The following is a 137,638-nucleotide window of genomic DNA, read 5'->3' on the forward strand; positions in this document are numbered from 1 at the left end:
TGTGCAGAAGACTTTGGATACCGACATTTCTAGTCCATTAAATACTCCAGTATTTCCATAAAAATATTCATACCAAACTATCTATGTCCCTCAGCATGAATTTTTAGAGAAAATTCTAGACATAGCCATTAAAATATCTTGGTTTTCTACTGCTAAATTCAAGTTCCTTGAAGTTCTACTTTATACAAAAATTTTAATATATGTAATAGACTAAAACCCAAGAACTTTTAAAAACTCTTTTTAAAAGGATAGAAAGCATAACTAAACAAAATATTCCTGTACTGTTACAGTACAAAATACAGTACTGTTACTGTATTCCTGTACATTTTTCAATGCTAATTTACCTAGTTTGTAGAAGTAAGTATAATGAAATATACGGGTAAGTCATAGATAATTTCCAGTGCAATATTGCTTTAGGTGTGTTTGCTAAAATACAGATGGAGCAAAACAATAGACTTTGAGGTCAGTTTACTCTGTTATCATTCTGCTTAAGAGTTAAAATAACCATCAAAGGAAAGGATAGCAAGCATCAGTGGGAAAGGGTGAAAAATTTAGTCAGTGTGTTTGCTTCTTCACTTTAGTAAAACACCAAAAACTGTGTATTGTTTGTAGCCTTTTATTTTTGCTTTTGTAAAGACTTTGACAAATTGACTCTTTACACCCACACTGGAAATTGACAGCAGCCCACAGCAAGGTAGCACTTTGCTGTCCATGTTATTACCTGTTTTATGCAGTGGTGCTTCAAGAATATTGAACAATATGTAAAATTTTTACATTCTCTGAATCTGAAGGGGATTATTTGAAACTCATAGGAAAACTGTGCATGAAAAGGTAATGCTCCAAGCAATGTGAACTAAGAAAGAATATATAAATACAGCCAGAGACCAATAAAGCTGTAACTGCAAATCTACTGTGGCTGTAAATGGTTTCCCTTTAATAATGAAATACCACACTGGCAAAAATGAATATATAACTCATGCTACCCCAACCCTTATTGGACTACAAAATAATAGTATTTTAAAACAGAGAGTCCTTTCATTCTCTAGAGTGCTCTTTGGTCATGTTTCAAGTTTTCTTCTGCAACTAGGAAGGCTAAAATCTTACTTGAAAAATGTGGAAACTGAGTCATGCAGTCACTTGTTCTGGGGCTTGAAGTGAAACTCCAGATATCCCAACACTGGCAGTAACACCACAGTTGGCACAAGTAATGATGACCAAATTTCTCTGTAAAACAAAGCACTGAAGCCAAGTTTCTCAGTTGGAGAAAAGAAAGAAAAACATTTATTCAATAAAGCAAAACTTATTTGCTGGTGGGAAGGAAAAAAATTAATTCTTTTCAGTAAAGACATAGAAGAATAATCTTTTGCTGCAAAGATCTCTAGAAGCTTTTGAAACCTTAAATTATTTCTTGTTAAAGAAAAAAAACTGTTTCCATTGACAGGAGTTGTGAGAATCTCTTCTACAGCTCAGATAATCCAAGCCAGAAGCTACAACTCAGCTTTAGCCAGAATTTTTCTTTCAGTGAGTTATTTGAGCAGTCCCTTTCCTGTTCCTATTATTTCTTACGTGCATGCTGCTGCTGCTGCCCGAGTTTGATCTAGCAGAAGTTAGCTGCCTTTGAAATTGACGTGAGTATCTGAGAGGACATTGTTCTCTTGATGTGTCGGGGAGCAGAAGGTTGCATTAGGCCTCTCTGACGTAGAACCTGACATATGACATAGTGTAAGGCAAAGACACTTGGCTCTTTCTCTTTCTTTCCCTCCCAACCCCTTTTGTAAGGCTGGTGAGGCTTTTCCACCCACATTGGTACATACTGCAACACTCTGTGCCCTGTTTACCTTCAGTGAGTTGCAGGGAACCACCACAGTCATCATCTTCAGCTGCAGCAACTCCTTAGGGTGCTGCTGTTCAGAAGAACAGCAAGCCACTACCCATTTGGGCATTCGGATAGTTTCTCTGGTCTCAAAACCCAAGGAAAGGATGCTGTCCTCATACCTTCATGCCTCTTAGAACTTGCAGAGATTTCATTTCAGTCAATAGAATAAGATCCCTTTCTGTATCGTTCTGCAGCATTAACATTTCAGGTGGCGATAAAAGGTTAGGGTCCCTCTTACTACATTAAGAACAGTACTAACCTGGGATGAATTCACTCTCTGTGTTCAGATTTGTCATCTTTATTGAAGGCTTTCTGTTGCAGTAGTTATTGCTTTCTAGCCCAGTCTAACTTTAGGTCCTACGTCAGCAGAAAAGGAGCCCAGAAACAGAGCACTGGCTCGACTCCCTGCCATATGCTCCGATGAACTTGGCAAAAGTGTCATCATGTGGCCCACCACCTTCTGAGCCGAGCTTTTATTGCTCTGAGATCCTTCTCAATAATGCTGAGAACACAGTCCAGCTATGGAGAACTTACATGTTTGCACCTCTCATGGGTTCAAATACCCAAGTTTGTCCAAATGAAGTGTCAGAAATTCATTGTCTACCATCAGATTTCTGTTGAGCACCAGCTTCTGTCACCTGCAGAGGATGTGTCGCAGTCTTCAGATGTAACAATGTAATTTCTTTAAACAAAAGAAATGACTGTGTCAGTCTTCTCCCAATTAACAAGCAATAGGACAAAAGAAAGTGGCCTCAAGTTGTATCAGGGGAGGTTCCAGTCAGATATAAGAAAGATTTCTTCACAGAAAGAGTTGTCAAGCATTGGAACAGGCTGCCCAGGGAAGCAGTTGATTCACCATCCCTGGAGATATTTAAAAGATGTGTAGATTTAGCACTTCAGGACAGGGTTTAGTGGTAGACTTGGCAGTGTTGGGTTAGTGGTTGGGTGCAATGATCTTAAAGGTCTATTCCAACCTAAACAATTCTATGGTTCTTTATAATTCTATGATCCCACACATAATGCCAAGCTGCTACTATTTTCCTCATCCCATGGATAAAACAGCACTGTAGCTGGAGGGCTCTGCGGGTTAGCTCTTGGGAGTTCCTGCATGTGAAGCCATTCCAAAATTTCCCATTATACCTGGAACCTGTCATGAAGAAAAAAAAGTTAATTACTGAAATAAGTAGAGTTCACTGATTAATTATTCGGGTTGTTTATGAGGTCAGTATTTCCACAGTTTTTCCTGAGAACTGACCAAGAGGGATAAGAGCAAACATACTGCACTTCATTCTCATTGTGTTTGAAGGTTTGTGATTAATTGCCATCAGCTGCCTCAAATTGTAAAGGTGCAGAGCACAGGACTATTACAGAATCATGTTTTGATAGCCTTTATCTCTAAAGCTCTGCTTAAGGTTCTTCCAAAGAAGTTGGAGAAATTGCTGGGAGAAGGAGGGATACGAAAATTTGGCAGTGTGTCCTGAGGAGAAGAGAGAGAATCTGTGCTGTCTGATTAGACAGCTCAGGTGAGAGCCTTGCTTTGGGGTCTGTACTCCTCTCCCATGGCACAGCAAGTACCTAAAAAGAATAAGAAAACATTTTCTATTACTAATGGAGCAGATACAGTCAAGGCTAGTTGCAGCTTTTCAAAAAAAAAAAAAAAAAAAAAAAAAAAAAAAAAAAAAAAAAGGACCCATGTTCATGTAAAGGAAAAACCCCCACCCCAGCTCTACCTCTGTGCAGCCCAGAGCCTCTCGCTGCTGGAACACCTTGTTGGAGCCACTTCCTCTCCCTGTTCTGATGGCCCTTGCATCCTGTAGGTTGCAGGATGGCAGCTCTCTCAGGGAGAGTCTCTACCTCTAACATGAAGCAGCTGTGACTTTCACCAAGGCCACTTTACAGAGCCAGATGCATGTTTTGCTCCTCTGTTCTTGGCTGTCTTATCCCCCACTACCTGGGCTCACTCGCTGCTCACAAACACGTGTTTTTAAAGTATCTCTATTTCATATTTTCTAGTATGAAAGCTGGTGATGTATAGCATATCCTAAGGAAAGATTTACCTCTGTTCAAAAACCTTCCTGACCTCATGACTGAAGAAGAACAAAATAATGTATTAACAAAAACATGGTTCACTGCCAAAGAAAAGGAGTTCCTGTAAGGACTGAAACAATAAATCTCCTCTGTACTGAACTCCCAGTGGGAGTATGTTGTGTTTCCTCCTGTTCTTTATCATAGTCCCCAAAATAAGCAGGAATGGGCAGTGACCAGGCACAGTCACCACACACCTTTTTCCATGGAGTAATTAAGGCCTGCCTCAGAGTGAGAGAGCACTCCCTGCCCAGCTGCACAAGGGAGAGCTGACAGAACTACAACCACTACCACCAAGCATGAAGCTCCTGGGGACTGTCTTCTTTTTCCTTGCTGTACTCTGTGTTTGCACTGTAGGAGGTAAGTTCTTTGGCTTTTTTGGATAGACTTGTCATATCTCTCAAGTGGTTTGTGAACAAAAGCTCAGCTGTCAGTCGCTTGGTGCTTTTTTTTTCATTTCTACCACAGTGATTGAAAGACTGTGTGTTGGAGGAGAAGGTACTAGCTGGCATTTGAGTTATATGTGTTCTGTGAAAAACTTTCCTGCCATTGTATTTTTGTGACAGCTTTCTTTCTAGATGTCATGAAGCTCCTAAGTCTGAGAGGAGTCAAAAGCAGAGGTATATTTACAAAATTTTTCAGTTCTGTATTTCTTCTACATGTTAAAGCATTTTTTGCAAAGATGGCTTTAAGGGGGCAAATTGAAATTACTGAAAGGTTTTGTAATTTTTGCTCTTGCAAATAAGAGCCATCCTGATAGATTTTCCTGGCACTATGCCAGCAAACAGTTTGGCCAAGAGTGTGTCTCAGAAGTGATCTTAGTTTTGGCCTCAAAGATACAGAAATTTACAGGATTTATCAAGTGTCAGATAATTAGAGGTGCAAGCCTAGGGGTCATATTGGTTACTGGGTAAAATATCTTTTAGATATAGTTCTTAAATGCACAGGTTTAATACAACTTTTGGTGTTCAGGTGGTCACTGAACTGATGTTTTCATTCTTCTTCAGCTTGAAAAATCATGATTTTAAATCTAAATTAACTAGTAAAACCCGAAAGGGTGAAGAAACTGCAACAATGTTCTTGTTCTTTGTCAAGAGATACATTTGAAGTAAAATCTGCCTTTTATCTGTATGTTCATTTCCTGTTTCTCTGGGCTAAAACTTCCAGAATTGCCTGAAAAGGATCTATGGACCAGAATTTAAAAATCTGATAATACTAGATTAACTAATCTAAACAAAGTTAATCAACTTTTGCTCAGGTTATGTGTTGAAATATAATCTTTTGTGGTGTATTCTATGCTATTGCTTGGGCTCATTGCTGTCAGGAAAACAGATCAATAACGGAGATTAAAAATAAGCCTGTGCCACAGAAGGAACTGCTTTTAAAATTATGTTAAGTAAGTATAAGCCCCAAAGTCTGTGTTGAGGTACTATTTATTCTCTGTCTGCTACTCCTAGTAAAAATAGTCTTCCTGTCATTGTCAAAGCTTTAATTTCACAATTTCTGAAAAGCAAACTGGAGTTGCATCAAAAAGAGCATATTTAACACAACAGTCCATAAAGCTTACCAGAAAGGAACACACAAAGGTGGGAGGAATCCTGCTAATTTTCTACAATCCTTTTCTAAAAAAGGATTTTCCCTCCTCTGCACGATATGAACATAGCAGAACCAATGACAGTGAATAAGCAGATTTTATATATGATACATTTGTTCTGAACAATTTTGGTTCTGTAAGAACAGGGAAAAAAATACTTTTTAACACTTAATTGCAAGGTAGATATGGTAGTGAAATTCTGTTGGTAAATTCACATTAGAAAATGAAGAACCTTTATGTGGAAATTTGGAGTATGTCTTTATCTACCTTGTGAAAGTAAAGTTACATGCTCTGGTCAAGCTTGCTTCAAGCGGCCCCATGCATCAACCTGCTAAGACAGAAGTGGTTTTATTGTCTGTTGTGCAAAGCTGAACCAAAGTATTTGGATTTCCACCTTTTATGATCTCTAGAGTGCTCTGGTCATCTGGGCAGTAACAGCAGGATTTTGTAATCTGAAGCTGGGAAGTGGTGGTAAGAGACTCACACCAGTCTCCCTTGTGCTGAATCTCCCTTTTTTGGGTATTGGAGACAGCAACAAGACTTTTCTGCAGCTGTTTTTAGTATTTTAAAATTATGATCAGTAATCTTTAGAGAAGGTCAAAGCACATCCTCCCCCAGGTTTTGGAGTAGTTTGTCTTCAAAGCTCACAAAGACAAATGTGTGGGCTTCCAGCTTTTTCATGTGCTACACACAAGTGCTTGTCTGTGTATCTTTTGGATATCATACAGAGGTGGACATTTCCACTGTGGTCAGTAAAGAACAAACCTGGTCTCCTGTGGGGCTTGCAAATGTCCTGCTTTGTCTTCAGCTGTATGCTCATAGTGCTTTCCAGTGCATTTCCTAACTTGTCTTGGGATCTTTCATCCTCAAAACCCCCTAATGTTTCGGTGGTATCTGCCCTCTGTCAGCACATCAGTAGAGGCTCAGTTATGTACAGATGTGGACCCTGATAGCCCCCTGACAACTTGTTCCTCCTACCTAGACTTTTCTCAGCCCTCTGGGAGTTAAATTACATGCCTAAAACAGGAGTTCCTTTATGCTCACCTCAAGGTGTTCAGTTGTCCTGGCACATTGCCCTTTGTTCTTACCTGTTCTAAAATGTAGATCGAATAACAATGCTTTCTAGGTTAGTTCATAGCATTTTCAGCTTTAAACAGGCAGCACTGGAATGTGTCAAAAATACAATGTCAAATTACAGTAATCAAATATGAATGCTCTTGAGTCTGCCTTAGCATGTAATTACTTTAAAAATGTGTAAAGGTGAACTCCTTTTCTTCTAAAAGATGAGAGGAAAAGCCTTGGCATGTGCTCATAACATAAGTGCTTAGATGCTGCATCCTCTTGTGCCTTGGTCTTGGAATACAGCATGGCCGTGGCTGCACAGCACAGCAAACATCCTCCTCAAAGTGCCGGTAGCACAGCACTGCACCCTTCTCACACAGGCTCCCAGGCTGGTTTCTTGCAGAAATGGTGGCAGAGGAGAGTGAGCTGTGGCATCTGGCTGCATGTGTCCAGGTTGTGCACCTGAGCAGAGGAGCTGGAATGAATCACCTCCCATTGGACACATCCAGGCGTGGGGTATTAACACCCAAATGCTGACCCCTCTTGACAGCCAGATGTAGCTTTATCTGGGTGCTCTGTTAAAGCTGGTGGCATTACAAAGAAACAAGGGTGGTTTTCTTTTTTGAAAGGTAGGAGCAAATCTTGGCATTGAGGGTTTGGTCCAAATGCCCCTGAAGTAATTTGGAACTGTTCCATTTCACTGTGGAGCAGCCCTGAAATAGTAGTTTCCCAGCCCCCTTCCTCATTAAGGGGATCCTGCGTAGCATCCCAAGCCTACAGCACAGCTGATTAATCCCAAATCCCAGGCAGATAGATTGAGAAAAATTCCAGTAACCCAGGGCTCCTGTAGTGATTACACATTTGCAGCTGTCTGAATGCTGCTCTTGTTAATGTAAATTAGAGGAAATGGATAGCCTTTTTCTCTTCCATCTTCTGTGCTCTCCACTCACAGGCCTTCAAATGTTTTAAAAATCAAGATATAAAATGAAATACTAACTAAAATGTTTTGAGCAGTAAAAGCTTTTGAGAATGGTCTTACCTCACTCTGGGTTATTATTCATGTTTGTTCTCTGGACAACCAGCAAGGCACAGACTGTCAAAGATGGGTCATTGCCACATTTCTGAAAATTTGAGAAATGTGAATAGGCTTTAGATATTACTTATCTATACCTTTAACTTGCTTGAGCCAAAACTTTTGATGTCTTGAGAATTTGCCTGTTGTGAAAAATAAATAGTTGTATTTGGTGCTTTCAGTGTTTCTAGAAGTTTGCCAAGACTAGCTTCATCAAAAATCAAATTATAGTGCTGGAAGGTATGATAGCCTTTAGTGGCATATTGAATTTTTTATTCCTGTGCAGATTTTTTTTGTTCTTTTTTTTTTTTTTCCTGCTGCTACATTCCTTTAATTCATTAGATCCTTTGCATACTGGGGCAGTTTTTGCCTAATGAATTTTAAAGGTGTATTTATTACTGGACAGAAGAAAACTGCATGTTGTATCCCCAAAGCTGAAAGCAAGTTTACAACATTTACTGAGGATAGAAGCAGGTGGCTTGATACCTGCTTGGTTGTGATTTACAGCCAAAATAAATGGAAACTGAATATGAAGGGCAAGTTGCCTACAGCATTCAGCTCCAAACCGGCGAATACGTAAGGCTGTATAACATGCCCAAAAATTGGCTGTCTCTTTTGAAAATTTACCAGAATCTTTTCTCTTTTCATTAGCTGACTGTTTTTATCTGTATTCAAACCTAGAGTTCTTAATAATCTTTACTGGTTTATAGATTAGGAAAAAAGATCTACTGAGGTTTGGTTTTCTGAGGTGTTTTTCCTCAATAGGAAAGCACCTTGAATTTGGACTCAGATTGTTTATACATCTAAGCCCTGTGCGGAAAAACCTACTAAAGCACTAGAACTTCTTTCTCTCTCTTTTTTTTTGTTTTTTTGGTTTTTTTTTTTGTTTTTTTTTGGTACTGTAATTTGTACTGCAAAAACACAAATTGAAAATAAGCTTTAAGAAACTCGTAACCTTGGGATGGTAGTGCTTTTTACTGGTACTATCTGATATGCAGACTAAGTTCAACATGTAAAATCACTAAAATCTCATTGAAAACCATAATTTATGACCTTTATGAAGAAGGGAGAGGATAGTGTTACTTGTAATTTTTGCTGCAGCAACTCAAGGAAGACTCCTTAATGGGTTTGTTTTGCAGTTCTGTAAACAGAGAGACAAAGCTGGATTTGTGTGTAGCAAGTGTTATTTCCAAATACAAGTCAAGAATTAAAGGCTCCTTTAGAAGACAAACATCTACTTTTGGTTTCAACTAGCACACTAAAAATGTTTTTCTCATTAAAATCAGTTTCCCTTTAAAACAGAAGGGTCAGAGCCCTGATTTGCACCGCATCCTGCTCCACAAGTAGCTGTGATTGTTCCAGCAGCTGGCATATCAGGTAGCCATACTTTGGCACTCCTGTTGTGAAAATGGATCCTTGGACACCCTGACTGTGGCGTGTAGTATCAGCCAGACCTGCCTGCAACAAGAAAAGGCTTTGACACAATTTAATATGACGTTATCTCCACACTTGCCTTCTGGCCCTACCTCCCCATGTGAGAAGACTGAGCTGATGATCGCTTGCCGATATGATGAATAAAATTGGAATAAAATTCAGTAAGCGTCATCTGGTGAGGTGTTGTAGGAAGCCCTCTGCTGCCATCCACATATATATTAGAGGCTGACCTGGAAGGGTCCAAAATAATTTCAAATACTTTTTTTCTCAGCAGTCATAATAGCCAACGACCATTTTCAGGCCAGACTAACTAGCTGATGCTCCAAAGGTTATGTTTCAAACTAGGAACAGGGCAAAGATTTTCTGACTGCATTTATGTGGAAAGTGGATGCTTGCCTTTGGTACATGTGCAAATTCTATCCTGTTTACCAGTAGTTCAGTAGAGTAGTTTTACAACAATTTTGAATCCCCCCCCTTTTTTTTTTCTCCCACGGCAGTAAGGTGCTGATGGGTGTTAACTGCATGTTGTAGATGGCAATGCCTCTCAGGTTTCTGAAACCACAGAGCAAGTGGCACATAATTTTGCATGACATTTATCTACTTTAACCATTCTGCCTTGTCTTATCACTCTGACAAAATTATGTGTTTTGCTGGGATGGGAGCACTACACTAGCCTTGCTGTATGAAGATTTCTACAAGATAAGTAATCATTCTCGAAAGCACATTCAGTTTGTCTTAATGGTGTGATTTCTCAGTGTAGTACTTGGTTTCAGGAGTGTTAGTGTAACTTTAGGGTTAAATCAATTAACATGATGATATTAATGAGATGTTTATGCTTCCTTAAGATTTCTTCTTTCATAATCCTTAGCAGGAGAAAAATGTTGGTTTAGGGCTTGAGAAATTTAGCTGCTGAAGGAACAACTGATAAGAATGGCAAAAGCTTTGGATTTTTGTTGCTCTGAGGAAAGCAGTGCCAGGAGATTTACTGACCTTCCCGGCCAATTTGCATTATTTTCCTCTGTAAAATACTTGTTTATAGAGATGTCTTTCCATTGGATATTAATTACTTGACATGATCGGAAGGAACCCCATATATTCCTTACTTTTTTGTCACTTTTCCTACTTTTTCTCATGCTCAACATTGAGTCTAAAGTTTTATTTGACATACAGTGTTGATAACTTTTTAAACATTATTATATGGATGCTATCTATCCCATTGTGAGGATAGCTTGAAATCATCATTCGTAGACAGCTGGAAATAAAACTCCTCCTCATCTCAGCATGGGTTATATATCACAACAATATAGATGATGTAAATATAGGTGTTTGCAAGCTCATTTAAAGGTTACAGAAGCAAAAGTATCACCAAATATTTCTAGGCAAAATGGCAAAAATGGGTGATGATTACTCTGCAAAGAAATGTGAAATTCAGATATTTTCCACCCAAACTCCTGGTCTCATGTCCAGTAGAGAAGGGCAGCTTTTGACATGATACATGGCTAATGCTCATTCAAAGTACACAAAAGGAAAAATTTGGGGGTTTTCTTTACCCAGGAATTCTAGACACGCTGAGACTCCTTCCAAGTTGTCAAACCTTATCTACCCCTAACTCCTACAAATGTTCATGAAGTCAGAAATCTGTGGTGTATTGAAGGAAGTGTTTGGCACCAGTGTGCAATTCCATTGTTGTTACTCATTCTTGCACAGGACTGTTAAAATCTCTTTCTGAAAACTTCTGAATCCTTTGAATTATGGAGCTTTCTTGACATCCTATGGAGTCCAGATGGAGTCTGGACATCCTCTGTTTTGACTCACATCACATAACCTTTGGGAGTTGTAGCTGCACCAAAGGCTGGCTGCCCAGAAAGGCTCTTCTAGCAGGGCAATTTCAAGTTCTCATTAGGAAGGTTTTTTCTTATAACAGTAGTTTATAAATATATTTGCTGTTATAAACATATTTCCTATTTGAGAAACTGTTGGGCTTGCAACAACTCACTGGTTTCCACATGCAAAAAAAAAAAAAAAAAAAAAAAAAAGGCCCTACTTGAGATCTATGCCAAATAACCCAGTCCCTGAGATGTGCAAGGGAAGTACACAGCACACATACTAGAGGCAAAAAAATCCTCCCAGTGCACAGTGGTTTTTTTGGTTCTCTGCATATTTTATCCTGTCTGGTTCAAATGGCTCTGGAGGATTCCACTACTTTTGCAAGCCCTGTGCAGACTCCCTGTGCTAATGGAGTCATATGGCTGGCATGTCTTAATGCTCTTGAATTTGGGTGAACTAGTGCACAATTTATCTTACTGGCTTTGAGATGCTTTCTTGTAATGCACTGTCTGCTTCTTCCTTAATTGCTTTCACCTTGCATTTCCAAGAGCTGGCAGAAACTGCTGTTTCCAGACGCAAAATGGAAAGTGGGGATTGATCATTCATGGGAGAAAAGGCTGAAGAAGGGCAGAAAGGTTTGTGTAGGAATGGGACAGCTTGTTCACAACTGTAATTGTAATAGCTGTAATTGTCATGGGGAATAGAATTGTTCTAATTGCTAGTGAAAGTACAAGTGATGTCTACAGCTGTTCACCAGCATAATGGGATCAGCTGCCAGCCCACCATGGCTTTCCAGTGTACTGACTGGAGCTGAGATTTTGACAGGCCTGAGCATCCTGAATGTGGGCCACTCTGCACTAGGATGCTGTTTCTCAGAGTGGTAGCCCACGTGGCTAATGCAGGAGTTCCCAATGCTCTTTGATAGGATAAGTCCTCAGTGCTGACACCCTGTTTCAAGTGCTCTTTGTAGTAATAACCTTGTTTTTTTGATAGGAATACTTTGTTACATAAAGCTTGTAAGATAGGAGTTTAAGTTTTGCATCTGATCCTGGCAGTTATATCAGACTGGAAGAAATTCAGAATAACATGAGTATTCCATCAGCTTGGCAAGGTAGAGACAAGGAGGTCTTCATCGTCTCTATGTGCCAATTAGAGAAATGAGATATTTTCGAATACTACCCTGCATCCTTGCATATAGAGCAACTCCAGTGAGACTGTACTGCACTCAGGGCTTGCAAGGCCCATTTGGGGCCTTTCCTTTGGGATATTCTGTACCTTTTAACCTTTGTTCTAGGCAATGTGGAAAAGATGAAGAGAGCCTCAATGGACCATTGAGCATGGAATTACATTATTTATAGAAGAAATTTACAGTGTTTCCACAGAGTTTTCTGACAGGAACTGCTTTTTGATGTTTCAGAGGCTTTTCAGGGCTTTGTCAGGAACAGAGTGGCATGGGCGTGTGTGGCTAAAAATGGGTGTCTCAGCTGATCCCGGATATTCTAAAAATAAATACATCATAGCAGACACTGCAGTGACCCTTTCCTGAATTATACAATTAGTCACGCTGCTGGAGATGCACTTGGGTCACAAACATAGCACAGAGCTATATGACTTTCCTAACTTCTGCAGCACATTGGAAAGGAGAGCCACTGACTGACCCGGGATCAGCTTCCGCCCTGGCTGTTTTCTATCTGCCCTACCCAAACGTGCTCTTTCATGGGAAACAAAAATAGGCTTGCAAATAGCATGTTAAGGAAAAAGCATTGTAAGCATTACAGTTTTCTGTCTGCCTTCTGAGTGGGGGTGACTTGCACCAACACTCTTATTCCTTCCTGTTGCAAGGAAAGGGGCTCTCCTTCATTTCTTTCTCTTCTACTGCTCAACAATGCACAATATGTATAAAGCTTTCCATATAAAATTACACCCACTAAGGACAATTTTGCATTTATTTAGCTTGACTAACACAAGTCAATTCAGTTGTGGCAGTTCATTTTCTGTACTATAATATAGTCCTTAGAAACTCCAACCTTTTATCTTACACATGGACAAACAAATATATCACAATTGAAGGGTGGCAATCTGGTGGTTTAAATAGTTTTAAAGGGTTTAATTAAAACCTTCTAAATAGTTTTAACAGGTTTAAATAAAGAGAAGTGCAGAGCTTGGAGCCTTCATTCAAGGCAGGCTGGAGTGCTGATGAGCATGCTGAGCATATTTATTGTTCTATGGAGTGCAAACAAGGTACTCATCCCTCTGTGGTACACAGTAATAGAAATATCCACCAAGCTTCATGTGAGCAGAAGGCACACTGAGAAAGCTTATGATTAAAAGCCTTTGATAAGGAGTTTGCGTTTCTTCTAGGGCAAGAAAAATAACCCTTTAAACTGGCTATTTAAATGCCCAGATTTCTATGTCCACACATGCAGAGAGGTAAATCATGCTGTGTTTGGGTTGTTTCAAATGCTCAGAAACACGGGGGCACTCATCCAAGGTTTCTCATTAATGTTTTGAGGAGGGGAGCCATCTACAACCTACAGCCATTTTGGCTGAGGCTGTTCCTTGGCAGCTGCCTTGTCAATATTTCTCTGTGCAGCAGGTCCCTAAACAGGCACAGTTTGCTCGGTGCTGTGAGCAGGCGTTGTGGGAGCCTTTTTCCTGGGGATTGGTAATTCCCAGCAGCTCTCCACTAGTGTTGGGTCCAGGCATGTTAGCCCCATGCCTGGGTGAGCAGGAGGAGCTCTGGGGCAATGCTGGCACCAAAGCTGCATTTCCTGCTCTCTGTTCTCTGCTGGAAAAATTGTGGCAGCTACCTCCCTTTCCTTCCTTCCCTCAGCTCTTGCTGCTGGCTGCCTCCAACCCACCCAGTTTATGTTTCCTCTGCAGAAACCAAATCCCACATTGCCCCAATTTCATCTGCCCGTTCTCATCCCCTGCAGGAGAAGCCCTGTCCCTGTCTCCTTTTCCAGCTACAGGGCTTTACATTTATGCTTTCCCTTCCCTAATGTCGACGTAATGTGCATCTCTTTCACCTGTTTTCAGATGGTTTTGCCTTTTGCAGGGAGAGTGTTATGTGTCTCAGGGCTAGGAGCTTCTTCTCCCTGCCTTTGTGACTTCCCCTATGCTCATGCCTGTAAGTTTTTCCCGCTGTTCTGCAGCAGGCTGTCTCTGTCGTGTGACACCAGCCTGCAAACCAGGACCAGAGCTACACAGAAGAAGTAGAAAGTTGACCTTAAATGTAAGATCTCCACATGTAGGATTTGTATAATATGTTTTTGGTTTGTGGCTGAAGAGACATGTGACTGAAAGGAAGGTAACAGCTTGGCAGACTGGAGGTGGTTTCCCACCTCCCTAGGCAGCAGGAATCACACGCTTCCAGCTGGCTGGCATCAGGCAGCAAAGGATGTGGCCTTTCTCCCTACCTTATGGTTTTAGCATTGTCTGTAGCATCTAAATACACCTCACAGGGGTTCACCTCAAACGTGGCCAATGTAACTTTGTTCAGGGCCTGCACTGTCTTTCCAGCTGCCAATGTAAGAATTTGACAGCAAAGAAAATCCTGAGGTGGAAAATGGCTTATGTTGCAGGATGCTGCGTTAAGAGCTTTTGAAGCAGTGCAAAACCATTGTGAGACCAGGCTGGAAAAACACTTTGCAATTCTGACTTTTGATGATGGTGGGGCTGTTGCTGGGGGCTCTCCTTTCACCAGGGGCTGTCACAGCCTGAGTGGTTGTGTGCGGGTCCTGTTACAGGCACATCTGAAGGTGTGTGTGGAGCATGCCACACTCTGAGTGCATACCAAAGAAATATGAAAACATGAAGGTTGTGGGTTTTTTTCAGTTTAATTCAAATTCATGAAGTTTGCAGATGGCTTTATTTAATTTAATATCCTTCACTACACACTTATCTGCTGTGTCAGCTGTTATCAGCTTCGGCCATTCACAGGAGTACATCAGAATCCTGGCTCCCATTTGAAATCCAGTTTATATGACTACAGAAGGAACTCTTAAGTGAGAGTCCTTACAGATTAAGTGCATTAGAAACAGTATTACGTCTCTAAAACTAACTCTTTCCAAAAAAAAAATACTATGGGGGAGGGTATTTCTTTTTTTTCTAAAAAATTATTTCTGGAGTGTTTCATTAATAGATATTTTTATTTTTGATCTTCGAATAGCAAGAAAGGTATTGATGTTTCCAAACAACGTGGTTAAAATTGCACTTAAATCTCTTCTAACGTTACATCTGTATTTTTGTTCTTTGGATAATGCATGAACTTTTGCACAAAATGCACAACAAAAGAAAAAATAAATTTATCTCAAGGTTTAGGGTAAATGGTCATGCACTGGAAAGAAAGACAAATAAGTAGTGAAAACAGAAACAGGGGAAGTGCAAGGACTGTTCTGGGTCTGGAGAAAGATCAGATGAGAGAATGTAGAGATGAAGCAGCATTAAATGAAAGACAAAACATAATAGACAACAGAGCTCAAGTAGTAAACGAGTTGTGTACATTGTCAGGCTGCAGCTATGTCTTGGGAACTCTGAGTTCCCAGATCAGTACCAGATTTTCTTACAAGGACAGCTATCACTTTATCAAAAAAGGACAATATTTTATTTTTTTTATGAACTATACAGATTTTACATAGGTACAACTGGAACAGGGGTTACAGGAGGCTCTTTCATGGTCATGAGGGCTGGCAGAATTATCACAGGCTAGAAAGAGATCACTATTTATTCCTGATGGTGTGGAAAAACAGAATTTAAAAAATCAACTATGTATTTTCCATGACCTGTGTGTAGTTGCAAAGGGCCAAGGTCACACAAAAACCATAATAGAATATCTTAAAGTGAATAGGTTTAGATTAGATATTAGGAAGAATTTTTTTACTAGAATTAGAGTAGAATTAGTTAGGGTGGTGAGGTACTGGAACAGGTTGCCCAGGGAAGCTATGGATGCTTTTTCCCTGGAAGTGTTCAAGATGACACTGGATGAGCTCTAAGCAAACTGGTCTGGTGGAAGATGTCCCTGCCAACAGCAGGGAGGTTGGGCGTAGATGTTCTTTAAAATCCCTTCCAACCCAAACCATTCCATGATTCTGTGATAATACATAATAGACAAACATACTATAAACACCTACAGCTTCTGCTTTATAACCTTGAAGCAAGGAATTATCATGTGCAGGTTTGCTCAGGACACCTCTTTGGTAATCGTTCCCAGGTACAGCCTATAGAGCATTGGTCAGGTTTTGAGTGGGATTACATCCTCACCAGCAAAATGGTTAAAACACCAGCTTCTGGTTGTTATGCCAACAGTTTGACACAGGTGCTGAAATACCTGCAGAGTTTATAGTCCAGATTTCCCTTGTCCGTTACCTCTCATTCGAACTTCAGTGGACATAAGTGTATTTCTTTGTCTTGGCTGCAGCTCCTCACCTACTAACTGCTGTTGTTGTGCCATCCATTAATCCTTCCCTCTCTAGGCTGAACAAATGCAATTTTTGCAATCCTTCCTGAGAGGTCATTTTTCTCTAGACTTCTGATGACTTTTACGGTTCTGTGCTAACTCCTCACCTTCAGGAATTCACATGCTTCTTAACACACTTCTGAAGCTGGACCAAGTACTTCATCTGAATGAAAGGCTTTTAACCATATGGTTTTTTCTATCTTGTGTGATGTCAAGTGAAAGAAATGTCAAACAGGTCATTCCACTAGTTATCTGTAACAACAGTGACTTTTCCATAAAATAATTTCTTTTCAAGATTAGATATTGATGCCAAACCAGACAGCACTTAAATGCAGTAATTCATGTAATTACTGTAATCAATATTTATGTTGAACAATCTGTTAATCTTTAAAAATACTTTTGCTTTGGTATTCAGTTTTGTATTATCAATTTCATGTGGTGTTTTAAACTTTGTGGTTTGTGACCTGTGGTATCCTGTAGGGTATAAACAGAAGTACTGATTTAATAACATGCAATCATTCCTTTTTTTTTTTTCTATCCTGATTATTGCAATAACAAGAACTTAATTAACACAAGATCAGAACCTGTTTATCTTTCCAGTGTAAAGGTAAAAATAATAATAGAGAGAGAGAGAAATGGTTATGAGAACTCCAAGCTCAGATCTTAGAGACTGAAGCCTACATCAAAAGCTGCACTCTGAGGACAATTGTGGCCATTGGTCAGTCCTGTCTCAATTCAAGGCCTCCTTCTGAATTTAAAAGAAGAAAATAAATTCAGTGTTTCAGTTCATCCATTTCAAAATCTGAAGACCAATGCTTTCATTTTAGAACATATATACTATTTAAATCCAACCTAGAAAAGACAACAAACGGAAATTCTGTTAACCTGAAAAAAAACCCAAACAAGCCACAATAGTTACTCTCTTTTCAGTTTGGTTTTGTGGCCATGTGTCACATGTTCTTGGATCTCTTCTTAAGTCCTTCATATTTTTCCCTGTGACCCTATCTTACTGTCTCTAGTCCTTTCTGCCCTTTTCTTCTTCCTCTCTTATGTTTCTCCCAGTCTGGAGTTTTTCTTGCCTTATTATCTGCTTTAAGACATGTTTGTTTTTTGGTTTTTTTTTCCTTTCTGGATCTTACCACCACCAGCACCTCCCTTTATTCAGCACAGTGTTGTGTCTGAGAGCCTCTCAGCTCCACATGCGTTCTGCAGACGCACGAGTGCTTCATCACGGGTCTCCTGTGCTCTCTTAGCTGGGTGTATTGCAGCAAACATGGCAAATGGCAGCAGTTTCTCTGTGGGAACAATTGCTGAGTAGATTTTGGCTACTCCTACATCAGAGTACATCCATGTACTCTCGTGCAAAAGGGATCACTGCATTCCAGTTTGCTACAAAAACAGGCAATTGTGACAGAACTTGGCTGCAGCCAACATGACATGAACAGAAAAAGAAAGATTTCTGTCCCTCTCTTTGTGTATCAGCAGTCTCTAATGATGAAAATTCTTTTCTCTATTACTTTTTGATCTCTTGCTTTTATCTCCCATAGGATTCTCCTTAGTTTCAATTTAACATTGCAAATAAGAGCATAATAAGCCACTTGTTCTATCATATCTTTTAATCAAACAGTTCCCCCCACAATCCTGTCAAGTTTTAAACATTTTTGCATGATGTTTTCAACTTATTTTTAAAGTATACCTAATTATTCACCATTTTAAGAAAACGATTAATTCATAACACTCTACTGTACTCTGTTAATTGAATTTACTTTGGTGTATCTCTAACCTGTGATAAAATCAACGAAGAGTGAGTCATAATAAAACTGTGACTTATATTCACATTTCTTTGTAGTTTTGAGGAAACCTTGGCCTATCAACATGGTTATTAAATGGAACACCTTTAAAGGATGAATAATCTAAATATTGCAATGAGCTTCCTACAAAGTCATGCTGAGTTAGAGGAAGAGTCTTGGAAGAGTGAATTTGGGAATGAGCTGACTGACCAGCTAGTAGGTTTAGCTGGCATTACAGACATGGTAGCTACTAAGATATGTTAAAACAAAACCATATGAAATGTAGGCACTGTTGAAAAAACATTCTGTTCTAGTGCTGTGGCCTTGTGGTGTGGGGGATTACAGGAGCTTTGTCAGCAACACATAATGAGAATGAAGAGATGGAAAAATACTCACTGTTCAGGGAAATAAGATTGCCTTTAAGTCTCTCTGGATAAAATTTGTTTTCCAAGTATTTCAAGTGTGGGCTATGAAGCATTACTCTGACTGGGTAACCAAATGGCAAGAAAACTTGGATTTTAAATGCAGTGTGCACAAGTCTGTGCATGGCGTGTCTGTGTCCATGTGTTCTGGGGATTAGAGCTGGGGAAGCAGCTGGCCCACAGGGGACTCATTTAATTTTATATAGGATATGCCCATGTCAAACTGGGCCAGCATGTGCTATGACAAGGCATTATGGAGGCAACAGCATACCTAGAAAATATGCCCAAGAAAGTGGGGCTCACTGGGAAGGAGCTGAGACCAATTAGAAAAGTGCAGGTGCCAAGAGGGATGATAACACAATGGAGGGGAATTGTAAGGGCTCATCTGGTTAGACCTTAATACATTTCTGCAGAGTCCCTGTAATTGTATTATGCATTTTTTTTCCCAGGTTAGATCTGTGGCTCTTGCAGGCTTCTGGTAGTGCTCATAAATGTTAATCAGAGTGCAGTACACTCAGCAAAGGGAACAAAACTGACTGTTCTGCCCTGTAGCCAAAAAAAAGAGAAAATGCCAGCAGATATTACCATGAATGGAGTCACACAAGAATACTGACATGCTGTCCTGACTCTGTTTAGTATGTCTGTATTACAGCATGCTAATGCAGCCTGACAGGATGTCATGCTTCAAACCTGACAGCACATGGGGATAGCCTGTGCCATTTTCCTCTCCCATTCAGTTACGGAGTTGATCTATTGCTCCACAAATATATCCATACTTGTCTCACAGCAGTATAAAATGGTTGAAAAATGCCTGTTTCTGATTCAGTGCAGCTTTTTCACCCCCTTCAACACCCACTAATTCTTTCAGTAGAAAAATATGAACACTGCAGCAATAAGACTGAAAATCTTGTTTGAAGCCAAAAACACTTCTTGAGTTATGATGTCACGATCTTGCAACACAGTAAGTAGAGACAGAAATTATTAGCTTTTTGTTTGTTGAAGTTTCTTTTTGGGATGATTTATTTGTTTTGTGATACTGAAGATCCACCTGCTAATGACATTTTAAGATTGGCATCATTTACGGCAGTAAAACCCCAATAGCTGGAGCACTGCGTTGAGGGCAATGGTGAAAGTCAGTATTTTAATGTGGTGCTTCTCGAGCCGTGTTCTGGGGATTCTCCTCTTCCTCTCACATTTTGGGATCAGGGTGACATTGAAAAGCCCTCCTTAAGTGCTTGTACTAGCCAGGGAGGTAGTACAGTTTTGTTACATCAAGGCAGGAGAAGGGCTGCTTACTCCCATGGCCAGTTATTTTAGCTAATCCTCCACCCTGAAGACTCAGAGAAGCTGCAGTTGTATTCAAGGAGAGGAGGAGATAGAAAAAACCACCTAATTTGTCTCCATTTCCCCCCTCCCAGCTAGTCTAGGAGACAGCAGTGGGAAAAGTGCATGCAGTCCAAGGTGGGAGGCAGCAGCAGATGATCCCCATTACCGCAGCCAGGGCAAAATGAAGAGATTTAGCCTATTGCTTGAAAATGTTGGTAGCAGAGTCATATGATTTGGTTGCTTCTGCTAATAAGCTCCAGAACTTGATTTTCCAGGAAGGTCCATGCTGCTCTCTACTATTATGACTATGTAGTGCTAAATAGATCTGGAAGGTGAAGTGATATGATTCTTCCTGTGTTCCTTTCAGAAAATGGCATTCAAACCACTACTGTCAAGCCAGCCACTTCTACAGTAACATCAAAAGCTGGTAAGTCTTCCAATTTGTGTTATCTGGTGTTCTGAAGATCCTGTTATCTTTCTAGCTTTCAGCTTTTCCAGCTTCTGGGAGCAATCAGGTGAATTATTTCATACAGAGTGATCATAGAGCAACGGATTTCCCTGAATCTCTTCTAAAACTCTGTTTCAAAGAAAGGATTGAAGTATCTTAGTATAGAGGCAGTTAATTTGAGCAGGCTACACTTTTTGTTTGGGGTGAAAAAGGTTCTCCGAGTTCCTATGCACTCAAGGAGGTGTTCAAGTGAGATCAGAGATTAATAAATTACCAAAGACTTCCAGTTCAAGAGGACTTAACAGAGAAAACCTGCTTCAGATGTTAAAAGCCTGTAATTCTGGTCTACTGTTTTGACTTTCACATTCAGGTCTCTTTATTGTGCAGCTTTGTTATGAAAATGCATGAAAAATCAATATTGACCATATTTCAATCATGTGAACTCCTTTGTCTGAATACTGAAGAGTGCTGCATCTAATGAGTTATACATGTGAGAGAAAAAAACATGGACACAATATTTTATTTTTTGATAATTAAGGATAATAATGAGTCTGCTGTGGAGCTGAAAACACTGAGATTACGAAGTATACACTTGAAGTACTAGTAATGGAGGTGGATAAAATGCATCCAGGTGAAATATGTGTGTATTATGTTTGTAACAGCAGAAGATTTAGACCTATTCAAATTGTGTTGCAGTTCTTTTATGAAGCTCTCAACAACCGTGATGTTTATGTCTGCTCAAAAGACACTTCATAAATGCCCAACAACTCACAGTGAAATAACTCTTTTACTGTTTCCCTGAATTTTTTCTTGCAGCTTTTTGTCATGGAAGGGAAAGCAGTGTTCATATTTATGCTGCTATGAGAAAAACATTAGAAACCCAGTATGAGATCAAAGCAATTTAAGTGTGGAACAAGGAGGCACATTCCTTGAGGCATTGCTATTCTAGGTGAACAGCCAGAAAACTGAGAGCAGAGAAAGAAAGTATAGGTTACATTTCAAAAGTTCCAGTGTGAACATTGCCTTTAGAAGTACTTAAGTCATATGAGAGAAAACTTCATGGGAGTAATGATTTATTCCAATTCCTTCACATATGCCAACATTAAAAATGCTAGAAGAGGTAGTATGTAGGTAGAGGAAGTAGTCGTCAGGTATGTAGCTGACAGTAGCACTTCCTGTTTGCATTAGATCACAGAACTGAAAGCTGCACTCTTGAATTGATTAATTATGGAGTTTTTTAGTCCAGATTCCCTGGCTGTAATTTGGTAAGTCCATTCTTTTGAGCAAGTGTCAAGGGTACCTGAGACCTGCATTATGCCATCCATGCACAGCAAGACAAGGTGGTTTAAACCTTGTATTGCTTTAGTGACATTTGGACAACTCTGCTCCCATCTCTCCATACCAGCAGTGGCTGGGAAGGGATCCCTGCTGCCTGCAGGAGCCCTTTCCCCTCCCCTTGGCCTCCAAGTCTCACTCCTCTTGAGGACAGAACTAGGAGTCACCTTACGAAGGCAACCGAGTTCACCCCAAGGAATATCATCTATAGAGAATACTATTCATATCATCCACAATGTCCTGAGCTTTATTATACTCCAAAGAGGAGGGCCTGCTGGGTGCTCCTTTTTCCCCAGAAATCTGCAGAGGAGGAAGGTCTGGAAAAGCTGGTCAATGAAGAAGACTCAAATATGTCTCAAGGTGGGCAAGCACGGGGAAAAATCGCCCAAAAACTAGTGGAGTCATTCCCCTCAACTCTTTACCTGTGGTCTATAAGCTGTGTTCCCATGTGCCACTCACACTTCTTTATGGAGATTTTACATTCCTCTCCTTGCCAAACAGGAATGCAGCAAAGTGCTGCTCAGAGAGGTAGTCCAGCAGCACAGGGAACCCATCCATCCACACCAGGCTCTGCTCCACTCACTTCCAATGGCTTCTGGAAGTCAAGCCAAGCACTTCTGTATAACCCCCAGAGATCATGAGCCTCTCCTTTAGGGGCTGACTGGAAGATGCAATTGCTACCTTTCAGTAGGCAATTGCAGGTTGTTCACTGGCCAAATCTCCCCTCTGAAACCAGCCATATGTACTTCGAATCCTCATTCAAAATGTGTGGGTAATAAAGCTCTGTGAGGGCCAGCCTTGAAACAGAAACTCACTGCCTTGGTAAGAAAACATGGCTAGAGGAGTGTGGTGTTTATTTAGGTATGATAAAATAAATCCATAATGATGTGAATGTCTTTTTTGCAGTAGTGGGACCTGTGACTACAACAATTTCACAAACAGCAACATTGGCAACTCCAGTGCTGACAACAACTGCAGTCAAAGCTACAAATGAAACCACCACAAGCAGTAAGTGAAAATCTCTGAGTGAACTGATGCTGTTCTAGTGGTCATTGAGAAAATTAGGCAACAGTACCTCTTGGTTTGGGAATTTGATTTACAGGAAGTGTATTTTTTGGTGAAACCTTACTGGTGTGTGCAGGAGTTTCCTTCTGGTCAGGTTTAAAAGAAGTTCCATGCTACTCCTTCCAACTGCATTATCACAGGCTTGTCTGCAGTGGGATCACCCACCTGTGGGACAGGGAGTGGCTTTCCCTGCAGTCAATGGGGCCGTGCCCCTGTTGATCTTGAATTTAAATTTTGATAATTTAAAATTAGTCTGCAAGGTCAGTGTTTTATATATGTTTACAAAAGTGAAGAAATAAATTTAATGTCTTTCCCGTGTTAGGCCCCACGTCTTCTTCAGCTAGTGCTACATCACAAACAACACAAGATACAACGAAACAACCACCAGCAGTGACTTCAGCAGCAAGTACAAGTCTCAGCACAACAAACAGTAAGCGATAACTTCATTGAGCCATTTCTGAGTCATTCTGTGCTACATTTCTGTAAAATTCTGCAAAACAGTAGAAGGAGGTCAAAAAGAGTAGTTTGGTGGTTTGGAGAAGCAGAGCTATTCATCCTACCCTATTATATATCTTTAATGAAGGTTGCCCTGGAATCCTCTGCAAAGAATATTACACCTTTAGTTTGTAATGGAGGTGACCTGAAGCCATTACACAGGACATTCATCTCCCTGTAACTGAGAGAGATATTTGGAAGGGTTTAACTTTTTTACTTTCTTCATTTGTTTATTTGTTTGTTTGGTTTTTTTGTTTGTTTTTTTGATAATTGAGAAATAAAAAATAAATTATTTCATGTGATAAGAATGGTGTCAGAACAACATCCCTTTGTTTCTTATTTTTATGTGTTACAACACAATTCCTATTATGTTTCATATTATTGTGAGTTGTAGTACTGAAAGAGAGGTGGTACTAATTACTCTGCATCAATCTAAGGAGATAGTTTTATTTCCCATGAATCTTCAGAATAACATATGTGTTGGAACATCAGATTGGATTTTAGAAAAAGAAATGAAAAAACCCCACAAAACCAAACAAATTAAAAAGCCCAAAAACTCCCAAACAAAAAACCCAACCAAATAAAAAATCAAACCCACATACACAGAAAGTAGTTGGGTTAATTTTAGGAAGTCAGTACACTTAGGATGAAATTCAGTCTCCCTTGTCTATGATATGCACTGTAAATGTTTGCTCCAGTCTTCTGATGAATCAGAGCTTTGGAGCAAACTTTTTTTTTTTTTTCTTTTTTTTCTTTTTTTTAATTGATTAAAAAATTAAAATAAGTACTCTGGATATTTACCTCTGCAGTCAGTGGTACACCAATGCACTCACAATTGATGTTTACAGCATACTGAACTGTTAAGAATTATTAGAATGTGACTTCTCTTCCCTTGGCTTACTTGTCTGAAAAAGTACCCCCGTGAAGCAGGCTGCATGCTTTTTTGTGTGCAAATTTTCCTTTAAAGCCACCCCTCATGGACTTAAGCTTGGTAAGTTTCTTGGAGATCTATTCCCCTTTCGCTTCATGGTTTCATTTTCTACTGAAGCAGCTTTCCCGCTGTGTGTTGAGTAAAGAGTGGTCTGATTCTCAGCCCAAAGTCTTCGGGGTTTTGGCTTGGCTTTTAAAAGCCACTGTTGATGAGTCACAGAATACACACAGCCTGCCCAACGCACGCACGAGCTGCTCAAAGGGATACCAAAGGCCCCGAAGGATCTCTTAAAACTTGCAGTTGTGGCACTGCAGGCCTGTCAGAAGCCTGCAGCATGGCACATTGCATTACGGATGTAATTCCTGCTCCTTTCAGTTTGGCAGAGGCTCCTGGCTTGTGGCTACCAGAGCAGCACAGCCACCTGGAACTAAACCTAGGTGACAGATAGAGCTCCCAGCGGGGGAAAGGAAAGCTAATGAGGAAAGGCATGCCTGCCAGTGCAGCTTAGCTCCAGCCACTGCTCTGAGCTGGAAAACTGGTGCTGGAGGTGTGATGGGACTGGGCAAGAAGCTTTCAGCGAAGTGCTTCCTTTCCATTCCTCTTGCATTCTTTTCCCACCAGCTAGAGTTCAGTCCCTAGCTGCTTGTGTTGAGATTTGGGTTTAAAATTCCTCATTTAAGCTAAGCCCTCCTTCTCCCCCAAACCTGTGGTTAAAAAAAGGCTTGCTAAATTAACCTAAGAACAGGTTTTTCTTGCCTCTCAATCCCCTTCATTAGAAGGAAAACTGGGACAGCATGTCCAGGACATTGGAAGTGCCCTGCATTTTAAAAAATTGTATCATCTTTAAATGGAACACAAGTCCTTGGAAATATCTGTATGTGAAAACCAATTCTAGTGAGTTTTTTAAGACAAAATTTTGGTCTACGTTTCAAGAAAATCATAGCCTTGGCTTCAGCAGAAAGGAGTGGGATGGGACAGAAGGTGTCAGTGTTGGGACAAGACATGGCACCGGGGCTCTGTGCGTGTGGTCAGCCCTGCAGAAAACTCTCAGACCCCTTGGCCACCATCCGGCTGCTGGTGAGAGCCATCCCTGCCTTTCCACCACAACACGGGCACAGCAGGATTCCCTGGCTTCATTCACTGCCTGCTTCAGCCCCTGCCGGCACCCTGGCAGCAGAACCGGGCTGCCGGAGCTGCACTCCCTGAAGCAGCACAGGCACAGCAACACTCCTGCCCTCAAAACAGGCAGCAGAGGAAAGCTGGCTGCTGGCTGCTGTCTCTTTCACTAGCACTCTTTTCTCCCCGTTTTTGCACTGGCTGTGTGAAACTGAGGCGGAAATTAGTGGTGCCTTTGTTTCAAAATTTACTTCAAAATATACTTTTGTTGCATCTGATTTTTAATAAAAAACAGGCACCTCTGTTGTTTTGTAATGAAAGTCATCCCCTTCTCTGCTTCAATGCCTGCTAAAATCTGCAGCAAATTATTGCATTCACACAACTGAGATTTGACAGGGCTTCCTGTCTCCACTACAGTTTCTGTGGCTGCTGTCACCTTTTGTTATATATTCAGGAAAAGCCCCCAGTGCTCCATACACTGAATCTCACAAACATCTTTGTCTTTTATTTCTTTTCAAACTTCAATGTTCTTTTTCTCTTCAGCCCACAAATACAATCTCTCCTTGCCTTCCTGCCCTATTTATTGTATTAGAAGCCAACATTAGACTGGTCTCCTTGGCCTTATTTATCAATATAACATGTCACATCCAAGAGCTCACATTAATCGGTGACCTCACTTGTGCAGTTCAGGCTCTTAAAACAAGAATGTGTATGGTGTCACACCACAGAAAATTGCATCTGCAATCAGGATTTCATATCCTGGGACACCTGAAGTTATCAAAGAGAATAAGAAATGAAATGCAACAAAATTTTCTATTTTTCCTCCCTTGGACATGGACCAAGCATCTTATGTAAGATCAGTATTCAAGGTGTTATGTGATAAATAAGAGTGGATTTTTGACTGTTGTGTTTCTGAGTTATCTCATGCCACTTTCCTGGAGGACGATATATTATGGTGCAGTGGTGTATTAAATATTAATAAGTGACAAAGGGAAACAGTAGAGGATTTTTTTTTTAATCAAACTACCGGTAATTATAAAGTAAGTTTTACTTCAGTAACGCTACCAGAAAAACATTCTTGTAACAGGTATTGCTCAGTTTTCCTCTATTAGCACATGTTGTAGGTAAACACTGGGTATAGTTGGCTGCTGAGACATTTTATGCAGAGAGAAGTTTTAAAATATGTATTTTAAAATACTTTGGGGTTTTGCTTACCAGAAAATATTAAACTGCAGACAGCACATGCAATTAACTATGGAAGTAAACATTAAAACTGAGATCTGTTTGGTTACCTCCCTAGCCAATTTTCGTTCCTCTGAATGGACAAAAATATCATTGGATTGCTACAATGGGATTTTTCAAAGCTTTTGTGCATTCATTAATGTAAATGGCTTTTCAGGCTACTGATTATGGGGGCAAGTCCTGTATGTGTGTTAATGCTCAAAATACTAGCTCAAGGGAAAAGCTTTAATATTCCATTTAAGAAAGCTTTTGTGCCGGTATTTTAATGTGGTTTGGGTGGAGTTCGTTTTACCCCTTAAAAGTGTTTCCTTGATTGATTTATTGGTCAAGAAAGGTTCCAACACACAGAGAGATGTTTGTATTCTTTGCAGAGCATAGAGTATATGCAGGGTATTTGTGGATTACTTGAAGCATCTTACAACGTCAAAACCAATTAGGCGGCAGCTTACTGTAAAGAAAATTTAAAGTACTGTCGGGAAATACCAAAATGTATATGGGTTATACATAGGTTAAGTAGAAAGCCACGCTGAGATCAAGTGAGGATATAGGTCGAATTTCAGCTGGTTAAAGAAAAAGAAGGGTTTTCAAAGCACAGAGAGTAAGGAAATTCCTGAAGCTCAGACAGCAGCTTTGCAGGGCAGGTTCAGGTTCCCTGTTGCTGATTCTCCATTTGCCAGATACATGTTAACACCCTGCCATTTATCTTATCAAAATATCAGCAGGGAGAGCTGCATCACCACCAGAGAGCTCTGCTGCTGCAGCAATCATCCCCATTTGGGCAGCTATTTTACGCTCTGTACTGCTTTACCGTTTTTATTCATAATCAGCTGTTGACCCCAAACCCGTGATCCGGCCATGCGAGGGCTTTCGCAGCAGCAGCAGCAGCAGCAGCAGCAGCAGCAGCAGCAGCAGCAGCAGCAGCAGCAGCAGCAGCAGCAGCAGCAGCAGCAGCAGCAGCAGCAGCAGCAGCAGCAGCAGCAGCCGCCCCTCCGCGCTGTGCTGCTTTTCTGCGCGGCCAGGCCTCCCCCTGGCAGCGGGCAGGAATCAGGAATGCGGGCTGCAGCTGGCTGAGGCGAGGCGTGATGAATTACTGCAGCGATGTGTCAGTGGGGATGGCAGGGCTGAGTCACTGAGCCGCGCTGAGGCCCCGCCGGTCCCCGCACGGAGCCGGGGCTGGCGCTGTCTCCTGCCGCCAGGAGAGACCTACCTAGAGCTCGCACAGCTACGAGTTGCGGGATTTACCGAAAAGGCACATCTCCAGCACGCGTTACGTGCTGCTGAGTACATGAGCAGTGGCTGGGTATGGATGCTTCTGCTTCCACAGGCTTTTGGTGCAGAAGCTGTCTCATCTGCTGAATGCGCTGGTGGTGGAGCCTGTGCTGTGCATGAGGCATGAGGCTTGGATGCTGCTTCAAAGCTGCTTCAAAGCCACAAGTCAGCAGAGAATTGGGTTGCTAGGATTTAATCTTGCAGCGGAATTAAGGGAGCCTTACCCTCCAGGTCGCGTTTTCTGTCTTGGAAGCAGTGAAAACTGGCACACGGATTTTTGCCCTGCAGCACATCTACTTTACCCCTTGACGCACGGAGCACTGAGCCTGTTCTGCAGTCTGGCAAAATAAATGCAACAAGCTTTTTTTTTTAAGCCCTAAGTAAAGGTGTAAGTCATACCTGGTGCTAGTTGGGTCCCTGGGAGAATCTCATCCAGGCTAAATTTAAAAAAAAATAAAATGGAAATGCCAGCATCCCTCCCCTCCCGATCCCCTGCCAAGGCATATCCAGAGCACAGCCCGTGTTCCTGAGAACAATCTGTTCTCACAGCTCCCAAACACAAGAGGAGCACCCGAGGCTGGGTTGCTGCCAGGACTGATAGGATGTGTGGAATGAGTGATCCCCATGGGAAAACAGCCCTCTATGGGGTTACAGAGTAACTGGCTGCCTCACTACTCCTCTCTCCCACACACCTGATTGTTTTGTAGTGTTCACAATGCATATTTGTGTTTGAGTGTCTTACTTTTCATTTTCCCATGCAATCCTTTACTAACCTATGACAAGGGGGGCACAAGATAGTTGCTGTTACTGCTACAAGCCTCTGCATCTTAGAGGGAGTGGGAGGCGCCTCCATTTGGGGTTTTTTTCTGTTTTTAAAAATTGGTCTCAGATTAAAATTCAACATGTAAAATTCGAGTCTGAGGCCCCAACAATAAGAATCAAATGTTGAAAAAATTTCTTCTAAAGATTGGTTCAAAGCTTCCATGGAGAGAATGTAGGAATTGTTAACATTCTCAGATCCTTGCACTATACCACAGTAAAAAATGAGGTAGAAGAGTTTTTTACACTCCTCTCTACTGATTAGACTTGTTTATTGAATGGGTACAATGCTGAAGTTTCTGAAGGAAGCTGACATGAAATTCTGCTTCTCATTACTAGAATCCCAGTGAAAATTTAAGGCACTTAAATTGTTTTGTGTAATTTTCATGGCTCAGCCTTGAAAGACACCATCCCTTGCTGCCCAGCTTCTCTCAGTTTCCAAAATAACATGAATCCCTTGACTACAGTGACTTCAGCTCAGTCTTTCTTAGCTTATTGATTTTTGAAACTTGCCTTTCTAAGGTACTGCACTTAATGAACAAGAGGGGAAGGGAAAGGAGTTCCTTGTGGGACCAAACTGGTAATCAGTTTCTAGATAAAGTGAGTGATGAAGAATTCCTCAAGATTTACATGTTGCATGTGTGTGATGTTGCTCGATGACTGAAATGTTTCCTAAAGTTGTTTTCATTCCAGTGTTTAAAATTCATATGAAGAGGAACCGAAAACGGCTCAGTTGCCTCTGATTTATATCAGACAGGAAGTATAAGGTTACTTTATGTTTTATTCAGTAGGCACTCTCTTGCCTGTTACTCTTCTGAGGTTTAAGTACAGACATAGGAAAGATGGGCAGTGCTGGAACATCTTAAATTATTTCTGGTCATTCAGTGATCTTCAGTTCCACAGGCTCAGGTCATGTCCTGCACCACTGTCTTGGCCTCACCTTAGGCTGCAAATCTTCTGACACAATAGCCTTGATCTTCTGTTGACTGAGTGAGAGGAGAAATAAGACAATTTATTTTTCATACATTAATATTCAGGGATACATTTTTTCCTAGGCCTTAATGGCACAGAATGAAATAATTAACCCTTTGCTCAATTGCAATCTTTAAACTTTATACAATATCACATTATGTGACAGTTGTAACTGAAGCTTGATTGATTGATTGATTTTAAAATGAAGGAAAATATAGAGGGCATTAAGTTGAGGGTCTCTTCTGCTCATGTTGCTCTTGGTGCAACACTGTCTAACTATTCTAGGGTCCCAGTTCAGAGGTCTGGGTTCTCTGCTGGCACAGATATGAGGCTGTTTCTCTTGCTACAATATGCTTTGAAGGTGCCTCAGTTATGCCAGTAGTAACAATTCCATAGGGATGGTCGTTTGCCTGAGAGATGGTCCAGGATCTAAGACAATGCCTGTGCAGGTGCCTCTTACCTGAAATCTCTCTCATTTCCAGCTACACAAGCAAGTGGAACACAACTGGCACAAACTGAGATTTTGAGTGCTGCACCTACTACAGGTCTGTCCTCTTCTTCTACGGTCTGTCCAGAAAGAAACACTTCTGCTTCTGGAACCTCAGGTAAGTCTTAAAAACATACACTTTCTCTATACAAGCAGGTGAAAGGATGGAAATAATTTTGAATCTTTTCTTCATTTGCTGTGCATTGTTCTGGAAGGAGTATCAGATCTCCTTATTCATGCAGGGTACACAGTGTCCATGTCATCTAGCCCTGAAGTTATGTTGAGCGATGGGTGAACGCCCAAACATTCAGTTGAGATACATGGTGTCATTACAGGAGAATATAATTTACAAGTGATAACAGTAATCTTCACATATGCTGGTGAGGTCATTGTGTAGCATTGACTGTCAGAGGAGGTCACCAAGATAAATTCCCTGGCTGCAAAGCAGAGAAGACAAAGGAGGAAGCAGCTATAATTTTTGCAGTTATTGAAAAATCTGGAGAGAAATTTAATGCACATTACCAACTAAATGACATTGTTCAAAGTACAACATGGTTGCATGCAAGGTCAAAAATACTTTGATTCTTCCTAACTCCAGTCCAGTTTTATTGTTTTTCTGTGTGTGTTTTGGTGTATGGATTCACTAAGAAACACAGTGATGAATGCAGATGCCAGGTCATATGAATGATCATTTGTTATGCTTCTAGCTGGCTTAACTTTCCTAGGTTTTGAAGAGCCCTTATTCAGGTTTCCTTAAGATCTCTTGGACCTTCACTTCATTTAGTACTAACTCTTAGCTGCATGTGTGCAAATCCAACAAGGACATTGTCTTTGTTTGCATATCCTTTTTATTAATAGTAATGTTTAACATCCCCCAAGGGATACAAGACTCTTTTTGCAATCCCTGGATTGTGTTTGTGGGAGATAAGCATGTGTGTGTACTGTGATTTTTCCTCATAGAGGATAGGATTGGATATAGAACTCGACCAATATTGTATGCTCACTATGCACTGAAATGCTTAGAAGCATGCAAAAATCATTATAAGCACTTTAAGAAAGTTAAAGTCAACTAAAGGCCACTGATTCAGAAAGAAGTCTTTGCAATTATTTCAATAAACCCATTCCCCATAATGCATATACTGTGACCTGTGGTTACATGGCTTTCTTGTTAGGTTTCATGTCTTTTGGCAAATATAGGCATAGCTCAGAAACCTCACCACTGCTATACTGCAATAAAACAGTAAATTACAACATTTTTAATTAAAAGGTCTCTCACTCAGGTAAGTTCTCCAGGTTAATATTCAATTGTAATGCATATCTGACTGTGCATCATGTGTATTGAATTACTTACTATGCTGTGTATACAATTACAATTTACACTTAAAATTTGTCAAGAAAGTTTTACAGACTTCCTGGGGTCTGTTTGCAAAAGTCATCATCTTACTCATCTTACTCTGCTATAAAACTTCTTGAGCTCAGAGACTACCCAAGATGCCAGAACAATAATTGCCTGGCTGAGACAGAAAGAATCCATCTATCCAGGGGCAGTCAGTCTAGATATCATTGGCATAGCCAGTGCTCTGAGTTCCTATAAAACTGCCATTTCAAAATCACTTCAGCCCACACCAAGATCTCCACACCATCACCTTTCCTGTCTCCTCACAGCACCAGGTCCTTGCTTCTTCCTTGAAGCTTGTATATACAAGAAATCCCCTTTCTCACCCTCATGTTTTAGGTAGCCTATCCCAATTGGTTAAACCTTAGACCACCCTTGCTCCCTTATTCTCTGTGTGTATTAAAAAGGAAAAAATGTCTTAGTTCTTTCTAAGCAGATTTCTTCTCCTCTGTGCACCCAGGGGAAGACATATGCTGCACCCTAATAACTTTAGGCAATGCAAGTGTGAAGCCAGTAGTTTCATCCTGTGCTGAGACTAGAGGAAATGCCACCTCTCACACTGCCATTAGATTATTTCTAGGTCTCCATAATTTCACATTCAGGGGCTGGATGCCTTTTGCTCACCAGAGCAGGGGCTGGTGTGTGCCAAGGCTGCAAGCCTTGGGGGATACAATAGCTTGCAAGCTAGAGGTATCTGAGCCACATCTTCTGCATGGGAGCTCAGAGGAAGACAAATTAATGTGAAATAGATCCAAATCAGAACATTTCTATTTGGTATGCCCAACCAAAATAATCCAGCTGGCTAAATATGTTTAGTTTTGAGACCATTTTCCTTTTTTTTTTTTTTTTTTTTTTTAAATGCCATTTTGGTGAAAGTTTCCTTTCTTGATGCAGAAAAAGAAGAAAGCACATTTTGCAGAGAAATTTCCAATCAGCTGTATCAAAAGATCAGGGTGTGGGAGGAGTGCTACAGAGAGCTGGAGAGCGACTGAGATGAGTGGGGGAGCCTGGGAAGGAACATGTAGGAACATCAGAGAACAGTGTGGCTGTATTAAAGGAGATAGAAAGCACCAGCCACAGAGGAGGTGCTGCATAGTGCTCACCCAGGCTAGAGGAGGCAATAAGGACTGTTTTTAGCTAAGAGAGCAACCTGCATGCGTGCCACTGACACATGCATTTCTTTCACTTTGGCTGTCATGTAGAATATACCTCCCACTCCTTCTCCACCTCCACAGAGGATTGCTTGCTAATATTTAATTTTCTCCTTTTGTTTAATTAATGAAAAATTGGAGATCAGAGTCTAAATACATCTGAGAAACTGCAAGTATCATGGCTTTTTATTCTGTGATCTAAACAACAACAAAAAAATCCATAAAGCAGTATGAGCTTAAATTCACCCAGCAGGGTGGTAAGATTAAATGATCTATTATAATAAAGTGTCAGATGAATCAACCTGCTTCATCTATTGATATCTTTATTGCACTCCTCCAATTATAAATCCTACTCACTTGATTCACAGGAGGCATCTCCCTAAGAAAAAAATTTTATGAGTAAGACTAGTAGAGTTTGACTCTTTCTGTACACAAACTGCAGGAACTCTGGATAGTGATATTAGATAAAAATTACTCACTGTATCTTCAGCTCCTTTCCAAAGAGAGAGACACAAAACCAGAAGTTTCTGGGAGATGGAAAATACAGCAAAGCTTCAGTTAACACTGTTACTGGTCTATGGTGTGGTCAAGGCAAGAAAGGCTTTTTCAAGTTTTTAATTTTGCTTTGATTTATATTGTGGTATATCCCCTCTGAGTAATCAGCCAAATTTATTCATTTGTTTTGCCAGTGAACACAGTTGGATGTGGCTGCACTCCAAAAAACAGAAGTAGCAAACTGCAGGGTATCCAGGCTGCTTAGGTAGCGGCTGTTGGAGAACAGAGGGGGGAGAGTTTAGTTATTGGTCTCTTTCTCCATCTGTCGAGCTTCTCACCAGTGCTGAACTGACTCAGGCAGGCAATTTCAAATCAAACCATGGTCACGAGCCAATTTTTTTCCTGTCCTCCTTACTGCACAAGGAGGAACCCAGCACAGCCAGTGTTGCACACCTCACTTTTCATGATGAATATGGAAATATTCCTGGATTATTTATGCAGAGCATCTCGCTTGCTGCCCCAAAGGAGGTAGCAAGCTCTGTATAGGCAGCTAGAGCAGCTAAAATAACTGCTACCAAGTGAAATGCTGCTTTTCCTTCTGCCCTTCTCTTTCTAGAGAGAGCACCAAAAAGGGCACTGGATGGTTATTTAGAAAACACAAACTGAAAGCACCTGCTGAATCACTCCGATAAGCACAGCTTTGTTTGTGTGGCAGGACTGAGGAATCTCTGAACAGAGGGTGAACCAGTGCCTTGCTTGCATGCTGGAGACCATTTAAGAAAGAGAAAGGCATGAGATTTTTGCAATTTAATTTTTCATGTTCTAACAAAACCTGGATGAGATATGTTCTGGAAAGTTGCTGGTACTTTTATTGTGTGTAGGTGTGTGCAGTTGTTAAAAAATAACAGAGGCCCAGAAACAGAGGGCAGGTGGCTGCTGTCATGTTTCCTTCTTGGGATAATTTCTGCTTGTTGAAGAGGCAAGGTCTGGCCAGGACAGCTGCATGGCTTTTGGTTGGGGGTACTGAAGCTCATGTCCCACAGCCCTTCCTATTTGCAGAGACTTATGTCACCTGCATTCAGGTTTGAAAAGCCATTAAGTCTTTGAGGTGAACTTGGGTATCAGTCCTGGGCTTGATATGCTTTTTCACTTTATTTGTTTTAATTTGACCCAAGATGCTTCAACTTGTTTGTAAGAGTGAATGTAAAGGAAACTGTTCCATTATGTTAAAACATTGGAGCTCATTCAAGGGAAAGTTCCACAGACTTGAGAAACAATGTTCAAAGTGACTTCATAGAGAAGTGGCCTATTTGTACGCCTTGACAGTCTTCTGCCTTTCTTCAAGAATATGAACACACAGGGCCTTGCAGTTTGCTAGTTTGGCCACACTCTGTGTGATCACATGGTATTTTTATCATGGCATCCCACACCTTATAGGCTGAAGGAAAGGCAGTACTCTGGTAATAAGCAATCATATCATATTTGGATGTTTCCTTAATGTCAGGTATGTGTCCTCCTGCATTCTAGACTGTATGTTGTTCCTTTGACAAGTGATTTGAAGGCTTGACAAGTGATTCCTCAAGGCTTTTGCTTGGTTTTGTTGGTAATGTTGCCCAGCATGGTATAAACATTGCCTATGATTCATCACAGAGGTCTTCTTAGAGCACAGTGATATTGCTGTTTGCAGATAGATTGATGAGATGACAAAAATCTTAGAAAAAGAGTCTCCTCTGCATTCTAGGAACCCAGGGTGAGGCAACTGTATACATGCAGGAAACTTTGCATAACAAATATTTAATATGTTCAAGAAGAACTCTTACTGTTGACTTTTAAGTACTTAACTTTTCAACCTAAACACACTTTTCATGGATGTTTGTGATTAAAATGGCAGTTTAAGTTTTGTCACATGTACTATTAGCAAAAGCAGTGATTTTCACCCCAGTGGCTGAAGTGATCCATGGTTTTAATTCTGTGGAGAGAGAAGGAAAAACAAGAGCAGCATTCTGGTTTTCAAAGAGTACACTAACAGCAATAGAACAATGTGTGTTACAGCTCTGCTGTCTTTGTGCAAAGCACCAGTCCACAGCACAGAAAGTGTAGTGAGGGTAAAGGACTGGATTTGTGCTCCCTGGGGAAACTGGTTTAGAGGAGCATGGCAACCCAGGCAATCAGGGGACAGGCTTAATGCCTGCCTGGAGTCACAGCTGCCTTCATGATGTTGCCTCTGTGATCCCCCACCCTGGCACAGCTGGGGCACAGAAGACACAGCCACTCTAATTCCCAAGCCTGCCACAGTCTAGACATGCAGGAACAGCATCACGGTAACAAAAAATATATTGTGCACCAAAACTTGTGAAGTAGCTGGGGGAAGCTGACAGTAGAACCAATAAGCATTGTGCCCAGTGCTCTGTAAGGTCAATTTCTCCCTCATTACCAGTGCCTCTTGCTTCTGCTGCTTGGCAGTCTGCTAGCCAAAAGCACCAAGACAATAAACAAAGATTTCTTTTTAAAGGGTTTTGTGACTCTTGAAGATGTGTCTCAATTAGTTTCTTTTGTCGAAACACTTACTTGTCAGTTAAATGTCAGCTATTCACTCCCAGGCACTTTTTCAGTTTTGGGAGGAGTTTTTAAGAAACATATCCATTAATTCAATATTTTCTTCTCTTGAGCAGAATAACAACCTAGCATAGGCTGGGCTTTAGATTCTGCTCCCATCTATAAGGAATGGCTGGAGACTTCTACAGCTCAGATTTTCTGGGCTTGGGAGCAGTGTTAGCATGCCACTTGAGGCAGCATTTGTTGTGGGGGTTACTGAGCAGGTTCCTGGACTCTGCTAGCTTGCATGACATGAAGACTCTGGACATCTAAAACAGATACTAACAAACCTATCTTTTCTGTTTCATTGCAGGCCTTCCCATGAGCTCTCCAACAAGTTCAACAAGTAAGAACAATAGAAGAGGTTGCTCTATGCACATTGATGAAAAAAGCTGATGTGAGGTGGGAGAAGGGCAGCCTGAGGAAAGGAAATATTCAGAGAGCAAGAAGGATCTAGGGAATAATGTACCTGAAACACAGTGCAGAGCAGTGGAAGAGTGATGTTCAGCTTAAAGCACTGAGTAATTTTCCTGTGATTTTGACTAAACACCATGCTGGACTAGCAGAGACTGGAAAGAAAACAGGGTGGGGCCACAGAAAAAATCAGGCCTGGCATATTAAATGCAATGGGAAGCTGTTATAATTAGAATGATTACCAAGGGTCTTGTTCTTGTCAGTGGCCCTTGTTCCTCATCCTGTAGAGAGAAGCAGTAAGTCCCAGAGTAAGGCAGGTTTCCTGTGCTAATGAACCTGTATTGTCCTATTTTCCTTTCTCTGGGCTTATCAGGAAGCAGTCTCTTCTGTACTGGTCCCTGCAGTTCTTGCTGCTGCTGCCTGCAAAATCTTGGCCCTCCTGTTACCATGGTAGATGTATTTCTCCAGTTGGTTTTTATTCTGATCCCAGATTATTCCATAACTGGAAAATACCTTCCAGATCCAGACAAACTAGGCAGGAGGGGTTGACATGTGAAAAACCTTAATGAAAGAAGTGGAGAAATGAGCTTAAAGTTTCAGTTCCTTACTCTGTTTTATTCAGTAATGTTTCTTTTCAGCTGCCATATTTCTTATTGATGGTCACAAGCAGTTAAAATGCTAACATATGGATTTTTCTCTCTTTCATTACTCACATCTTGCTCAATTGCCAGATAACCAGAAAAAAAAAATAAACCAGTGGATTTCAGTCCTCAGTTTTTCTCCTGAGGAGAGACACACATCTCCTGCACAAATGCAGGGACACGCGTTCCTGTTTTTCAGTGCAGTTTGTTTCTGTTGACATTTCCAGTCAGTATCCAGGGTAACTCATTGCTGTGATAATTGCCTGCTTGCCCTGTATATCATGTAGTATACCAGATAAGGCAGCAAAAAACCAGTAGTATTTCCTTGGGAAATCTGAAGCAATCACATGGAATTAAGGATACGTAGGAATTATTTTAGTCACTTGATGATGGCTCAGTTTCCAACCTTACATTATCACCCCTCAGCAGGGGTGATAATGCAGGCAGCAAGGGAAAGAGAACTTGTGCTTTAAAGAAACAGTGACTTTTCAGGGATAAAGTCTTGGACAACTATTGTTTCCTGCACTATAGCATCAGAATGTCTGAGCTATGACTGTATTGTTTAGGTACCATGCATGCACACAGTAAGTGATCATTTTTCTCCAAAAGGCTTCTGTCTGTGTCCAGACAAATGAGGGTAGAAGAGTGGGGAAAGGGGAAAGAATACAACCACATTTTTTAATAGTGAGCATGAGTTTAAAATTGGTTTTGCAAGGAAGAGGAATTCCTACGTGGTTGGGACAAAGAGACATTATTTGTTACAGTAACTCCATGATTATAGTTATAAGTACTCCCTACATAAAAGTTTCTGTAAAAATAGGAACATGTCTTTCAGAGACTTAGAACAAAATTGTATTCTAGGCCTCAAAATGGCCATAGGACATTGGTTTCAGCGACTTAATTAATTTCATAGCTTCCACCCTACAATTTGAGGAACACCCTCTTCTGTTCTTGGGAAGAAGAACCATGCAATCCTACAGGTGGGGATTGTGAGTAGGTACCTGACCAACAAAACCTCAGTGGCTGCCACCATGTCTCACTACTTATATATGGACCTATAACCTTTGCTAGGACCCTTTTTTAACAGTTCACCTTTCCCTCAGGAAGACAAAAGACACCTTTGCTTGAGAGCCAATTCTGATGTTTAGCCAGGCAATGGAAAGGCTTGACCTTGCATCATGTCTGTCCAGCCAGTTGACTCCTCCAGTGGCAGTGAGCACTTGTCTACTTAAGCCTCCATCCAATATGGAATGCAATTCCACATCCTATATAATGTACCTAGGGAAATGACAATGCTTGCATTTTCTGTTTCCTCTCTGGAAGTTCAGTGATTATTTTTTCATAGGCTGTATGCAACAAGGTAATAAATATTTTGGGTTGTTGATACCTGACTCAAATTCAGATTAGCACCTGAAGGCAGAAATGCATTCCTTTAAATGGCTGGCCCTAAAAAATGTCCCAGAGGCTCACAACATTGCTCTCTCCAAATGGGGCAGAGAGCAGGCACATTCTATAACAACACTCAAGAAATTTGCTATCTACTAATATTGCACCTCTTCAGACTTCCTCATCTACTATTAGGATTTTTTTTTTAATTAGCAGTGAAATAAATTGGTCTTTCTTCTCTTGGGGGCAGGTCTATTTTTCACCCTTTTTCTTGTTTATTTACTTGTTAAAAAAATCTCTTGTAATGTTGACGAGTGCCATAACCTCCTAAAAGTGAAAAAGTTTGTAGCTCATAACCTGTAAGTGGACAAGCAGAGGATCCTTGGGCAGTCTGCACCCACACAAAGTGTGTGTCTCTTTAGGCCACACTAGATAAACTTTTCCACCCCTCTTGCCAAGTCATCTAAGTATTATTGAGAAGAAATATAGATGTGAAGCACCAATTGAAGCTCCAGAACTGGGGACACAGAAGTTGTTTTGGGAGGGTAATTTTTGAGAGGGAGTTGTTTGGGGAATTCTGGCAATACATGCCTGAAAGGTATGATTTCTTTTGCAGAGCCAACTTCTGAAAGTCCTAAAAGCAGTTCTGGAAACCAGACTCAGACAGGAAGTGATATCAGCTATTCTAGTGAGTATTTGTACTTTGTTGCCCTGCTTTTGAGTTTTCAGTTGATCAGTTTTGCTTTTGATGAGTGATTGGAGTAGCAGACAAATGAAACTGGCAGTTTTATTTCTATCCTTATCAGACTTAGGCTCTATTAAAAACCAAATTTAAATGGTGGTTGTTAAACTCCTCTCAAAGAGAGACAGAACTTAATAAGTTGACACCACTCTCACTGTAGAGAAGCACAATGAATAATTTTTATTATTCAAGGACTGATTCAAAGTGATAAAATTGGAAAAAAAACCCAAAAAAAAGAGTCGTCCTCCTTTAGAGAAGACAGAAGGGAGCATACAAAAAGTTGCTCATATATATGTTGTACATATTATATGAATGTGTTGTTGTGAATGAGTGATATGAATATATTATTCATGTTGCCATGGGAGGGAAGGTCTAGGAGGCAGTCTTCTGCAGACTCTTTAAGCACTTGGTATTTGTGTGACGCACGCTATTTAATCTTTCATTTTAATATTATGCATCTCTGGGGCAAGAGTGTTGCTGCAGCTTTGTTGTTTCCTACCCAGAGTACTGACTAAGCAAAATATGTTTCATGTTTTCCCACTGTAAACTGTCTCCCTCTAGTTCCACAGATGCACAGACACATCTACATGAATATTAAACATTAATTGCATCAAGAGCTATTGCATGCACCCTCCCCCTGACACGGGGCTTAGGCCAGCAGGTGGGAGAGTGCCTGCTGAAATTGAATGTGCCCTACTGCTGCCAGAGAAATGATAAAAAAGAAGAAACTGGGCTTCTATATTTCCCAGGGAAAGCTTCTCTTCATTACATAATTCTTTCTCCTTTTTTGCTTCTTGGCTGGGAAACACCTGTCAGGAAATGGCAGATGGTAGGAAATAATAAAAGGAAAGAAATGTCCTCGTTTTAAAAGGAGATCTTGCATTTTCTATCCCTGGTTGTAAGTGCTGTGGAGAATGTTACTGAATTATGTAATTCGTTGGTGTCCTTCTGGGTGCACAATGTTAAAAGCACAATAATCACTTCAGTTGCTGAATTTCAGACAGGGTTGGGTTTTTTTGGGGGGGTTGGGTTTTTATACCCAAAAAAATGGAAAAATAAACTGCATGTTTAAAAAAATATTTCTAGACCACGACTTTCTCACAAAAACTTTGAAGGCCATCAACACTGGGGTTGAATGATGTTTTCATCAAAATTGTTGATGTGTTTTCATCAAAATTATGGTAGGCCCAGTGGAGCAGGTGCTGAAACCTTGTTTTTCTTACTGAAAAAAGGGTGAAACCAGTTCCACAGGGCAGCATCAGTGTCAGGGATGGAGTAAGGGTGGGAGAAGGGAGAAAACTAAGACTTCCCTCCATAAAGCATCCAATCCTGAGGCTCAGTGGTTGCAGGAAGAATAACAAGAGCAGTAGGTTACCCTCTCCAGAGAAATGGGTAGTGTTCGCTGAAGTGGAGCTGGAGGTGCCTCTCAACTTAGTGTGTGCAAGTACCGATACACAGAGGCAATGTAAATCAGAGGCAGCAGCCAGAATTTTGTTCTCCCCTTTTGCAGATGTTATCTTGCCAGTTATCATCACCCTGATAGTCATTACCCTCTCTGTCTTCTCACTGGTGGCTTTGTACAAAATGTGCCAGAAGAAAACTCCAGGTATTTGGTTTGCTTTCTCTGGGGCGGGGGGGAGGGGGTGTGGATCAATGTGCTTTTTATTAATAAAAGATCTCTTTTGGACTACCTTATCCATCACTGTTGTAATGTGATGGGAAAGCTTTTTGTGTTTTGCCTAAAGTGGGAAACTAACACTTCATTTTCAAAATCAGTAGGAAGACCAGTGTGAGCAAAAAGTATTTTTGGAGAATATATAATGCTGTAAAGCTTTTTGTTCATGCTTTTGCAGCTACAAAGAGCTAACAAACACCTGTTCTAGCACAGTCAGATAGAAATAGAGATTGAAAACTAAATTTGAAGATATTCAACAAAATCACTTTATTTATTTTATCTTTTTTCTAGATACAGACAAAGAAATATCAGTGTTTTCTTCTGTGATATACCTGATACACACATACACATACACACACTTGCACATGATGCATGAGTAAAATTTTCCAGTTACAGTATAATGTGCATGGAGCAAAATCCTTGAGCAAACAATATTTTCAGAAATAGTAATTTTGACAGAGCAGCTGAAGTCAGTATCTGTTTCTCTGTTGTCCTTTAAATACTTAAGGTAATGGATTATAGTTCCATCAAAGTTTATTTTCCAAAGATTTCAGGGTTGCCTAAGTAGGCCACAGGTAAGTGTAAATTTCCATTAAGTGAAAACCCAGATCTGAATCCAAACTGTGGTTTTTCTGTCCCTGTAAGCTGGCATGATTTAGGAGACCTGTGCAGAACTGTGAAATAACAAGGTCTTGGAAATACAAAATCACAACAGGGTGTTGAAGCTGTAAACCAAGATAAACAGCATGTCACAACAAATTTAGCCAATGACATGGAAAAACAGACCCAGATAAACAGAGGAAAGTGTGATCCTTACTTAGGAAATTACCAAATATTTAGAGCTGAGATAAAGATATGAGATGAGGAACATTTCCTTACCAGCCTCCTTATGCACAAATGTCATCAGGCACAGTATTAGCCAATTCATTTGGAAGATAGTGTAGATATCTGTAGTGCTTCCTGTAGGATTTGCCCAGATCTAGCCAGTGCACTTCCCCTGTACTTGGTGCCATGGAGTTGGCTGATGTAACCCCCTGGCCTCTTCCATCTGCCCACAATTGCACATAAGCATAAAATACATTCAGCATATGATTCATTTTGGGGACAAACATGTTCCTATCGATGAGGGTAACAAACTCTGTTCTCAGACGTCATGCCAGGCTGTACTCCCTGGGGGTACTGCTTCAGGAACACCCTTGTTCCCTCAACCCCCTTACCCTGTATCTTTTAGCTCAGCTGTTGTGTACTCAAGAGCCATTGCATGCTCGCATCCTCTGTGCCAGCTACACAGGGATTTGGGAGCTGCAGTGAAAAATGTGCTTCTGTTGTGCTCTTGGACCAGTCAAATGTCATTCTCCTTGGTTTCCAGAAGCGTCTGTACAAGCAACATCAGTTCACTTCCACAGATGACCAGAAAAATAACAATTATTATTCAAACTGGTTGATTGTGTTTATGAACTTAATGCAATACTGCAAAATTGCAACGAGCCTTCTGCCAGCTGCAATAGCCATGTCTAAATGTTTGGGGTTTGAATTTCAGCAATCAAAATGATTTCAACTTTTTTCTTCTTCCAGAGAGACAAGAGAATGGTGCTGAACAGTAGGTTGAATCCTTTTCATTGCTTTGAGATCTCTCACGGGGCACTTGTAAATGTAGCAGATTTTGGATAGGATCTACTTTGATCTTTCTCTATTTAAACATAGTAATCAATTGCCACCCCAAAGAGAAATATCCTGTTGAAAGTGCTGCACTTGCAGTTACTGCAGGCCTGTATGTTGACCAGCTGTTTCAGCATGGATAGAAATGTGGTGACTCTCAACTGTTCTGCCATTGATCCTTTTGAAGTGGATAAATAGCTTATGCTGTGCCACAGGACTCATTGGCCCAGTATTTTTTCTTTCTGTTTCACTTTTTGCCCCATTGATCCCTCTCCTCTATCCCCCATCTTTTCCCATCCCCCTTCTTTTGTTCCTATTTTCAGTCTTTTTAATGTGTTTCCTTTTTATTATGGATTATTTATATATATATTTTGCTTGTTCCCCCTTATATCATGTTCCTCTGTCCCATCTTGTTTCCACTGCACCATTAGCATAGCCTCGGTTGAAATAGTAGTGGCATAAGGAGTGTGAGGTGAGGGAAACTGAGAAAGATCCATTGGAAGATACAAACTAAAGACCACTGAGCTTGACAGTGACCACTTTTATGATCAAAAGCAATGTTCAGGCTGCTGATTTACTTGGTAGCCCTGACTCCCTGGACATCTGAAGTGGTTATTCTTTGCAATTCAACATGGCTAAAAGGCTTGGATTGATGGAAAAGATATTACTCCTTTTCCTCCAGATGTACCTCTTCTGTGAAGTCCTAGATTAAATCTGGAGTCGTGAAACTTCATTTATTACATATTATAAAAGAAAGGTATTTTCAGAGATGTTAGTATAAGGTATTTTCTACCACATGACCCCACACAAAGCCCATTTTAAGCCTACCAGTTTAGACTGGAGTAGATGCTGCCTCCTCAGGACCATAATCTTAGAGTTTTGTTTGGACGACCAACATGTGTGCTGACTGCTTAAATGTTTTCTGACTTCAACAGAGCCCAGTCAGATAAAGAAGGAGTTAAACTTCTTTCTGTGAAGACAACTTCTCCTGAGACTGGTGAGTATTTCCTTTGTATGTATGTCTGTTTCCCTCTCTGAGCTCAGAGAAGAGCAGCTTTTAGGATGTCATTTCCAATAGCAAACCCATCTTCAGTTCCTGACAGGTTAAAGTCATTGCAAACAATTCCTCTACAGAGCAAATCCCCAGATTGTGATCCTGTAGAGCTGTACTGTAGATACTGCAGTTCAGGTGTACTGTGTGTGCTGTCAGTATTGGGGGGTGAGAAGTATGACTGGTTTAGGAAAATATTTTATAATATTGATATTACATCAAATCATTGATGGTAAGTGATCGAGCTAGGGATGTTCAGGAATAACAGTGATTGTGTTGTTTATCAGCTAGATCTGGCTGTATAAGGAGGTTTGAAGACTGGTAATATCAGAATCACAGAATGCTGAGAGTTGAAGGGACCCTCAGGTGAACTTAAGTGAATGACCCACATGAAGATCAAAGCCACAACCTTGGTGTTATTATAACTATGCTCCAACCAACTGAGCTAATATCCCAGGGATCAAAAGGTTTGGGAGTCAGTGCTGTATGTAATCAGGATTCTGCTGGAGTTGGTGTCAGCAGTGTTCAGTCAGCCCTGTACTCAGTCACCCTTTGCGTTCAAAATCCTACTCTCATTGCAAATCCCTCTGTCCTGTGCTTCAGGTCTTTACAAAATCTGTTGTAATAAAGCCTAAAGGAAAAAAGGTTACTGATAACACGCACAAAAGAAAGAAAAATCTCAAAGCAACGAGATGGATACAGTTGTAAGTTCTGGAAAAAAAAAAAAGAAAAAAAAAAAAAGGAGTGGCACAAAATAAGAGTAAGGCAGAAAAGAATTCTGACTAATCAATCAAAACCCCTAAATCTTTCACGGTAGAGCTAGTAATGGTGGAACTCCACACCTTCACCCAGTGCTTTCTCTGTCATGTAGGTCCCACCTTCATCTGCAAAAGTCCTTCCATGAAAACAGTCTCTTACTTTCTACTTTTTAGGTACAATACTCTTTTTGTTTTTAAGCTTTTTGGCCATCTGTTTCTTCCACTGACATTTCTGAGGCTGACCAATAACTGCTCTCTCCTTTTGTCCAAATCCTTGGGAAGTCCTCTGAAATAGATCACCTGATCTGAGCTATCCTGTCCTTGCTGGAGAGGCACAGTTTCATGTCTCCAGCCTTCTCTGCAAGTCTCACAAGCTTTTGTGCAATCCAGAAGACTCATAGGGCATCTCTGGGAGCCCTCTCAGCAAACCAGAGTCATGCAAGGTCCCCAAGGCCTCTTGACACAGAGCTAGGGGCTAGAGGGGGACAGGAAGGGCCTACTCCATCACAGGACACAGGGTAAAGGCAAACTATAATTTGGCACTTAGGAGCTTCATGATTTGGGAAGGAGGTTTTTTGTGGGGTTTGTTTGTTTGTTTGTTTGTTTTGGGTTTGTTTTTTTTTTTAATTTATTTTGGTTTGGGTTTTTTTTTGTTGTTGTTGTGTTATTTTGTTTTTGTTTTTTAAGAGTATGTCTTTTGGGAATGGACTTTTGGCTTTATTTTGAGTATGGAGTTGCGTGTATGTTTTCTTAAAATTGTACTCTTTTTTTGAAAGCTGAATGAAGTTAAAAATTAATTAATGGATGTTTTTTGATTGATTCTGCCCCCATCATGCCATTTTCAAAGATAAGAGGATTTCACTGACAGTAGCAGAATTGTTTGTCATTTACAGCAGGTTAAATGCTATAATTTATGCAGGGAAAAGACATAGGCTCACTTTTTTTTTTCCTTTTTCCACAAGAGAGCTCTGTTGCCTGTTAATCAGCTACTGGTTCACCAAATAGCTGAGCATTTTCCATCTAGAGGATGCTTGATATTCTTTTTTACTGAACTATGATGTGTGCATGCTATAATTAGAAGGATTGAGTCATAACCACTTAGAAGACAAGATTCTTGCCCTCTTCTCATTAATACAATTCATATTTAAACTAGCTGCCATTTTCGCTTGAGTTCTTACATCGTTATGTTTCAAAATTAAACATGCTTTCACAGAAATTGAAGTACTGCTTTTGCCTAGGTTTTTAGATTAACTGTATTTCTTAAATTAAAAGCACTCTGGCAGAGGAGTCTGTTTCTTCCAGAAATATTTGCCACTCATACAGCTATTTTAATCAGATTTACTTGTTTATTAAAAGCTCAGGCATAAAGGCAAATATTTCTCAGGGTATAGACACAAGAACTGCTGACTCATGGGCTTTCTCGCAACTCCTGACAATAATTGCCCGGCATAAAACTTTTTTACAAATGTTCCTCTTATTCCTTGGTCCAGCTGTTCAGAAAGTGTATGTTGTGGCTGTCTCTGTACATACCAACAAAACTGCAAAAAAGTTGTGAATAGAAAGACTGGAATTAGAAAGATCTAAAGAGCAACCTTAACTTTACAGGCAGGGCTACATCATCCTCTCACTATCAATAGGCAGCTACTCCCTAAGGTCAAACATGTCTACAATGTTTCTGCTTTGAAGTTCTGCTTTGATATGTATTCAAATTAAGCTTTATTAGAAGTATACATTCTATTTTTTTTTTTTCATTTTTTCTTTTCATTCCAAAGAGAAGATTTTGAGATTGTATAATTTTGTAAAATATATTCAGGACAAACAAAGCCCTACAAACTCTTCAAGCAAGCAACCTAGAAAGACCCTGTCTCAATGTGTTGTGCATAGATCTTGATCAAAGGTTATGGTGAGTTTAATCTTGCCTTCATTTATCTCTCTAAAAACCATGCCAGCTGCACATAGTTGAATAAGATGTATGTGTCCAGAGGGCTGTTTATCCCATCTGCCTTGGACATCTATCTTGAGCTGGAATGGGCTGACCTGTGGTGGTCCATTGATTCCTGAAGGATCCTATTTTAGGACTCCTAAAATTAGATTGTGAATATGAAATGAAAGAAAAAGGAAAGACTCCTTTTTCAGAGACACAGCTGAATTAATTTTAATCAAGAATATTATTTCTAATACCTACAATTAATGTGAAAGAATACAGGAGAAGAATAGATTTCAATTAAGCCTGGACTAAAGTAATGTGTTTTAAAGGAGTAGTATACTATAGGAACATCAGGAACACTAGGTAAAATGGAGCTTTAATATTGTCATTTTTTATAATTCTTCTTAGAAAGATGGAATTGCTAATGGCTTTGAGCTCTACGGCACAACTAGTGTAGAATGGATGTAAAGTATAAAACCATAGAAAACTAAATTAGACTAGACTAGAAAAATTTTTCATACATGTTTGTCCGTGAACTGCAGCACCTGATGCAAGATAGGTGCCTGTTCTTGCATCTTACTTGAAAACTCAGCTTGCATGAAAATCACCTCGAAAGTTTTGCACTAAAGTACAAATGCAGGACCTATGGCAGCCATTTCATGTTGACAGTACAGGCAAATTTAGGGTGGCTCTCCCTAGGGAGAATAAATGTTCTTTTACAATACAGTGGTCTAGAAAATCTAGCAGCAAAAATATTTATTTGAGATTCAATATAGCCCACAGAACTGTGCACTTATCTTGTCAGTGATAATTATATTTCCTGAGAATATAAGATGAAGGGTTTTAATTGATGACTAAGAGATCAATACCATCAGCCCTGAGATTAAAGTATTGCCTGTCTTGAAAACAGACCTAACATTGTCTCTAAAGGGTCTTGTGTATTAACTGAAAACAGCAAAGGTATCCATCACCTTTTTAGGACTCAAGAAAAATGTTGAGGGGTGAAAAATTCTCAGTTACAGAAAGGCTGCTGAATAGAAATTTGGGTAAGGCTATTCCATACAGGTGTATGACATGTAGTAGAAGCATTGATACCTGAGTAATGACTTCAGAATTTTCTTTTATGGCCCTTGCCTGGCATAACTATTCTGGAGCAGGTAAAATAGATGAAAGGCTTTTTTAGTTGAAGCACACCAGTTCAATATTCAATGAAAAGTCTCATAGGTATGTGCAGGTGACATAATATTTCAGACATGTTAGGTATAATCCTGGTGCCTGAGCATAAGCTGATCCAATAAAGGATGATTTACAACCAGACTGAGCTGCTTTCAGGTGAAAGGGTAGAATATTACTTACTTGGCTTGTAGAGATATTGCCCATTCTGCACTAAATTTGCCTAAAGGGTGTTATATGTGTCAGAGCTGAGGTAGCTCAGATTTTGGTGAGGCTCCTGAAATGGAAGGTGGCTAGAGAAGGATTTGTGGCACATATCTGCATTAGGGCTTCCTGAGGAAGCTGTGGACAAAAATGGAAACTCAAGTGTTGCTACTGAACAGAGATGGGAAAATGTATCAGGCAACGATGGATATTTAGGAGACACCTAACCTGTTCCATTTGAAACACCTTGAACTTATTGCAATCACACTGGAGAAAGAGATCAGTTAATACCTAGAGGTGCTCTCTGATGGCAGTGCACTGCAAAGATTGCATGAGCGGAAGAAGCAGGAAAATTTGCCCTCTCCATATGCTCCACATCTCTTCCAAAAGCTGCTGCTCTTCAACAGTAGTGATGGCTTCACTGCTGTTACCTGCTGCTTCAGCTGAACCTTACCTAAAGAAAACCCACTGCAGTGCTGGGGCTTGGGCATGGAAAATCCTGTGGTGTTCTGAAACAGCGCAGTCGGATGACAGTGTCTTCATCACTGCTTTCCATAACCCTCCAAATGCTGAGACTAATTGTTCTGCCTCACTCATCAAACCATAGATGTGGTTTTGGTACAGTGGGACAAATCAGGAGCCGTGCAGACCTTGTTTCTTGTTATGCTGAGTACATCTGAGCATGGCCCATGGCATTTAAGAAGGTAAGAAATCTTTGGGGTTTACCTCATTAGGAACCAACCCAGGGAAATTACCCTTGAGGGGGGCTATGACTTTGTAGTGGGCCATGAGGTTTCTTAAAAACGGTTGGGACTTTGACCTCTTTCCCATTGTGTCTAGGATCAATATGGATGTCTCTAAGAGCAGGTGAAGAATCTGAGTCACTAGATGATTCACTCTGTCTATGGAAATTCCCTTCCCTCTTCCACTTACTTGCAAGATAAGCAGTGTAGGTCAGTGAAGAGCAGTCTGCTGGCACACTGCGTGCTTAGGAGTGGTAAGAGTGGGTGCTGCTGCTAATGTAGGATGTGATTATTTTTGTTTCCTATTCTGAGATGTAGTTTCAGGGTCTTAAGTTTTTTCCCCTGAATGTAGAACATCTAGAAGCTGTTCTATAGAAAAGGGTCCCCTTGCAACAGAGAAAGGTATCGAGTACCTCCTTCCCTCTCCTTTTGTTTCTCATTTGCTGATACTCTATTCTTTTTAACCTTGTATCATAAAACAGCCTGAAGTTGTGTTTCCTTCTTCACAGAAACTGGAAAATAGACTTTATTAACTTAAGGTTTGACTCTGTTTATGTTTACTCACACCACAATGTTCTGACTGCACACACTTCCAGCTGAAGCTTCTGGACAAAACTGTTGTCAAAAACATAGTTAAACTGTAGTCAAAATAGCATATGTTTCCTTCTGTACTTCTAATTTGGTTTGTGAGCCGTGCATATTTTCCAGGGGTTTTAAAGCAGTCGCTTACGTTCAGCCTGCTGAGGGTCAGGTGATGTTTTCTCCTGTGAAGCATTTGCTGACTTTCCAGCCTGCAGCTTTCTGAGATGCTCCTGACGAGGGAGCCATCTCCCGCCCTTTGCTGCCTGTTCAGCAGCAATTGCCTCCCTGTCTTTCACCTGAAGGCTTCCACACACCCTCTCTGCCACGGCGGGTTGTTCAGATCCTTCTGTCGTGCTGGCAGTGGTGAGGAGCAGTTTGCAGGAAAATGGTGAAGTGTGTGGCAGGGGAGCTGCAGCACGTTGCAGGTGCTGGAGCCACTGGCCCGCACCAAACCCAGCCACTGTTTCCTGCTTAATGCTGTTCTCCAGCATCTTTCTTTTAGTTCAGCATGGTAAAAATAGACATTTTGATTCCTATGTGTCTGCAGAGGTAGTTTTATACTTTTATAAAAGATAGGCTTCAGCAATCAGATTTTAAGAAAAGCTTGCTTTATTTCTTTGCTCCAAATCTGATTGCCACTCACAAACAATTTCTCAGCAGCAGATAAATAACAGCACAACTAATTTCTTCTTATAGACAATGTTATCTGAGATGCAGTACAACCTATTTTTTATGTGAAAGACTGTTTCTTCTTTCCTTTTTCTTCCAGCCTTCCCAATAATGTCAGAAGGCTTCACCCAGGTCAAAGACTTTCTGTACTCATAGTACTCAGTCTGTACTCTCTTTTATGTCATGATGTTCTACAGTGTATGTGTATTCTGAATAATATATTCAGAATGTGGAGGGGTGGGAGGAGAGGGAAAATTTGAGTGAGGTTAATACAAGATCCTTCCACAACAGTGAGACAAAGAAATGTTTGTTTCAGAGCTTCAAAACTGACCTTATTGCAATCTGTAATTTCAGCTGATTTTACCCATTACTTATTCACATACATTGGCATCAGAATGCAACACTAATGGTTGGAAATTACTATATTTGTGAGTGAAAAAACAAAACAAATATTGCACAAGTGAAATTTTAATTAGGAAGAAAACACTGCATTTTCACTGCAGTACTATTTCTTTTTTGGTTACCTTTCAGTTTGGAAGAGCCCTCAGTAGCTGTGTACTAAGTTTACTTTCCATGCACTTCAAACAAATAGGTAGAAAGGTGAGGATTTATGAGTACCTTTTTTTTTTTTTTTTTCTTGTACATCCTCTTTGTCTTTATCCTTTAGAACCATGACCATGTTTTAGAGGAGGAAGCGTGCAGGGTGTATTGGATCAGGCCCAGCGCCTACACTGCCAACTTCTTTGGGTGGATCAGTGACAGAGGCTCCTGCAGAAGTGTTCAAAGGGTGCCACGTGGAGGCTGTGTGTATGAAAGACCAGTGCTGTACTGTGCAAGCTGCTAGAGCACTGTCTCCTTTAGTATTGAGGCTAAGGAGCTATCTGTACCTGCTAGGATGCTGGATCTCTCAAATCCCAGCACAGAGGATTTGTTAGAGGGTGGATCACATGAGATGAAAGGAGGTGTGACAAACAGGAAAGGAGTCCAATAATGTGTCCTACACCACAGTCTTCCAGCAGCCTGTGGCTTGGAGACATCCTTAATCTGGCTTGTTATCACTTGGTGTTTCATAGTTTTCAGTGGCTTTTAATTCCACAAATTTCTCTTGTTTGCTGTGGTACCTGCAGAAATAAACCTGACAGTTTAATCACAGATCTGTCTGTTTTATGATAGTAATAGTTAGAGACTTCATGATGCCTATGTCTTTGTTTTTGCGATCCAGTCTCAGACAAAAAATCAAAAAACAGCTGCAACACTGGAAGATGAGAGAGAGAATAAAGGGTGTAATGGCAGGCTTTGCATGTCAGCTAAGACTTCCATGTCAGTATCTGATTTCTTTTTCCAAATATTCTGAGGCCTCTTTTTCAAACTGTGTATCATTTCTTCAGTTTTTGTAGAAGTGAGTGATACATATGAGGTTGGCTTCTCACTGCCCTCTGCCAATCTATCTGAGCTCACAACTCCTCCTCCATCAGGAGAGGTGTCACATGGCAGGACCACAGGTAAAGGGAATCATGTTGCACTTGCAGCTGTGCGGTTGGCAGCACTTTAACTGCACCAAGTACTTTCTTCCATTTCCCTTCATCTCCCATTTTTCTGAGGTCACTCACTTACTTTTCTAGGTAGAAAAACGTACAGTGAATTTCAACCCATTATCATTATCATAGTTGCCATCAAATTGGATCAACTAATACCTTATGCAAGATACTTATTACCTATATAATGAGAAGCTGATGGTTCAAGTTTCTCCTGATACCTTCCATCTCCTGGTACATAACACTAGAGTTTGTGTGTCATTCTTCTCTAAATGCATAATCCAGAGTAAATAAAATCCCACTTTTTCACTGATGATGTTGTGCAGTAATTTTGCTCTTGTTGGTATATTTTGTGGAACTATACCCTTTCTCTTTCAATGATGGCCTCAGGTTGTGTCAACAGTGTTTAGATTGGATATTACAGAAAAATTCTTCACAAAAAGAGTTGTTAAACATTGAAACAGCCTGTCTAGGGCAGTGGTTGAAGTTACATTACTGGAAGTGTTCAAAAAATGTGTGGATGTGGCACTTGAGGACATGGTTTAGTGATGAATATGGAGATGCTGCTGGGCTTACTGTTGGACTCAATGATATTAAAGGTCTTTTCAAACTCAAGAGTTCTATGATCCTGTAACAATCTTCAAAGGATCCACATAATGTATGTGGACTGGTTGAGCACCTCCACTGTATCCTGTATTTTCTCAATCAGCAAAAAATTCAGTGTGAAATAATTTCTTCAGTCTATTAAAATGCCATCTGTTTTAACAAACTGCAAAACACAAGTATTTGTTTTTCATTTCCCTTATGAGAAGCAAGGTTTAGTCCATTTGTTTTGGTGGGTGATGATCTGGGGACAAGTTTGGAGTTTTTCAGTCTTGGAATCTATTTGTGTCAGTTAAGGCTGTTTTGAGATCAATATAAATGTCTGCTTACTTGCGGCTAATCTGAATGTTCTTGATTTGCCCTTTGAATTGCAACAGGATATTTAGCAGAACATCAAACTGCTGAGTCATTGAACTCCAAAATCGACCTGGACACTTCTCTGTGCAGTCTCCATGTGTACTGCAGCCCTGTATCTAAATCCATCCACTACCCTTTTATCAGTTTAACAGACAGCATCTGTGACTACTTCTTCTCCAGTGTATAATCATTGTCTCTTCATCACTGAATTGTTGACTGACACTAATGATTACAGACCCTACAAATCAAATATCTTCAGGCACAGTTGGAACCATGGAATATCGATAAGTTGCTTCACAAGGCTTGCAGGCTGCTGCCCTCTTGGAAGTGCAGAGGCAAAGCAACGTAGAACATCCCTGCCTGCATCCATCCCTTTACCAGACACCGATATTGTGGGGGGATGCTGCCCCAGGCAGTGGCTGGGGGCAGTTCACTGTTCCAGGGATAAGGTGTATAGCACCAGGAGATCTATGTAGGGCATGTGAGTGTCTGTGTGCTGCTGTCTCAGGGTCTGCAGAGAGGCAGAGTCACCCCTCTGGAGCAGCCACCACTGCCAGCAGGTGCCTCTCAGGCACTCTGCCTTCTGCAGCCAGTGCTGCTCCCCCATTCCATATTCTGATCCACGGTCTATTGGCATGAATCCGATGTTATCCAGGGAGCTATCTTACTCTGGAGTCTGCCCTTAGACATGTTATTTACCTGGGGTGCTTCTATTTCTATATATTTAACAAGGAATGTTGAAAAGTGCAGAAGGAAAAATAAAAATGAATGAGAGTTCTTGAAAATCTTGTTCCTTTGCTAGTATAAAACTGTGCAATATTTGAACTGGTTTGCTTTATTTTAGCTTTTTCTACAGGATTTCTATCTGACAAAACCATTTCACCTACCAAAAATATGTCAAGATGTTCCAGTTTTTTCCTTGCAGAAACTTGTGCTTTCCTTTGCTCTACCTGAAATTTGACATAAGAGCTTCTGAAACTCCATCTTAGCAACACTAATATTTTTTTTTTTCAAAATTGAGCACTTGGGAAGTGAACACCATTCCAGCACACTATTGTTGAACAGTTTTCAGCAGATACCAAGTCTCCTACTCATCTCCAAAAAGCTGCACTAAATTAAAGAGCCTTTTTTGCTGTGAAGAAAAACTGTCTGAAAACTACTGATAAGTCTTTTCCATTCTCTTCAGGAGTGCAACTATTTAATTTGACTGCTAATTATTTAAATGCCTAATCAGTTATTTTTTTATAATCCTAATTTGTATTAGAAATTGCAACCGAAGGCCATTGATCATTTGTAGGTTTTTAAGACATATTCACTTCTCCTGCAATGTAATACATCACCTCCTTGCCTCTCATGTGGGCATGAGGAATTGTCTCCTGTAGGTGAACAAGGAAGCAGAAGAAAATATTTGGGGTTTCCTGTCCTCGTGGCTGTTTTCATGTGTCACTGGCTTCTTCAGGGAAGGAATATTGAGAACAGTGTGAGGTTCTTAAATATTCATCCTTCCTCTTTAGAGGAACTGAGTTGACATCAATGTTACTGGCAAAAAATAATTTTATAGTTCTATCTTCTTATTTTTATAATTCAATGTTCTAGTCACAGCTATAAGTTAATTAAAGGCTTATTCCTCTTCAACCCTCTTGAGAACTGCCTGGGAAAATATGTTGTGACAGTAACCCACCATTTATCAGCAAATCACAGGGGAAGAGTGGTAAAAATCTATTTTGTGGACAGTTTTTGCTGTTAAGTAAATCTGAAAAGGAGATTGGCTAGTTTGTACACTGGTCAATGATGTATTCCTGCTACTCATTTCCATGTTTATCTGTCTTTCCATGTTTATCTGATGCAAATGCATTTTCTGTTTCTTAGGAGAGCACTCATCTCACGGGAAGAATAAAACTAGGCAGCTCTTCACATCTCAGCAATAAATATGTAAGTTTATAGCCTTTGCTTTCCTTCATGCAACATTAGTGTTTGTTAGTCCCTTTAATACTTTTTAGTATCAGTATTATGCCATGTAATTTAAAAAAGGGTTAAAAATTCAAGCCAAAAAGAGAAATTCCTTTATTTGGCAGCAGCCTCAAGGAAAATGGCTTAGACAAAGCTCAGCTGGAGCACCCCATCATGACCAGATTCACAGGCAAACTGGGGGGCTGAAGGAGCTGCCAGCTCACAGAGGCAGACCTTTATAGGCAAGAGCATATGACTTTAACTTTTCAGCATTTCCTGGATGTAAAGCCCTGGGTGAATTTTCTTTCTGTTTGTGTGAGAAATAACAGATTTTTAAGAGCAGATACCTATATAAACACAGAAATTTGGTGCCCAGAATTCTTTTACTCCTTTTTTTTCTTCCATGAAAAGTTTGAATCTTTTTCATTTCATGCAAAAGCCAGCACTTTAATTGAGGTGGTTTATTATGGCTTGAAATCCTCAGTGATTAACATACATAGCAAATGTTGGATGGTATTTTTATGTGTGAGAGGGCAGAGACCATCAGAACACCTCTGAAAACCAGTTGTTAGGTGCTGCATTTTACTTCATGTATGAAGCTTTCTCAGTCACCACAATATCCACTTCCCATGGAGTGCTTCTCTCATTTGTGGAGAACTGTGGAGACTTACGGTTCTTTGCTGAGGGAGAGAGAAGGAAGCAGCTGTGGAATCAGCTGCTCTATCCTGGTCACACAGGAGGTAGGGGACAAGGATGGCCCGAGGAACTGGGTGTCACAGCAGGCATGGGATAGACCAACAGAGGCTCTGGCAAAGCCCAGACTCCCATCAGCAGTGTGGAATGAAGCCCCTCTAGAATGGGTCCCATCACCCTCCACTGAGAAATACCTGTTTGACCAGAAATGTGAAGAATATCTTTGATGGTTTTGACCTATACTCAATTCCCCTAGATAGAGACTGAGCTTTCTTGATGCCAATAATAAGGACAAAATGTCCTCCTTTGTTCCTTGAATTAGAGCAGCAGAATAGAGTCCTACCTACAATTCTAAAAACCCAGAGATGATTCAATTTGTGTGGATCCAGGACAAGTCCTGCACAATGAATTTAATCCTTATTGTCTATCCCATATTGGATTTATTCTGTGTCTTCCATTTTAGCTTACTCTTATGTTCCTGAACAACCTTATCTGGAATAATAATCTTGAGACACTCTTATCATTTCAGATGTGAGGCAGCCTGTTTTAACACAATATGCAGGAACATCTCATCAAAGTTGTGTTTCAATGGGAAATGTGGAGAAGCTGAAGCTATTTACCATCAGGACACTTGTGGTTACGACCAGATTTTGATTCCTAAATCTCAAGCATCTCCTTTCCCTTCTGGAATGACATGTAACTTTTTTGATGGCTTAATAACTGGTATAGCATGTATATTTATTTTTTTCACATACAGTAAAAGCAGGGAAACAAGAGAATGTAAAAACAAAATGGGTGAAGATAATGTAAAGATTTGATGACGTTTGCATTGTAGCTACTAAAAATGTTTTCTGCACACACAGGAAGGAATATGTCAGCATACTTTGTTGAATTTATGGTAACTGGGGATATTTTAAATGTATGTAGCAGAATACAAACAGGCCCGACCCTTGAAACAGGACTGGGCAAACAGCCACTATGAAAATTAATTCAGTGATTTGCATGAGACTCCTCACTGTAGCACATGCTTTGCTTGTCATAAATGTTTACAGGGTGGGATGCCTGCCATACTGAAGTGTGTGCTTCTTTTCTGTAAAGGGAGTAATGCACCTTGCACTGAGGCTCTTTGAAATTCTGTAAATTACTGAGTATAATCCTTGCAATGTAGCAGGCAATAGTTGGTTTTCACCTGTTCCGTGGCTAATTGCATTATGTGTGCTACAAATATGACTCCCATATAGCCTGGGGCACACAGTGGAAATCAGCAAGGTAAGCAGTTTCACAGATGAACCTTCTTCCCTGTGTTCTGAGTAATGCATGGAATTCCTGTGGGTTATTGAATAACTCTGGAAGCTCAAAGAGTGTTTCAAGTGCTAATTACAGACACTGTTAATTTGTACAGAGCTGGCAGTTCCAAAATATCAAGTAGTGCTTCTACCTGCATGTACCCTACCTTTCTAGAACTATAAGTGTTTGAAAGTTATATTAATGTGAGCACATACTCAGTCTCAATCCACTGTCTATAGCATTCCAAGAATTACCTTTTTTTAAAACTGGGAAATACAAGAAGACAACTGGTGGTCTAAGTGCAGGACCAAGATCCAGGTCAATCATCTGAGTTTTGATACCTATTGATACAATGCTTTTGAGGAGCTTTTCTCTCTAATTTCCTTCTCTGAAATATTAAAACTTGCCTAGCACTATGGTAAGAGATCGAGCAGATTTGTAAATTCATGTCCATAGAGAAAGCTGAAAATGTGTGAAAGCTGAAAATTATTTCCCTGTGCTTGGCCGTTGCTCTTACATCTGCTTTGGTGGGTCTGAAAATCTTCTGTCTCAGTGGCACCATGAGAGACTTTTGGTGAAGCTCGATAAAAGATGGGGAACAAACAAGTGTCCATGCTGCAGCTGAACTTATGTGGTTCATTCAGGTATTCCTGGATCACTTGTGTTCCTCAGGAGCAGAGAAGTCTTGGATGCCTACTTTGCAAAGGTCAGGCCATATAAAATATGCTAGCTGGCATCTTAAACTATTCTGATTCCTGATTGATGAGGTTTCCTTCAAAAAAAAAAGCTGTCACTGTGGATTTTCATGTTGATTAAAAACCCAAGGTGTTTTGTAGTGTGTTGTATCATAGTGAAAGACAGTATAGAAAAGCAGAGAAGTATTGTGAAATATCCATTTGTATTTTTGTGCAAAATCTGTTCTACCATGAAACTACCATGTTGTGTCAAGAAAAAAAAATACTGCCTATTAAAATTTATTATCTTTATTAAGTAGCTATCCTTTTCTGTTTGCAGAAATGCAATCCATTGCCCATGTCTAGCACAACAGTTGTCCATTACTCCACGTTCCTGTTTCACAGAATGAGGTGGACCCTTTATGACAAGCCTGGAGATCAGACATTAGATGTTCTGGGCTTGGTGGTGGCAGGGGCTCCTCGAAACCTTGCAGAAGGCATGCTGGAGGTGGCAAGTGGAAACTCCTCCTCATTACAATCAGTGATGGGGAGAGGACAGGCCTCTGCAAATCCTGATAATGGAAAAGTGAAAAACAACAAAACAGGGAAGGTGTTTGGGCTCTTCATGATAAGGGGCATTGCAAACAACCAAGCACTCATTGGAAGGCTGGGGAACATCTCTCAAAGAGACTGGCTTGTGCTGAGTGTGTATGAAATAAAAGAGGTGAGTTTAGTGGACAGCAGAAATAAGAGCCTGAGATCCTCTTAACCCCTGAAATGACAAAATTTGTAGTAAAGGGAGACATACAAACTTCCATTCTTGTTAAGAATCACAAGGGAATTGATGTTTGTATGTAGGAGAGAAGACAGATTTGCTTGAAGGATATCTGTAAAGCACAGGATGGATTTGGAAGAATATTTGGGGTGGTTTTCTTCTGAAAAGTTGGAGGTGCTGTAATTGCCTTTAATGGAAGGTGATGAACTGTCTGCAGAGAGAACTCAGTATTTAAAGAAGCTACATGCAATGGCTCAGGTAGATGAAAAAGAAATAAAAAATCAATTTAGGTGTCTGGCTCAACAGCTCCACTGTAATACATCTCTGAAAGAGCCACTGGAATTTTTCTAGTCACTAGTATGTAAAAAAACCCCCACAAACGTTAAAGTTGGTCCTACACTGTGAGGTTTGTCTATATGAGAATACTAGGAAAATGGATCTACATTTGTAAAAGCCTTTTCACCAAAGTTTGACTAAATCTTCTGTGGACAGTCCCATCTAAATTTAATGTTCTTCAGTTTCTGTATCCTAATTTGCTAAAGAAGTGAATGACATCCACTCACTGTGGAATGAACATGCCCACAGAAATGTAATTAAACTTGATCTGCTTACAAATTAGTTCAGCTCATGAGTTACTTGTTAAACAAGGTTGTAAGTTGAGTATATGATTCTGATCTACATGTTACAATCCAAGACTACAGAACATATTTGGCTGGCAAAGACTTTGGGCTATCATTAATCACTGCCAGCAAAATGTCAGCAATGTCAGCAGGGCTCAGCTTTGCCAAGAGAAAGTGTTTTCAGCACTTCTTATCTCACGCTTAACTTTGGAAGGTGAGTCACTGTCTCCAAGAACAGAAAATTTCCCTGAGCTCTTCCCAGCGTCTAACCCTGCTCAGTAAAAAGATTTACAATATTTTGGGAGTGACCATTTCCAGCATGCTGGGATTTTGGATGCAGTCCCAAACAAGACAAGTGAGCACTGAAGAAAAAGAGCCAACCAAGCACAAAAAAAGGTGTGGCACAGTCTATTGCCAATTGGCTTTCTACTCAAGATGCTGTATCAAGTAAGTTATTTGACTCACAGAAAGAAAAGTACTTTCATCATTATTTATAGGGAAAAGGTCTAGAAAAGAGAAAAGCAACATAGAAAATTTGAAAATAATTTTTTTCTAAGAGGTAGATGTTTAAACAGTAGGCATTAAGTGCTTTTCAAGCACAAGCAGCTTATTAGTCTTCTAATTACTTACATATTTATTCTCACACATTTGGCTGAGGGCCTCATGATGGCTGCTCATGAATAGGCCAGTCTTTTGGGGTTTATTCTGCTTATTGAATCAGAGGAATCATTCTGGCCCTTGACACTCCATTGTCTGTGGACAGAATGATTTTACAGGCACTGATCAGAAAGCCATTGAAATGAAAAATATTCCTTGGCTTGGCCTGTTTGTTGTAGGAAAGCTGTACAGCCTGCCAGCAAGGCTGTTGCAAGGGAGAGCAGTAGCGCTGTCAGGATATTTCACCTTTCAAAACCCTCAAAGGCATCTGTGGTTTTGGAATGACTCCACCCCACTGAAGAGGGGCCAACCATACCAATGCACAGAAGACTTAGAGAAAGGCATTAAGAATATCAGTCTCTCTGGCTTGAGACAGGGAGGCCACTGGCAGCATCTGTGAGACTCCTTGGTTGTCAGCAGCCCAGGATTTGGTTTTTCTGCTGTGCCCTGTGGTGACAGCACTGCCTTCACAACCTTCCCTTCAATTTTTGGGAAGAGTGCTGGCTATCGATTTGCTGTTGGATTTCTGCAGTAATCCTGGAAGCTCACTCATCACAGCATTCCCCAGCGTCAGTGGTGTGTTGTGGCATGTTGGGCACCTACAGCACCCTGCCTGCAGTAAAGCCCTCTCCTCAGGAAGCTTTAAACATGCATCTCAGGACCTCTCTGGCACCATTAATTATGGATCCTCAATTTCTTCAAATTAGAACCCTATATCTAATAAAATAAAAGAGCTTAAAGATTACTCTATTGATTTCCAATTGAGTCAGCTTTTCCGCTTATGGCCAAGGGCAATCCATAAAACACAGGCTTTAATTAACCCTGGTGAATGCAGCTGACGTGAAATGTCAATACCCTAAAAATTTTCAGCATAGACAGCTGAAGGATCTTGTCAGCTCCCTCACATCCACCTTGCACATTCCCTGTATAGAGCCACCGCAGAGGCACTTCCCTATCAGGCTGCACTGGACAGGGACAGAACTGCTGCTGCCACAACCATCTTTATTGTTGGCAGTGCTGGCTGTGCCTCTTGACATCCCTCTGTCTTTGATTCATCTTGAGGGTTGGACTAGAACTTAAAGGTCACTTCCAACCCAAATTATTCTGTGATCTTCTCCTCCCATGGCTTTGCAGTTAGGCAGGACCCACACGCAGCCTGCTGGTGGCCTACAAGGGATACCCAGCAGGTTCTGCTGGGTCCTGTGGACCCTGTGCCATGGTGGGCAGCTCTAGGGTTGTTCTTCAGGCTTCCACAGGTAACTTTTCATTCCATAGCTCTATCATTGTGGCCTCTGCATTGTGTTGGGCCTGTTCCCTGGAATGTTCCCTGTTCCCTTTGATTTCAGGGTGTTAAGCTGCACAGAGTTTTGTCAGTTTTTTTAAGGTCAAAGCTACTGGAGGTGCCTCAGCAATGCAGTCCCATCAAGGGCTCTGTTACATTACAGGACCTTCACAGGTGTCAAAATTCCAAAGAGAGGAGCAGGAATCGGGACCTCTGCCTGGCCAAGGGTGAAACACAAACCTGCATGTGGGACAGTGCCTCACTGCCTCACATGGCGGGGTTTCTGTAGCAGCAACGCCAGCTTTTGGGGCCACATCACAGCACGCAAGGGAGCAGCACCAAACAGTGCAGCTACAGAACTCAATACCACAAAAAGCCCACTAAATAAAACTGGGAAGAAAGAAAGGGCTATGTGGGCAAGAAGCATTTCATTGGTTTTCATCTCTGCTTTCCACAGAGCATTTATTTTCTTCAGATTTGGTGCTTTCTGATAGAAAAGCAACTGTGTTACTGTGTTCTTTATTATTATTAACAACTTTAACCTTTCTCATTACATCAGTAGGACGCTTCCCTGGTCAGGGCTGCTGTTTTTCTAATGAATATGCCTCATTTGTCTGTTTCCCTCCCTCCCCACTCTGCTTTTTGTATGCTTGCTCTTTGGGTAGTAATTTGATGTATTGAGCTCTCACCACCTCCGCTGCCCCTGGGGCTGAAGTTCTGATGATGCTAAACAGTTAAAATGCAATGCAATTACAGGCAGTACAGAACAGCAAAGAATAAGCCAGCAAAAATTCAGTTGTGCATAAAGCTGTGGAGACTGTGTGGCTGTCAGTCTCCAACTCCAGGAGATAATTTGGGCTTTTTAAGAAGCAATAATTGAGCCTTTTGCATACGCTGCAGTTATGAACTAGTCAAAAGCCTGTTTGCTCTGCACCCTGGAGCACCAGATGGATTAGATAGTCCCTGCAGGTCTTCAGGGGCTGCCAGCTTTACACGTCAAAACTTTTCTAGCTCCTGTACTTGTAAGTTATTCTTTTGACAGTTCTTATGCATACAGGCACCTTGTCTGCATTTAGCCAGCAAAGTGAGGAAGGAAGGGTGAAGAAGAGCATACCAAATGAAATCCATGTATCTTGGGGAGTTCAGAACCAGAGCTGAACTCTGCTGCTCACATCAACCCAAGAAAAAACCATTTGAGGGAAAAGACCATACTACACCTTCAGGCCTCAGAGTATGGTAAGTGCTGTGTGCTGCAGGTCAGGCTGTGGCCACAGGTGTCCCATGTCAGCCAGTCTGATCATACTCACTTTCAATCCTATCTTCATGAATCCCATGTGCACGTCTCCATAGAAGACGCAGTACTAGGAAGCTCAACAAAGACCTACTACTAGAAAAAAAATTAATTAGAGGGAGACTTTTCCCTGGAGGTGGCAGCTGAGTGCATTGGAGCACACACCTGATGGAAAGGGCAGGGAGGAGGTGATTGCAGGTACCTGCAGCTGCTCTGCTGACCATCAGCTCTTTGCATTGGACTTGCAGGTCAGATTTCAAAGGTGAGCTACAGAAATGTCTAAATGCTCCCCCCATCACAGTCAGAGTCCCTGCTGATGGAAGGGGGAGCAAGAGGCAGGATGGGAAGGAAAGCACCTCATCTTGGGTACAAACCCCTCATCTGCCCAAGGTTTGTTGGGCTTGCTTACCACACTCTCCCTAGGTCCTTCCCTCACATCCACAATCTGTAGGCATTCGTTGCAGGTAGGGAGTCTTAAAGAAGACTTAATCTTACTGCACTACAGTTTAAGATCTGCTAAATGCTCTTCATGAAGGGCCTGGTCTGCACCTCTGGGAGATAAATGGGGCCAGGATATGAACCAGACTGCACTTTAATGCTGCTTACACCAGTGCCTTAGGAGCCATGGCAAGCTGTCACACACCTGTGCCAGACTGTGCACAGCTGAGGGGCTGGGAGAGACTAGCTGCCCACCCCACAGGGAAGATGGCCCTGAGGCATTTGAATTCCCCATCACCCCAATAATTTCTTTCAGGTGCCACCACTGTGTAATCACCTGGGAGATTTTGCCTCATGTACTGCCCTCCCTCTCTCCCAGATAGGTTTCTTATTGTTGGGGCTGCTTTGCACCCTCCTAAATGCTTCTCTTGCAATGGATGGAGGCTTTGGGGCATCTTCCATCCTACAAAAACCTGGATATATTTGATCCGCCTTCAGTTGGCCAAACTTACTGCCAGCTTAGAAGCCAGAAGGCTGAGCACTGGAAGGAGGGGTTTACTGGAGATTTGTACATTTCAGTTCTTGCTCCTTGGCATGGGATGATGATGGGTCTCACTGAAGGGGGAAAATTGTTGTTGTCCTGTAGCCATGTTCCTTCCCTTTTGAGATGTGCTGCTTTCATCTGCTCCCTCAGGCAGTCTGCTTTTCCCTTTTCTAAAAACACATGGTGTTACAAGGGACAAAACACCCACCTCTCTCCAGGCTGTACCTGCTGCCCTCACACAGTCATGAAGCTGTCTGCATACTGAGAGGAGCCCTTCGTGATGGACACCACCTGGCCTCCTCCACACAGCCAGCATCGAGCTCTGTACCTAAAAACATACAGTTCAAAACTCCATTTTAAGCTCAGCATTCAAGGTTGGTGCTCAACTCCCTGTTCCTAGTGCCCAGCCTTGAAACCTGTACAAGATGCAATCTGGAGTGATGCTTGCCCCCTCAAACAGTTCCTCACAGCTCATAATTTTTACACTTCTTTTAAGCAGCATTTTAGCAGTTCTTTGAAATTTTGCTGGCCTGAAGCAGTAGCATGCACAGGACCACAACCCAAGAAGGTGATGGAATTCTCATCCCTGGATGGAGAAATGTGGAATGAGAACCATAAACAGGAGCTGGGCAGGTGGGGAAGGGCCAGCCTGCTGGGTCATGCAATACTTTGGAATCAAAGGTAGGGGGTGGTTTTTGATAAATGAAGAATGCCAATATGCTGCATCTCAGCTTTCTGGCCTTTCAAAGCTCTAAAAACCCAATTTTTCTGTGCCTACCGCTCAGTGATGGAATGAGCTGTTTGGGGATTGTCCCCTTGCTAGGGTCTGCACCCTCTACTCCTTGGAGGAAGTTGCACAGAAGTCATTCCTGTGCTATCTGTATTCTGGAAAACACAACCCTGCCTTTCTCCACACGGCTTTGTTAAAAACTGCCCTTTTCAACACAGCAGGGCTGGCTCAACTGTGGTCGTGCTTTGTGCACACATTCAGTTTTCTACTTCCACATGTCTTAAATTAAATCCATAGCAGTATAAGGAGGAATCCTGAGACTGAGAAAGTCAGTGGGGTTCCTGCATCCATGGGGCAAACAGGTGTGAATTTATGTACCTGTGCATCTTCTGAGAGAATAAAAATAAAGCATGTCACCCTCTATTTTCCCAGACTGCACCAGGTGATCTGATAATATTGCAGCTGTCTCTGAGGGTCTGCAAGGCAGAGGTGTGGGTCTGAAGAGGAGAGAATGGGCCTTGTTTTCCTGCACTTGGAAAAAAACTTCTCTGAAAAAAACTGCAGTTTTCTGAGCCTTGCCATGGATTGCAGAATGTAACCTCTAGATCCAGAAATGTTTAGTTTAAAATATTCCAGACTTTTTTTATTTCCTTCCTCATTAAATGAGGACACGTAATGTGCTCCTTTACTGTGCCAGTTTTAGGAACAGAATCATTAGGATTCAGCTGCAGTGCAAAGACAATGCACTAACTTTAGCTGAGCCTCAGTCATTAGGCTCATATGGTTTTATTTTCCATAGATGTGTCTGACATATTAAATTAGTTATTTTGCCCCATGCATTGGTAGCAGCAGGAATTAGTGTATAGACAGCATACCTGGTACAGCAAAATAAGGAAAAGTTAATGACGATAAGTACTGGAGAAAGAATTTCAGGTATTCAAGGTCATGTTCAGGGAAGAAGAAATCCTAACTATTATGGATAAGAGGTAGGGTATAATCTCATGGCTTTCAGAGGTCTCTTTCCAGCAGAGCACATGAATACTTAAAGTCCGTGTTTTCTAAGAGAAATGAGTGACCTTATTCCTATGTTACCAAGGGGAAAAACAGGAGCAGAAGTGCATCATGTTGGCACGGCATGGCAAAAACCTGTAGTGGGGACAGGGAAAGCAGCCATCCAAATCCTGTCTTGCTCTGCAGGTTTAATGTCCAGGAAAAACTATTTCAAGGGTGAAGTCCTATAAGTGAAATAGAAACCAAGGAAAGATGCAAGGGCCAGTCATCTTTTCAGAGGCTAATACTGGGATAATGTTAACCAATCCTGTTTTATTTGGGGGTTTTCTATTCAAATTTGATTTCAATTTTTAATTGCTCAACCCTGCATATTTCTGTGGCTTACCTGAAGCTATGTGACAGCAGGTGCCTTACCAGAACTGTCTGGCAGGCAAACTTGTTACATCAGCCTCCAAAACTGCCTCTTGCCACCTCACAGCATCCATGCCCCGTCAATCACTCCTGTGCCATTTGCTTTCATCTCCCACATAATCAAAACTGCTCTTGTTTAAGCTAAGCTGACTTGCAATTTCCAGCACATCATAGCAAATTCCAAGAGAAATACTGAAAACTTCTGGAGCAGATATAATACAAGCAAACAAATCAAAGCAGTGGTTTGGATCTGCTGGAAGACATAAAAGCACAGCTTCCCAAATATATAGCCTATGAAATGCATAAACTGCAATCGAGAACTAAAGAATTTCTCTCCTAAAGATACCTGTTAAATGTTGCTTTACAAAAGGAAGCAGTGCTTTTTGTACTGGACGACTTGCAGCAAACTTTTATCTTTTAATCCAGAAAGACTACAAATACCAGTGTAACAAAATAACCACCTTTTTTTTCTTTCTCTTTTTCCTCAAGCAGCAAGAAATTTGGTGTTCTGATTGCAAATGCCCCAAGATGAACCCTGGGTGCACCACACGCAGTGGTGGTGGCTAGGTAGTGAAGCCCTTGGTGGTTTTTTCTCCCTTGGGGTTTCCATCCCCAGGAAGTGAAAACTCCATTGATGAAACAAGAATTTTTCAAGGGGAAATGCATGACAAGCGCTTGTGCAGGGCTCCCATGCAGGGCTCCCATGCAAGGAAGGATATTTCAGCAGTCCCTGAGCTGTCAAGTGCCGTGGCCAGCTGGCAAATGAAGATGGTCAGCAGTACTGAAACCAGAGCTTGGGAAGTGTAGGTCTCGCTTAGCCTTGCAGATGGTTAAAGACTTGTGCCTTCAGCACGATGCTTTCTCCCAAATATATGGATAGCTACATGCCATTGGCACTCACCGGCCACATCCCATGGAACTCCCTGCGATGGATGGGGCCACTAGCTGCCAGCCCATGTCTGTTGCCAGCACCCTGGGTGGAGGAGCTGCTACTAGCTCCTCATCCCCTCTGGAGACAATTTGCTTTTGCACTGGGGAAGGTAAATGGTGATGGTGATGATGATAATGATGGTGATGCTCATGGTAGTTGCTTTATTTCTGCACCTGACTACTTACTTCTGTCTTCTGTTTTGCTGCCTAATTATTGAACACGGCAGTCTACAAATCTATATTCTTGTGATTGCCCTTAAGATTATAGGCCTTTTAGAAAGGTGAAACTTCTTCAGAGAAGCTGGTAGTGCTACTGTCATCAGCTGGCAGTCGTCAGTGGAACGCTTTAACCACAACAGAATGGAGCAGCTTGGACCATAAACAAGTTGTCTGGATACCTACAAGTTATTCTCAAAGAAATGTGTCAAAATGTCAAAGAAAACTGATTTCTTTGCATCTGTGCACAACCCAACCCGCTGTTCTTTCAGTCTTCAGAGCACCCAAATCATGACATTTTCACCAAAACATCCACGAGTCTGCTTGAGAAATACAAGGCCTTGCCCCCCCAAGCAGGGCCGGTTTCTTTTCCCCCGTACAACACACGCTGGCCACAAGAACTACAAAGCTTATGGCTTTAGCACCTTTCCCCCAAATCAATGACTACCGTGTGATGAAAAGAAGGAGCTGCTGACTGCTCAAACCAAGAGCCTTACTTCCACCTGTTGACCAACATCTCTGTCTCTCACAAGAGTCCAGCACAGCAGAGCAGACCAACTGTATTTAAATCAACCAAAACTTTATTTAGAATTGAATTCAACAAAAAATGAAACTCTACACAGGAAGAACTATATACCTAAACAAACAAGTCTCTACATTGCCTATTGTCCAAGATCAGTATGAGTCTGTCCGGAGAAAGCAAAGCACTCATAAATAAATGGGATGGTATTCATCTGGCCAGAGGTACTCCCTGCAGGTTGGGCACACGTAAGTAGTCTCCAGGGCATTAGGGAGGCATCCACTGCAGAACACATGGCCACACGTGGTTGCCACAAGCTGTCGTCCACAGTGCATAATCTGGAAGAAAGGAAACAACAACAGAAAGAATTTGAGTTTGCTGCTCCATTGGCACCAGGCAAATGAGACTGGGATCAGAATAATGAGGGCCCCACAGCTCTGCCAGTGCCATCTTGGCAAGGGCTTCTCCCTCTACATTCACCACCAAGAGGTGACTTGGGGAGCTTCCCAGCAAGGGCTGTGCTTCCAGCCAGCTGCCCACAGCATCCCACGTCAGCCAGCTGACTTGTGCAGCTCCCCTCTGGCTTCCTCCTCCTCCTCCCACAAGGCAGAAAGGATGACTACAGGTGGATCCTTACCTCTGAGTAAAAATTCCAGCAAATTGGACACCTAATGACAACTCCTTGCTGGGCACTAGAGGGAAGTGAACCAGAAGGAATGTGCAGCTGTTAGTATCACCATACTTCAATGTTTATTGATACATAAAATCTCACATAATCATGCAACTGCACCGACTAGCCATGACAGGTTTCCTTTGAAGAACCCTGCTGTCTTTAACACCCGGTGGCATGTAATGAGGAGTTGGGGGCAAGAGTTGTCCTGGTTTTGACCAGAAGAAAGGTGCAGTCACCCAGCCATGGGATTTGAAGGAACAGCAGTGTCTAGCACGGCCAGTTTGTGTGTGACAATACTGACTTCCAGCAGGTCACCAGTAACAGCTTGTAACTACCACATCCAGCTGGGATCCAGCCACCTCCCAGTCCTCTGGGAACTATTCAGTCCAGAATACTCATTCCAGGACCCAGTTCTAAACTACAGAATTGTTGCCTGGCTCTGGCAAGATCCAGCCCCAGGAAGGAGCCTTTGGTCAACGTTCAGTGCTGCAGCCCTGAGCTCTTTCAGCCTTACCTAAACAGAGCAGTTACATTCAGTAACTCAGAAGCTTGAGACTGAAAGAACAAAGTATTTCATTTTTATATGAACCTAGTGGTGAGATTTGTTCACCTACAGACTTTAAAACCAAAACTTAAACATCTACAAATTCACTGGCAAAATGCAATATGGTTTAGAATAGTAGAAGCCCTTTAGGTGGCCTGTTTAAGACCTGACACCTCAAAGTTCCATGCTCAGGTTCTCTCCTTCACTGCCTTTCCAAAAGGCTCAAAGCACACCAGCTTCCTTAAAACCTGTGTTTTTCCTGCAACCCCAAGAAACCACTTTAGAAAAGCTTCTACCATAATTGTCGTCCCTAGTGACACAGACACCTTGTTTAATTGAATCAGTCTAATGCATTGCATTTTTCTTTTACTGATGAGTGCTCCTACAGCAGAACTTTCCTGTTCCTCTGCAGAATGAGGATTTTATTGTGCAGGCACCCAGCTTGAACTACAAGGTCTCCATCACAGAAGCAAAGGAATCACGGCTGGTGGCATCCAGCACTGGCCGTAGAAGCGTGACCTCTACAACTGCCCGTGTGCAAGGCCACCCTGGGGAGAAGGGCTCCAGCTCCAGGAGAACAGCAGCCAGCTGGCACCATTCCAGCAGGGAATCTCTGCTGCAGTTTGCCTGGCTGCAGCCTGCTGGCCCCATGATGCCAAGCCTCATTGATAACAATGGCAGTATTTCCATATCTAAGATCGATACTAGAGCTTGTCAGAAAAAGCACATGCAATACTGAGCTATGGCCTGTGACCAATCCCCCTTCCCTGCCACAGCCCCTCACTCATCTCTAAGGTTCTGTGCATGTTTTACATGTGTCTTGGGTTGCCTTTATCTCCCAAATGCAAAGGTATCATTCGATCATCATGCAGCTTGGGAGAAGAAAGGAAATAAGTAGAGGATGGGGAGGCTTCAAAGATAAACCAGGCATAGCAGTATCACTTAGTCCTACGCAGAAAAGAAGAAAAGGCACAAAGTTCCGTGTTTGGTAGGGCAAGAGCCGCACGTACTCCGAATCTGCAGTGTCCTCCTCCTCTGATCCCTGTCCTGCAGGAGCTGGGCCAGCCACAGGTGCATCGTTGGCTCCTGTTGGGTTACCAGAGCCATCCACCTGTTCCTGGTTGTTCAGCGGAACATTTCTCCTTTCTCGTCCACACACTGCAATTTAATTTTCAGTGTTAGATCTATTATTCTCTCTCTCCACAGAGCTACATTTGAAATGAGTTCTGGAAATAGTCACTAATGGCTCCTGTTTTAAACGGACTTTATTCAGCTGGGTTAAAAACAACCTTAAACTACTTTCCCAAATACTAAGGCTGAACCCTTGCACACATTGTGACAATTCTGCTACAGACCAACAAAAAATATTTGCACTATTGCTCCATTAAAGCCCTGTCCTTTGCCTTTTGCTAAAGGCACTTTCAATCCCTGCTGCTTGAGTTTCTTGAAAAATGAAAAAAAACAAAAAACAATAACAATTACATTTAGGACAATTCCATTACCAACTGTAGAACATCAACTCACCTGCAGGAAGCTTCCATCATTGCACATGGGAAGGGAGAGAAAAGAAGATACAGTTAGCTTGGTTGAGCCCCCCTGTGCTGCATGCAACCCTCTGCTCAGAAAACAGTTAAAGCAGAGGAGGTGAAGAAGTGTTGGGTATCACCCTCTCAGTTTGGTTAAGAGCATTCAAAGCAGTAGCAGAGAGAGCTGCTGGCCTGAAAACAAAGAAGTGAGTGCTGCTGATTGTGCACTCACTGCTGCAACTGGGTAGAAACAAAGGCAGCTTAGGAACCATCTGAACACCCTCCTGCCTCCCCCAGTATTTCTGTTCCCTAACTGGATTTGAGCCTGGAGCTGTTTCTTTCCCTCTTTCTCCCTCAGAAGGGAAACCTCAAATGTGAAAGCCATAAACACTCTGTAGAAGGTGAACTGCTGCTGAAGACACGAAACCACAACAGGTATTGAGAGTAAAGAATTCCTGTTTGCTGCTCTATTGGCACCAGGCAAACAGAACTTGGAGTCTGTGCAGTCTGTCACTCCGTGCTAGAACTCCAAGGAACACACAGATGTGCCACAGCCATCCTGCCAAGGGCTTCTCCCTCTGTGGACACCGCCAAGGAGGGACTTAGAGGAATGTGCAAGCTGGAGCTTCCCAGCAAGGGCTGTGCTTCCAGACAGCTGCCTGTACCACCCCACTGGACACAACTGAGATGTTCAGCTCCTCCTCTGTCCCCTCCCCTCCCACAAAGCAGAAAGGACAAGAACATGTGGATCCTCACCTCAGAGTCCGCATATGCCGTATGTGAAAAAATGAAATGATTTCGTAGCCAATTACTAGAGAGAACAGAACCAGAATTAAAGCAGCCATTTAAACATGCAGCCATTTCTTTCACTGGGCACCAAGCGTTACCAAAAGAAAAAACAAAGTTGGTACTTAAAATATGCCCTATTTTGATTTAGCAACCTCTCAGCCCAGCAACACATCATTCCCAGAGCTTACATACGGCAAGCATTTCAAGCCATACTGAAGAAACATTCAGTAATGGCTTCCTGCACAGAGAAGAATGGTTTCTACTGCATTTTATTTGCTTGTTTTGTTTTTAATTACTTCTCTTTCTGTCCGGCCACTCTATTCCAATCCTGAACTTCTGGCACAGAATCAAGCAGAGCACAAAAGCTTGGTAAAAAACCCTTTCTGTTAGGTTTCAGAAATCTGAGTTTAGAGAGTCAATTTATCTGTCACATACCCATCAAAAATACTCAGGTCTTCTTCATCTTCCCTTGCCAGTGGCTCGGCTGAATTCTCGGAGTCACTGGAAACAGGTGGCTGCTGCTGGCTCTGCTCCCTGTCCTGCAGTGGGGTAGAAATGGAGACAGATTAGGAACCATCTGAAGACCTTCCTCCCCTGTTTCAGCTCCCTAACTGGGTTTGGGCCCGGAGCTGTTTCTTTCCCTCCTTCTCCCTCAGAAGGGAAACCTCAAATGTGAAAGCCATAAACACTCTGTAGAAGGTGAACTGCTGCTGAAGACACGAAACCACAACAGGTATTGAGAGTAAAGAATTCCTGTTTGCTGCTCTATTGGCACCAGGCAAACAGAACTTGGAGTCTGTGCAGTCTGTCACTCCATGCTAGAACTCCAAGGAATACACAGATGTGCCACAGCCATTCTGCCAAGGGCTTCTCTCTCTATGGACACCGCCAAGGAGGGACTTAGAGGAATGTGCAAGCTGGAGCTTCCCAGCAAGGGCTGTGCTTCCAGACAGCTGCCTGTACCACCCCACTGGACACAACTGAGTTGTTCAGCTCCTCCTCTGTCCCCTCCCCTCCCACAAAGCAGAAAGGACAAGAACATGTGGATCCTCACCTCAGAGTCCTCAGCCTTACTAGGTGGAGGACTGGCAGGACCTGCTGGCTGTGCACTAAGGAAACAGAACCAGGAAGAACATGCAACCATTCATTCTACTATTTAATTCCACTGTCCATCAAAGGTTATCAATACATAAATTGTAAGAAATTGAAATATCTCCTCTTCTGATTTAGCAACATCCCAGCCCAGCACCACAATCATTCCAAAAGCTTTTATGTACTGCAGTGCAACTCAGGCCATTCTCTAAGAAGCATGCCATCATCTCAAAGAGAGGAGTAAGGTGTCTTCTGGACTTCGGTGTTTGCCTTTCTTAAGTTAGTTGGATCTCTCTCTGGGAGAGAGACTCTATGTGCTAAGAGAGACTAGATACTAAGTAAGATTTTTTCACATAGAATCAAGCAGACCCCAAAAGCTTGGACAAACTGTTTCTACTGTATAGTAGAAATCAGATTTTGAAGACACATTTTCTCTCACGTACTCAGTATTTCTTTGTTCCTGTTCATTGCTCCTCATCCCTAGCCCAGCTGAATTATCTTCTGCTCTGACGAGACGTGGCTGTCGCCGCAAATACCACCACTGTTGCAAGGGAGTAGAAATGGAGGCGACTTAGGAACCACCTGAACACCCTCTTCCATGCTCCCCCTGCTTCATTTCCCTAACTGGACTTGGGGTGGAGGTGTGGGTCCTTACATCTGAGTAATAATGCATCCAAAATCGTGAAACGTAGACACTGTCTGGCCATCTGCTAAAGAGAACAGAACCAGAAGTACACGTAGCATTAATTTCACTGGGCACCAAGGATTACTGAAACATAAACTGTCAGAAATTGAAATATTCCCTGTTCTGATTTAGCAACATCCCAGCCCAGCAAAACAATCATTCCCAGAGTTTTGATCTACTGCAAACATTTCCAAATATCTCAAGCCTTATTTAAGAAACCTTTAAGAATGGCTTCCTACACAGAGAAGAATGGCTTCTGCTCTATTTTGCTGCTTGGCTTTTCTCATTTACTCCTATTTGTTGCTTGGCTTTTCTCATTTACTCCTATTCAGGACACTGTATTCCAGGTCTGATGTTTTGCCACAGAATCTAACAGAACCCAAAAGCTTGGCAAAAAAATGGCTTTGCCATAGATCACAAACTAGAGGGAGAGTTTCTCTCTCACATACCCTTGATAATCTCTTAGTTCCTCGTCAACATGCCTTGCTGCTCGCTCAGCAGAGTTCTCAGCTCTTCTGAAAGAATTTGGGGGCTCCCAGTCCTGCAGTGGGATAGAAATGGGGGCACTTAGAAACCACCTCAACACTTTCCTCCCTGCTCCCTTGTTTCAGTTCCCTGATTCAATTTGGCCTGGAGCTGTTTCTGTCTCTCTTTCTCCCCCAAAAGAGCAAATTCTGCTGTCCTAGCCCTCAACACCTCATGCTGGATGAACAAACCAACATGTGCATCCTCACCTCGGAGTGGTCATCATCACTGCTAGCAGGACTACCAGGACCTGCTGGCCATGGACTAGAGAGAACAGAACTAGAAAGAAAATGTAGCCATTAATTTCACTGTGAACCAAGAGTTACCAGTACACAAACGGTCAGTAATTGAAGCATCCCTTATTCTGATTTTGCAGTATCCCATCCCAACAACACAATCCGTCCAAGAACTTTCGTGTACTGCAAGAATTTCAGTGTGTATGAAGCCATTCTGATCAATGGCTTTATGAACAGAGGAAAAGGTTTCTGCTGGATTTGGCAGGTTGGTTTGTTGTGGTGTTCTTTTTTTGTTCCGTTATTGTTGTTGTTGTTGTTGTTATTACTTTTCCACAAAGGCCAATTTTTTCCTATCCTGAACTTCTGGCACAGAATCAAGCAGAACGCAAAAGCTTGGTAAAAAACCCTTTCTGTTAGGTTTCAGAAATCTGAGTTTAGAGAGTCAGTTTATCTGTCACATACTCATCAAAATCGCTTAGGTCTTCTTCATCTTCCCTTGCCAGTGGCTCGGCTGAATTCTCGGAGTCACTGGAAACAGGTGGCTGCTGCTGGCTCTGCTCCCTGTCCTGTAGTGGGGTAGAAATGGAGACAGATTAGGAACCATCTGAAGACCTTCCTCCCCTGTTTCAGCTCCCTAACTGGGTTTGGGCCCGGAGCTGTTTCTTTCCCTCCTTCTCCCTCAGAAGGGAAACCTCAAATGTGAAAGCCATAAACACTCTGTAGAAGGTGAACTGCTGCTGAAGACACGAAACCACAACAGGTATTGAGAGTAAAGAATTCCTGTTTGCTGCTCTATTGGCACCAGGCAAACAGAACTTGGAGTCTGTGCAGTCTGTCACTCCGTGCTAGAACTCCAAGGAACACACAGATGTGCCACAGCCATCCTGCCAAGGGCTTCTCCCTCTGTGGACACCGCCAAGGAGGGACTTAGAGGAATGTGCAAGCTGGAGCTTCCCAGCAAGGGCTGTGCTTCCAGACAGCTGCCTGTACCACCCCACTGGACACAACTGAGATGTTCAGCTCCTCCTCTGTCCCCTCCCCTCCCACAAAGCAGAAAGGACAAGAACATGTGGATCCTCACCTCAGAGTCCTCATCTGACCAATATGGACGATCAAAATTATATCGTAGCCAATCACTAGAGAGAACAGAACCAGAATTAAAGCAGCCATTTAAACATGCAGCCATTTCTTTCACTGGGCACCAAGCATTACCAAAAGAAAAAACAAAGTTGGTACTTAAAATATGCCCTATTTTGATTTAGCAACCTCTCAGCCCAGCAACACATCATTCCCAGAGCTTACATACGGCAAGCATTTCAAGCCATACTGAAGAAACATTCAGTAATGGCTTCCTGCACAGAGAAGAATGGTTTCTACTGCATTTTATTTGCTTGTTTTGTTTTTAATTACTTCTCTTTCTGTCCGGCCACTCTATTCCAATCCTGAACTTCTGGCACAGAATCAAGCAGAACGCAAAAGTTGGCAAAAACCTCTTTCTGTTATGTATCAGAAATCTGAGTTTAGAGAGTCAATTTATCTGTCACATACTCATCAAAAATACTCAGGTCTTCTTCATCTTCCCTTGCCAGTGGCTCGGCTGAATTCTCGGAGTCACTGGAAACAGGTGGCTGCTGCTGGCTCTGCTCCCTGTCCTGCAGTGGGGTAGAAATGGAGACAGATTAGGAACCACCTGAACACACTACTTACTACTCCCCCATTTCATTTTCCCATTGCCTTTGGCCTGGAGCTGTTTCTTTCCCTCTTTCTCCCCCAAACTGGCAAAGTTTTCTTTTTCTTTAAATCACTGAAGCAACAACCTCTTTCAGATTACTCTCCCACTCTCTGCAGGTGATACTCATAGAGAGAGTTGCACGCCAGAAGACAGGCCCGGGAGCTCAAGAAGAACTAATTTGACTGCAAGACTGAGAGAAGTGTGCCCGTCACTACTTACCACAGCAGACTCATCATCACTGATAATGATGACCTCAGGCTCAGAAGATTTGCCTGTGAGATCTATGACATCTTCACCTGTGAGATCTATGATTTCTGCACCAGGTGAAAAAAGACAATGTTAGAATCAAGATCAGAGATTGCAGAGGAATGGAATGGGCTGCCACAGTGGAACAGGCTGTGGTTGGATGCACTATGCCCTAGGTCTCTTTGTTTCAGGATTGTGTCCAACATTCCAGTCAAGCTTTGGCCTCAGCCATCCAAAGGGAGCATTGCCAGTCCTGTCCTCTGAAGGGGCAACACAAGAGGAAGAGCAGCTTAGCTCCTCACAAATTCTGCTGGATGACAACAGCTTATGGGAGGTTCACATCAATAGATTATTCATCTCACATAGGGGAATGTTTAACACACTGGAGAAAAAAAAACAACCAACACTAGAGGGGATCCTAATTTTACACTACCATGCTGTACATTTTCCCCTGAAGGATGGGCCACAGATGATGACAAATTTTCCTTCTCTTTGTCCAGCTTGGGACATCCCACACTCAGCTTGCCACCCTTCACTGTGGCAGCTGCAGTGACTGCCAGCTTATCAGAACACACATTCAGGTGTTTGAGCAGCACTTGAAAACTTTTGCTACACACCTCACCCCCCACTAGCAGCCAGTGTATCCAGCTCAGTAACAAAGCAAAACAGTTGTCACAAGGCTTGTTGTGTAGGGATGCCATACCAGGCTCTCCCTCAAGCCCAGGCTTTCCCTTCCTCCCTGCTAAAGGGCCTGGCAAGTGGCAAGAGCACTTGGCCAGCAGGTCCTCACGCCCAGAAGCAGTTTCTGTTCTTACCAGGCTCCAGAGCAGCGGTGCCACTTGGCTCAAGGTCTCTTGGCCGTGTGTGCGAAGTTGCAGCCGCGCCGGAGGGCAGCAGCCTGCTCCGCTTCTGAGCTGGTCCAGAATCAACTGCTCCTCCAGGGCGCTTTCGCTGGCGCTGAGAGAGAGCAAAGCCTTAGCATTTCCTGTGGCAGTAAGATTAACACGGCCCTTGTTCTCTGCAACACCAGTGACAGCACACACGCATACAGGAAACACTCCTGCAAAGGCTGCAATATGCATCCAATGCTGCTACAGGCCATTCCCACCTGAGCACACGACTGCAGGGAAAAGACATCACCCCTCATCTCTGACAAGATGCCTCACCAAGAAAGAGCCTGTCCCAGTGGCTTGAGAATCAGGAGACCAGTTCACAATTCTATCAGGCTGCGGCTCACACTGTAGGTATTTTTGGACTACTGCCAACACCCACAGAGATTCAAAACCTCCCATATTCCAGAACATCAAGCTACATGAACTTTTCAAAGGTTTCTGCTCCTGTGCATTTACTACTAACTCTTGAAATCCCTTCTCGAAGTACCGTGGAAAACGTTTCAAGAATCAGATTTGCTTTGAGTAGCAAAGTACTTACTGAGCTCATGGTGTTTTGTGATCAAAATCCACCGCCAAAGTAAGTGGGACAAACACCCACAAAGGAATGTCAGGGATGTGATCAATCCCTTTGGTTCCTTTAGGTAGCCCACTGCAGATCTTTGGAGATACAGAAAACTGCTCTTCCAAACCTATCAGAAAAGTAGAGGGGAAATTATCTATTTGGAATGCCACTTTTCTTGAACACCCCCATGCCGTAAGGCTCCCCTTCCCAAGCCTCCAGTCCAAAGCTAGAGGGGGAGTCCACGCCTTTGGCACTTGAGCCCCCCTGCAGCCCATGCTGCAGCCCAGCCCAGCCGCTCAGCATCAGAAGCCTTTTCCAGAACAGTCTGCACTCACCTCTGCAGTCAGTCCAGAGTTTGGCTCGCAAGTGTCGCCAAATCGCTCTCTGTTCGCAAGCGGGACGGAGAAGACGGATGCTCCACGTCTGCTGCGCAGCAGAGAACCCGTCAACTGGCTCAACAGACTCCGTGCCAACAGAACCTTGGGAGCGGGAGTGCCCCTGGCAACCGGGGCCAACATTCCATGCCCAGGGAACAGGTGTCCGCTTTGCTCACCCATGGAGTTCCAGCACGCCACGGAGGCACCTCAACCATCACCCGGTGCTGCTGCCACCCACTAGATCAGGGTGCTCAGGGCCCTGTCCAGCCTGGCCTGGAACGTTCCAGGCACGGGGCACCCACAGATTCTCTGGGCAGCCCGTTCCAAGGTCTCCCCACCCTCACGGTGCTTCCAAAGATCTGGTCCCAATCTCCCCCGTTCTGGTCCCAAACCCTTCCCCTTCCCCCGTGCCTCTCTGCCCCCTTCAGGCATCGGGAGGCCGCAGGGAGGCCTCCTCGGGCCCTGCTCCCCTCCAGGCTGCTCAGCCCCGGCTCTGCCAGCCTGGCTGCACAGGACAGGGGCTCCAGGCCTCCGCACATCCCCACGGCCCCTCCGGCCCTGCTCCACAGGCACATCCTGCTGCTGCTGGGCACTGCCAGGCACAGCTCTGCACATGGAGCCTCACGGGGCACAGAGGGCCAGAGCTGCACCTCCTGCCGCCTTCAGCCTGAGGAGTCTGAGCACCACTGGAGCCTTCCTGTGCCTAAAGAAACCCCACCAGAACACTCCTCCCCAAGGATAAAGGAAATTTAAACCCATCCTTCACCCCCCCCCCCCCCCAGGTTGATTTGTCTGCTGCTGTTTTAACTTCAATCCTAGTAAATAGGAATTAAAATAAAATCAGACGTTTGTTGTTTTGGATTTTTTTCCCCACACTGTTGAAAGGATCTAACCATTCAGATCCTTATTTCAAGTCTCTGAAGACTGGACATTTTCACGTGTTCAGCTACTCCTCTACAGCATTTCACAACAGGGCTGAGGACGTTTGCTCTGTCCCCAGGAACAACACATTCTTCCCAAGGCCCTGCTCTGCTATGAAAGGTGAAACAGCAAGTGCAATTCATAACTGGTTTTCCTTCTAGACGTGCTGCCACTGGACCTGTGGACTGGGCTGAGGCTCCTGAGAGCACCAGGGAACCCGTCTCAGCCCTGCCACATGCAGGGATGCCCCTTAGCACCTGGTCCCATTGGGGGCACTCTGGTATGGGGAGAGGCATGGAAATTCATCCAGTGCTGAATAAGGATATTTTCACCTCATGCTTTACATGAGGAAGATCATTTCATACAACAATTCAGTGATTACAATTGTTGCTTTTAGGTAACTGGCTACATGTTGAGTGTTGAAGAATGGGTGGGGGATGACTTTCCCAATACTTTGAGTCTTGTGTCTGGGAACTGAAGCAAAGTCGCCCTGGTCATCTCATCCACATCCTTCATTGCTTATATTCAGTACTTTGAGACTGGTATGAGGTACTTAATTATTTAGATATTAAAATACACATTTGGGATTGCTTGAGCATCTTAGCATTTTCATATGCAGTGTTAAATCTCCTTTAGGATTTTTCTTATCTACTCCTCTGCCCTTTGGACTCCACATTTCTGGAAAGCAGAAGTGTTTAAACTGAGATGAGGTGGATTTACAGGAGTCTGAAGCCTCCCATGTGTTAAAGCAGAGAGCCTGTCCACTCATGTTGTAGGTACAGCGAAGGTGGTCAAAGTGGACTCAGCACCATGTCTGTTTTGGGACAGGACTGGATAGTTTTTAGCAGAAATGTGTCGGCATTGGTAAGGGACAGGGGAGCACTGAGGAAGAGGGGCAGATTTTAGTACATCAAACATTTGAAGGCTCTAGGGCTTGACCTCCCTCATACCTGCTGGACAGCTGCAACTGGGAGACCTTTCCTATAAGACCCAACACTTACAGCTGCTATTGAAAATATTCATCGCTCTGTGGTGAGAGGGATGGAAACTTCCTGCCCCTTCACTGCACATCCCAGGGAAGCTGCAAAGGCCACATTCCCATTTCATCTCCTCCTATGTGGGTCACCTTTGAAGTAAGGTGCAAGACCTTTGAAACACCCAATGTCTTTCCATTTCGGGAAGGAAGAAGTTTGCATCTGTTAACTTCCAAAAATAAAAGCCAACAGCCTAAATTAAGCCCAAATTCAGCTGGCTTGGTATATTAAACACCTGGAGAAAAAGCACTGGTGTTTTCACATGATTAGCATTAGCTATGGTTTGCCAGGAACTTTTGGCAGGAGAAGACACCTCAAGGAGTGAGAAATCCAGTGTTCACTGGACAGGGGTTGTCAGCTCTGTACTCTCCCAAATCAGGGTTACCCTGAGGATCAGAGCAAGGGCCATGAAGTAATTTAAGAAGGGTGAATGTAGTATAGGATGTTGTATACCAAAGCACCGCAGGGCAATCACTGATGACAAGAAAACCTACAATAACATGAGAAAACCCGCTTTCCACCCCCATCCCAGCTGCATCAGTGCTGCCTCTTTCTCTCTGACTCACTCTCTTTAATAACCAAAATTATTTTGACCTGAGGGTAGACGAACAACTGGATTCCACAGGGCAGCAAAAGTCCAGCAACCAGCCCAGTCCTTCAGACCCATGACCATGGCTGTGGCTGTCCACAGGCGTCCTGCCCATGGGCACGTTGGTTTCACTACTGGGCAAGCCAAGCAAAAAAGGGCTGCATCACCCTCACAAGCTGCCAGGGACATGTTGTTGGTAGGAGGCAGCCAGACACCCAGATTCCCACACAGCTTGGCACAGAGACAGGTCTGCAAACTCTAGAGAAATTTCTAGAGAAATCCTGCAGACCGGTCCCTCTAAAGCCACTATAAGGATGTGGTGAAATAGGCAAGTATTACCAAAAAAAGCCCCAAAAGATGATAGTCTTGACAAATGATAATTTGTACCAGTCTCATTGAGGATTGCATTTCATTTCATGTGTCAAAATGTGACTTTGCTTGACTTTAGCAGTGATTGTGATTTCAGATTATGTTTCCTCAAAGACTGTTTAAAGTAAAAATTTTTTACCCTCCCTGATGGCAGGCAGTAAGGGGTGGCTTGTTCTGCAAAACAAATATGTAGCTGATTTCCTTCTCTCCTTTTTTTCTAATATGCCCCAGAGGTTTGAAATTCCTCTGCAGAGTCTACATGGTCTTGAAAGCTGAGCAAGATTTGTAGCTTGCTCTGAATCTGAGACAACATCCATGAGTGTGTTTGCTGGGAAATGTGCATATAGGACTTTTCAGGCAGTAACCAAACAGGGAATGTTTTTCCATATATAGCCTGCGTTGCTGGCTCACACCCCAGGCCTCACACCAGGAAAACTCATCTTCATAAATTGCTTTCTTGTGAAGGCAGGTATCATATAACATTTTATACAATGTATTATCTTTAAGAATTGGGTCACTATGGTAACCACTTCTTATCTCAAAATCAAATAGCCATTATGGCTGTAGTTATACAATATGTGATTTCTACCAAGAATTATTCTGAATTATAATTCATTTTCTGTCACAAGCTGGAATTATTTTTATTGCCCCCAAAGCATCAGCATTTGATCTAATTCAGCAGTACAAGACTTCACACAGACAGATGTCTGCTTTGAATCTACTGTCATAAATCATGGTCAATGACTGCAGTCTCTTAAATACTTCAACAGATTCTACAAAACACCAATAATAAATTGGGGGGAAGGCAGAAGATAAACAAGGTCTCCTGAAACTTGTGTTTCATTGCAGCTAGCCACATGTCTTGAGCCCAGTGGTGTACAAGAGGGCCAAGTTTGCTGCTGTACACAGGGGGTGGGCAGGCCACAAATTCAAATTTTCCTTTGGCTTGAGCAGAAACTTTATTTTAAAACAAACAAAAAAAGATTGAAAAAAGAAGAAAACCTCTCAGTTTTTCTTCCTTGGGCACTTTTGCCCATCACTTCTGTTCTTGGGACCATGGTCATGCACAGAAACCTTGGCAGACTACTGGAACACAGTGAATATCTTTCACAGATCAGTCATTGTGACTGCCTTTAAAACCATAACATAAGTAACAGGAGCACAATGCTCCACATGGGCCCAACCAAGACAGTGGCAAAGCTAGTTTCCAGTTAAGGGGAACAAACCCAGCCTAGTGATTAGGTGAGTTGCACCAGCTGGCTCTGATGGGAGTTGTCCACACTTCAGGGAGAAGCAGAGCCCCCAGTGCTAATATGAACCACTTCCTAGGGAATAGCAGTAGCATGGTTTTATTTTCTCCTTCCTGGCCTAGGGCTGCAGTAGTTCAGACTTTTAGCAAGACTTTTTGGTCCTCGCACCTGGGAGTTCTTTTTGGTTTTTGGGTTGGGGGGAGGGCTGCAGATGGTTTGTTCTCTAGCTAACACATCATAGAGCAAATATACACCTGTGTTCTATGTAAATATTAATAGAATTGTTTGCCTGAATTTCTTCTTTTATTATTTTTTCTTTCCAAGAGGGAGGCAAAACAAACATTTATTTTTCTAAAAACCTGTAAATTCTTGAGGCACTCATTTCTCCATACAGTTGTGAATCCCTGTGGACTCTTGAGTGTTTTCTCCTTGAGTGAATTTACTACTCAGTGGCTGCAGTTATTCCAGCAGGAAACTACGGAAAGCCTTTTGGTGCCTAAATGAGGAGTTTTCTCTTCCTGGTCTGGAGGAGCAGCTTCCTGTGTTCCAGACGAGCAGTAATGCCAGCTTAATGAGCCATGGACTAATATTTTTTATACTCTTGGAGCTGTTCTGGTCACCCATCCACCCCAATGGCTCTCAGTTGAAGAAGATTTACGAATCATTGAGTTACTTAAAGACTTTTGGGCAAGGACCCTGTAGAAAATCAGAATCCAAATATGTCTGTGGAGCCTGAGCATTGCACCCGGGACAGTGGCAACCCTGCCTGCAGTGGCATAGCCTCTGCCTGTGTTTTGGGTCTCTCACAGGAATGCTCTAAGCACTGACTACAGCCTCTTTGTCACAAGTATAACACTGTGGGCTTTCATCTTGGTTTGCAAAGACAGGTATCTGTCAGGGAAAACTGGAGTTTCTCTTGGAATGGACAATGTAAAGCCCCCTCCCTCCAAATTATTACAATTTTGCAATTAGGAGCTTTCAGGTAAAAAATATGGGAATAGGAGTAATAGTTCTTTACTAGGAATATTTAAAAAATGCAAAGGCAGTAATAAAAAATTTAAAAAAAAAAAAAGGCCAGCAAACAAACAAAAGTCCTAGAAAATCCTGACAGAGTCAGGATGACCTGACACCCTGTCGGACTGGGTGTTGGAAGCAGTCCAAATAAGTCCTTCTGGAGTGACAGATGTGCTTCTGTTGGAGTAGACATGATGGCAGATGTGGTTCTGTTGGAGTAGAGATGATCCTGTAGTGGCGGTGAGATGAGTCTGGTCTTCCCCTGAGAATCCAGTGGGAAAATGGATGCTTGGTGTTCCTACAGCTCAGTTTTTATCTTGGTAGGAACAGCTGGTTCCCCTCGCACTGGGTGGTCATCTCACAATGGGATGGTGTAATGTGTCATGTCACTGGTGAGCCTTAATGGCCCATTAACAGAAGATATTCCCCCCCGAGGGTGGACAGTGGTGGAAGAGGTAAGAAACAATGCCCCACCTGGTTTGAGCAGCTGGCCTATTATCAGAAGACATCCACCCTCCTCTCCTCTAGAGTTACAAGGGATAAAGAAAAAAACCCCAAACATCTATACAACTGGTTTCAACAGATGAAATAGAATCCACTTTTTTTTGGTTACATAACTCAAGCCAGCTTTCTAGATAAACCTCTTGAGTGGTGAATGTCTTCATGAAGCATGGACTAATAAATAGTTTAAGTTGCTGAAGCACAGCTCAACAAAGCACAGTTCAGAGGTGAGTTAGCTCTGGCATGCTGTGCAGGGGGTGAGGGAGAATGCTGGCAGTGGAAGAGCTCTGCAGACTTATGCTCTGGTGCTTCCCCAGGCCTGGAGGGACACTGAACGGGAGGGGCAGCATCAGAGGAATGCCCTTAGGGAGAAGGGTTTTCCTGACCCTGCAATCTGCCTCATCACTACTCAGGGACAGGACCAAGTGAAAGGCAGCTCTTGTGGCAGAGGGACTGAACCTTCTGGCCTTGACGCTTTTCTGTGGCTTTGCCCTGGACATCCATCCCTTAGCTCCACTGCAGAGCATCAGTTTTTTGACCTTTCCTCTGTTGGCTTTTTCCAGAACCTGGAATGGTTTTTTTCCCCAAACCTCAGGCTGATGGCTGCTTTTTTTGTCTTCTCGCTTCATTTTTTGTAATATCCAGCAATTCTCCTTTTTTTCCTGAGCTGCTGCAAAAGAATCACAGCTGAGCTGTGGTTCAAGCTAAGGGAAAGTATTCTATGCCCACCCCCCACCCCAACCCCCAGAGCAAGCAGGGTTTTGCATTCATGGTGGGTTTAGTGTCAAGCAGCATCTTCAAGTGGGATGTCATTTGCAGGGGCTGGATCTTTGCACTGCCACGAATCATTAGCCTCCTCTGCCACCCTCATCTTTCTAGTTTCATGAAGGCAGCTGCTTTGCTGGCATAGTCCTACCCTTAAATTCAAGAAATTAACTTGTCTGTGTTGACACTCGAGACTACACTTTTAGTTTTCAACAGAAGGTGTCTGCAGTGTGAAATCCAGCTCACCACCAAGGATGTGCTTCATAGTCCCAGCCAGTGAGGGACCACAACTCCTTCCTTGATGAGTTGCTCCATGCACAGTGGAGATGTGCTGTGAGCAGCAGGAAAAAATGGTGTGTTAATGTTGCACCCTCAAAACTGAAGAAAGGAATCTTTCTCTTTTTACCCAGCCCTCTTATCTTGAACAGACCTTCCCTTCCCAACTCTTCCAGCAGCACTTGGGGTGAGAAACACAAGAGGCCATCAGAAGAGTTTTGGGGGAGGGGACTCTGTAGCACTGCAATTTCAGAGGTCCTTGTGCTGAACTCTGAGCAGCCCTTGGCAATGATAATTTCTCAAGATTGTAGAGGCTATGCAATCAGAGCCATGCTAAGCTTGGAGGAGCCTACTTCAGTTTGAAGTACATTAGCCTGCTCAGTATTGGAGAGCAGAAACCAGCATGATGCACCCTCATGCTGTGAAGCGAGAAACAAATCCTGCTATTTGAGCTGGCTACCAGGATGAGGTGGCCCTTCATCTACCTCTCACACTGAATTCATTTCCTCATCCTCTGGAGAGAGTAGGACAGGATGGCCCTTGCCCATGGGGTATCAGAAGAAGAGAGATTTACTTACAAAACTTACTGCCTTCGTAGAGCCAGGTGCAAACATGGTCAGGAAAGGACAAGCTGCACTGGCAATGCTGTGCCAATCCCCAGTGGCAGTGGAGCCTTTACTCCACCTCTCTGCCCAGCAATTATCCTTTAGATGACGAGAATACATTTGAGTCAGTTTTTCCTAAATGTTGGAGCATCTACAAAAGGCTTTTCATTCTACAGTTTTTTAGACATTATATATATATATATATATATATATATATATATATATGAAAAAAATTATCTTAAATCCTATCTTTCAATGGCTACAGGAAACTCCTTACTGGTCGGGTTCCTCATGTAAGAAGAACAATGTGTGCAACTGGGTTTTCCCCTCATCACTGAAAAGGTGAGTTCTATTACAGTTGTTAGTGCTGTTTTGTGACAAAGCTTTGGGCAAACAGCCTGGGAACTGCTCATCATGCCAGACACCGAAGACCCTGACTCATTTGTTCATCCCACTTTCTAAAATAATTTAATAGAAAATAATTTAAATGCGGACCTAATTGTGTTGCTGAATTGGGACAGGGAGTAAAGTCCCTGCTGGATTCAGCTCATCTTAAGCAGATATTTATTAGAGCTTGGCCAAAGTCACTGACACTTTGCTAAAAGTGTTTCATAAAAATGCTGTTGGTGATAACTTGGACACCACCACACAGGCATTTTGGGAAACAGATGAGTACCAACCAGTGTTGGGTTGGATGAGTCATTTGGGAAAGGGGAAAATTTGGCTGATTTTGCTCTTCTTGAGGCAATCAGCCATATCGATGTGAGTGGCAAACGGGAGAGCCAGGCACAAGTCAGCTATGACGGAGTCCATGATAGCCTGCTATTCATTTTGGAGGAAAACTGGCAGCAAAAAGGATCTGGTCATCATTAAGCTCCAGCAGAGTTCTAATTCTAATTTTGTCAAGCTGACTCCTTAATTAAATGGTTGCTGTATGGGGAATTGGAGAAGTATTGAATGTGTGGTATCAACAGGTAGAGGCTGTCATCCCAATTCACCTGTTCTCTCTGAACTTTGAGAAAACATTTTCCACTTCTGAGATGCTCTTCTCCCAGAATCTACCAATCCTTCCCTGGGCAGACAAGATGAAAGGTGAGAGGGGAGAGACAATGCCCTTGTTTCTGTCATAGCTATCTGCTGCTGTACCACAGCTATAGAGGATAATTTTGCTTTTAGTTTCCAAACAGTGCCCAGGAATTTGTCTCTTCCTAAGGGACAACTAAATTCCTTTTGTGAACTCATTTTGGGTTATTATCTGACTATATTTCAATGCCTCTTATTAATCCCATGTTGAAGGCAAGCATAATAAAGATGGGGGAAAAAAGAAGTACAGGAGGGGATTTTGGGTTGGTATTTTGGGTTTGGCAGGGGGTGTTGTTTATATGTTTTTCTTTTGTTCTTTGAAGGTCTTTTTTCCTTTCTTCCCATGGCCAGGGCTTTCTCTGGGTTTCAACACAGTAGCCCCTCCATCTTACAGTGATCTTCTGAAAAAGCCACAGGACATGCACCAGGGCACTTGGCGGAGCAGAGAGAGATGGACTGGATGTTTGCATTGTACTGCTTTTCTTCCCTGTACATCCAGGGCAGAGGATGAGGCCAGACACACCTCAGTGTTTGCTTCAAAGGCTGGGCTTGTGCTGTGGGTTTGTGATGCAAAGCTGCACTACTGGGGCTGACCATGCACTGTCAGCTCTTGTGAGCTGCAGCATCCCCTGCACCACTCAGCCTCGTGCCAAGGTGTGTTCCCAGGGAGGCCTGAGAGCACACACCCAGCTTCCATTAACACCATCCCATCCAGGCTTTGGATAACCTCGAGTAGTTTCAGGGCTTTGTGACTTTCACCAAAAGAAACCAAAAACAACAACAACAACAACAAAACACAAAAAAACCCCACACACACAAAAAAAAATTGCAAATGGAGAGGGGATGTTGCCAGATGCTGTCCCAGTAGTACTCACTGTGTGGCAGAGATGGTTTTGCAAAAGGTCTCGAATCCTTCTGGGAACAGCTGCCAGGGAGCATCCCATGCAGAACATGAACCAAGCAGAAATGCAAAGCTCACCTTGCATGTGTCTTACCTTAAGACATTCTTAGTACACTAAGGACACTTACAGTATTACAGTATTTGTACCTTTTTGATTCATGAGTGAAAATGATATGGAGTATCATAGGTGATAAAATCTGAGAGCTGAATGACACAGCTGTCAGCTGCGGAACACTGAAATGACAGCCCTTTAAAGTGCTCTCAGGTCTTGGTGGACACTTTGTGTTTTCATTCACAATTCATTGTGTTTTCTCTTTCTAGAGGTCTCCTTAAAGTACTGCTATTCAGTGGTGGGATGTTCAACAAAACTACTTTCTTGAAGTTGTCTGCACTGTAGGTAAGATCTCCTCCCTTCCCAGAGATGGGAACCACACCAGTGCCACAGCCAGGGGCTTTGAGCAGGGTTCCCAATACACAGAGAACTTTTCCAGGCCTTGTGGCCCTTGCCCTTCAACAACTGATGGTTGCAAAAAGTGCAAATGATCTGCTTAATCCCACTGCCGGCTCCTCTTCCATGGGAAGAGCCCAGCTCCTTCCCAGCTGGAGGAAGTTTGGTGCAGTGTGGCAGTGCCACAGCAGAGCTTCCCCAAAACCCACCCATGACCATTAAGTCTCCATTACAGGACACTGAATTCACTCTGCAAATGAAAGATAATGTCTCCTGGACAAAATAAACTAAAAACGGGGAAGGGGATTGGCAAAACAAAAACAACCCTTCCCACTGCAATAGCACTTTCAATTAAGAACAAAACGGAGCAGGAAGCTTTGAAGCTTGACTTTGGGCAGAAAGAAAAGGCCCTTTCTGAGACCCCCAGGTTTCTGTAGGCACAGCACAGCGGCTGCTGCCTTCTTTTTACATGAGAGCATTAATGCTGTTGTTTTGCCCCTGGTATCAACAGAGCTTGCCTGGTAGGTGGGTGGGGTATTGGGATTTCTATTGTAGACAAATTCAGGAAAGCTTCAGTCGTTTCGGTTTGGTTTTTTTTTTTTTTTTTTCCCTCTAACAAAGGTTTTGGAAGTCCGCTAGGGACCCCTAATGTTCAATTACTGCTGAAGCAAGCACTTCAAAGCCAGAGCTGCACAGCTTCTTTAGCTATGTATGAGTTTGATCATTCTGGTGGGCTTTTATTACAGACACTATCACTCTCTTCCCCCTACTAAAAGTCATCTTTCTGGAAAGCTCTGAGAGCTCCTCAAAGTGTTTGGTAAAACAACATTTCTATGGTCAGAAAACATGACAGCCAAATCAAACTGGGATGGCCCTGGAGATGCTTTGGGAGGCAGAAGTCTTTTTGCCCCTTCATAGCAGGGAGAATCCCTCCCTGCCCTGACCTGTGGCAGCAGACACACCTAACATGCCCAATAGAAAAGTCTGCAGAAGAAAAATGCATAGAAGATGTGGTTATTGTAAAAAGGGCTAGGAAGAGTAATCCTCTGGGGATTTTAAGGATGTCAGTGACAGACTGTGTTAGCCCTCCATAAACTACCACTGCCTAATCCCTATTCCCACACATCTCCCCGTGGCTGCCACATTTTCCCACCAAAAATAATCTCACTGCTCACCTTCTAAGGCCTGTACCAAGCTGGGCAGCCTCCACGACCAAAACCTACAGTCTCCCCACTGCCTTCAGTTAGGGCAGATGGGAATTGCTTTTACAGGGTTTATCCTAGTTTCCTATCCTAGTTATCCTAGTTTCCCACCCCTCTGCTGGTGGGGCTATACAGGACACACAAATACCTCCACAACAGCTAGGTTTAGGATTTTTTTCAGCCAGATTACTGGGGTCAGCTTTTCTCTCTCTCATGACAGGAATATGTTGTCTCTCCTAGACCAGCATTAATATAATTCTAATTTTCCTCCTCAGCCAAAGACAACAGTGTGGTTAGTTATTGGAAGAGCCACACCAAATGCACTTGAAAGTCTGGACAGAAAAAAATGTTAGAAACGCAGCTAGAGTAAGTTACCTTCCTCTTTCATGTCTCTATCCCCATTCCCAAGTAAATCAGAAAAAAATGTGCTTTCTAAGTGGTTTCTAGAAAGTCAATTAGAGTGATGCAAACTGAGCTGATAACTGCAAGTTTTCATCACTGACTCTGTGCTAAATATCTGCACTGTGTGGTTTGCAAGGAAGTAAGGGTGCGTGGAGAGGAAAGGATGGGGTTTCTAAAAGCACTTAAATTACCTCTAATTAGCAGCACAACTGTAGTCAAAATATAATGTGAGGATAATAAATTGATATTTGCATAATGGAAATACTACCAAACTGTACTTCAAATAAGATGAATTAGATTATAATTAGAGCTGTGTTTTGAGAAAGAAAATCCTTCTAATTGCCTGAGTACAGGCAGTGCCAAGGAGGGGAGGGCTGGCAACTGTCGGGGAGGTCCAGCCAGCGCTGTGTGGGACCAGTGCCCCATGACCGGGCACCATTCCCTGAAGTGGGGACAGGGTGCCCACATCTACCAGCAGCCAGAACAGCCTTGGCAAGGCAACTCTGGGGAGAAAAAGGGAAAAAAAAGGAGGAACATTAATGTGTGCACTCTCAGCCATCATGCAAAACCATGAACTGAAAGAAAATCCAGGGTGAAATTTTATGGACAGCAATTAGGATGGGAGACACCTGTGTTTCAAGGGGAGGTGGTGCAAGGGTAAAAATGCAAGCACTGATCCTGTAAATTGCATGAAAACAGTGAACATCTTTTTCTGGTAAAATCTTGTCACCACCTTGAGTTCCAATGGCTTCCCCCTGCTGCTGTTTAATATCTGACTTTATTAAACAAACAATTGTTTTCTTTCTGTTGAATCATACACAAAGTTGTTTGCAAAGATTTATTGTCCAGTTCTTACCACTCTTTTTTAGTAAAGAGGGCCACCTGAATAGCACTGGATGATAGGTGACTCACCCATTGTACAAGACCATGTATACCAATAAAGAAATTACAGCTGATACATTATATTTCAAACCAGCTTTTTTTTTGAGAAAGCGAATAAAAGAATTACACCTTGTCATTGAAGTGAAGGCAGCGTGAACCTTGACTTGTTGCCTGGTAGCTGCAGAATCTTATGGTTGGTACTATGCCCATTTTGTTGTTAGACAATGTTCAGGTGGGAAAATTGATCAGCATACAGAAACCTGCTTCTCATTTTGGCTGAGGGATTGAAAAAGGTCATTTTTTAAGTCCTGTGTGTACTGTATCTGTGTGGCCATACTTTGATAGTGAGGGGGCATATGGGATGCCTTCTGTGAGAAGATCCCAGAAGTTTCCCTCATGTCTGACAGGGCCAATGCCAAGGAAAATGTGCTGCTGGCTAAAGCTAGCCTAGTCAGTAATGAGAGTAATGCCTTTGTGATAACATATTTAGGAAGGCAAAAAATAATTGCACAGATGTAATTGTGGCCAAAGAAGAGCAGAAGGGGACTGCACCCATGAAAAGTGACCCACATTGGAGCAGCTAGAGGAGAACTGTGTCCTCTGGGAGGGACTCCACACTGGAGCTAAAGGACTCCTCTCCCTGAGGTGGCAGCAGTGGCAGAAATAGTTGTAGGAACTGACCATAACTTCCATTCCCCATCTCTCTGCACTGCTGGTAGGAGAGGAAGTAGAGGGAGGGATGAGGAAGAATTTGGTTTTAAAAATTATTTTCTTTTTAATTATTCTCTGATATTTTTTGTTAATAAATTTAATTAATATCCCTAGGTTCAGTCTGTTTTGCCTGTGACAGTGTTTGGGGAGTGATGTCTCTCAGTCCTTATCAACTCATGAAACTTTTGCTATATTTTCTGTCCCCGATGCAGTTGCAGAGGGGAGCGAGAGAATGGCTTTGATGGGTGTCTGGCATCCAGCCAGGGGCAATCCAGCACACCGAGAAATGCAATGACCCTGCTCACCCGGCCCTCACTCCTCATGTACCCAGGTGAGTATGCCTTAGCTCACTAAGCTTATGTCATATCTGGGCCACGAACAGCATCATCCTGGACCCAGTGGCAACAGGAAAGGTGTGAAAGGTGCATGAGTTTGGCCACCACTTGCTGGCAGAATTGTGCAACAGGACATGGCTCTCTGCAGCTATGCTTGGATGTCCCTCTGACATTGGCTGCTGCGGTATGGGAGGATGGAGAAAACAAGGAAGATGATTTGTGGGGTAGAGAAGTGGCAGCACACACTGCTTCTGGGTTTCAGTGGGGTTTTTGAGACAGCTCCTCATGTTACTCGCCTGGTGGATGTTGTTTTGTGGAGACATAGACAAGGTTTTTGTGCTCCTAGGCACAGAAAGGAGGCTATAAACAGGCCTGGAAAGAATGTCTGGTGCACTCAACTGGTGCATCTCTCTATATATGAGAAGTAAAGCATAAGTCTGGTTTCTAAATCAGGAGCTACTGCTCATGTATGTTTACTCTATGAGAAAAAAAAAAGGCAAAATATGAGATGTGATGCAGCACAAGCCTCATATCAAGAGAAATATTCCCCTGCCTTCAAAGGGTCCTGGCTCAGGACATGGACTGCAGAGGCCAGGGAAATAAGCTCCCTTTTGAGTTGGCAAACTGTGTCTTGTTTTTCTGCTTGAGGAGAAGGAAATAGAGAAACTCACCTGGAGCTCTACTCTGCTGTGCAGTTCTTGGTACTAGATTTAATAAAGGGCTGTGTGGGATGGAGCACAGAAGGGAAATAGAAATAAAACAAGTGAGGGGAGCAGGCAGCTGCACGGCACCAGAGTGTGCAGCATGCTGACAGGGATGAGCTGAGGGAGGCAGGACAGCCAGGCCACAGGTCTCCTCTCTGTCCTCTCCTATTGGGAGCAGGATATAGAGCTGGCCCTGAGGACCCCAGCCTGAGGACAGCCAGGCAGAGAAGAGGCAAAGCCCAGCCATCCCTTCCTTAAGGTGTGGCTACCACACAGCCTCCATCAGTCTCCACTGTGCAGGGTATCAGCATGCTGTGCCTGTGGGATGGCCCCCAGCTGTTGCCAGGATCACACTAGGAAGACACTGAGGCTGACATCCAAGAGTAGACAGGAAATGGGAGCCTGGATAAAATCCTTCACACCTTTGCCTATGAGTCATGGCACAATAGCAATTCTCAGAAACAAAACCATGGACACCTCCATGGGCTTGCTGTTCCATTTGTTCCCTGAGTGACAGCCCCTTGTTCTTAGGCTCACCAGTGTGGCCTCAGGCACCCAGGGGGAGTACAGGACCTTGTGTCATGCAACAAGTGAGCTGAATAATCATAGTAGGAAGAAGGGAAACGTTGCACACCAACAAAAGCCCTGGGAAACAATTTTATTGCTAGCACAACTCTTCAGGTCTTTGTTTGGTGAGTGCACCTCCCATGAAATGCAATTGCTCACTGTGGTTTTAAACTGAGACCACCCTGAAAATGAAGGCAGTTTCCATTAAATTGAATTACTTTTCCCCAGAACTGGCATGACAATGGTAATGTTGATAAGGAACAATAGCTGTTAAGTGAGAGCATAATTCATATTTTTATTAAATCACTGTCATTTCCAGTACAAATGGGTCATGCACGTATGTCATGCTGATTCACTCTGATAAAGCCTTAGTCGTGATCAGTTATCACAATGCCTAAGTAGAGCATGAAAGATGGCACTAAGGTGCAAGCAACACTGCAGATCAATATTTGGATCTAACTTAGCATTAGCAGATGAGTTGGTGCAACAGTGATGGGAGTTTTTCAAAAACATTCATATGCTTATCATCAGTGTAACCTTGAAGGCTACTGATCTCCACCTCACCTTTCCAGTGGTCTTCAGAAGTGGCAAGGCAGGAAGCAAATGGAGAAAGAGCAGCAGCACATGACTGGTGGAGATGCAGCACAAAGAGAATGGAATGTCCAGTGAATAATTCAAACTCTTGAAGACTAGATACTCAGCAAGGAGAAGGTAGAGTTGCTGAGTAGAGAAGAAGGCAAGGTTGGACCAGCATCAATGTTGCAGTAGTCATTCAGGGAAGGTTTCTGCTCTTTGAGATATTTTCCAAAAGTTGCTGAGCTTCTAGGAGTCCATGGGCTGCTGCCACTCTGAGGAGTTTCTCCACTTCCCTGAAGGACATGAAACCTTCATCAAGAAAATCTAGGAGGAAGTCCTAAATTCATTCCTAGCTAAATTTTAATTACACAGGCTTTTGTAAGTGGAACACAGCTACTGAATATGAAAACATCTGAAAAGTTAACTCTCCCCTATTCTGAAAATGATCTGATTTTCCTTCTTGTTTTTCCTGTGATCTGAGCACATATGTTCTAGATTTGGTGATTTTCTCATCTTAGTTGAAGGAGAAATGGTTTTGGAGCTCTTGAAATACCACCCAATATATGAGTCCAATCATGCAAAATGCAGTGGAGACTGAAACAAATGCACTGGTTCAAATCACAAGGTTGTCCAAACAATGCTTTTTTAGCTTCATTTAGAGTACAACTGCTCTCTCCAACCAAAAACCAAATAATTTTCAGGCTTGAAGCAAATGAAAAGAATCAAAATAAAATCATACACAAAATCAAAAAAGGACTGGGTTTCACTGTGATGGGATCAGTTTCTTCAGCTTTGCTTAGCCTCAGGACAAGTCATCACAGTGACTGTACAAAGCACAAGTCAAGTTTTCTTCATCTGTGGGCCTTGCTGGGAACACTGGTGTGCAATGTGCACATGCACATCAGGGAGAGAAACTGATCCCGGGCAGTTTCAACCCAACCCACAGGCAGTCAGTGGGAAGCTTCTCATTTACCCCATTGGATGGAAGGAGAGTGAAAAGGAAACTCTCTTAAAAGAGAAAGACAGGTCTCTTTAGCAGAAAATTCACATATCACTTCAATAGCTCTTTCTGTACCAGTATGGGTCTTGTCCCTTGCCTTCTCTGGGAAATCATCATGGAAAAACATATGCAATCAGACCATGGGCTTTTTAGGTACTGTGACACCTAATTTTTAAAATGTCATCAGACTAACTGCGTATTTCCATTTCCCCGCTGCAGGTAGAGCTGCATTACTGACAATACAAAAAGAGGGCATTACAAATGCTGGAGCAGATTCATGCATGGAGCACCTACAGCACCAGGTTTCCCAACACCTCCCCCCATCAAGAGGAGTTAGGAATGAAGCTTTAATGGGAAGGAAGAGGATTATCTCAGCTTACCCTTCTTCAAGTGCCACGGTCATGTTTCTGAGTTTCCCCACTGCCAGGTTGAAGGAGGAGTGGGGATGGCCCAGCCCTGCAGCCTGCCTACAGCCAGGAAGAGACAAGCACAGAAAATCACAAGAGAAGTACAGAAGAAAAACAGAGTTTGAATGTTTTCAAGCTAGGTAAGAGTTGGTTTTGGCTGAGAGTCATTTTTCTTCCAAGCAGCTGGTACAGTGCTGTGCTTTGGATTCAGTATGAGAATAATGTTGGTAACACACTGATACTTTGGCTGTTGCTGAGCAGTGCTTACCCTAAATCCAGGATTTTTCAGTTTCCCATGCTCTGGCAGCAAGCAGGTGCACAAGAAGGGAGGGAGCACAGCCAGGACAGCAGATCCAAATTTGTCAAAAAGATATTCAATGTCGTGGAGCATCTCATGCTCAATGTATAAACTGGGGAGGTTGGTCAGGAGCCGCTGACTCCTCGTCAGGGACAGGCTGGGCATTGGTCAGGGTGTGCTGAGCAATTGTGCTGGGCATCACTTCTGTTTCTTGGGGGTTATTCCTGTCTTTTATTACTATTGTTATATTTTACTTCATTTCAATTATCACACTGCTGTTATCTCAGCCTGTGAGTTATACCTTTTTCCAATTCTCCTCCCTATCCCACAGGAGCAGGAGAAGAGGAGAGAAACCAGCGAGCAGCTGCATGGTGCTTAGTTGCTAGCTGTGATGAAACCAGGACAGAGCAAATATGGGAAAAGTTATGCACAATTCACTTTTTGTAATGTGATTTCTTTGAAATTTCAGGCCCTGATTTGAGAGACATCCTTATTCAGAAAAGCATGAAGGCTTAGCATTTCTCTAGGTATGGATATCTTTAACGATTCTTCTTTGATTTACATCTCCTGTCTCCTTCTAGCACAGTTCTTTCAACCCTAAAAGTCCTGCAATTCAATGCTGTTCTGTGCCTTGAGCAGGCAGAGACACCATCCAACACATCCAACCATGCCTACTCCTCTCCCTTTGCTTTTTGGTTTTTTGGTAAACACAGTAAATTTCCCTGTCCTCAATCCTTCCCATTTCTCACCAAGAGTGGTAGGATTTCAGGGGACGCTGGCCAGGATCCCACCAGAGGTGTAACTACTATGGGTAGCACAGCAAATGCACACACACTCACGTGGCAGAAACCTCTTGGGAGGGTGTGCTGAGAGCAGGAAAATAATACACTGCTGTAGCTTGATTTCCTATTCCCTCAGCAGCTCCTGGCTCACTGCCCTCCTGCACCTGTGCATTCATCTTGCTGCCTACCTGAAGCTCAAACCTCCCCAAAAAGCCATACAGCAGCATCAGCATCCCTCTGCACACTTACTATCAAGATACTTCCTTTCTTTCCACTGATTAAAATAGCAATAGCAGGTGGGAAAAGTGCAGCAAAGCATGATGCAACCCACACTGAGAAGTCAGGAGCTCCTGCTGTTCCTGCTGCCACCTGTGAACCTCCTTCCCACCAGCACGGGACAGCTCAGTGCAGGTTTCCCCCCAAAGCACTGCTAGCTTTTTCTTCCTCCTATACCACAAGTAGCCTTTTCCCAGAAGAAGCCAGTTTCCCATGGCAGGAATTGCTTGGGGAATTTTTGTGCCTCACCTGAACCAGTGCATGGCCATATCCTCATTTTTTTCCACTCCAGCTCCTGGTTGTGAGACAAGATAGCAAAGTCACTGATAAGTTATAAAATAGAGTGTTCAAAATCCAGCAGTGTGTTGGTGCCACAAAGCCACGTTTGTGGTTCCAGCTTACAAGCATGCACGCTCTGGCATCAAGTTAGCCATAGACAGGAGAAACGTTACCTTGCAAATATCTCTGTCCCAGGATGTGCTGGGCATTGGGGTACCCCAGGCAAGCATACACATGAGCCACATGGAAATGGAAATCCTCGTAGCACAGCAGGATGTAGAGCAGGAGGAGGCCAGCAGTGATTATAGCTGCCAGCTGTAAAAGAGAGAAACAGTCATGATGCAAGGAAGAAAATAAGCTGAGGGCTAGCAACAGCAAATATTTCATCTAAACTCTGAAGCCTCCCAAGGATATTCCCATAGAGAAATGGGAGGAAAGACCCACATAACACAGAAAATCAAAGTCACCTTTGATAGAGAGTCGGTTCCAGAACTTCCACTGAAGCTGGCAGAAAAGGCCCTCCTGAATTCAGTGAGCAGTGTATGAGCTCCTGAGTTAATTTCCCTTTTAAGCTCTGCTACAGCAAAGGAAACTACAATCATTTAATTTTCTAGTGGTCCTCTTGAAGAAAAGGAAAAAAAAGAAACCCTAAGGTGCCATCAGGCTTTTAGACACAATTCATCAAAGACACTTGCCATAAGGAGCCTCATTCTCCAGGCACCTGGGGAATTGTGGCCCACCACTGCCCACATAATTGTCATACAGATGTGAACACTCACATAATCACAAAATGGGCCAGGCTGGAAGGGACCACAGTGGGTCATCCGGTCTAACCTTCCTACTCAAGCAGGGTCATCCTAGAGCACATTGGACAGGATTGCATCCAGAGGATTCTTGGATATTTCCAGGGAGGGAGACTCCACAGCCTCTCTGGGGAATCTGTTCCAGTGCTCAGTCACCTGCACAGTAAAGCTCTTCCTCATGCTCAGGTGAAAGTTCCTGTGCATCAGTTTCTGCCCATTGCCCTTTGACCTATTGGTTGGCACCGGTAAGAAGTGCCCAGCACCATTCTCTTGACATCCTTCCTTCAGATGTTATAAATGTTGATGATTTCCCCTCTCAATTGTCTCTTGAGGCTGAACAGGCCCAACTCCCTCAGCCTGTCCTCATCCCTTAATCATCTTCATTGCCCTGCACTGGACCTTCTCCAGAAGCTCCATGTCTCTCTCCCTTTGAACATCCACTGCTCATAAACCCTTTCATTCTGTATTACAGCGAGGACATACCTACACCTGAGAGGAGAATAACCTTGAGTCAGAAGCTCTTCTTGCATCCAAGGTATAAACCAGTGAAAAGTCTGATGAACTGCACCAGCAGGGAAAAAAGATGAGAGACTAGAATAAGATTGTTTGCTTTTTTTGGTGCCAAATTGGATTTTCCTTGTTCAGTGAGCTAGCTATTAGCTTCCAGTGAGAGGAGCTGGCAACTTATGCATCCACATCTTGGCAGAGTCAGATGTGCCCGGCTGGAGGAAGAACATATTTAGGAAAGGGCTGTAGGAGGCCCACATGGAGCCTCCTGCCTGCACAGGTTATCAGAAGCCCTTTGCATCCCTGGAGGGGAATGCAGCATGTCTCGCCAGTGGTGCCAGCCCTGCAGAAGGTAAAACCCTTCCCTACTACAAGGAAAGATGGACCACGTACAGTCCTGAGTGGAAGACATGGCTTTTCAAAAACATCAAGGAGGTGAGTGCTGATCAGTCTCTCCGTGCCACTCTGTGCTGAAAGAAACCATGTCGATGGTGTGGGATCTGCAGGAGACCATTAATACCTCATCCTTCAGCTCTGTAGCTTTGGTGAAACAGTGATGGACTCTTGGAGCTAATGTTCATGGGGACATGCCAAGGTGCCTGTGGGCACTCTGCACGCCACTGTCCCTCCCTTGTGCACACAGAAGCAGAGCAGACACAAGTAGCCCTTTTTAACAGCCAAGTCAGAAGCGAGGCCCAAGGTCTGTCCAGTTGATCACAGCTGATGCAGAACTAGCTCACTTTTTCATCTGGGCATAATATCTTGCCTCAGCTACTTGTGCATAGCAGCTACAGAATGTGTGTGCGTTCATCACCATGTCATGTTCAGAATGAGCCAAGGGGACAAGAAGCAGCTGCAAAGGATGATGAGATATAAGAGCTTTAATAGTTAGGGGCTCTTCTGGCCCCTATGAATGGTTTGATGGAATTGATACAGACTGGTGTAAAAACCAACTCTCCTGCACTTTTTGGGGGGCAGGAGGAGAGGATGTAGTACTCAAAACATATGCAGACCATTGCAAAGCAAATTATGCATTTAGATCCTCATCTGCTGCTCATTTGCCTTTAGAGCTTGAGCACAGAGTTGATGTGGGTCTGAAATTCCTTACTGTTTCATGGGGGCTCCTGCACCCCCATATATCATGATCAGCTGCAGGAATTGCTGGAGGCAGCAGATTGCCAGGAGCTTGTTTTCTCCTAATTGGGACCCAGATCCTGGTTTGAGCCTATCTGTACTTGGGATTAGTGAATACTGAGGATTAAATGAGCCTAGTTAGCTAATTAGGCTAAATAGATAATACAGGTAAGCAATAATGACATGCAAATGCCCCAACATTTGTTTTTCTGACTAATAAGTTTAGGGATGTAGGAAACTTGGACACACACAAGCACACACACATACATACTCACACTCACTCCCCCATTCAGCATGTGTGGTGCTGCTCAGAAACAGCTGATGGGTATGTAAATCCCTGTAAGCCAATGGCAAGCCCAAGAGGAAATGCAAGTCATAGATCAAACTGGTTGTTGTTGAATGCTTTTGATCTTATTTAAGAGGAGGAAATGATACCCTTAGTAATAAGTGCTTCTTGCTGGAGATGTGGCTGATGTTAAAAGTCCAGCTCAGGCAAAGCTGACTACAGATCTAGGGTGAAGGGTAGAACAGTGTTTCTGAAGCAGTGCAAAAGCTGATGAGTAAGAGTCTGGTTTCACACAGTGGCCATGGGCTGTTACTGTACTATTTTGTCACTCTTGCAGTGGCTGGGGCTGGAACACCTCAGGATAATGTTTCATGTGCCTGCAGGAGTGCATCACACTGCAAGAGGCAGTGACAGTGCTTTTATAGGTGCAGATCTGTGACCTACAAAATGCTCACAGCTGTGGTGTCTCCTTTGTGCTCTATGATACGTTGCCTGAAGCCTCAGGAAAGGAGTAGGAAATGCAGCATTTTGGAGGAGCTGTTTCTATAACAAGTCTGGTACAGCCAATACACGTGACAACAAACAAATGACCAAGTAAGTGAAAGGGGAAAGGATATGGTCAGAAGCAAGGTCACAGGGGAAACCTCTGTGACCATGCACCAGTGCCATGTGGGTAAATCCTGGCTTATGTTCTCTGTGGGACACCACCTTTCCACAACAATGTGCATAATGATCAGCCAAGCCCTGCTGGCAGCCTCCACAGTCACTACTGCAGAGATGCTGTGCCTGGCTCCTCTGAGGCAGGCAGCACATTGCAGGAACCTCTGGATGTTCACTTTTTGTCCCAAGCTGTTTTTTGAGGGGAGACCTTCAGCTTTTTGCAGTTGTGTAGGCACTGACATGTATAGCAAGTTCACATTTCAAAAGGGGTTCCCTTAGAACATGGGGAGCCCGTTACATTGCCCGACACAGAGATGTGAAGCAGATCACTGCCCTGAAACAGCCTTTGTAGTCTTGGGTGGCACCTCTCAGTTGCTCATCACACCCTTTTCTGTGGTGACTCATCAGAAACTACTTTGAATGTTTCGAACCCTGCATCCTTGAGGCTGCTCTACAGCATGGGGAAGCCAGTGCTGCTACTGGGGCTTTGCTGGGGAACCAGAGAGTGAGGGAGACAAATCAGGCTGTGCATATGTATTTATGCAGCCTGGTTCCTACACAGCAGCTTCAGCACCTTGACTGCACCTTCACCCATCTGCCAAAGCCAGGTAAACAGGATCAAAAAGATTACCAAGGGGAATGCCTAAAAGTCCCACCCATAATCACTGCATTTGAAGAGGCCACATTACTGTGTGCTAGCAAGAGCCTTTGCTCCCCAAGCTGAGAAAGGCATTGCAAGCCTTGCAATTTGGAGAGGCTGTTGTGTGCAAGCAGCTCCTGTGGCTTTGACCCACTCTGCCACCAGTGGCTTCAGTGGCTTTCAGAGGCAGGGTGTAACATAACACCACTGCCAGCACTCCCACCCTGAGCCCATCCTCACACTTACCTCCCAGCTGCTCCATGCCAAGCTCAGGGGCTGGGGCTTCCCACTCCTCTGAGAAGGATTTGCCCCACAGGTATCAGCTCTGCCCCTTCCCTGCCGTCGTCGCCACGCTGCAGGTTTCGTGTCCCCCATCTCTCCCTCCTGCAGGAAGTCCAAGCACCTTGCTTTAAGCTGCTCTCTCCCTCTCACCAGGCACCACTACCACCCTGCCATAACTCTTGCCCATCACCATCCCTTAGTTTTGCTCCTGATTTACAGCAGCAGTAGCCCAGCTGTTTCACTAAGATAAGAGGGATGGATACACATCCCCTCGAAGAGTCACAGAAAATGTGGGCCTGATGAAAGCCTTTCAAACCACCAATGTTTAACTGTCCCTGTGCTGAATATTTCTCTTCTTTCAGACTGCTCCCAGGTGTTGCAAGGCCTCACCAGCAAATCATCATATTTGACAAGCTTGTTTACATTTTCTCTGCTTTTTACATGCATGTATTTGGGACAAATGCAAGATCGTGCAGGCCCAGGTGAGAAAATTAGAAAAGATGCAATGATGTATAATCAAAAGTTATCAGGACATACAACTCCCCCCACAAAATTTGACAGGATGTGAGGGGTTTTTTTTAAGCTAGAAAAGAGCTCACTTGTTAAAGTCAAACCTTTTATAGTTGCGTAATTATGCCTCTATTCATCTGCAGTAACTTCACCTAGTGAATTTCACATGCTAAATTTTGTTTTGCTTTCACATCCAAGGAAAAAAAATTCCTTTTTTAACACAAGATCCCTAATGCATGTTATCTTTCCTGCTCCGAAGCCCTAGCAGAAGATCTTAACCAGATGGCAGCCAGGCAAGGTCCATCTAGCATGAAATGCTGACCTTGCCTAGTCTCCTCACCACAAAAAATAAAATGTTTTTCTTTCCAATTTTACAGCAAGATAAGTGCTGTGCTTTGGTTTTAACGGCAACCCCACCCCCAAAGAACAAGGATATACCTCTTTAGTGATAATGATTCAGCCTTACTGGAGAGGAAACCTTTCACATTTTTGTATTTTATTTCTTATGTTATGCTGCCACCATTGGGACAATCTCATTTGGTCAGTCACAGCCCCTTTACAGTTGAAGAGATTCATCTTTATAGCCCTGGTCAAAGTGTGACTCATTTTCATGGTATATCAAATTTAATTGGGCAGTAATAGTCATACTGCAAGATGAAATGCTTCCAAGTGCAAACCTCTGCATTAAGGAAACTTGGAAATTTCCAAAACAAGTCCAGCACAAAAGGCTCTTCACTGCAGCAAACAGCAAAGAAGAGATGAAAGAAGGTAGGAGTCTACTTCCCTATGTGACTTTTTTTCCTTCTTCTTCTTTAGGTACAATTACTAAAATTTAAAGATAAATTAAAAAAAAAAAAACAATCTCAGCCTCTCTGGGAGTTAGCTATCATCCCAAATTTTGGCAGAAGTGAACTCCTGAGTTAATCCTACTGTTATTTGTAAAGGTAACAATTAACCCCCTTGGTCCCTTGACCTATGACCTTTGATTCTTCACTCTTACCCTTTATCCTTTATCCTTGACCCCTGGCTCTGGAGCCTGGACCCTGCCCCTGGACCCTAATCTGGTCCCTAACTACTCTGCCCTGTCTGTACCCAGACCTACTGCTGTGTCCTGTAACCCCAAACTCCTGCTGTGTAACCCTCAGCCCCCATCCCCTGGGGCTGCATCCATCTGCAGCCTGTACGTGTCATCCCTACCTTTTGGCTGTGGTCTTGTCCTCCTGTGAGCTCTCTGGTGTTGTCCTGGTGTTAGGATTGCTGCTGCTGCTGCCACGAGGGCTAAAATGCCATCCCTAGGGGTGGTGCAACTTTCTACTGCTGTTTTTTTATTTTAAGCTAGAGAGAAAAATTACGATCTGGTTTAAACACAGAAGAGCAGAGGAAAGTAAGTCTCTGCAAATAAAGCAGATCAAACACAGAAAGATTTGAAATAGACTCGAAAAACGTGATTAAAACTAAATAAGGTTAGATTTAAGTGACAAAATTGGTCAAAATTGGTGTTTTGTTTTATTTCATAATAATAGAGGCAAAGAGGAAGGAAGGAAGGAATAGAGAAAGAAGTGTGCATGGAGGGTTGGGGGACAGGGAGAGAATGGCAGAGGTTAGGTAAAAACATATCACCCTTCCAGGGGTCCCAACAACATCTAATTTCTCCCCTCCATCTGGTCTTCTTGGCCCCACCGCTGGGGCTATGCCAAAAAGTACAGAATCCAGTAGAATTTGTGCTGACACCTCGATTGGTTCTGTGAAACTGGTAATTTCTCAGTATAAAACATGCTCTGGAGCTTGCAGTTCTTTGTTGCAGATGACTGAAAATGAGAACATATTATTAATTATATACTATTCAGTGAGGGCTAGGCTGTCTGTGTCACAAGCCAGGTGTGGAACAGGATCTCATTCCAGTTGTGAGCTTCAGTTACTTCTCTACAAAACCCAATTTACACCATGAGGAAGAAATGATAGCTGCAGTAGCTGCCTCCTACCACCTAAGAACGGTTAGATCTCTTCTACTTGCAATGACTTTGGCAAGGAAAGGGCAAGCCCCTCAGTGAATTTTCTCTCCAGACTTTAATGGGCAGGTAGCACTTCTTTTTTCTTTCATTTTCACAGAACAAGTTGTGTAGAACCATTTCCAGCTCCTGCAAGGGAGCATTTTGTTTGAAAACCTGGAAAAAGCCACTTTCAGGAAAATGCAATTTTCTTCCCGTTTCTCTTTCATGTTTTCCAGGCTGCTTTCTTAGGCAAAGAAACTGGTATAACAAAGGTTCTATAGCTGGTATAAGCCTATTTGATTACAATGTCCTCGGGACATAGGTGTCACAAGGCAAATTAGATTCACCCGAGAGCTCCCCAACTTGAACATAATTGGAATAGGTGCTTGCAAATTACTTTGTAGCCAAGACAAAATATCACATAAGTATAGCTTCAATTACTATATTGAACAGAGCTCAGATATGAGGAAGAGGGAGGACCAAGCAAACAGCAAAAAGTGAGTGCTGAGGGATGAGTTCCTGTGTAAAACAATGGGAAGGATGAGGTTAAGGAGTTCTGGCTGTCACTGTCTCTGACAGACTCTCACTTCACCTTGCCTAACTAGCTGTAGTTTCCTTTCAGAGCTGCCTAAACAAGAACAAGATAAAAATCTATTCAGGCTAGTTATTATGACACCATTAATGGCAAATACAAGGGTGTACCATGAACAGTGTAGATAGAGGGGTAGTTCAAGCCTTTCTGAAATCAATATGCAAGTGTTACCTGCAGAGATTTGTATTTTGTTACACATATAGAAAATTATCAAAAAATAAACCCTTCTGCTTTCCAGCTGGTCCTCAGAGGGGCTAGATGCAGCTGGGTATAATTTTTTTTATTATAGCCCACTCAACACTGTAAGTTCAGTTGCATTCAGTAAGATCCCAGAGGCATCAGTACAGTGGGTCTCGCTCACTATCAGAGATTCACAAATAGTGCAGCTTACCAATAGGACACTGTAAGTCTGGTTGGGTTCAGATGAACTTTCATGAACACAGAGAAAGTGTAGAATCAATGTCGTTTATTGGAACAACAGATTGTAAATTCTTACAGATTGATAGTGATGGATTCACTAGATGTACAAAATGTAAATATATAGTACTATGTACAAGTGTTTCCAGGTATGTTCTAGAGGTGCAAATCTTACCACAGAGGCATCTCAGCTATTGGGAAGGAGAGAGGAATATGCCCTTCGGACTTGTCTGCAAGGTGGTCATATTCTCAACCTCTGCCACAGATCTGAGAGGACTGCAGATACCGAATCACCTTTTTGGAGAAGTGGAGGTGAGAATGTAGTCAAATATTCTGTTAGCTGCTATCACAAAGGGGAGGGACAGACACTTTACACCAGAGATTACAAAGGCTGTATGTCTTGGACTGGGGCAGAACAGGACAGTGACACCTGAGTGTTACTCCCTCTTCCACCAGGATTGCAGTGATGAGAATCACCTACAACCTATAGATAAGATAACCTATCACCCCATCGGCAGGCCATCATGCCCATGGTAATCCCTTCACCATGCATCTCTCACCATATCTCACTCCTACAATGTGTGAAGCTGTTTAGAGATAACAGATATATCTGTTAAGCTGAACAATTGAATCCATTAATCACTACAAACAATACAGCAGTGCAGCGAGAGCCAGTGGGATTTTCCTGAGCCCAAATACAGCAGCCAGCAGGGAGACCCTGTTGGGTAGAACCCTGTTATTTGATAGAGATCTTGGAAAAGGGGAAAAAGGAAGCCTTCTGCAAGGGGAAAGAATCCTGGGGGCAAATACAACTCATACTGGAATTCATATCACCACAAAAACTAGAGCCTAAATAATTTAAGTGGTGTCTAAAAAAAAAAACCCTAACAAAATATATTACTCATCTAAGAGGAGTTCGTTCAGAGTTTGGCATACTGAAACCTCTTACAAAAAACTGAACTACTGAACTGTCACGTAAAAAAGTTATTTTCTCAAATGCTTTCTGCTGCCTGGCTTTTGAAGTTCCACGGATATCCAGATTTGTATCCGTGGCAGAACTGAGTGCCTTGGCATATATCTCCCACTTAAACTTATGCAGGATCCAGAAAATGTAAAGTTCTGATGGCTGTGGTACAAAGAGCTTTCTGGGAATGCTTCATCAGTCTGCTAAAGATGATCTCCACCACTGCTGCAGAAACTAAGATCCTGCAAAAAATGAATTCAGCAAAATCCAAATAATACCTTGTTCATAGCCCAATACTTACTGAGGGGTAAGAAGTAGTACTTGCTTCAGAGAACTTGTTTATATTTTTGAGGCAATAGGAAATAAATGCTTGTTTCTAAGGAAATAATACCAAGTATTACCAAGGCAGATTAGAAGAGAAAGCAACACTATACCCCAGTTCTCCTAAGGCTCTGAGAACACAGCCAGGCGGTTGAAGGTCCTTCAGGTACAACTCTGTCTGCAAGGCAGAGGTAACCCTTACCCGGCAGCTCACACTGCAAGGCTGACCAAGGACCTGCCCCAAGCCGGCTCAGGCAGAACACCAGCAAAGCCATCCAGCTTCCCGGCTCAGGCGGGAAGTACCGCGGTCCAGGACAAGGCAGCAGCCGCCTGCATGTTGGGCAGGGAGTGACGGGCTGCAGCAAAAGCAGCTCAGACACACCCTACTCAGCACAGACAGTGCTGCGCTGCCCACACAACATCTTTAATGAGAAACATCAGAAAAACTTCACGGTAAAAAAGCAAGGGTACAAGGGCTGGGTAAATGATGCAAAACCCTTTCCAACAGTGGCCTTCAAAGGTAAGACACTTGGGGATAGACTTTCAGTACAAACATAATTACAAGTATCTTTAGGAAGATGGAGGTGGTAAGTGCTCCCTTTGTCTCCTTTTGTGCGTGTGGGATTGAGGTTGAGTTATTTGTGCTCACAACTGGGTCTGAAGTTGCTTTGGGATTGTTCCTGTGTACCTGAGTTTGTTTGAATTTATCTCTTTAAACAGCAGAGAGGAGAGTTCAGGTTGTGCTCGTGACAGCGTCTTGCTAGCTGGCTTAAGGTGATCTGAGGCTGGTTTCATGTACTCTACCTGACAGATCCCTAACCTGATCTGTATGGTAAAAACACATCCTTGCTTTAGCTTAACCTTTGGTGTTAGGCTGCCTTGCCTGGTAATTCCAGCTGTAAGGAGCTCCAGCAGCCGAAAGCATGCAGCCAACATGAGCCGTGTGGAAAGTTCGCGTGTGAACCAGGGAATATCTGTGGCAGCGATTGTCTCCATCTGACAGGAGGCCTTTTTGTTTCTCTTCCTAGCACTTCCATGGACAGAAACCAAAGAGAATTTTTTTTTCTTCCTACATCTTAAATAGTGTTCCACAGGCGTATTATGGCCTGCAACTGGGTTCTCTTTTCCTGCAAGGTCAAGGGCAAACGAATCCTTGATTTTTAACAGAAATAGCTTTTAAACTTTTCAACAGCATGTTCATGTTTAATGAAATCTTAAGTTCTGCAGGCTTTTTTAAAATCCTGAGGTTTGTTTTTAAACCTAACCCCCCCCCAATCTTTCAAATCGTTTTATCTTCTTTCTTGGTGAAGGAGAGTATAAACAACTGATGCTTCAAATAGACTGAAGCACCAGACAGTTATGTAAAAACAAACTGCCAGATCCCTGCATGTAGGAGTGTCTGTTCTCAATTCAATCCTGCCTCTCTGTGAATGCCTAGAAGTAGGTCTCCCCACCCTGAGGCAACAGCAGCTGGGACTAGATGCCCCAACTGAAACTGGGTGTGAAAGGCATGGGTGGTGTGCTTTGGGCTGTGTAGAGATTTAAGCAAAGGGTCCTTTGTAGCCAGGGGACCAAGTATTTGCAGTCAGACATCGGAGAAGAACTACAAAGTTTTAAATCTTTACTGCTTGCATGAACAGCTCGAAAGACCTTTAAGTGAAGCTCTAGGGATCAGGACATATTCTCCTATCTTAGAGCTCTGAGTACTTCGGTTGTTGTAGACCTGAATAAAGGGGAAATGTTATGGCAAGGAGAGAATCCTCATGAGAACTTTATGCCCTCAGCTCTATCTTCCATTAAATGTCTGGCCGTGAGAGTATCCACTGTGCTCAGGACTCTTCAATGTCAAGGTAAAGGAAATACCAGCTACACCTACCAAAGTGGCGGGTTTGTGACCAGATTGGTAGAGTGCCTGACAGATCCAGCTCGTCTTCTCTCTGGGGCTATTCAGCCATCTAAGAGCCAAGGTTTCTCCCTGAGCTCATTGCATGCTCGAAGATGAACAGCAAATCTCTCAGATAACACACAGCTACAGTGTTCTGGAAGAGCACAGGGAATTGTTACTTTTTTGAAGCTGAACGAATTGGATTAACCAAGAACACCCTCAGCTGAGGTCTGAGGTTAAATGATAATGTACTGAAAACGGCACCTCAAAAAAGCAAGCCTGTTAAGTCTTCATTTTAGGGAAACATGGGCAGGGGTTTGAAGTGCCCAAGGTAAGGAAATTTGCACTGCATTAATTGTTACACTTGGAACAGAATGAAGGATAAACTGCTTTTAACTCTAGTTTGTGAAATATCCGCAGACACAGAGAGGTCTGAGGCTGGGTGACCCTGGTATTGGCGCATCCCCTGCTTACGATAGAGGTAAAAATAAAAAATCAGTGCACACGTGTAGTTGTTGGCACTTTCCCACCGCCGAAATCTTGAGGAGTTGATGCGAGCTTTACTCGACGCCCCTGAGCAGCTCGTGTCCTCGCTAACGCAGTGTAATAGCCCCTTATCCCAAGCCTGGGACATGACCTCCTTCAGGCTGCTCCTGAGGCGCTTTGCACACAAAGCCAAATAACTCCATTGTGGAAAGAAAGCTGCGCCGGCAGCGCGGCGGCTCGGGAGCGATCTGAGTACACAGGCGAGGCTCGGTGCGGGAGCGGGACCTGACGATACAGAACCCCGGGAAAATAAGTGGAGGGACTCTGGGGAGGGCCTCTCCCACTGGTGATCCCACGGAGCCCCATCCCCAGCACAGGCCGCCGGCGCCGAGGCGAAGAAATCCCCCAAAACGCGGGCGACATAACCCAGTCACCTCACCTTCATCCCAATCTGTCTCTTTAATTGGAGGCGGGGCCTCTCCTGCCCCCCGCGTCTCGCCGCCAGCCCCGCCCCGCCCTGCGATTGGTTGTCGCTGGGGCAGAGCGGCCGCCCCGCCTGCGGCCATTGGCTGGCGGCGAGGCCAGGGTTCCCGGATGCGGCCGCGCGGTGCGGATATAAAGGGCCGGGGAAGGCGGGAGAGGGCGCAGTTTGAATCGCGGCGGGTCGGGACAGGTTGGTGTTGTCGCCTCAGCTCGGCGCGTGCGGGACGCTCTCTGCTTCAGCTTTCCCCTGTGTGACACTGCACTCCGGTTCGCTATGGTGAGGAGCCGCGGTGGCCGCTCTGCGGACGGGCGGCGGTGGCTGGGGCCAGGGCGGTTCCGTGCTGCTGATGGTGGAGGGAATGCGCGCGGGCTTAGAGGGGGGAGAGCGGAGATGGCTAGGGGGCCGGAGGGAGGGTCGCACGCGCATTCGCGCCCCGGGGACGGGGAGCGGTGGCTGCGCATGCGTGCCGGGAGCGGCCTGTGCCGCGCGGAGCGGCGGGCGGCGCGCACGCGCCTCGCAGCCGCGCGTGCCGCTTGGCGCGTGGTGGGGGGGCGGCGGCGGCGCACATGCGCGGTGGGGGACATCAGCTCATCTTTTGGTATTGCCAGGCTGGTGGGAAAGCTGGGAAGGACTCTGGGAAGACCAAGACCAAAGCGGTGTCCCGTTCCCAGAGGGCTGGACTGCAGGTGAGCAGGGGCTGGCATGTGGGTAAGTTAAAGTCAGGTTTTCCATCTGTCGGTTTGTTTGTGTGAAACCTTCACACTCTGCTGTCTTGCTGTTGTTTGGAATGATGTAAGGCTCGTAAACCAGACATTAGCACACCTGACGGGTTTTAGACCTTTGCATATGCAGAGAAGAAAGTAATTTCCTTGTGGCACGTTGCTACTGCTTGTGCTCAGAATCGTGAAAGTTGCTGATGTGAGTTCGGCATGCAGTGTCTTAAGTAGATTCTCAAGTTTTGAAATCAGCCCGTGCTTCTGCCCCATGTGGTTCTGCTGCCCAGGATGTGGTTTTGTGCAGAGACGTTCTGTTGTCACAGCCTGTTCATACTTCTGTTATTTTTCAGTTCCCTGTTGGCCGCATCCATAGGCACCTGAAGTCTAGGACAACCAGCCATGGGCGTGTGGGAGCCACAGCTGCTGTGTATAGTGCTGCAATCCTGGAGTACCTGACAGCTGAGGTAAAATGCCTGCATGGGGTGCCAGCAAGGTGGTCAATTCCCAAAAGGCATAATGACCAGTGCCTACTGTATTTGACACTTTGGACTGGGTTGTGAACTCTTCATGTGCTTTGAGACACTTAAATTCATACAACAGCAAAAGACCATAAAATATAACTCCTACATTTCATGCAAATCCTGAGTGTGACTTGTAGGAAAAATGTAGTGTGTGAAATCACTTTTAAAATGAGCCATTACAGCATGCCATATCTGCTGTAGAAAACTTACTCTGTCATTTGGAGAACTAAATGCAGAGCTCTAAATGAGGAGCCCCTTCAGAAGAGACCCTGTTTGCTGTCTTGGTGTCACTACCAGTGACATCAGTATTCCATCCAGTTCCAGTACTTGGAACAGAGAATTAAACAACTAAGACTGTGGCGTTGGTGTCATTTAATTGTAACTGTTGAAAAATTGTCTCGTTTCAGGTCCTCGAGCTGGCAGGAAATGCATCCAAAGACTTGAAGGTGAAACGTATCACTCCTCGTCACCTGCAGCTTGCCATTAGAGGAGATGAAGAGCTGGATTCTCTGATCAAGGCAACAATTGCTGGTGGAGGTATGTCAATTGCTTGCTGTTCATGGGTACTTGGGTGGCATGAACTGTCACAGACTTGAAGCTCGTTAGTGTTGTCATTTTATTTGAAGTATGAAGTTTAAGAAAATTAAAGAGAAATAGCATGGTCTTAACTGTTGTTCTTTTTTAGGTGTAATACCACACATCCACAAGTCCCTCATTGGCAAGAAAGGACAACAGAAGACTGTCTAAAGGATACCAGGATTCCTTGTTATCTCAGGACTCGAAGTACTTAATTTGTCCGGTGTTGGTGATTCCAGTGGACTGTATCTGTGAAACACAATTTTGCCTTTTTTTAACTTTAAGAAGCTAAAGCTCCCTTGAGCTTTCTAACAAACCAAATTTCTGCATTGGAGTCTTAACCATATTTAAGTGTTACCATGGCTTCAAAGAAGCTATTGTGTTTGTAGTGGGTTGTAATTGAGCTGACTGTTTCTAGATTGGTTTTAAGTGAAGGAAACGTTTGGTTTTGTACAGACTTTTCATCTACTAGAGTGGAAATACTCAATAAATGTTATGTGAAGACTGATTTGTTTATTTTTTCATTAACTAGAAAATGTGGTCTCTACTGTGCAGCTCTTGGAGTTGTTCCAAGAGCAAGTAACTGACAACCCTTCCTGCTGGGCGTGGGGCCATCTTGAAATACAGCCTGAGAATACTGCAGTTAGTAAATACCATGCAGTGAAAAGGCACGGGGCTTTGTCCTGTAAACTTCCATTCTTCCTAACTGAACTAATGTGCTGAAGTTGTCTTTAGCAGGGCAGATAAAAGGCTGATGTTACTTAAGACCAGTTTTGCTCAGTGTCAGCCTCCATAGAGGGAGAGGGTCTGTCATGCAGGATGACAAGATAAGCTGAAGGGATGTTGAAATTCCATGCTTCACATAATTGTGCATCAGGGCCTGGACCCTCTTACTGTTTCAGCTTGCAAAAGCTTTGGAGGGACAGCTGGACTGTACTGCAGCAGCCTTCAAATTATGCCTTGCAGTAGAATTCTCAGTAGCTGTGGATTACGGGGGGGTGTGGGCACACCTTCAGCTGTCCTCTGCTCTGCCCGTTCATTTCGTACAGCAAAGCCCTGTCTGTTGTGGGAAGGGAACGCTCCTTTTGGCAGAAGGGAATAGTTATTGTATTTGGCTGGGGGTAACAAGCCCCCTGCCTTCCAGAACTGCAGTCAGCAGTGAAATACCGTAAGTAGCGATGCTTCTGCTGAGACCAGGCTCTTGTGTTTCCCTAAGCTCTTGCAGGCAATAATCTGCTGCAGCACTGTAGCTGGAAGGCGGTGACCTAGATCAGAGACGCTGGTGAAGACCTGTTCTAGCTGCGCTCCTCTGCCGCTGCGGTGCTTCCCTGGACCAGCACCCGACTGCTTCCTTCGCGGCAAAGCAGTCCTTGCCGGGCTGTAATTGATGTTACTAATTACAGTGAGCCGTAACGAGGTGCTGATGAGGACCTTAAGGCACAGTCACGCACAGGAAGCAGTGGCCCCGCGCGGGCTCCTCTCATTTCTGTGCAGGGCCGCAGTGCTGCGGCGACGCGCACGGTAATCGCCCATCGCAGCCGGCTCCGTCGCGGGCCCTGGCGTGCTGGCGGCTGCGCTCCCGGCCGGGACCATCCCAGGACTCCTGGCACTTCCAGCCGCTCCAGGCCGGGCGGCGGCGGAGCCCCGGGCGGGCGGGGCGCCGCATGCGCGGCGGGGCCCGGAAGGGGCGGCCGGGCTGGCGCCGGTGCGAGCGTCGCGCTGGGGCTGCGGCAGCGCCGGGGCAGCGGCGGGATGAGCCCTGCGGAGTGAGCGCAGCCCCGCCTGACGCCCCGCGCCGCTCTCGGCTCCTCCGCCCCGCCCGCCTCCGCTCTGGCTTCGGGCCCCTTCTCTCTGCGCTGCGGCGGGCGGAGGCGGCGGAAGGAGAAGCCCATGGAGGGGAACCGGGACGAGGCCGAGAAGTGCATCGGGATCGCACGGGAGGCGCTGGAGGCCGGGAACCGCGACCGCGCCCTCCGCTTCCTGGGCAAGGCGCAGAAGCTCTACCCGACCGAGACGGCCCGAGGTGAAGCCCGGCCCCCTCCCCGCTCCCGGTGCCCGCGGCCCGGCTCCGTCGGGACGAGCCCGGAGCGCCCGCGGGGCCCTCAGGAGGGCGGGCGCGGGGGGGCCTCTCCGGGGGGCCCTGCAGGCTGAGGCGAGCGGGACCCGGCCCCAAAGGCAGCCCGGGGCCGTGGCGGGGTGCGCGGCTCCGCCGGGAACGGAGGCCGGAGTGTGTCCCCAGCAGCAGCGCTCAGGGCAGTGCCTTCCCCCCGCCGGGGCATGACTCCGGCGTCAGGCGCTGCGGAGGAGTGCGTTCACCTCCCCTGGTGCCAGCGGGGATTTCCCAGGGCCGACCCAGCTCCTCGCCTGCATTCCCCCTCCTCCCTACAGGCATCAGTAAAAGCGCGGCCGCACAGACGAGGCTTAGCCCCGATTAACATCAGGACATCTCAGGCCCCAGGCCGAGACAGGCCGGGTTGGCTTCTCTTCTGTCACTGTGAATCACCCCTTTCTAACAGCTTGCCATGAGAGCTGCATCTCCAGAGTGGACCGTGTGTTCATTTTCTAATGTACTTGTGGTCTGGGTTTTCTTGGGTTTGGTTCCCTTTTGGTTGTACAGCAGCCACATAGGAATTGCACACGAGTTTACCTTTCCTGGAGAAAATGGAATATGTGGCTCCCCCCAAGACTTAATTAGCTCTTCTGACTATTCCATACTAAAAACTTGAAACCTTTTAGCAAAAGGCGTTTAGAAATAATTGTTAGAAAGGAGCAGTAGTGAGGTTTCAGTGTATGTAGAACTGTTCCCTGTCTTGGAGCCTTTCTGTCACACAGTGCCGGAAGTCCGCTCAAGACACCTTTGGACACAGCAGGGACTTGTTACATTCCTCTGGCTCTCACTGGTCTATGCTGTGAAAGGAGTAGGAACTACTTCAGTGCCCTGTACAACTTAATTGCCTCAGCATTTGCCATTTCTGATGTGTAAGTTTAAGGCAAAATCTTGACTGGAAATTGCTGTGAGGAGATGCAGTGAAATATTTTTGGGCCTCTTATCTCCTGACTTCTCATTATATGCAAACAATAAATGAAAATTTCACTGGCACCTTTCTTTTTTAATTAGTGTTTAGTTTTTCACTAAGTGTCTGGTTTTTTTCCTGCAAGGCGGTATGGATGTTGCCGTATTCCCCTAAATTTCTGTGGCTTGAGAACATGGCATGCATGGAGCTTTTTGGAGCTTTTTGGAATCTGTGTTGATCGGGAGGCAGGAAGGCAGAGGATTTCAATTCAGCTTCTTCCACCAGGGAGACCAAATAGCAAATAGCTTCATCAGCTTCACACAGCTTGTTATCATCTTATATCTCAAAGATAAGACCTAGAATAGCTTTCAGGGAAAAAAAAAATCATCTGACTTGTTTTGAACATTTGGTGGGGGTTTTTTTAAGTAGGACTGTCACTACATAACCACCATTATAAGGTATCCAGTGCAAGAAGTAGATGGCTAATTAGGCTATTGTCTGTAGGACACTTGTTTTATTCACTGTGGAAATTAGCAGAGTCAATCACAAATGAGGCACAGACCTGGGGCAAAGATGGCCTTGTGGTAGTGGGCTGTAATCTGAGGAACTGTGTCTTTTAAACTAAAAGTTTCACAGAATTTCTCTGTGATGTGAAATAAATCAGTTCACTCCGTTTCCATTAGTGAGCAGCTAATTGTTATGCTTCGTTTTTTCAGGTACTCAGCTTGACACAAGGGCCTGATTTGTGGTATTGGTGGGCAGTTAAAGCCCATCTTTAGCTAAAGAGAGTTGCAGATGCCCTAATACCACTGGAAAAGCCCTAGGCCTGATTTGAACCAGGTACTTAGATATTAGGGGACTCTGTAAACTTCTAATATCTCTATGCTTCCATTTTCTAGCTGTTGTTAAATCTTTTAAACTCTTCTCATTTCCTCCCAAAACAAAATAAACTCATTGAAATTATTTTTGTTTAAAGTTTGAGGCACTGAAATAATTCTCTTAAAAGTGCAGTAAGGTGCAAGGACACAGACTTTTTTCAGGTTCTGGAAGAGGTGCAATAAACTACAGCTGGCATTTTACACTAAGAACAAATTAAATTGCTCTCATTGGCATCTTTTAGTGGAGAGTCCATTTGAAGACAAAATCTAACTCATAATTCATAATTCAGGTAATCAAGTATGTGTCATAGCACATGCCAGAGAGAAAGAAGCAGTTAAGGTTTTGTGAGCCCATTTAATTTTCTAACACAAATTCTTATTCCGCATTCATAATGTATTTGGTTTATATGGTACTAGGACAATGTGGTGCAGCCCCAGTTGTCACTCTACTCACTTTTTTCCTCTGGAGTGTGGGTTAGAAGATAGTTGAACTAATTTCTTACTGGAGTTGCAGATTCTTCGTCTGTTGTACCTTTAGTATCATTTTGAGAACAATTGCCCACCATTTCACAAATGAAGTTCATAAAAGCAATGAGAACGGTAATGCTGAATCTTTTACTGGTGGGAGCTTCCTCCTCCTGGTGTTATAGTGGATTACAAAAGGACAGAGAATAGATTTTAACTATTGTCTCTAAAACAATGCTATGTGTGATCTGCTTTTGGCAACATTTACATTTAAAGGGCATTCAGCACTAGTTCAGTCATCAGTGAAGTTTAGTTTTGCTAAACAAAGCTTCTGCCTGAAATATGCTGACTGCAGCAGTGCTATTTTAAGGCTTTACTAGTGTGAAATGTAAGGTCAGTGCTTATTTAATGATACTGAGCTAATGACTTCATAGTAGCAGTGTCCATGTTGACGTCATTCTTTGCTAGAAAATAGTTTTACCGTTCAGCTGTTCAAAAAATTGTTTGATTTTGATTTTTGCTACTGATTCATCTTGCAACTGAACAGAACCTAATCACTTGTCCAGAAAAGATTTTTAAGAGTGGGTTTCAAGACATCAAAGGACAAGATGTCCCTTTCTAACTTAGGTGCCATTCTGTTTGAAGGCAGAAAACAATGTTAAGAAAAACTTTATTTTTCAGTTCTTCTTAAGATTTTTTTTTTGCCCATTTCTGATGCTGACTTTAAAAACATAATTTTTGGGAGCATGTCAGCTTAGTTTTTAGGCTGTTGTGTTAGGACAAATTCTGAATTAAATAGAGTTCTTCCACTGGTGAAACTGTGTGTGTAGGGGTCATGTTCAATGCATAACGGAATCAAATGTAGTCCAAGGATCTTTCATTCAACAGGAGGTAATAGTACACACAACAGAGGCTTCAGACACATTGAGAGATAAGATTCGTTGTCTTACCTGCTAACAGAATAAGACTTTGGTTGGCTGTATGCCCTGTTTTGAAATACTAGTTGCACAGTGAAAGTCTTCTTTAATGCACTGTTAGAACTACAGTTCTAACAGCTGATTTTACCACCAGCAGTTCATGGAAGAGTTAGAGTTTTTTCTGAATATCTAAACTGTGTCTTTTCTTTGAAGGAAACAATGGCCCCATACCCTTTGTGTGGTTTTCTTTTTCAGTGTAGGACAATAACATGTTTGTATACGCTGTGTCCTGCTATTTTAAGAAGCTGATATATTTGAATTTTATTTTTTTAAGCATCCTGCATTGTATTGTCAGCAATGCAACTCCTTACGAGGTCTGAGAAGGGAGTTAGAAAATAGTAATATTTAAAGTATACTGTAGCCAAACCTATTCATTAAGAGACTTAGAGCCACACTTGCTGTGAAGAAACACTGGATGTTAGAAATGCAAACCTTCGCCCATGCATGCATTTATGCCATTTCTGCTCCCACAGGTTCTGCATAAATGTTGGTGCAGGGATGAGAAATTTCTACAGCAATACTGATATATAAGGAGCAACTGGAAGACACTGAGTAAGCGTTGTTTCAAGAAGGCCACATGTTCAGTAGGATTCTATGGGATGCCACTGTTAAATATCATACTCACTAGATAGAAAAATAATTATGTTTTGTTTTCTAGTAGTACTTCTTTGGAGCACATTCAGACTGAAACACTTCATTCTGAGGGCACTGTCTGCTCAAAGTTCTGTTCTTGAGTAGTTCTTAAGCTGCAGACCTGGTCACCTTATTGGAGTTGTTACTACTTCATTTACCTCAACTTCATATGCCACAACGGAGAATTTAGAATAAAGTATTGCAAATATTGAATATGTCCTTCAGTTTTAATCTATAATGCAACTGTAGCTCTCCTGTTTTCAAGCTCCAGAATTCACTTGTACTCAAAGCATCCCCTCAGTTACAACTAGACATCTAAAGCTTAGTTGTTTGCTTATATCTGCTGTAAAGAGTCTGATCTGATCAATCCCTGAGTCTTGCTAAGGCAGCTGGAGGGCAGGACTGGCTCTGAATCAGCTGACTTTCTTGTTCAGGCTGAGTGTAGCTATTCACTAATAAGTGAATGTAAAAGTAAATACTAGGGAGCTTTCAAGAAGTGGTAGCTCTCCTTTTCAGCAAAGCTCCACTTTCTTTTCTTCATGTGATATATAAGCTATGATGTATAGGAGCCCGGTTTTCTGCTGCTCTAAGAAAGACCATGCTAGGCAGAGGAGAATTCTTTTTTTAATTTAGGACAAAGTTCTTCAGGAGTCTTCCCACTGGGTTTCTAGAAGAAAGTGTTATGCTTTCACACTGCATGGGACATTTTTCCTTAGCAGTTTTTATTAGCGCATTTTTAATGTAGATAATAACTCGTTTTCTTTATTAAACAAATTTAGCCTATGTAGTTTCTCATGCTGCTCTGAAGGAATCTGTTTTCAGGAAAGGTGGACTATTTAATAATCTGTGATCTATATTATACTTTATGTGCAGTCCCTTATGTTGGAATGGTATTGTTTCTGATTTATTGCTAAGACAGATACCCCCAAAATACAGGCTTATATACAGAAAGAAAAAACAGACTTTGTGTATAATGTTTATTAAAACTGCTAAATTTGAGATCTGCTGGAACATGGAATGAAATAGGATTTCAAGAACTACCAGAAGCCAACTGGTTTTCAAGGTCCAGAAGTTGAGTTTGGTGTACTTGGCTGATCTTGAGGTTTTTGTGGCATTTTAGCAGTGGTTTGAATTTCAGCTGATATTGCCTGGAAAGAATAGAGCATAATTTTGTGGCCACTAGTGACTCAGGTTACAGATAGGAATGTATTGTAGGTACTGAAATATGCTGGAGATGGGCTTGATGTCTGTGTGGAATAATTTGCACTTTCTAGAGAGTGTAAGGTTAGTTCCTCTTCTTCAATTTACAGCTGCCTATTCAGGTGTTCAGATGTTTTCACCTCAAGGCACAGGTTTAGTCCCTCTATAAAACATCTAGAAATGAGGCACATGGACAAATTCTCTCCAGTGTTACATTACCTTGTCAGAGATAGATGGGAGCCATCCAGTCAATAATTTTGAAACACTTTTCCATAGTTTTGCCACGAAAAGGAATTGTTATACTAACTGCAGAAACATTTGTGGCACAAAGTGATGATTGACAAGGAAGGAGGATGTAGCAGCTAATCTTGTAATGTGGTGCTCTCATCTAAGATATTTGAGAACCCTGACTTAATCACTAATACCTGTAATGATACTATGATATACTGTTGTTTTTATAGTTTTGTTGGAAGCCATTATGAAGAATGGAAGTACTGCTGGGGGAGGCGCTTACTGCCGAAAACCAGCTAATAGCAGTGATCAAAGTAAGCCCAATAGCACGAAGGAGAACAATGCATCTGCTGCAGGTGAAAGTGGAAAAGGCTACAACAAAGAGCAAATGGAAGGAGTATTAAGGTATGGCTTAAATATGTCACTGCTTTTCATTCTGTGTGTTGTGTACTTATCCTTTCAACTCTATAATCTAAAGGAGCCACAGGAAGTTTGAGCTTAACTCAGAGGGGTTACTTGTACTGAACTCTAACTAGAAGGAAGAGCAGGGTTTTCCTGGTTCTAAACACCGGATGAGATGCTGTCACTTTTTGCTGAAAGTGCTACTTTACTTTAAGTGCTACTTAAAAAAAGATGCTATTCCTTTCTTCAAACTATCAAGGCTACTTTTTGGAAAAATAATACTCAAAATAGTTATTGACTAGATCTCATAGTAAATTGACAACTTGCAGGAAAGCGTTTCTATTCAATATTTTTGTACTAAATACACATTCTCACTCCAAAAGTTCATTTTCAAGCTAATCTTGGTGTACAGGTTGGTCTTAGACAAGTGTTAAAATGATTTTGGTTGGGATATAAAGGTATCTGAGAAGCACTGGAACACATAGTCTGAGTTGCAGTATAAACTCCACTTAGTGCAGCTTGATAGTATTAAGGTGAGGTGATATCAGGAAAGGATATGTGAAAAGAAACAAAGGTCAATAAAAATGTCCTTTTGAGGCAAGTAACTCTTAAGTTATCAGTGCACAGTTGCTGGCTATAGGAGCAAGAAAAATGTTGTTTGATTTGTGCCCAGATTTCTGCTAAAGAAATAGGGATACAGCAAAAAAATTGCACACCTCAAACCCTCATATTTTCAGATAAGTCTAGCCCAAATATTTTCAAGGGAGCTTGAAGGGAAATCAAGAAGACCCTGTCTCCTGGTTTGTGTATATTGGATGAACTGTTGTGCATAACAGAATTTTGTGGGGGTTTTTTTTTGTGTGCATCTGTGAAATGTATGTTACTGTTGATACTATTTTGGGATCTTCCAGAAGTTCAATAATCTGTTCAGCTGTGCTAACCAGTGAGGAAAAAAGTAGCTTTTCTTTGTTGATACAGAAGCTCCGTATTCAGGCAGGTAGACAGCAGCAGCTCTCACATGGTTGTCCTCTTGGTGTTATTAGAGCTTTTCATTTACCATTATCTCAGCTTAATTAATATTATTGCCTTTTGTGATATATCTAAAGTAAAACCCAGATAAGTTTGTACCTTTTTGGCCACCTTACATCAACTGTTAAAATGATTGCAGAATGTATGTATACACATGTGTGTGAAACAAAATACCCAGAAAGAAGTCCTCTGTAAATGTGACTTAGGTCAAAATAAGATATGTAACATACTCCCAGAAAGCTGCTGCAGGGGGAGCTGTATTGGTGCCAAGAGTCACTCACCTGTGACATGCCATTCTGAGATGCAGTCTGCAAGGCTTCCTGCAAGATCAGTCTGTTTGTTTGTGTTAGCAGAAGGTATATTGCCTACTTTGTCTCGACTAAAATGCTGTTGTAGAGCTAACTTTTTTCTCTGGTAGGCTTTTGTGGCGTTGGATATTGCTTTCTTGAAGGGATTTGTTAGATGCTATATAAACTTAATGCAGTTTGTTGAGATCAGGATGAGAGTTAGGAGTACTCAACAGTTGCACACTGAGAATCATCTTGATGCAACATTGCTTCAGGAATATTGAATGTTCAATATGGAATTTTAAAACCTACCAAGATATTTGCAAAATAAGCGATTATAATCCCTTACAGAACAACCCATGTTTGTTTGTTTTACATACCACTTAAAATAATGCATTAAAGCAGTGTCTTCACCTTCACTTGGGGAACACTGCTACCCTTTAATACAGCAATTCGTGAACCTTTAGAGAGAGATAGAATTTTCTGTATAGATGTGCAGCAATCAACAGAGTAAGTTTCCAGTTCATGTTGGAAGTTTTGACATGTTTGTCATATTATTAGTGACATAAACAAACCACTTCAAAAACTTGTGGCTAAGAATTAAAAAAATGTGTGCCTTGCCAAGGAGAACAGAATTAAATACAAACAATGGGCTAAAACTAAATGGAAAAATATAACACGTTCAGTGATGATAACTGAGAGAAACTTCATGTTTAAACCACAGTGAGAATGAGCTTTCTAGTCGGAAACCTGACAGGCAGCATATGATATTGCTTCCATCAGGCCCCAGATTTTTCCAATTAAATGAAACATGCCCCTTTGGGGAGGGTATTCTTTAGAGAATAGAGTTTGTCACCACCATATGCTTCTGCTGTACCACAGTGGAATGGTTTTTCAGATGTTTGAGTTGGTTAAAGAAATAGTATGTGAAAAAAAGTGGTTTTAAACAGTTTTATGCCCAGTTTTTGCCTTTTTTCCTGTAAGGGAAGAAGTTTATAGACAGCAAGGTAGCAAAATCTCCAATCCTCCATAAATTCTGACACTCAGCATGAATTTGACATTGGAGAAACAGAATTGTTTTGCATGTGCGTGATTCGAAAGGTCATTATCCTCAAATATCATTCCCTTTAGGATTTTTTGGTTCAGTAACTGAATGTAGACATAGGGAAAGTGCTTCTGTTTTCAACTGCACGTCCATGCCGTTTGCAATGCTTTTGTTACAAGCTTTAGTGGGCTGTCAGACAGGGGGACTGACTCTGAGCTCCTGCGCTTGGATCACTGATTAAAGTTCCTGGATTTGTACAGCTATCTTGAATTAGCTTGTGACAGCAGATTTAAGAAGCATAGTGAAGACACGCTTGGAGCAATGTAACTAATTTAGCTGCATTCATTTTCATCAGGATTACTCTAGTAATGTGAGTAGGTATGAGTACCAACAAGCACCTCTGTGCTGGCTTCGTTTTTTACACACACACAGGGGACACTGGTTGCTAACAAGTTACCATAACAGTTCTGTAGAGTATTACATGAGCTCGCAAGTTGCTCAGCAGGGAGAAGCGTAAGATGTAACATATTTCCTCTGATTGCATAAGTGCTGGGTAATGATGCCCTTTGTGGGAGCCATGCTCGCTATTTCAGTGTGACAGTTTGAGGCTTGAGAGATACCACAGCATTTTGTTGCTTTTAAATGGAAATGCTTTTAAAATTCCATCTGTATTACATGCATCTTTTTCTTAATGATTCTTACCTTGTCACTGAGAACTGGATCAAGTTGCCTTATCACCCTTAGGTGGCCTGCATGTGGGAGATACTGACAGGAGACTTGCAGAAATGCACTAGGACTCACAGTAGATTTAATGTCTTTTTAGAGCAAGTGCCCTACAAGTCTGTGGGCAACTGAAAGCTACCCAAGCAATGTCAGCTTAAGACAAATGAGTGAGAATCATGTGCATGACAAAAAAAATAAAGGAAGCATTGTCAAGTTGTATGTTTTATACAGGCTCTCTTTAAATTATCTTAAAATGCACATGATGTTTGACCTCTTTGGTCTCTTTTTTTTAGTCATAAGCTATAGCATGTGTTCCATATTGCCTTTTTGACATCTGAAAGAAAACTGCCATGATTAGTAATATGCCAAATTTGCATTATTGTCTTGTGAATATTGTGGCGGAATACTGCTTTTCCTGCCTTGCCAGTGCCTGCTTCTTGGAAGAAAGCACAATAATCAAATTTTGTATTTGTATCTTTGAGATAGAACCAAAACAAATTAATAGAGGCACGAGTTCTGCAGAAACCTTGCAAGGCAGGATTAAGAGCCATCGAGTAGTGCTCAGGGATAATCAGTAGCTTGATTTGAATTCATGTAGTGAACCAAAAAATTCCCTTTACACATTTCATGGATCAAACTAGGAGTATAAGCTGTGTGACTGACTTTTTCGAGGCATTCTGCTGACGCTTTTGCCAATCTAGCAAAAAGATACTGGTTCTTTTCCAGCATGGTGTTGAGGAGATAATTAACTGGAAGTGGATTAATAACAGCAGTCAATAGGTGTTAAAAAAACCAAACCATCAAAGCAAAGAAATCAGGGCATGCCTTTAATTAGGCTGTAGAGCAGCCATGAATTGTTGAAATATCCAGTTGAATGGTTGAGAAATTAAGGTAGAAATCATAGTCACAGAGCCTGTCACAGAAAAGTGGCAGAGAAGACATAATGGACTTTGTCAGAAAGCTCGTAGCTAAAATAAAAGCTTAAATAAAATCTGGAGAAAAGTATGCTGATGTAAACACGGCCTTGAATATTTCATATAATCCACACAGTAGAAAAAACTGATCACATACATCCAAAAGCAAGGTAGTAAGACAAGCACTCTAATGTGTTGTTGAATTTATCAGTGCAGCAGAGGTCTAAGACTTCTGCTGTATTTGTTTCAGAAACTAGGGATATGCTGATACCAGCTTGAGTTCCTTGACAATGCTGTGACCTTTTCTTCCCAATCTAGAGCACTTCTTTCAGGTTGTGTTTATGTCACCCAAACTGTGACTGGCGCATTCCCAACTCAGCTGCGAGATACCATTTGCATCAGGCTCTCTTGCATAATTGGAAATTTGACCTGCATAGATTTTGGTCTGCATTTTACTGTGTTTTTCTGCTCAACTCTAGGATCAGAAGTCAGTATATCTTCCTCTTGCTGTGTTCTTTATCACTAACATTCAGATGGCTGCTCGCTGTGCTGATCAGTTCAGATAACCATTGGGAGAAATATTTGTCCAAAAAAATTGTGGCTCCCTTGATATGCTTCTGGTTGAAGTATTTGTCTTTTGTGCTGTTCCTGTGAGGCTTTGAAATACCTCATCATACTCCAAATTTCATGATTCTGCATTGCTGCAAGTATTTGATACAGTAAGGCAAGCATCTCTGATAGATTTTGTTAATCTGATAAAAGCTGGCAGTGGTGACCTAATCTGAATTGTAGATTTGAAAAGTGATCTGACAAGCACAGCAGTAGGATCACATAATTTCGTAGTCACAGGAGAACCAGTGGTGGTAGCGCTAGAGTTTCTGCAGGTGAGAAGAGGCGTTTCAGGACCTGAAGGGCTTCTTCTGCTGTCAGCCATCAGAGCATGGAGAGAAGCCCAGCATTCAGCAGAGTTGTTGGTGCTGCAGTTTGAAGCTGGCTGACCAGTTGTGCTGCAGGTGCCTTGTTAGCTGCAAGCTGAGGTAGTGGAGCTTTGCAAGTCATGATGAGATACCTCTGTCAACAGATTGAGGATGAATGTAGTCCATCACTTGCTCTCCTGCTGTTTGAGAACTCTATTCTGTAAAAGTCAGCTGTTACTTCAGGAACAGCCAGCAAATCTGTTAATCAGAAGGACAGTGCCAAGGTGTTGGCAGGGGACTAACAATTCAACAAAGAGAGAAATCACCTAAACTACAAATAATTTGAAAGTACTTCAGATACAGAAGTCCAACCAGAAACGAAAAGTACAAGAAAAGCAATTCACAAAAAACCAAAACCTCAAGCAAAGTATCAGTGAAAACACCAAACTTCAAATAAGCCAGAAATAAAGAACAACAAAAATAACCAATTCAATACAAAATGGGCAGTTAGTAAGCAAGTGATGTGTCCATTGGAATTTAAAAAAAAAATGTCTGCATGGAGTTTATGTATGCAAGAAAATTACTAGTAGGAACTGCAGTACCTTAAGGGCTGCCAGATCAAACAAACAACTGTTTGAAATGGAGCATTCAGAAAGTTGTTCATGCTGAGAGTGTTGCAGGGGTTTCAGGTGCAGTTAAAAACCTGTGGTAACATCAGTGATGGGGCTTTTCCAGAACATCCACTGGTTTTACCTTTAATTTTTCCCTGCCTTTACTGGCTGATTTGTGTGCCCTGTAATAAGAGAAAAGTGAGAAAGGAGTGAATCCTTCCATCTACCTGCTTTCCCATGACAAATCCCCACAGGATAATTCAGTGGTGAGGGATTCTGGCTGAATGAGGATTGTCAGACGTCAGTCTACTAAAGAGGTGAGGGATATGTCCAAAAAAGTCTGTGTCTTCTGAGGGACAAGGAAAAAGTTGGACATGGCTTCCAGCAGCTGGAGAGAAATTTGTCATCAGGAGAGTGGTTTTGGAGGAAGAAAACTTGGAGCATCTCTTGAAGGATGAGGAAGGATGGGGCATCTGAAGCCCTGGTGTGGTGGGCTGTGTGCTCCAATAGTGTTAGAGAGGCCGTGTGGCTGTACAGTCATGTATGACCTGAGTCCTGGTGACCCCACAGTTTGTCCTGTGATAAACTGACTTACCAAGATCAGTTTGTGATGCATTAAAGTTTTGCCTCCCAGGAGTACGTGACAAACACTGATAACTTTGTTTAACTGGAAAGCACCTTCTAATCATTTTTGCTTGTCCCATCATCCCCAGTGAAAGTTTTGGTGCAAAACTCACATGAACTCAGCTGAGAGGGGAAAAGCAGAGGTGTTATCCTGTTGATTGCCCTGTCAGGAGCCTCCTGGCAAAAGTCACTGACTGCCTCCCAGGAGGAAACTGCATTAACTGGGTGCTAGCTACTTACAGTCCAAGTGGTTTTTGCCTTGAAGTGGGCAAGCAATGGGTGTAAAACTGTTGGCTAATGGGAGAGTGTGGCAAGGACTTCATAGCATAAGGTCACTGCTGAAAATTTCAGGCTTGGGAATGGGTTTTGGCCTCTGTGCATTTGTAGAATCATTTAATGTTTTTTAGCTTTAAAGCTTGGTCTGCCTAATCCAATATTTCCATATGAATATGCATGTTCCACATCTGTGTTTGTAGAATTTCTCATTTACCACTAGGAAAGACTTGCAAAGAAAAAACAGATGTGTTATTCCTCGGCTGAGGTATACCATTATACCATTGTTATACCGTTTCTCAATGATAGGAATACCTCATTTGTGGGCCAGGTTCAGGATAGCTGTTGCATGGAGGACTGCATTAATCCTTTAGATCTCTTGGTTGATACCCACCATTGCTGCTTCTCCTTTGAGGGTTGTCCACTGTGGAACATCCACTGTTTGCGAACCAGTAGAGAACTCTCAAGTTTGTTTTGGGGAGTTAGAAGAACAGGTTGACACCTATTGTATTATTCTTTTTTTTTTTCCATCTTCCTCCTCTTGGCATCCTAGAGTTGTGAAATGAATGTCTGCAAATAAATAAACTTATGTGCTAGTTTCGGTCTTTTTTCATGAAAAATAACAATGTGCTATTGAGAGAGTTGCTGAGGATGCACAGTGCTTAAAAACAGTTGAATGAATGTTTAACACCAGAGTTTCAAGGATAAAAAAACAACAACTTTGCTAAAAGTTGATGGCTTGCTATGTAATTTTGTATCAACCAAAGTTCTGTAAGAGTCTTGCCCACAAACAGATAGCTCAGGAAGAGTTATTGAGGAGAACTTAGATTGGATGCTGAGATAGAATTTCATGAAATAAAAGCTTAATTCAATGCTTGTGCACATTTAAATAAAGCTGCTTGCTCTTGATACAGTCATCCAGGCACTGAGGCTGTGCATTAAGGGATTTGTACACTACCATGCTTCTATTTGTACAGATTCAAAAAAAAAAGTTTCCAGTACTCAAGAGTATAATTTAATGGTTTTTCTTTCCATCCTTTCTTGATGGATTCACTGTTCTTTTCAGTTAGCTCTATCAGCTTCCTAATTGGAGCTTATTAAATGTTACTTCAATGTAATGAGCTATATTTATTTCACAGGATGTTTGTGTTGGCTGCTGCCTGCATACGTTCAATTCAGTGCTCTTGTGAGCTTTACACTGAGGCTTCCATAAAAGCTCCTATATTTGAACACAGGAAACAGAATTCCTCAAATGAAACTTGATTTGATCAATCTGTGAAGTAGGACAGGCCACACATGATGTTGTGGTTGTACTTTTGATGTTCACATTCCCTTAACTACAGGATACCCATACTTCTTCCATGAGAATCCTAAAGGCTTGGTTACCCCCTTGTTTACCACATGGTTGCCCTGTGTATTGTCTTGGAAACATTAAACCCAAATTCACACAGAAATTTGTGCATGTAAGAGAATGCAGATACAATTACAGCCATGTGAAGAGATTCCCATGAAGCTTTTAAAATATTTATGGATTTAATTTCATTTCTTTCTCAGACCAGCCCATTTCTTTTGGCATGTACTCAGTGTCAGTGTGTCTCATTTCTGCAGTGCAAGGTTGGGATTCAGCCTTTTCTTTGTGAATTCTTAGCCAAATAACTTGGTTTGATTGTTAAGCTGTGTTTAGTGGTTTGATCAGTTCTTCCTGCCTACATAGAATCAATGTTCTCTCTTCTCCTGTAAGTGCTTTTTCTTTTTTCTGGGGTATTGTAAAGTATACTAAATCATTGTATCATCTCCAGATTTTGCTTTTCCTGTCTGGGTTAGACAGCCTGCAAAAAGAATATTTCTGAGGTTTCAGTTTTTAAAAATGCTACACTTGGTTATATGAGATGAGCTAAATATGTAATTGCTGGAGCTGCTACGGTGACTTTGAATTTACATAAAAACTTACAGAAATATTATTAAGATTCAGGTGCATTCCCAGGAGCAGAAGTATTCTCACGTGTTTTATTTCCTGAAAAGTGAATGCTTGACTGATGGTATGATTCAGCTTTTGTTTGGAGAAAGGGAGATGTTGTTTGCTTTATGTCCATACTGAAGTGCTGTTTACAGTCAAAACAAATTTTCCTACCTGCTAGTTGTACAAAGTAAATTTGGAACCTTCTTTTTAGGAGTTATTAACAGCAATATTAATGTAATTGTGGATGAGGAAATGCCGAAGTAGTTGCAAACTGAAATCCTTTCTTACCACTGCGGTAGTTCTACAGTAGAAGTAAAAGAAATGTACATAGTAAGCTCAATAATGAGTTTATTATGAAAAAATACATTCTTTTTTTCTAGAGTGGATATTTTAAAATATTTTGTATTGAAAGCAGAAGATGTGATGTGATGCACCAGTGTAGTATATGGCCTCATCTGCAGCTGTGTGTTAACACATTATTTTTACATCTTGTTGTTTGCAATATTTGACATCATTTTCTTTTGCAGTATAAAGAAATGTAAAAATTATTACGAAGTTCTTGGAGTGTCAAAGGATGCAGGTGAAGAAGACCTAAAGAAGGCTTATAGAAAACTTGCTTTGAAATTCCACCCAGACAAAAACCATGCACCTGGAGCAACAGAGGCTTTTAAAAGTAAAACACTATTTTTACTTTAAATTTCTTTTATAATTAAACTTCATCCAAATAAAACATATTTTCTGCATTGGTCACTTGTATTTTTACAAATGTTAATGTATGTTTTAACTATTGTTAAACTGATATTTTAGTCAAGAAAATATTTGACCTTTGTTATATTAGAAGTATAGATAAATATCATGGACTTTGGAACTAGGGCTTGGTTTCAGAAAATTGACTGTAATGTTCAGTACAGGGAACAAATACTTGATCTGCGAAACCCAGTTGCACTTTTTTACTGTTGTTGACTTAATGTGGTCATTGAATTTTACTACCTTGGATCTTTACTGTACTTGAGCTAGAAAAAAAAGCAATGTTTGACAGCAAAATGCAGTTTTTACTGAATCATGTGCCACACTAAGTTACCTCGTCCTTAGAATTTCTTGTATGTGTGTAGTTTTACTGCTTTTTCTGCACAAAAACACCTGAGTTCAATCATGGCCTTACTAGTAGTTGCCTTTGACCATTTTTAGGTAAAATTTACAGTATGACTTGACCATATTTAAGGCTGCCCAGCTTAGCCCTGCACAAGGGAAATTTTTGAAGAAAAGCTTTTTAAAGAAAACAACACCATCATCTCAGATGAAGAAAACTGTGAATCTGTAAGAAATGATAATGCATAAGCAATCTGATTGTGGTACATCTTTTTATTTTTTTCCTGTGTGAGGTTTACATGCAGATATTTGAAAAATCATTCGGATAAAACACTTAAATTGGGGAGGGAAAAAAAAGAAAAAAAAGGCCTGAGCAAGACTTCTGATACAGACTTTAAGAGGTAATTATAATAATATATTAACAATTCCAGGTGAAAAGTAGATACAGCAGAGCAGGAAAGTTGATCGCTATTGATTCATGTCATACAGCTATGTGAAGTCTTTATCTAAAAGATACTATTCCTATAAAATAGTCTCTGGCCCTAGGAATAAAATCGTTTTTCCTTGTTAACAGCATTTCAAATAATCTTTAAAATGCTAAAAATCAGTTTCTTAATATTTTATTTAACATAAGCACTTTGTACAAGTCTGATTTCTTCAGCTGAATTTCACTTTCTGGTTTTTAACTAGATGAGTAAATGAACTGAAAATTTTGTAGGTGAATTCGTTGACCAAAACTTATTTAATGACAACTAGCATTTTCTTGCATTGAAATTTATCATAAACCTTTTGTATGGCTGAGTAAGCTTATGGTTTAATTTTCTGTGAAAGGTGTCTGATCAGTTTTTGACATCCATCTGAGAAAAAGAGTTCATAATAATAGTTTTTATTTCATAATACTGCTTTATTTTAAGGAAATTATAAAACAGAATTGAGTTTCACGATGGGTAAGGTACTTAGATCTTGACCTACCTAGTACTACCCTTTGGTTGTATTGAGCTGTCTCACTGAAATGAATTTTAAATCAAAAAGTTTGTGTAAATATAATAACTTCTGCTGTCTTTTACCAATTTAATCAAAAATCTTTCCTTTGAAACTTCTGAGCAGTGGCTTTTTTTCACTTTTATGTCCTTTTTGTAAAGAAAATTCCATTGGAATCAAGTCCATTGTGAATTAGCTCCAGATAATCAAGAGCAAGTAACAAACAGGCATATTTTGACAGTATGGTAACTTCACTTTATATGCAGTCAGCTGATCTATCTAAGTTTTTAATTATTGGGAAAATATACATTTTTACTACCAATTTTATCCTTGTACTGAGCAACAGAGCAATATTTCATGCCACTTTATGTCATACCTTCAGTGCAAAATACCAGACTTCATTTCTTTGGGTTTTCTCCTCCACTTAAAGAATTCCTTATGTTTTTTCCTAAGGGCATCTTAAAAGACACATAGCTAAAACTCATTAACTTTTTCTTAGATTGAATAGTGTTTAAAATATTAGTTATAAAGCCACAGTCTTATTTGCCTGTGTTGAGGTTATAGTGTTGCACCTTTCACGAACTTTTGATGACTGATGGCTTTTCAACACTGAAAATCATAATCCCTGTGCCTTGGGTTTGTTGGCTGCAAAATAAGTCTTTCGTTGGAGAGACTGGAGGAGAGAGTAGAAAGGAAGGCAGACAGTTTAATGAAAATACTGAGTGAAGATTGTTCATCAAGTGGCAACACAAACTTCCCATCAATCTGCAAGATCATTATGTCTGTGCACAGTGAGAAAAAGTCTTCTAAAGTCACCCAAATATGTGGGTTTTCTTGCTGATTTTTCCCATGCTTACCTAAGGGAGGTTTTTTCCTTTCTACTGCCAAAATTGAAGCTGTTCATTTGTGATACCATAGCATAAACAGGGACAGGCATCCAGGCCCAGCCCTCCAAACTGAGGTCATACTGACTGCCTGAGGATCGCACACATTGCTGTCACGCATACATGTTGTACACCTCATGTTAATGTCATGCAAAACTTTGTGTTACTAATGTCATTCATAAAATACCTTCAGAAGCATGAAGAAGAATGCATTCACACTGCTGTAGACAATGAAGTTGGTGCATTCCAAGAAAAGATCACTTACCAAATGAAACCAAAGAAGACCTGCCAAGTCTATGATGGTTTTTTAAGCCAGGCTGCTAGAGCAAACTTCAGTTAGCCAGCTTCAGAGTCTCATTGTATGCTTGATGCTTTTTTTATAACTGCAGTGAGTGAGAACATTTCCACAGGTGTAGGTGTTCCCCTAGAAAAAGAAACAAAGCTCTCCTGCCTTCTGCCTTGTTTAACAGGATAAAAGGCCTTTGAATAGTGTTGGTGGGAAACTTTGTGGAAGCTATTACAAGAAAAGTAGAGATGTTTCTGGGCCTTGTTCTACTGTAGTTGTTTTGTAACATACAGTTAATTACATGTTTGCTGCCTATTTTTGACTTTGAAATTGCAATTTCCATGCTGGAATAGCTTTTATCATGCATTTATGGGAGTTGTGTTTTATTCCTTGCTTCAGAAATCGGAAATGCATATGCTGTGCTGAGTAATCCAGAAAAACGAAAGCAGTATGACCTTACGGGCAGTGAAGAGCAAACTTGCAATCACCCTAGCAATGGCAGATTCAACTTCCATAGAGGCTGTGAGGCAGATATTACTCCAGAGGATCTGTTCAACATGTTTTTTGGAGGGGCCTTTCCAACAGGTATTTGTATACATGAGTATAATTGCTGAGATGTACTGCTGAGAAATATTGTTGAGTGGCATTAAGGTATATGGCAGTATAAAATAGTAGAATTATTCCAGCTGGCCTTGAACCCCAACTCTACAATCTACATCTGTTTATTTTTACCTCAAGTGTTGCTAAATCCCAAACATGTCAGATCTTTGGGGTTACTATCATAGAACTTAAAATATACTTAATTTAAGCAACTTAGAAATTGTGAGATACCTTAATGTCATTTTATGTTGTGTTGTGCAGTAATGTAAAGTGCTTTATACTGGTTCTGTACTGACCTCTAAATAGTATTTTTGTACATGATTTAAATGTGGCTGTTCCTTCCTCAGGTAGTGTACACTCATTTTCTAATGGTCGTGCTGGCTACAGCCATCCGAACCAGCACCGTCAGAGTGGGCACGAGAGGGAGGAAGAGAGGGGTGATGTAAGTTTAAGCACCATAGGCTTTGAACTGTGAAATTTGCTTTCAGTGGTGTGATTGTACAGGAGCTCTGTATTGTAGAGGAGGATTTGTACCTGCCAGTTGGGCATTTTAAACTTAAGCGGGTGGTTGGCTACTGACTGGTAGATAGGCATGCAAATTTGAGAAGGTAATAGCCTGGTTTTGTAAACCTGTTGTTGTATGTCACTTTCTTACTGGTGACTGGTATGATTAACCTAAATACGTCACCAATTCTGGCCACCTATCCTTGTATGCATTTAAAAATTTATTTGGGCTGAGCTAAGAATTGAACTTACGGCTCAATATTCACCTACGTGAGTTATCGCTAGTCCTGTATAACCACATATCACTGTATAGGTAAGACCAAATCATGGCATACAATGTAGCTGAATCCAGCTTTTATTAGGTAGTTGCTTGTGTGTACGTGCTAATCCATGAACTCTTGCAGCTTGAGCACTCTGTGACTATTGTGTGTGCATTTGAAAGTTCAGATAATACCACAGTGTTTGCAGTTACTGTTTTCCTAGTAGCTTTTAAGGCTTAAAGCAGAAAGTCAGTCTTATCATTAAATATTGTCAAATTTACCTGTTTGCTTGATGATTTATGAAATACCTGAATCTGTTTTGTTCCTTAGGGAGGTTTCTCTATGGTCATTCAGCTGATGCCTATTATTGTGTTGATCTTTGTCTCCTTGTTGAGCCAGTTGATGGTATCTAACCCTCCTTACGCCTTATACCCAAGATCGTAAGTAATGCTTAAATCACTTAAAGCAGAGGGGAGGGTATTGTAATCACCATCTCCCACTTAGAAACATTGTGGAGAGTCTTGCATTAGTTGACCTTTGATTTCCCACAGTGAAGAAAGGAAGGGAAGGTGTAGATGAAGCAGAACAAAAAATTTAGGTGCAAAAAACATGCTGTGAAAGTGTAATGGAGAAAAGAGGTCAGCAGTACTTGGAGTTCAGGAGGTCTAGTACAAGGCAGTGGGTCCATGCAACATGGCATGTTGCAAAGGCGTTTACATCTCCAACATACTTAATCAAAACCTGAAATCTGCTAAGGCTCATTACTCTTTTGGGGGTTATCTGTGTTTGTAGAAGGTGAAGAATTTGAAAGCAATATTCTCATCTTTATTTAAGTGCTAAACTTGATGATGGCTGGGAAGATTGTCTGTTCTTTGCTTCATTCTAGGTGATGGTAAAATCTTCATTTTCTTGTGAAGAATTCTACTTGTGAAACTTACTTGTTTTGTACAGTAGAATATTTAAACCTTTTTTTCTTGTGAGAAATAAATAACTTAAATGGAGAGTGCAGCTAGTTGATAGTCTTAACCCACTCACCACAATGGTTTTAAAAATCATTAGTTCGTTGCAGAAGTCTCAGCCCCACAACAGAAAGGTTTATTTTCTCCTGTTTTTCAAAGTTCTCTATTTCTGGAGTAGGATGTTTTTCCCTTCTGCAGCTAAGCTGTTGTAATACTTAGAAAAGCATCTCTGCCAAAATGTTTGCATTTTTAATCTGCAGAATGCTAACAAGAAAATAAATTTATCAGGGCTGGCAGCAAACACTTGAGAATGGAGATGCCTGTACTGGGTTGCTCCAGAATGGTGACCTGTTTCTGCTGAGTTTGAATTTAATAATTTCCTATTATTAAAACTTATATTTGTCTAAAGAGGTATGAAACAAGAATCTTAGTAAAGTGGAATTTTTTTTTGAGATCAAGTGTTTAAGGAGCAGAAGTTTAATGATCAGGTAAATGCAATAATTTTATTCTCTAGCAGATTATTAGAGCCATTATTTTCATTATTTGTCTCAAAATGGCAAATTTAGGAATGTGCTGGTATTATTCTGTAATGGCAATATTTTTTAAAGTCTATTTGTGGTGTAAAAAATTAATTGAATTAATATTTAGTCTTTCTCTCTCTCCTGCCTTCTTTTTTGCAGAAGTACAGGGCAGACCATAAAAATGCAGACAGAAAATTTGGGCGTCATTTATTATGTCAATAAAGACTTTAGAAATGAATACAAAGGAGTGTCATTACAGAAAGTGGAAAAGAGTGTGGAAGAGGATTATGTGTCCAACATTCGTAACAACTGTTGGAAGGAGAGGCAACAAAGTGAGTTTGGTAATATGTGTAATTGCATGAAATCATGTATTACGATAAAAATAAATTGCCCTGGACAAGAAGTGCTTGTATTGTTACAATATCTCAATGCAAAAGTAAGTGTAAGGTCCCTGCTGTTCTCCCTTTAAAACTGTCCCTAGTGTCACTTAGATTTTGAATCTTACTCAGTGATCTAACAACCATTTGCAAATTATCAGCAATTTTAATCTGCTGCTTTATTATCTATAACCATTTCTCAGAAAATTAGACTACGCTTAATTGATAATGACTAAGCTTTTGTCCTTAACTCACTGCAATATCTAAGAATTCTCATGTCTTCCACATTACTTTATCATGGCAATAGCTCATTTCCCTAGGTGCTTTTATATAAGTAAATAAATAAACCAGAAGCTTACATAGGTGTTTCCAGAGAGACGAAAACATAATCTTCCTTGGACAACAGTACATACAAACACTGCTTTTCCAGGCAACTGAGGACAGACAGCACGTCCTGTACAACAAGGGGGCTTAGTTTGCCATCTGTTTCTCCAGTTTAGTATTAGACAATGAGTTACATCTTTCAGAAACCTAGAATTCAGTGTTAAAGCATAAAAATACTGAAGAGCACCAGCCTTTTCTAAATCAGCATCAAGTTTAACCAGTTATTCTGTTATCTGTGACCATTTTGTGAGCTATATGGGAACAGCACTGCTAAAATTACATCAGTGTTGAAACCAGATGGTTTTAACTTTTCAGGTGGTAAACTTCAGTCATAGCTAATTAGAAAAATAATTCATTTATGAACTGTCAGTAAACTGACCAGAAGCAAATAGAGTGTGATTCTCTGAGTCAGATCACATGTTCCTGCCCAGCTTTAGTCTCTGCAGTCCAGTTGTTTGGTACTTGTAATTTATCAGATTGTGAACACTACCCAAATTAATTTTGAGTAAGATGGTCCTAATTTGTTTTGGATTTTTTTTTCTGATTATAGAAACAGCTGATTTTGTGGTTTTATGGATTTAAAATACCTGTTGTGTGTTAAATCTCCTTGACAGTTGAAATCTGTCCAGGGTTGATTGACATTTAAAGATGTCTTGCATTTTGAGTTGAAATGACAAAAAAGATTTTACAGAATTAAAATGCTCAGCAATGCAAATCTGTTGAGCACCAGTATAATACAGAGAATTATTAATAGCTCTGAACACTGACAGTATGAATCAGCATCAGTTGGAGTAACGGGCTTAACACTCAGATTGGATTTTTTGGGGCACAGACAAGATGCTAGAGCCATCAATAACAATGCAGGATCACTGAGAGTGGTCTATATTTGTAATGTTTAATGAGGTCTGACAGAAGTAGTATGGGTTTTTTTGTATTTTGTTATTGTTAGGGATTTTTCTGGGATGTGTTTTTTTCTTTTAAATCAGATACTTCTGTATGAACTCTGAAGGAACTGGAAGGCTGATACAGCTTTACCTGCTCAAAAAAATGAAATTGTTACAAAGATCCAGCAAAGGAAAACTGTAGCAGTGCTGTTTAGGTGGTGTCTGAGTGAAGTTAGAATAGAGAAAAACAGGCAAGGATTAAACCTGAGGTGTTTTGTACAACTCTGTCATGTGCCAAGTATTCAGTTTGTAACAAAAAAAAATCTTTTCTCTTTTCTCTTTAAGAAACAGACTTACTTTATGCAGCAAAAGTATACAGAGATGACCGCCTCCGAAAGAAAGCAGAGTCCATGTCCATGGAGAACTGCAAAGAACTAGAACGGCTGACTAGCCTCTACCGAGGAGGATGAGCTACAGTTACACACACATCTTACATATTCTGTTATCTCTCCTGTAAACTGACAAGAGATTTAGTTTCACCATGGATGCTGGAAAAAAGGGTGGATGTAAAACTCTACTGTGTAGCTGTTTCCAGAAACCTTATGCTGAAATATCATTTAACAGCTTCTTTACCTACTGTGAAATATAGGTAACTTTAATTGTCTAGATTTTACTTCAAAGCTTCTGTGAATTCTTTCAGCAGAGAGAATAGCTCAGAAAGGATGCTATAATTGTAGAGACTTAGTCATAGTGGTTCTCCTCTAACATATTTGCCATGTAAATATCTGTGGAAAGAACACTTTGTGTATATACGAGTTAAATGACTTTCTATTTAAAAATCTCAGAAATTTAGTTCCATAATACATTTTGTCTCACTGATGGAATAAATAGTATGATTACATCACTCCTATTCAGATGTCAAGTGTGTGGAGTTGAAACAATAATTTTTAATATTTTATCTCTAACTCTATGTAAAATCTTCTAGGTTTACTGCTTAGAGGAGCTTGGTATTTTTAAATATAATGCCATATATTCCTAAATATCTGTTGGGGTATATTGATCTGGTGTAGAGTAGCAGTTTAGCTGTTGTAGTTTTTTAGCATTTCTAAGCAATGCTGAGAAAAATAAGAATTACACTAATCTCTTTTCAAAGTAAATATTTGCAAATGCTGTACAGACCATTATAAACATTGCTTTTAGTACTTGCAACAGTTTGCAGCAGCTCTACCATTTGGTTTTCCAGTAGTAGTAAATCCATATGTATGGTTAATATGCATCCATAGCTTCCTTAATTTTCACTGGAAAGTTAGAGGAAAACATGCAACACTAAAATCTTAACACTAAAATAAAAAGGCAACCTATTTTTTTTCCTGACAGGCTCCCATTTTCTTAATATTTTTTTATTTCAAGCTAGGTCCCAATACTGATTCTTCAATGGGCACCGCAAGTGGATTTGCTAAGGACAAGCTATGTGCCTTTCAACCCTTTTGCCAACTATTTAAACGCTTTGCTGCTTTGCAGTGTGCTCCTGCGGTCAGAGCCCTATCATTTGTCAGAAGAGGTAGGGTATGCATTTTCTGGGACCAGAATGTAGCTGGGCTGACTTCCTAGAAATAAGCAAGCCTGTTTGGCTCCTACATAGAAGATCATGTAACTCAGTGGCCTAGAAATGGAAACTATATGTAGCCACACCTGCTGATGCAAAGAGGTGTCCTGAAGCAGCTAAGTACAATGTACTTAAAGTTTATCAAAGTGTGTTAAATGTTTTTAGGTTCAGTAGCTAATGTTTTTTACATTTTAACAGTGTTATGCAGGGAAATGTTTCTCAGATTTGAGAATGACAGATAGCTGTATTATGAGCAATATATTTTGTTTGAGAAAATGGCTCTTTGAACAATGCTGTCAGTTCATGTGGAGCCAAATATTTCTCCTAAATTGAAAACTTAAATACTTTGCCTGACTTCATTGCCATTCCTTCTGATCTAGAGTAGGATATGACTTTACAAACACTAAATTTTATTGCTCCAAATGACCCAGAAAACATTTTGCACATATCCCTGTTCTAAACTGTCCCAGTGGAAATGTCTTCTCTTGAATTGGTGTAACATGAGACTGGCTGCAGACTTTTAACTAAGCAGCTAAACCAGCCTTCAAGGGGGACATAAAAGCCTGGTGCACAAAACAGAACTATAAGTTTCTGAAACAATGACAAAAAAGGGTTGCTGTACTGAATGTCCTTGCTAAAACTGTAGTAAAAGGGTTCATATGTAATAGAAAGGCATCCAGTTGTTTGAAATGTGCAATCAAAATCTATGGAGAACATGAGAGTCCCCAGATTTTGTAACTGTCCAGAATGTATTGTAATTATATTAATGAAAACAAACTATCGAAGTACATCCTGGTACTCCTGTGTCTTCTTATAGGAAGAAAATTGTTCCAAAAGCTTTAAAAAGTACTTGGGCCTTCCTGTTTACAAATGAGTCTGAGCTTGCAACTGATCTTTTAGTTAACAGGAAGAAGGATATATAACACATTTATCAAATATTGGAACTGTGAAGTCAGAGTGAACAGATGGTCTTAGCAGAGCTGCCTATAATAATCCTATGGGCTGTGTCTGCCCTGCAGCCACTTCTGTTGCAGGTGAGAAGTGGGGAAATGGATGGATGCTGAACTGTGTCAGCTTGGTTCAATTGCTATCAGTTCCTCTGTAAACTGGAATAATGTGGTGGCTGTGCCCTATGGCAAGACAGACATCCCAGAAGGTTAAAGCTGAGACCTAGACTGCAACATTTCATTTGACTACTTACTGCAACTGGCACTTTCTGAGAAGGAAATAATATGTTTATACTGGTGGAAGTATGCTGCTTAGCATTTAACAGATTAAATAGTTGCACACTTTGAAATATGTAGTAATGTGCAAAAGGATGCTGTGATTTCCTGTGGCATAAGGATTAAGCTGCTCTAAATCTGGCCTGCAAACATTCTTTTAATATTTCAAGTGGGTGTTTTTCTCCTCATGATTGTTGTTTTTTTCCTCAAGCCGAAGGGTTTTTTTCTTCAGAAATGCCAGTATCTTCCCTGGACTTGTTGAGAGAATCTGCTGGAAAGTTCAGAATTCATTTTCTCATGAGCAAAATGCAAATTGAAGTGGGTCAAGTACTTAAATCTTTTCAGATGACCTTTCTTCAGAAGGCAAAGTTCTCATTAAAAGAGATGAGACATTAAGATGTTGGAAAGAAAAGGGGAAAACAAAACTAGTATTGAACAGCCTGACTAAAAATCCTCAACATTTTAGCTACCTGCTCCTTACGGTTTTTATTTAGTCATTACCTTTCATTTAATCTAGAATTAAGGATAGCACAAGCGTGGGTTCTTTGTTTTATTCTTTGAAAAGGCAGGCATAAAAGCTCTGCAAAAGGAGAAAAATCTTGGCATGACTCTGACATAGCCTAATGAAAAAAAGGAGATGATTTGCATCTGCTGAAATATAACATCAATATGTGTTCTATTTATGGAGCATCCTGAGTCACAAGCGAGTTCAGTGTTCACATCTGATGAAGATTTCCCTACAAGTTCTCTGTTTGGGTAAAACAAATTAAATTGGATTTTTTTTACCTTTTTTCAAACAGTCTTTTTTTCTTTTACAAGTTTCCAAGAAAAGGTAGGACATTACAGCACTAAAAATGTAACAGATGCATTTAAATAGACAGCAGAGACAACTATAAATTATAAATATTTCGAATATAATTTTGTAACAAATGCTGTAAAAGGATTAAAATGGGAGGGCAAGAATATTCTTAAAGTTTGTTCATAAATTTCATTTACCCTTAAACAGTTGTTATTCTGACTTCTTGTAGCTCTGTCAAAGAGGATTGTAATAGTAAAAGCATTTTGTTTTTTAAAAAGCAGGTAATATTAAATAAATTCCTGAAGCTATAACTTACTTGCATGTAATGTAATGTAATAAATATAGGAAAGAAATAGGCCATTTGTTGTGGTTTGGCCTCAGCCATGAACCGTGCAGCCAGCTGCTCTCACTCCTACAGCGCAACAAGGAGGAGAATCAAACTCAGGTAAAACCTGTGAGTTGAGGTGACAGCGGGTTATTTATCAAAACAAAATCAAATATCAGTGATCAACAGCAATGAAAACGGAGACAAGAACGGAGAGAGGAATAAACCCCAAGAAACAGAAGTGATGCCCAGTACCATTGGATGATGCTCACCACACTGACCAATGCCCAGCCTGTCCCTGATGAGCAGTCGGCAGCTCCTGACCAACCTCCCCAGTTTATACACTGAGCATGAGATGCTCCATTACACTGAATATCTCTTTGGCAAATTTGGGTCTGCTGTCCTGGCCATGCTCCCTCCCAGTGCTCCCTCCCTTCTTGTGCACCTGCTTGCTGCCAGAGCATGGGAAACTGAAAAATCCTGGATTTAGGGTAAGCACTGCTCAGCAACAGCCAAAGTATCAGTGTGTTACCAACATTATTCTCATACTGAATCCAAAGCACAGCACTGTACCAGCTGCTTGGAAGAAAAATGACTCCCCTATCCCAGCTGAAAGCAGGACACCATTTTAAACTGTACTTCCCATACTTTTCTGCCTAGCAGGTATTAGGTTTGAGTATTGGGCTTCTCCACATTTTTGGGAGTAATATTAAAATATACTGTTTAGTCAAGATGTTATCCTTCATGCAGAATACACTTCTCCCTTTAGCACTGGTTTATTCCATGTATAGAAAGACTGTCATCGGGATGGGAGAATAAATTCCCATTAACAGCAATACAGGAACCATCTCATAGATGCTTTTGCATCGCTTTTAACCAAAATGTGACAGTAAAATCAATCTCTGAGCATCATGGATGCAAATAATTTTTAAAAAGTTGCATTTTTAAACATTTTTAGTATATAGTAAGGAATATTTTAATAAATGAGAAGACCAAAGTTGTCCCAGGTAGCATTTTCAAAATACTATCAGAAGCTCACATGATGATTTTATGGGGTTCTCTTTTAAGTATCTCTCTAATGTGACCAAGTCCTTACCAAAATGCTGTGTGTGCATGGCTTGGATTAAGAAGGAGGTATGGATTCTCAGTATTCAAATAAATTTGTTCTTTTGAATGACCTTTTCCTCTGTTACTTGCAAAAAGTGGGTTATCTCTGTTGCGGGCTTTTTGAAAACTTCACTGGATCTATATGTTCAGAAACATTAGCAATTTCCAAGTGAATATATATATATATATATGGTTTGTTTTGTTTTGTTTTTTTAATTTACACTTTTTAAAATTTTAATTTGATACTAGCTTCTAAGCACAATCTTCAGGTATCAACAATGTTCTAGTTACTATTGATGTTCCCCAGGCTTACTATCGGGCCCAGTCCTGTTCAGTGTCTTTACTGACGATCTGCATGAGTGGATTGAGAGCACCTCCAGTAAATCCATGGACAGCACCAAGTTGGGTGGCAATGTTGATCTGCTGGAGGGTAGGAAGGCTCTGCAGGGCACCTGGACAGGCTGGATCGATGGGCTGAGACCAATGGAATGAGGTTCAGCAGGGCCAAGTCCTGCCCTTGGGTCACAGCAACCGCAGGCAGTGCCACAGGCTGGGGACAGAGTGGCTGGGAAGCTGCCCAGTGGAAAAGGACCTGGGGGTGCTGGTGACAACAGCTGAACGTGAGCCCGCTGTGCCCAGGGGCCAGGGAGGCCAAGGGCGTCCTGGCCTGTATCAGCCACAGTGCGGCCAGCAGGAGCAGGGCAGGGATTGTCCCCCTGTGCTCTGCACCTCGAGAGCTGTGTCCAGTCCTGGGCCCCTCACTACGAGAAGGGCATTGAGGGGCTGGAGCGTGTCCAGAGAAGGGAACAGAGCTGGGGAAAGGTCTGGAGCTCAGCTCTGGTGAGAGGTAGCTGAGGGAGCTGGGCATGTTTAGCCTGGAGAAGAGGAGGCTCAGGGGTCACCTTAGTGCTCTTCAACTCCCTG

General features: G+C 42.2%; 3 protein-coding genes across 4 annotated transcripts; all 3 read left to right on the forward strand.

Moving 5' to 3' along the window:
- Positions 1-4,116: 4,116 nt before the first annotated feature.
- On the forward strand, positions 4,117-56,801 carry EMCN (endomucin). The gene is made up of 12 exons (XM_063423023.1): positions 4,117-4,321; positions 20,314-20,373; positions 22,636-22,737; positions 23,117-23,224; positions 30,121-30,243; positions 36,076-36,108; positions 38,820-38,891; positions 40,456-40,551; positions 42,196-42,220; positions 43,215-43,276; positions 53,751-53,813; positions 55,054-56,801. Exons 1-11 carry the CDS (start codon positions 4,261-4,263, stop codon positions 53,807-53,809), a joined length of 801 nt encoding a protein of 266 aa, XP_063279093.1. The 5' UTR covers positions 4,117-4,260; the 3' UTR covers positions 53,810-53,813; positions 55,054-56,801.
- A 49,235-nt stretch (positions 56,802-106,036) lies between these two features.
- Positions 106,037-108,250, forward strand: LOC134563705 (histone H2A.Z). Of its 2 annotated transcripts, XM_063421898.1 has the most exons (5): positions 106,037-106,205; positions 106,538-106,615; positions 106,996-107,109; positions 107,574-107,703; positions 107,852-108,250. In XM_063421898.1, the coding sequence occupies exons 1-5, from the start codon at positions 106,203-106,205 to the stop codon at positions 107,911-107,913; spliced, it is 387 nt and encodes a 128-aa protein (XP_063277968.1). In that variant the 5' UTR covers positions 106,037-106,202; the 3' UTR covers positions 107,914-108,250. The 2 variants fall into 2 exon arrangements, with proteins under 2 accessions (XP_063277968.1, XP_063277967.1); XM_063421897.1 differs by lacking the exon at positions 106,037-106,205 and having other exon boundaries at positions 106,481-106,615.
- A 1,152-nt stretch (positions 108,251-109,402) lies between these two features.
- Positions 109,403-135,638, forward strand: DNAJB14 (DnaJ heat shock protein family (Hsp40) member B14). Its single transcript, XM_063422103.1, has 8 exons — positions 109,403-109,765; positions 115,371-115,545; positions 124,453-124,598; positions 127,565-127,750; positions 128,113-128,207; positions 128,860-128,969; positions 130,169-130,341; positions 132,000-135,638. The coding sequence occupies exons 1-8, from the start codon at positions 109,633-109,635 to the stop codon at positions 132,122-132,124; spliced, it is 1,143 nt and encodes a 380-aa protein (XP_063278173.1). The 5' UTR covers positions 109,403-109,632; the 3' UTR covers positions 132,125-135,638.
- The last annotated feature ends 2,000 nt before the right edge of the window (positions 135,639-137,638 follow it).

This window comes from Prinia subflava, chromosome Z (genome assembly GCF_021018805.1).
Source record: "Prinia subflava isolate CZ2003 ecotype Zambia chromosome Z, Cam_Psub_1.2, whole genome shotgun sequence".
NCBI lineage: Eukaryota > Metazoa > Chordata > Aves > Passeriformes > Cisticolidae > Prinia > Prinia subflava.

Bases quoted from the DNA above. Each gene is read 5' to 3' on its own strand.
- EMCN (XM_063423023.1), top strand. From the start codon at position 4,261: ATGAAGCTCCTGGGGACTGTCTTCTTTTTCCTTGCTGTACTCTGTGTT. The intron at 20,374-22,635 runs GTAAGTCTTCCA...TCTTTTTTGCAG, and splicing joins TACAGTAACATCAAAAGCTG to TAGTGGGACCTGTGACTACA. The intron at 42,221-43,214 runs GTAGGTTGAATC...TGACTTCAACAG, and splicing joins CAAGAGAATGGTGCTGAACA to AGCCCAGTCAGATAAAGAAG.
- LOC134563705 (XM_063421897.1), top strand. From the start codon at position 106,496: ATGCGCGGTGGGGGACATCAGCTCATCTTTTGGTATTGCCAGGCTGGT. The intron at 106,616-106,995 runs GTGAGCAGGGGC...GTTATTTTTCAG, and splicing joins CCCAGAGGGCTGGACTGCAG to TTCCCTGTTGGCCGCATCCA. The intron at 107,110-107,573 runs GTAAAATGCCTG...GTCTCGTTTCAG, and splicing joins TGGAGTACCTGACAGCTGAG to GTCCTCGAGCTGGCAGGAAA.
- DNAJB14 (XM_063422103.1), top strand. From the start codon at position 109,633: ATGGAGGGGAACCGGGACGAGGCCGAGAAGTGCATCGGGATCGCACGG. The intron at 115,546-124,452 runs GTATGGCTTAAA...TTTCTTTTGCAG, and splicing joins CAAATGGAAGGAGTATTAAG to TATAAAGAAATGTAAAAATT. The intron at 130,342-131,999 runs GTGAGTTTGGTA...TTTCTCTTTAAG, and splicing joins TTGGAAGGAGAGGCAACAAA to AAACAGACTTACTTTATGCA.